The following is a 121,579-nucleotide window of genomic DNA, read 5'->3' as shown; positions in this document are numbered from 1 at the left end:
TGGGCTGAGTCTGGATGGGTTGTTCTTTAGAGGGTTGGTGTGGACTTGGATTAGATTAGACTTACAGTGTGGAAACAGGCCCTTCGGCCCAACAAGTCCACACCGACCCGCCGAAGCGCAACCCACCCATACCCCTACATTTACCCCTTACCTAACACTACGGGCAATTTAGCTTGGCCAATTCACCTGACCCGCACGTCTTTGGACTGTGGGAGGAAACCGGAGCACCCGGAGGAAACCCACGCAGACACGGGGAGAACGTGCAAACTCCACACAGTCAGTCGCCTGAGTCGGGAATTGAACCCGGGTCTACAGGCGCTGTGAGGCAGCAGTGCTAACCACTGTGCCACCGTGCCGCCCTCTTTGGGCTGAATGTTTCCACACTGTAGGGATTCTATGATTCTAAGCCTTTGTGAGGAGTGCAAGCCCGGTATGGCCGGGCGCTTATGAAATGTGGTGTAGAACTGTTAACTGTGTTTCTTTGTTTTTCCACTTTTTAGTAAGAAAGACTGTAATGTTCAACTTTTTAATTTTGTTTTCCTTATTTTTCTGCTTTGTATCTAAGATTCTGTACCTAGGTACAGTCAGTTCTTCTTTCATGCGATAGTTATGTTCTTGTGCAACCCCTTATTATTAGAAATATCACACTTTAGAAACAGCACTTAAAGTGCTGTAATTGCATTACAGTCAACACACGTTTTAAACGTTCATGCTGTAGAAACAACATCCCCAATTTGTCAATCGCATTACAGCGAATTTGCATTGATTGAAACACACATTGTAACAGAACAACCTGTACCTTTGTACCTAAGGTAGGGCCATTAGTGGCAGCTTGTAAAGTTTTCACTGTACTCATGTGAGTACATGTGACAATAAATATAATTCAATTCAAGCCTAGTCCATACCACAATTACCATCCCTACAAGGGAAGAAATACAAAACCCATGTTTTTCTCACGCATACACATCAAAACTTTTCCTCAAATGATTGACCGATGCTTTCAGAAATTTGCGACATCAGTAGTGTAAAACTTCATTGAGAGGACAAACTGATGAACCATAACATGGTAGATTGGAATCAGCTTACATCTGCGAGTTTCCTTAGAGATATACAGCATGGAAACAGACCCTTCGGTCCAACCTGTCTATGCTGTCCAGGAATCCCAACCCAATCTAGTCCCACCTGCCAGCACCCAGCCCATACCCCTCTAAATCGTTCCTATTCATATACCCATCCAAATGCCTCTTAAATGTTGCAATAGTACATTTAACTCGGTTGTAACAGAGAGTTAGCAACATTGAGGAAATGATGGAGAGATTGAAGTAGAGTGCAAAACTGAAGAGATGGAGATGGTTTGGGTTTAGGAGTAAGTTCCAACGCCTCAGTTGACTTACTGGGTTTGATTTGATTTGATTTGTCACATGTACCTAAGTACAGTGAAACGTTCTGTTGTGCAAGCAGTAGAGGAAGGTCATAGTAAACAAGGACATATAGATCACAGAGTTACTTCCTGCCTGTCTTGTGGCTGTGGTCATGATAAGGTGCTACAAACAGACTCTAGTGACACTGAGCTACAGAAAACATTAACACCATGAGGATCAGAAAGTAACTGGATGCAGCCGAAAGCTGAGGAGAGGTTTGCACTCCAGCAGCGGTCCCAGTTTAAGCAGAACCTGGCTGCAAAGAGGGACTCCAGTCCTGATGGTGAGTGGGGGGGAGGCCTACCTTTCCTGGGGAAGCCTGCACTCCGGTTGCTAGGAGACGGGTCACCGGAAGCGCCGGCCGTGACCCCCGGAAGCGGTTGTCCCGGGACAAGATGGCGGGCCGCTTGGACGCTCCGGAGCTGCCGGATTTCGACATCTTGAAAAGACTGGCCCGGGATCAACTCATCTATTTACTGGAGCAGGTGAGGATGGAGGGTTAGTGACACCCCGGGGGGAGACAGAGGGTGAGGGGGAGGGGGAGTGAGGGGGTGTGAGGGTGAGGGGGTGTGAGGGTGAGGGGGTGTGAGGGTGAGGGGGAGGGGGAGGGAGGGTGAGGGTGAGGGAGGGTGAGGGTGAGGGGGGGTGAGGGTGAGGGTGAGGGTGTGTGAGGGTGTGAGGGTGAGGGGGTGTGAGGGTGAGGGTGAGGGTGAGGGTGAGGGTGAGGGTGTGTGTGGGTGTGAGTGTGAGTGTGAGTGTGAGTGTGAGTGTGAGTGTGTGTAGTGAATGATCTAAGGGGCGTGAAGAAGTGGTTGGCCGAGTGCTTGTTCCACACTGACCGGTGACGGGACCAGTGGAGCGGTTAGACCTTTTTAATGTACAGAAGTGGTATTTTATGGAAGTAAAAACACAGTGAACTGTGACAATTCCTCACTTCCATTTATTCTCCTGTTTAATGGAATTTCCATGTTGCCAGTTGCCGGGAAAGAAGGATTTGTTTATTGAAGCTGATCTGATGAGCCCTCTGGATCGCATCGCGAATGTCTCCATCCTGAAGGTCAGTTAATACTCACTTTATACTGTCCCTCAACCTATCCTGCTCATTCAGCACCAACATATCCTTCATCACCCAGGACATGGCAGCATATTCCTCTCCCCTCCCTGCAGCCCTGAACACAGACTATCACATCAGGATGCTTTTATGGATCACCTTGGTGAGACTGCTCTGGATCCCATTCCTGTCTGCCTTATTCACTCGACAGAACTCTAACAATGGGAATCTCTGTAGCTGCTACACTGTCAGCTTTCTCAATTTCTTAGGGCTCCTTCCTTAGCCAATATCCGAAGGCTCAAGCTCAGTTTCAACTCTCTATCCCATTACTCAATCTTGCAATTATCCTTCTTTTGGGAGGCTTCCCAGCTGTTAACAAGTCACAGCTGAGCAGGAATTTTCTTGCATTTGAAATTTGGACTAAATCATTCCTCACAGCTGCTGCCAGCATTTCTGCAGCCTTTGCAAACCCATTAGATGCCATTTTTAATTGCTTGCTCCATTTGTACCTGTCAACAATGATTTTGGGGTTCTCTCCATCCCATGCTGAATTTAAAACCTTTCTTTCTATCTACTGCTAATACTTTATTCTAACCTTTCACCGTGAAGCGCAGCACTGAGGGAGTGCGTACAGTATCAAAGAAACCCTACAGTGCAGATAAAAGCTATTTGATTCATCAAGTCTGCACTGACCCTTGGAAGAACATTCCACCCAGAATTTTCCAAGGATAACCCACCTCGCCTGCACATTCCTGGACACTTCAGAATAATTTAGCATGGCCAATCCACCTAACCTGCAAATCTTTGGAATGTGGGAGGAAATCCATGTAGGCATGGAGAGAATGTGCAGGCAGTTGCCTGAGACTGGAATCAAACTTATGTTGCTGCTATCTTTATGAACAACAGTATTACATTCTCTACCTTTGTATAAAGTACTTTGATTGGCCTGATTAGTTTCTAACAATGCAGATACTTACTTAGACAGCTGAGAAGCTTGTGTTTGCAATGTGTTTCTGGTTTTATTTTGATGTGAATTTAGTTTATTACTGGCAATTTTATGCTGGTAGAATTAAGTATGCAGCAAGAAAGACTAACAATTATTATTCTGTTTATTTCACAGCAACATGATGTAGAGAAGTTGTACAAATTGGAAAATAAAATGGTTCAGGGAGTGAGTGACCAGTGAGTATTACTCAGTGGGAATGGGGAAATGTCATTGTGTGGAGGAGAGAAGGATAATGAGCATTGTTCAACAGTAAGACAATGGATTGTGGGCAATTGCCAGGTTTCGGAGTCTGTGGGTGATTGCCAAGGGGCTAGAGAGCCTACGGACAGTTGACAGGAGCATGGAGTCTGCGGGAAGGAATGTAATGTGATGTGAAGTTTGATTTCTATTGATTAATGAATGGTTCCTGAGTGTTTAACTGGTCTTCACTATCTGTCTCCTTACACAGACTGTGTTTCCTGGTCCGACCTCGGATAGCCAGTGTGAAGCATGTTGCAGGTATGAGAGCTCACACACTTCTTGAATATGCGTATGAGAGAGAGCGATTTTGCACAGAGAGTTGATCTGGAGTCCACATTTGTGCATGACCACTAGCAAGTGTGTAATGATGTTAATCTCCACAGTTTCTTTCACAATCTGTAGGGAATCACTTGGTAATTTCCTCAGTCATGTCAGTTTGGTTGTTATGTTGGGAAGTGTCAGATCTTCACATTTACAGTACGACCACAAGGTGGCGCAGCATGTTACTAACTCACCACCTCGCCTCCACAAACTCAACAATATACTCTGCAAAGTCACCTCTCCCTTCTAAAATGCTGATGTTTCTTGACAGTGCTATTATCTAACAAGTCAGCATTTGCAAAAGCAATTCTGAAAGTGAAATAAATAAAAGATCCCCATGATCCAGAATTATGCGTACAGCTTCAGAGTCTAGCCTTCAGTAAGGACAAAATTTGCAATTCTGTGGTGCCTTTCTCACACTTGCTGTGTTCCAAATTGCTTCACAATGAATTGCTTTTGCCATGTTATTATGTAGGAAATGCAGCAACCACATGTCAAGGTTCAACAAAGAAAATAAGATAATGAATTTTTGTTTAAAAATAAAGAATCATGGATGCTGGAAATGTAAAACAGAAATTGCTGGAGAAACTGACTGAAAGCGGGTCGCTGGACCCAAAACATTAACTCTGCTTTCCCTCCACAAATGCTGCTGGATCTGCTGAGTTTCTTCAGCCATTTCTGTTTTTGAATGAGACTAACGATAAATGGCTTGTTGTGATATTTGAGGGTTACTGGCTGGTTTGTCCAGTAAACCCACCTGCATGCTTCATTTAGTACCACTGAATCTTTTAGATCCTCCTGATAGGCCTCACTGGGCTTTGGTATAACTTTCTTTCTTTATTCTTTCAAATTGGATGATGAGAGTTTTTTATCCATGTAATTATGTTTTCAGTATCCTTTACAATTGTTGTGGAGTTTTGCTTGTCCGTATCTTCATGCACACTGCCTTACTGTTACAGATTGCATAAGTGATTCTTTCCTCCGTCTCCTTCCAGAAATCGTCAATGCAGACAAAGCTAGTGCAAGGCTGCGCAAATACAAAATCATATTCACTCCCCAAAAGGTGAGCAGAACACCCAGAGCTCAACATCATGGCTGTGCTGGGTTGATGAAGGTTGCAGCAGAGCTGCATATGATTGGGAAATGTAAAGGTTCAGACCAAGGAGCTTGAGGTTAAATTTCAGCTCTGACTAGCTAATTTCAGCCTCTTTGAGGAGCAAGAGAAAATTCCAACCAACTCCTTGCTCAGTCTTCCTTTTGTAGTGATGATTCCCAAATTGCTGCTTTTGGTTGTGAGTTGATGATTCAGGTTGCAGTGAGTGACAATATTTGGCTTCCTGGTACTGGCCCCCAACCACATTTTATTTTTATCAATGCTAGTTGAAGATACACGGCAAAGTTGGTAAATCTATACAGAACAATCTCTATTACCTGCATGAGATGGGCAGGGAGCATTTTGTTCAGATAACTAATCCGATCATAAGCAAAGGAAGCATTTACTGGACCTTGAGCTTGTTCGGATAATCCAAAATTCGGATAGTTGATGTTCAGATAACCGCGGTTATTCTGTCATGCTTTCACAAGACATGTACTCCATGGATCTTTGCTGTCTCCAGAGAAAGTTGATTTAGTTCATGTTTTTTATTTTTATATATATTCAATCACTAGATGTAAGTGTTGCTGACTTGGCTAGCATTTAATGCCCATCCCTAATTACCTCAAGGATAGTTACAATTCAACCACATTGCTGTTGGTCTGGAGTCTTAAATAGGCAAGATTGGGTAAAGATGTCAGATTTCCCTCCCTGAAGGCATTAGTGAACCAGTTGATTTTTACAACAATCAGCTGTGGTCATGTGGTCGTCTTTAAGCTAGCTTCATAATTTAGATGCGAGGTTTGGAATACTGTGATGGACAATCAGCAGGTCCTGGAGTCTGGGATTAGTAATAAACACTGGCCTTCCCACTGAAATCCATGTGCTGACAATGTTACTGTATTAGAAACCATGTTAGAATGTGAAGCTGATATGTTTGAATGTCAGAGCTGAGTGTGTGTTAATGTGGAGAGGGGAATAAATGTGTATGAACTAAGTATACATAACCTAATTGGCATCACAGAATCATGGTTGAAAGATCACAAAGGCTAGGACTTCACTGTGGCAGGGGATTTGACATAATTGCATGACAGGAAGCTATGAAAAGGAAGCAGAGTGACGCTGTTAATTAAAAATAGCATTGGTTCAGACCTGAGAAATTAACTTGAAAAATCAAAACACAGAGTCAGTTAGAATAGAGATAAGAAATAGTAAAAGGTTAAAAAGTCTCTTGTAGTTTTGAGGCCCCCTAAATGAGCTTTTATAAGTTTTTACATTTTGAGCATTTATATTGTGTAGTGACCTTTCTGGCTTTGTATCAAATGCCTTCTGGATATTCAAGTACAGTATAATGCATCCATTGATTTCCCATTTATCTATGGCACATGCTACTTCTTCAAAGGATTACAATAAATTGGTTAAACATGGTTGCCCTTTCACAAAACCATACTGACTCCTGTTCCTGAGTCCAAATTCCCATATTCCTGTGTGTTATAATCTGAATTACACATCATGGAAACAGACTCTTCGTCCAACTCGTCCATGCCAATCAAATATTCTAACCTGATCTAGTCCATTTGTCAGCATTTGACCCACATTTCTCAAAGCCCTTCCAGAAATCTTTTAAATGTTGTAATTGTACCAGCCTCTACCACTTCCTCTGGCAGCATATTCCACACATTCACCATCCTATGTGTGAAAACGTTGCCTCTGAGGTCCCTGTTAAATCTTTCCACTTTTTATTTCAGTTCTTCATGTGTGAGACTGTGCTTGAAGAGGAGGGGATCTTTGGAGGTAAGCAATTTCTCAGCCTGCTTTGTAATTTAGAAATCTGATGTAGGGGTTGGGGTCAAGCTCTTTGAACTCTAAGCTGACTCTCCAGTGCAGTATTGAGGGAGGACTGAGGTGTTGTTTTTTGCTTAGAAGATATTAAAGTGCAACCTAGTTTGACTATTCCTGTGATTCTACTTTACAAGTACAAGTAGTGGTGCTGGAAGAAGAGCAAGAAATTTTCCTAATGCCCCGAACAACATTGCACCTTTATTCAAAACCACCCAAAGAAAACTCAATAATGAATATATGATTATGCATCTCCTAGATGTTTGAGATTGTGCTACCAGTTTCAAAATGTATTCTTCAGCTTTGTGATCAATTGCCACACAAATGCAAGTATTAACATGGCTTTTAAAAAGCCAACGCAAGGAAACAAAGTTTGGAAGCTCCTGAGCTTGGTTCATTTGGTTACGAAGACAGACCCCGTGGCAACAGTTACGTTTTCTCCAGGGTGGAAAAATAAGAAAGGAAGGAAAGAACTAGTATTTGCGTCATACCTTTTGTTATTTTTGGGGCATTCCAAATAATTTTGGAATGTAGGCAAATTTAGAAGCTAGTGTGTATGCAGCAATATCCATGCACAGCAATGAGATAAATGACCAGAAATCCTTTTTTGATGTTGGTTGAGATGTAAAATTTGGTCAGGGCACTGGAGAGAAACTCTTTTTAGCTCTTTCTTCAAAAGGAGCTCCATACAGGTAGGCGGGGCCTTAGTTTAACAATTCCTATGAAAGACATCACTTTCTGACAATACAGTACTGCTTCATTACTAGCCTGGACATATCTGTTCAGTTTCTGGGTGCAGTTGAACCTGTAACCTCTTTGACCTGGGAGAAAGTGATCCAAGGCTGACGTTTAATCTAGATACGGTGTAAAGTTTCCCTGTTGCCTTTTTCCATTGTAAGTTCTTATGTCCACATTTATAGTGCAGCATCACTTCTGGTGGAATGGTGCAGGTGCAGTGTGACAAGTTTATGTAGTAAATTCCCCGGCAAATATGATGAAAAGTAAAGTAAGGTTTGAATATGTTTCTTCAAAATGGAAATGGAATGATATCTGCAGGCCCAATTTGATTATATGCCACCCACAGTTTACTTCCCCTGATGACTGCACATGGCTTCTTGATTGTAACACAACAGTTTAAAGTTAAAGATTACGAAAGCCTTTGGTTAGGGTCTTGGTGCTGTGAAAGGAGGAAGATGACTAAAATGATTCATACCATGTTTAACCTTGTGCTTTGTGTTGGGAAATTTCAGACGTAACCTTTGATGAGTGGGCCTTTTACCTGTTGCCTCTGGATGATGACATCATCAGCATGGAGTTGCCTGAGTTTTTCCGTGACTATTTTTTGGTAAGTGACAGGCTTTATGCTGAGGGCCTTCCAGGTCTTCCCAGCAAATATCTGCCTCAATAACAATTTCCATTTCTTGACCTAGGAATGAGGAGCAGGAGTAGCCTCTGGAGCTGGCTCGATTTGATCTAATTGTGGCAGCACATTTGTATTCTCACTGATGCCTGACAACCTTTCATCCCTGTGTTTACCAAGTATTTTTCTACCTCTGCCTTAAAAACCTACAAAGACTCAGCTTTCACTGTCTGCTCAGGAAGAGTTCCAAAGTTTTCAACCCTCTTTGAGAACACAATTACCTCATCTCCTTTTTCAAATGAGTGATCCCTGATTTCTGAATAGTCATCCCTAAACCTAGATTTTCCTACAAGAGAAAGCATCTGATCCGCATCATTCCTGTCACGACCCCTCAAGGTCCCTATGTATCTCAATCAAATCTCCTCTTACTCACTAAACTCCGATAGATACAAACCTAACCTGTTCCACTTTTCATAATAAGGCAACCTATTCCAGTTATTAGTGTGGTAAACCTTCTCTGAACCAGTTCCCACACATTAACATCCTTTCTTCAGTAAGGAGATCAATACTGTACATGGTACTACAGATGAGGTCTCACCAGTACTCTGTATAACTGAAGTATCACCTCCCGATTTTTGTAATCCAGTCCCTTTGCAATGAATGATAACATTCTATTATTTACCTAATGACTTGCTGTACCCACTGTATACAAAGTTTTGCTATTCGTGCTCTAGGACACCCAGGTTCTTCACCTCAGAACTCTGCAATCTCTCACCATTTAGACAGTTTGCTTTTTGTTCTTGTCAAAATCGACAATGTCATATTTTCCCACATTCGCACCTTTAGCTTCCCAGAATGTGCCAAGACACTTTACAGAAGTAATATCAAATAAAATCTGACTCGGAACAGGTGACAAAAAACTTAATACTTGGCAGTTTGGGGTTTAAGTAACCTCTTAGGGGAGGAAATAAGGTCTTGAAGTGGTTTTGAACTATCTGTCTGAATGTAATGAAGTGTGTGGGTCAGTTGGTAAAGTCACTGTGCCAAGTTATTGAGCCACTCAATCTACACTAACTTGGAATTTACAGCCTGAAACATGCCATTTGTCAAGATTTTATGTTCCATGTCAGCCTTCTCCTACCTTCCATCTCAATTTATAAGTTACTTTTTTTTATTCCTTCTTCCCTCATGTTCCCTAAACTGGCCTCATTAGACACTCCGATATTAAACATAATGGTTCAAGGAGCTTCACCACATTCTGAAAGCAGTGAGGGATAGGAAATTAATATCATAGTTCAAGGTTGCATTTTAAGATGGCTGTTGCAAAGGGGGTCCAGTGCCATATATTTCCATGTGTTTGCCCTCAGGAGGGTGACCATCGATGGATCTGTACGGTGGCAAAGGCTCTACACGTGTTGTACTCGCTGTTTGGACCTTTCATAAAGACGTACGGAATTGGCAGATGTGCAAAGGTAATAGAACATGAAATGAGAATGAATTATTAATTGGACAATTCATCTGATCACCTCTGTGGAACCATTAGTTTCCTAATGAAGAAAGGATGTGGAAAGTGGCAGGTTAGAATTACACGAGCCTATTCATCTTCTGAACCTTGTCATCTGTGTCGGTGAACTCGTTCCGTATTGAATTGTTACAACCATCAGTCAGTGCTTCTTTGAAATCAAGGCTGCAGAGATGAAAGGTCACTATGTAATTTTAAGTTGTTCTTCCCTCCACACACGTACAGACATAGCAGGGTTTGAGAATTGAACTAAGACTGAAGTGCAAGTCCAGATAATGTGCTTTATTCCTGCTTAGACTATAAGAAGGTAAAGGCGCTGAGTTAAGTTGACTGTGAAACCTTCTATTTTTGCGATATTGGCCATCTCAGATTTTGGGAAGGAAACTTTCCTCTTGTTATTTATAAGGATGCTGTATGAATTCACTTTGAATGTGGTCTCTGACCACTTCCTAGTGTTTCCAGGTCCACAGTATACAGCATCTTTAATTCAGTCATCCACAGACATTTCTGAGTAGCTTGTGTGCAAAGGGGCCAAATGGCATATTGTTTTGAACTTTTGACTGAGTCTTGTTTGGACAAAACAAAGGAACACTTCTCTATCCAAGTTGTGATTTACTTAACCGTTGGAGTAATTGATGGAACAGTATAAAAGGAGCTTTACCATCCATCTGATTCATGCTATACCTCCCCTGAGAATGTTTAATGGGCACATTGTAAAGGGAACTTCCTTCTATGTCTAACCCAGTGCTGTAACATTTTCCCCTTAGGCTGTACACAACAAAACCATTCCAATGTTCCACACATAGTCATTGGTGTGAGCACCCCACCAATGGCATTGAATTCTGGTTCCAGAATTCACTACTGTGCATAGGCCTCAGAGTCCTACACTTGCCAGTCCTGGAAGTGTTCGATAAGACAGTGTAGAGAGATCTTTGCTCTGTTTAGCCTTGTGATGTATCTGCCCTGAAGTACTTCACACTCAGTACATTCTTCCCCCATTTTGATGAATGCAAAATTGCTATCAAACATGCAAAATTTCTGTTTTGGTTTCTGATTATTTTAATCTCTTCCCTCTTTTTTTTCCCTCTGGATTAGATGACCTATGAGCTATGGAAGGAGATGGTGGAGGATTCAGAGAATGAAATTAAACCACGTCAGGCTGAGATTGGTCGAGTTTTCTTTCTCGACCGAGGTACTGCAATATAACAAAACTCAGCAATATGCAGAAAAGAGTACTGAAATTGGAGCAATGATTGTCCAGTTAACCTGGGGCAGCTTGTTTGAGCGATGTTTCTTCCTGCCTGTACAGCAGGCACTGACCATGGCTGGGATACTGTTCCACTGGCACCTCTCTGGTATCTACTCAGGGACGTTGCTTGGGTATAAGGGTAGGAAGACTGTCTGCCTGTAGTGAGAAAGCATTGTAGGTGCAGCAGACCCAGTATTTGGCCATTGTTCAAACACAGTGATTAGCTCTGTTGCCTCTCAGCCAGAGAGCCAGTTCGATTCCAGCCTCTGGTGACTGTGTGGAGTTTGCACATTCTCCCCATATCTGCATGGGTTTCTTCTGGGTGCTCCAGTTTTCTACGACAGTCAAAAGATGTGCAGTTTAAGTGGGTTGGCCAAGCAAAATTGCCCATAGAGTCCAGGGATATGAATGCTATGTAGATTAACCATGGGGAAATGCAGGGTTATAGGGATAGGGTTGGGGGGCACAATCTGGATGGGATGCTCTTCCGAACGATGGTGTGGACTCAATGAGCCAAATGGCCTGCTTCCACACGGTTGGGATTCTGTGATAAGTCAATAACACAGTGAGCAGTAGGGAACCAACTGTTTTCTCAACAGTTTTACGTTGCTGTTTGCGTTCTTCCATTTTTTTTCATTTAATCCAAGGGGCATACCCATCTCACTTCCCTGCATGATTTGCTGGATAATCATCAGGTGCAGGAAATGTTGCTCCTAAGGGGCACCAAGGATAGTTGTGATGCATATACTTGCGCTTCTCAGAACATTTCTAATTCCCTGACTTGTCAGGTTCCTGTACACAATATTTTGGGGGTTAGTATTGACCACAAACTGAACTGGATCAGCCATACGCATACCGTGGCTTCAAGAGCAAGCCAGTTGCTGGGAATCCTGCAATGAGTAACCCCCATCCTGACTCTTCAAAGATTCTACAGTGGGCAAGTCAGGAGTGTGATTGAATACTTCCTACTTGCCTAGATGAGTGTATCTCTGACATGTCTCAAGAAGCTCATCGAAAACAAAGGAGTCTATTTGACTGGCACTGCCCACCTTCAGCATTCACACCAGCCATGTCCGCCATCCACAAGATGCACAGCAGCAGCTTGCCAAAGCACCTCCTTTCAAACTTACTCTACAGCTTCTTCTGAAGAAGGGTCATTGTACCCAAAACATTAACTCTGCTTTCTCTCCATAGAGGCTGCCACACCTATTGAGTTTTTCCAGAAATTTCTGTTTCTGTTTCACTCTAATAAGAACATAAGAACTAGGAATAGGAGTAGGCCATCCAGCCCTTCGAGCCTGCTCTGCCATTCAGTAGATCATGGGTGATCTTCTTGTGGACTCAACTCCACTTACCCGAGCTCTCATCATATCCTTTAATTTCTTTATTGTTCAAAAAAAACTACCTTAGCTTTAAAAATATTTGCTGAAGTAATGTCAACTACACTGGGCAGGGAATTCCATAAATTAACAACCCTCTGGGTGAAGAAGTTCCTTCTCAATTCAGTCCTAAATCTGCTCCCTCTAATCTTGAGGCTATGCCCTCTTGTCCTAGCTTCACCTGCCAGTGGAAACATCCTCTCTACTTCTATCTTCTCTATTCCCTTCATAATTTTATGTTTCTATATGATTCTCCCTCATCTTCTGAATTCCAATGAATTCAGAATCAACCTAGTGAACTTCCTCTGCACCCCCTCCAGTGCCAGTACATCCTTTCTCAAGTACTACGTATTAGGACAAGCACAGCAGATACATGGGAACATCACTACCTGCAAGTTTCTTTCCAAACTACACATCATCCTGCCTTAGCAAGGCAACAGCATTATAGCTCTGTCATTGGGTAAAAATTCTGGGACTTCCTTCATCACAACCTTGAGAGTGTATCTGCACCACATGCTTTTCAGTGGTTCAAGAAAGGTGGCTCACCATCACCTTCTCAAGGGCATTTGGAGATAGATAACAAAGTGGTATACCAGTGACTCCCAAATCCCACATTATACGTGAAAAGAATCACAAGTCAGCATTTTAACCTGTTGAACCTGAATTAATACAGTTCCTGGTGTAGGTCTACCTGTAAATGGGTTATGTATCGAATATTATAGCCTTACTATACTTTGAATTTGAATCCATTTGCTTTGTTTGCAGATGTGGATTATGTGACTCCCATGTGTTCTCAAGTTGTATATGAAGGACTTGTGGATGATGTGTTCAGAATAAAATGCGGTGAGTGAGTCCACTTTATTGCATTTATTGATGGTGTATTAACAGCAAATGTATTTTTCGAATTGACTAGAGCTGAAGGCAGGCAGAGTGGGAGTGAAGTAGTAAATAGTGGTCTTCACTTCTGGGATTTGTGAGAGTGATGTGCAGCCTTTTGCATCATCTTAAGGTAGTTGTAACAATGGTTTAATGCCTCATCAGAGAGGCTATAAAAACAAAGTGCTGCAGAAACTCAGTAGGTCTAGCATCATCTGTGGAGCGGGGAACAGAGTGAACGTTACAAGTTTAATATGAATCTTTTTTGGAACTGAAGAGAGGTGGAAATGTGATAGGTTTTATACTTTTTGAGAAAAAGGAATGATCTGCTGAAAAAGAAGGAATATTGGGAATACTGTGTGCTCAAGTATCTGTTTCGGGATTTGAGCCTATGAGATTTGACTTCAGTCAGAATATTACCTACCAAACCAGTATGGTCGAACAGGCTATTAACACTACCATGGTGATTTTCTTGAAACACATATGATCCTGTGGAAACTTGGTAGAATGAATGTTGGCATGACATTCCCTTTCCAGACCGGAATTAGAGGGTACATTTTAAGTACAGCAAACTTTGTTTTAACAGGCATCTAATGAACCAGCAGTTGCGACTAGCGGCAAAAATTATATATCTCAAATACTGGAAGATCTTCGTAATGTCCAAGTAGTCAGAGGGTGTGAATGAAACGACTGTCTGCCGTTAAGTTTAATTGAAGGCAAAGTTGCATCATTATTAAAGTGATTTATGTGCTGTAAATAAAGGCTAACAGCAATACGTATACCCTCTGTATTATATTTCAATTACTTTGGGTGTGTTTTTGCATTGTGGACCTCTTGATTGACTGGAATATTTGATCAGCTGTCACACTCCTGGTTCCATAGGTGTCAGTTAATAAAACATTTGCTGTATTAAAAATCTCCCTTTTTAAGATGGAGATGGAAGTTCTTTTCAGAGTGAGTGTGGAGTTCTGTTACCCCTGCACTGGAGGCAGGGTAGTTGATTTTATTCAAGGTGGGGTTTAATGGACCTTTGGTAGACAAGGGAGTCGAGGGTTATAGCGGCAGGCAGGAAAAAGGAGTTGAGACAGTACTCAGATCTTTCATAAAACAAAACTGTAGATGCTGGAAATGCTAATGAAACATAAGCAGAAATTACTGGAGAACATCAGGTCTCAAGATCTGCGGACAGAAAGAATTAATGCTTCAAGCCCAAAGCTCCTTCTTCAGAATCGTTTATTGGAACATTCTGAAGACAGATCAATGAGCTTGAAACATTATCTCTTTCTCGCCGGAGACGCTGTCAGATCTTCTGAATTTCGCCAGCAGTTTCTTATGTTCAATCATGATCTTATTGAATGATAGAGCAAGATTGAAAAGTTAAGTGGCCTAACCCTGCTGCTAAGACCTACGTTACTATATTAATACAACACAAGATGAAGAATGGTCACTCGGGTAGCGTACTGGGACTCTGTTGAGGTGGAGAAAACCATATCATAGCTCAGTCAGTGTTTTCTGGAGAACCAGGAATACAAGAAGAATGTGTGATTGAAGGTAATTGATTTCTGAGTGTGAGACTATTGGGCCTTTGGATTGATTAGGAGGTTGGACAGTTCATTATTGTCCTTGATGCAGTCCCTCATTTTCAGCCTGCGGATGCATATAACTGGCCTCCTCTCTGGAGAATTAACTGTGGAATCTGGTAAATTTCAGGAAGTGTGGACTTTGGCTCAGAAGTGACTTCATCGAATAAAAGTGTGAAAGTGTTGCTGAACTCTCAGGATAAGGTGAGTACAAAAGTGAGAAACCTTTCAGCTGTGAATAAGGTCATTAATCGAACTAATGCAATCTCTACAGAGTCTCTTATCATTTGTTTATAGTCTGAGCTGCTTAACTTTTTTTTTCTTTAGTAATGTGGCAAAAAAATCCCATTTTTCTCACTTCCCAGATTCTTCCTTTATTGTTTATAAATGTGCAAGGTGCAGTCTGCCAAATTTGTAATGGTTTCGTACTGTTAACTTGTTCGGATTGAATGTTGTCAGTGCTGGTGTTTAGCAATGACTAATGTTAGTGCTGTTACCTCATGGGAACAAATCCTAAATCACTTCTCCAGTTTGTAACAGCAACTTGTAGCTCCAAGATGATGTAGAGGAGTTGATAGCCTAGTTGGATTATCACTAGACTATTGATCCAGAGAGATCTGAGGACCTGAGTTCAAATCTTGCCATGGCCAATGGGGGAGATTTATTTCAACTTTTTTTAAAAAGTCTGGAATTAAGAGTCTAATAATGAACTCATTGTTGGGAAAAACCCATCTAGCTCAACTAAGATCTTTTAGGGAAGGAAATTGCCTTCCTTACATGGTCTGGGCGATATGTAACTCCAGACCCACAGCAATGTGATTGGCTCTTAACTGCTCTGTGGGCAATTAGGGATGGGCAATAAATGAATGAATAAGAACGCAAGTGCACTCTTCACAATTGGGGGGGTGGGGGGGGGTGAATTTGAGATATAAAAATAGGCAGGATAGACTGGAGTTTGAGATTCCGGGGTGACCTTATGGAGGTTTATAAAATCATAAGGTGTAAGGATAAAGTGAATAGTGTGTTAATTGAGGCACTGGTTTGGAAAAGAGCAGTCAACTGTTCGAAAAAGTTGCCAACTATGTATTTGAGAAGGGAGCTGAACATATTCCCTCTGGACGTACATTGCATGGAGGGGAGATGGGGTTTTTGGGTGATGCTCCTGTCCAGTAACACTCATTTCAGACAGGAAATGTCTCAGTGTCTGTGGAACATTTATTCTGTGCATTTTTCTCCCACAGGAGTTTGCATGGGGCTGAGGGATTGTGAGGGGTAGGTTCAGACAGGGTCAGTGCTTCAGATGTGATGATGTTTTTGTCAGCTGTTTATGAAGGTTTGTATTGACACAAGCATTACACTGACACCTAAAGTAGCAATCCCTAGTTCAGATGAAATTCCCAAAGAGGAATTAAATTGATTCCTAATTTTATAGATCTGTGAATTGGACATACCTATGATGCTAAAAGCTATTCTTTATTTATGTTAATCTTTCCATTAATTTTCCTTTTCATTAATTTTGTCTTTTTTTTCTCTCATCAAATTATCCTGGGTGTTTATTTATATTTTCTGCTTCAGCCTCCTTGACAAATTATTCAATAACTCTATTACCCTTTGGCTGCCCTAAGGTTGGGGTTCAGCAATCAAGCTGAGCAGCCTTTACTTGTGTGTTTTTAACTGTTGCAAGTAAATTGTTTGTTTATATGTTGCTACTTTTACAGGTTTTCAAAGAGATTCGGAATGAGCATTTCTCCAATGTATTCGGTTTCTTAAGTCAGAAAGCAAGAAGGCTTCAGACACAGTATGATGTGAGTATCAATGAAAGATAGCTGTTTAATCATGCTATCCTGTGCGAGGCACCTTTTGTCTTTTGAGAAATATTATACAGATTACAATTGGCGGTGTCCCTGCTAAATTATTTTGACTAAACTTGTGAGTTAGCACCTCAGGAAGAGAGCACAGAAAGGATTGGCACAATTATATTGTGTTTACATGGATGAATTGCCTACTTTCTTCTTTGTTCAGATCCAATAATCTAGATCCCAAGTTTGATTGATGGCTCAGTCAGTGCAGCACTGTCCTGTCAATGATGCAGAGCAGGCAATTGCAGCTGCAATTGTAGCCTTTCCTGTTCACAACCGCGCCATGAGTTAAGCAGGATGAAAAACAAGACAGGGCTCACAATCCAGATGTGCAAGGAATAAGTATAAGCCACACATCCCTTCAAGCCTACTTTCCCATTCAATCACATCGTGGCTGATCTGATTTTAACCTCATCCCTACATTCCTGCATATCCCCGATAATCTTTCATCCCTTTGGTCATCAAGAATCTCTCTACCTCTGCTTTAAGAATATTTAAAGCTTCTACATTCATTGCGTTCTCAGGGAGGGAATTCCAAAGACACTCAGTCCTCTGAGGAAAAAAAATAAGAAATGTTTCCTTATCTGTCTTAAATGTGTGAGCCCTTATTTTTAAAGTATAACGTCTCCGATCTAGACACCTGCGCAGGAGAAAATATCCTTTTGACATACACCCGGTCAAGTTCTCTCAGGATGTTATATGTTTCACTTAAGTCGCCCATGACTCTTCCAAAACTCCAGAGAATTCAGACCTAGCCTATGCATCCTTTCCTCATAAAACAATCTGCTCATTCCAGGTTTCAGTCCTGTAAAGCTCCTCTGAACCACTTCCAGCGTTTAATATCCTTCTGTAAGTACAGTGACCAGTGTACTCCGATGTGGTCACACCAATGCCCGATATAACTGAAGTGTAACCTCTCTACTCTTGCATGCCATTCTGTCACAATAAACATAATGTTCTATTATCTTTCCTGATTACTTGCCGTACATCCATACTAATCTGTGGTTCATGCACTTGCGAGAGTCTATTCTTTGTGGACAAAATCGAGCTCAGCAGTGGTACCACTCAAGATCCCAAACTCGCTAATACCTGTGTTCAGGTTCACTCTTGAAGAAGGGTCGATTTGTCTGCAGATCAAGGAGGCAGCTTCCCACTACCATCGTAAGGGCAAATATGGATGGGCAATAAAAGCTCCCCCTGTGGGTAATGCCAACATCCTGTGAACAATAAAGAGGTATCTTAGGGTTTTTACTACAGAACTGCACCCCACAAAAACAACTTTCATTTATGTAATGTCTCAATATATTTATTTCCCCCTCCCTCAGATATATCACAGTGTTAGAAAATGTGATTTGACACTGAGATATTAGAATGGGAATAGGGTGTGCAATGGCAGTTTTTAAGGAGTATCTTAAAGGGTGAGAAACAGAGAGGAAATTCCATATATACTATTGGTGAATGAGCTTGGGGGTTGATCAGAAAACTGGTCTTGGTGTGAGTTACTGCAGCAAGATTCAGCATCTTCAGGAGAGAAGTTGAGAAAATCAGCAAAGATTAAGTGGCTATTTCATTGTAAGTATTACAGATCTGGCTGTGAGTGACTCCTTTTCACTATTGCATGCAGAAACGCCAAGGGATGGACATTAAACAGATGAAAGATTTTGTATCTCAGGAATTAAAGAACTTAAAGCAAGAGCATCGATTATTGAGTCTTCGTAAGTACCCGAGAGTCTAGCCTGGAGTTACATAAGAGCACTGTGCCACAGGTGATTAACTGCTGGTGGGATTCACACATCTGAGTCAAAATATTGTGGCTTTAATCTTATTTGGTACTGGAGTACAAAATGTGGATTGAAGCACTATTAATTTGCTGAAGAAATGCTGCATCATCAGAGGTGAGACATTAAATTGAAGTTCCATCTTCCTATAAAGGCCCTTCCTTTATTTGAAGCATAGAGAGTTCCAGCAGCCTCTTAGACATTTCTATTTGTTACATTGCTATGCACAAACTGACTATTCTGATTCCCATATGGTAATAATTACCAAGTTTCAAATGACTTATATTTGAAGCATTTGGGATGCTGAGAAACATGATAAAACATAATGGTCCAGGTTTTCCAATGGCCAGATACAAGTAATTCTCCTATAATGTCATAGTTGTGTTCCAGCGAACCCTTGCTTAATAGAAAATCATTAAATATAAATAACGGGGCCTATGGGAAAAGTGGGGCTTGGGGCAGCCCAGCAAAAAATATCACTCATGATCGCTCAAAAATTGCCCAAAAGCCTAACACAAAGTATAGCACAGCCTGAACGAATGTATAAATGATATTACCAACAAAACGAAAGTAAATCGAACACAGTACATAAAAAATATTGGACAGAGGATTGTCATTGTAAGGTATACACTCTCATTCCTGTTAAGCGAGCTATATCATATTTCTGTCCTTACGCTCAAAACGCTTTATAATATCTGACTTATCTTTCAGTGTTATAGTCTTTCTTTTGCGTGCACCACCTGCAATTTTATCACCAGGACACTTCTTGCTAACATTCTTATCACTAACTCCCTCCACTTTCTCAAATAACCTCGGAGTACAGTCAGTCTGCTATAACGCGGTAGTTCCGTTCTCAGGCAATCCCATTTTATAAAATCTCATTATAACCAATATCTGCTTTAAAAGTTCGTGCTTTAGAAACAGTGTCCCTATTTCATTAATTGTGTTATAGCAAATTCACATTAATGAAATGTGCATTATAGCAGAACGACCTGTAGTCATTTCAGCAGCATAGGTGGGAGTTGTGTGTGTGGACCCTGCAGAATCCCTGATGTAGGGATTGCCTGGGAAGTTGATTCCGATTGGCATTCCGCTGTGTCTAGACCACTGTAAAAGAACTGTTCAAGTCAGCAAATTTGGCAGGTTCTTCTGCAGCTAAACAATTAGCTTCCAAGAAAGCTATTAAATATCCAGTCCAACTCTTCAGTACACACGGAGCCAAAAGACACCCGGACCTATTCCCAATACTTGACAATTGCGTACCATCACCTCCACAGACACACACACCTCTCCAGATACTCATGCTCACTCTCTCCAGTTGTTAGATTCTTTTCCTGAGGTTTCGCACACGAGATGCAAATCACGCACATCAACATCTGCAAACTGTTAAAGTTTAATAAAGCTTGTACAAGCTGGGTGACCCCCTTTGGCCCTCTTCGCAGGCAAGCAAAATTGGGTCAAAGTGAAGCCCTGAACAAAGAAAATACATCCCCTTTATACAAATCAGTTGGCAATGCTACAGATGCTTAGCCATTCCCTCACAGTCTCATGCCACTCAAGACAACCCCCCAGTCACTCTCAGTCACATGTTACCCCAGGTACAATGGCAGGATGAAGTCATCCTCTGAGATAATGCAAATGCTAATACGCTAATCCTGAGGAATCCTAATGCAAACGCTTTCCTGACTGATTCCCCGAGACAGTGCAGGTGCGACATATATTTGGCCAGAAAGCATTTCGGGATGGGAAAGATTGAATTGATAGTTTAACTTGACAATAGCAGACAAGTAATAGCAAATGACTGTCTAAATGAAGTGTAAATTACAATGGATAGTCATCTGCATTCTGCATTCAACTAGTGGTTAAAGGAAAGATCTGTATTTATAATGAGCCAGATTTTCCCAGGTATGGTAACCACAGTCAGGCTGCCACTCTACTATTTTTCACATTAAGAGCAAGCTCCACATTTCTGAAAGGAGGTTCCAACCTGGGCTTCTTCAGAATCATGAACTCTGCTTTAAATCTAACAGGCCCCTCAGACAGCAAGATAGTCAGAGGAAGGGAAACCACAGCCCCTTTTTCACAGCAGTCCTTCATCTATTCCATTATTTAAACAATCAGGATGGGAGACAGAATGTCACACCCACCCACCTCCAAATGTTCAGTTTTGTGGTCTAATATTTAGTATTCTGGACATTAATGTCTAGAAAGATATTCCCATTTAATCTTTTAACATTACACAGTCCCATCCTGATTGTTTAAATAATGGAATAGATGAAGGACTGCTGTGAAAAAGGGGCTGTGGTTTCCCTTCCTCTGACTATCTTGCTGTCTGAGGGACCTGTTAGATTTAAAGCAGAGTTCATGATTCTGAAGAAGCCGAGGTTGGAACCTCCTTTCAGAAATGTGGAGCTTGCTCTTAATGTGAAAAATTGTAGAGTGGCAGCCTGACTGTGGTTACCAAACCTGGGGAAATCTGGCTCATTATAAATACAGATCTTTCCTTTAACCACTAGTTGAATCCATTTTGAGGACCTTTCCCAGCAGTGAGTATTCACATGGTATAGTAATGTCCCCTAGTGCCATTAGTTCCTTGGATTCTCGTCAAGATTTCAGCTATGAAAACTAGAACTGTCAAAAGAGTTTATTATTTTAAGTCATGATAGGAGTGTATGTTTCCTGTTGTAGACAAATCAGTTGAGGTTGATTGCTATGATCAGTCAATAATTATGTTTTTGTTGCAGCTAGGAAGGCGTGAGGTTAACTAGATGAGCCTCAGCAGTTTTATTTTGTTCTTGGCATTTCTATGTTTGATTATACGTGATTTGGTACTGAGTGATAATGAGACCGGAGCATGGTCTGGTCATCCCTAGTCTCAATGAGGCTGTAATTAAAGGATTAGTCCAGACCTTCCCCGCTGCTCCCCTCCCACCCCTTCCCTCGCAAACCCTCCTGGTCAATGAGAAAGAACCCCTGCTGGAGAATTTACATAGGGGAGCTGAACCAGCAGAGCTTCTGAGGTGAATATCTGTTTTCAGTCTTATTGTTTTTAGGAGAGGCAAAGAGCAAGTTAGCACAGCTTGGGGCAGGCAAGATATACATGTGGGAAGCCACTGGAAATAATGATTTATGTCAGACGAATTAGGCGTTGCATTTTTGAATTGTTTTTAAGGTTCAAATTTTATCTCTGCCCCTAAACAATAGGACCTCTAAAATAGCAGATGAAATGACCTCTTATATTTTATAATACAGGAATTGCTAGGTTAAAAAAAACTAATATTCAACTAGTTTACCTTCCACCATCCTGATGATCACAGGATACAGTGATAATGGGAGTTATTGATCAAATACAGTGATCAGTATCTGTCAGTGTGTTTACATCAGACAAGAGATTAGGAAAATGCTAGAGAGATGTGGCAAGAATAAATTCAAAGTCATGTGTTCATCCTGAGCATGTTGCCCTGCCACACATCATGACTCGAGTTGCTCATGTAATGAATCTCCGTGCCATTTCATGCAAGAAATTTACCTAATTTGAACGAATCAACACAAATTCCAAATGCTATGCCCCTAGGGAGATAGTTCTGTGGATTAACAACCTGCTTGCTAAAGTATTGTTCTTGCAGCATGTATGTTGTTCTTCTGCTTTTCTGGACAAACTCTATGTCAGCGACTAATACTTTATTGGTTTGTTTTTCTTTTAGATATTGGAGCATGTGAGTCAATTATGAAAAAGAAAACGAAACAAGACTTTCAGGAGCTGCTGAAGTCTGAACATGGTGTGGATCTCAGAGAATTCTAACCAGTGGGCAGCAACTCAGTTATCACAGGACAGCTACTTTGTTGTACATTAAGGAATCAAAGTCAAATGGTGGGGTCTGCAAAGTATCAAGATGGCGGCCAGAAAATAGAAAAGAAATAAAACAATTGAGGGAGCGTGATTAATAAAGCATTTAAAACTGTAAATCAAAGATGAGAGAGAATTCCGCAGTCTGGAGTTTCCAGACAAAGATTGTGGGTCAGGCTGCAGTGCGATGAATCATAATTTCTGCATAAAATCACAGAGAATCTAAGAGACTTATTGTGTTGAAATTATTGATGATATTGTTAGTACAAAGGGGCAAACTATGATTTGGAACCGCATTTCACATATTAGGACAATTCTGGGAATTTCTTTATATCAGAAATTAATAGATTTTTAAAATTCCAATGGCAAGTTGCCGAGTGTATCATAGGAGGGACAACTTCTGATACCAGGAATGTCTCATTTTAGGAGGTAATATCAGGAAGCTATACAGATAACAGTGAAGACGTTTTGTTGTATGTCTGTACCTTTTGCAAGCATTCTCTTGTCAAAGTGTACCCAGGTTTAACTTGCCTTTCGTTCATTTTCTAGTTTTCTGAAATTCTTTCTTGTGCTTTTCATTGGTGTTTTGTTCATGGACTGACTTTTCCTCTACAGCACTATTAGAGGGATTTGAGATCCGAGAGAGCACCAGCTGTGTTGAGGAGCACATTAACCGGCAGGTACATTAGTATACAAGGTTTTCAGTCACTCATTCACCCTGAAGTACAGCTATTGAGATTGAGATAGTCATGTTCAGAATATACAAGAAATTATGTGTGTGTAAAAACGTATTGTAACAGTTAGAATGGGTATTATTAATTGTGAGTAATTATTGGATAATACACCAGTACTGGGCAGGTCACTTCATTTTCAGAGGTTCTGTGAAACATATTTCAGTAATGGTCATTCCTCACAGTAAAATAGCTATAATACTGTTTTGTGGATTGTCTGTAATTGGTATTTCCACAGAGTGTACACTTGGAAAGTGTACTAAAAGTGTGCTAACAATTTTGTTGCATAAGACTAAAACTTCAGTAACGATACGTCAGTAAAAACACTGTTTAAGTAACTAAACAGATCAACAAGGACCCAAGTTTAATTCCCATTCCGTTGTGAGTTGCTGAGACAGGTGGTGAAAGTTGCAGTGCCATTGGAGAGGTGTGAACCTGGCTGTGTTTTGCCCCACAATTAGCTCAATACCCAACCACCACTTGCTGTTAAGACGTACACACGTGGACGAACTAGTGGAAGGTAATTTAGTTGATGTATTGTTGGTTGGGAGGCAAGAAAAGTGCTTTGCAGAAGAATAACAAACTTCTGAGCCTGGTGTTTTATGTTTACAAACTTTACAGGCAACTGTTACCACCCACATCCTGTTCATGCCTGAATCATTTTGATCTTTCAGATTTCGCCACTTGAGAGTCTTCGGCTGATGTGTCTCCTTTCACTGACAGAAAATGGTAAGTTTGAAGCGTTTGAAGCCTAAATGAGCACCCATGTCTTAATCTTAAAGACGAGTTAGAGCACAAGCAAATTATTTTGGACATTTCTTTTTAATTGGCGTTTAAGCTTCCCTGCTTTATATATCTGGATCTTTTCTCTAATGAAGGATCCTTTCCTGAAACATTCCCCTATCCATTCTCATTCGAGATGCTGACAGGCTGTCTTGGCCATGTCACATTTTCTGTCTTCACTTCAGACTTTGTTGAAAATCACACAACACCAGGTTATAGTCCAATAAGTTTAATTGGAAGCACACTAGCTTTCGGAGCTCCACTCCTTCATCACGTGGTTGTGGAGGACACAGTTGTAAGACACAGAATTTATAGCAAAAATTTACGGTGTGATGTAACTGAAATTATATATTGAAAAATACCTTGATTGTTTGTGGAGTCATTCAGACTTTGCGTTTGCTACTTTTCTTCTGATGATCTTGTGTGTTTGTGTTATTTCCCCTCAGGATTGATTTCTAAGGATTATCGGTCATTGAAAACTCAGTATTTGCAGGTAGGCAAAGAAAGATATCATTGATACAGCAGTGATCATGAATGTGAGCTAGTTGGATTATGTTTTGTCCTTGGGCTGTGGGCAATATTGAAACAGTGATGGTGGGCCTTCATCCTGTTGTCCTCCACTTGAGCATCAGCCTGGATTACTTGTTCAAGTTCCACTCCTGGGATTTGAACTGTCAACCTTTTGATCCACTGCTGTCAGTGCTTCCCACTGAGCTAATTTTGATGCTATGGACTAAGGGAAAAATATTTTCCATTATGCTGGTTAGAGGCTACAAATCATAACTTTATCTTTTATCAACTGTCCTTTCTTGAAGATTAGGAAAGAATTTTCACAAGCATATGAGAAACACCTATGGATTAGGGGATTGGAGGAAAGCTAAAGATGGAGAGGTCACAGAGGTTGACAGCTAGAAGGTGTGAAGTGATGACGAAAGGAGTGGAAGAGGTCAGGAAGAAATGTTGCTCAACCTGACTATACAGTCATATCCAAGAAGACAGTGGTCTCTACCTCTACATTTGTCCTGCAGTAGCAATAATGGAGGATATATTCCTTTAAAGTTCTGGAGGCATCAGTATTGCAATAGGATCTGCTTCAATGGATCATGTTGACATAGTAGTTAAATCACAATTGTCTAGAGTACATTATGTAGAACTGCTGTATTCTATCAGTCCCATGGGTGGACTCCTCACTTTGCAGGGTTGCCAATTCATTTATTCATGGCGACTGATATATTAAACCAAGGGTGAATGTGATATCCACACCTAGAGTCTTTGATTGATTGATGCATTATATATCCAACTATGACATTGACAATGTGTTCCGACACCCAACCCAGGCTTAATGTGATTGAAGTAAGCAGTGATATTTACTCCACAGCCGACCTCAGTCACCATCCATTATTGATCACCTTGATATGGTGTAAACGTATGTCAGCTCAGACTATCTTGTCTTCATTGACTATAAAGAAACGGGTTTTACAATTCCTGATTTTGTGAACTGGGACATGGTCTGTTAATAACACAAATTCATCAAGACCTTCATTATTGTGGGAAATTTGACTTCTGGTGTAATGCAGTGATCTCTAAAACCAGACTGAGTGGTATCTGATCGTACAAGGGACAATTTCTAATTAAAGCTTTTGTGGGATTTGTACCCTGACTGTACATTTTATTATAGTTGTGTACAGTATATCTAACCACAGTTAACAGACTGCTTCCCTTTGGCACTTTACCAGCCTGATCTGTAACTCTGTTCGCATTTATTTCTGTTCAGAGTTATGGTTATGATCACATCCTTACGTTCGCCAACCTGAAACAAATTGGACTGCTAACAGAACAACAGCCTGGAGAGACATTGACTGCAGTGGAGAGCACAATGGGAAAGCTTGTGACGGACAAAGCAGTCGGTAAGGGGACACTGGAAACATAAGATGGTGATATATCAGACATTGGGAGATCATAACAGGATTATTTAATGATATTCTGAACTCTAAAAGACTAAGTCGTTTTATTATACGCAATTTAATGTTCTTCATTACAACAGCGACTGAACTGCAAACATGTTTCAGTGACTGTGAAATGTCTTGTAATCTCCTGAAACCAAACAGTGAAACGATTTACTTATTTTTACCTGTATGGCCATTGGGCGAAGTTAGGATTGGGCTTGTGGTGACTCTCATGATGAAACAACCCACCATCTCTCATGCTAAATGTATTCCATAGCTGTCTGTCTGTTTGGTTGCAAAATTCAATCTTGCCGATGGCTACAAAGCTGTGAATAGTACAAGCTCAAGGCAGCTGTCATCATTACATCACAGAAGTGTACAATACCAAAAAAAAGGCCCTTTATCCCATCAGATCTGTGTCGGACAGAAACAACTACCTAACTATTCTAATCCACTGACCCATTTGTGTCACCATACATTGTAATTCCAACACTATGTTCCTCTGGGTCCCATTTCTATTGCATGTATTTGCAGGTTTGTTTCTGTGGTAATTTTACATAATGACTGGAAATTAAATAAATTATTCTATTTCAGGGAAATTGACTGATGCCTTTTCATCTCTGGCCAGGAAAAGTCATTTCAGAGCTTTGAGCAAACGACTGAATCTGGTAAGCACTAGAAGCTGGGGGAAGAGGGTGTTTCCCTGCTTTCTTGACCAATATTTATCCATCAATTAATATCGCAAAAATAGCTGGCCATCATTACATACCTGATTTGTGAGCTTCCTGTCTACAAACTGGTTGTCAAGTTTCCTAAATTGCAATGGTGACCACACTTTGAAAATATGCAATTGGTAATAGGGAACGTGAGATGTTCACTGGTTGTGAAAAATGCTAAATAAATACAAGTCTTTCATTTGTTTTCACTTGAAAACTGACCAATACCCTCAGCGGGATTATGTCTGGTTTGGTTTGAGCTGAGTTGGGTGATACTTTATGCTATTAAGCCAGGAAGGTCACTGATCACTGTTCAATAACTGGATTATATACATGAGGATAGGGTTCAGCTTAGTTGTGATGTTCTCCATGGTGAAACAGCCTGACAAAATTCAATGTGATTTCTTACTCCTTTAACTCATTGAATGGATTGAACAGATTTGATGATGGTTGTATTGCAGCGAGCATATTTAAAGGGTACAATGACTATTTTTCAATTTGATATTTTAAATCTACTTCTGACTGAGCAGTATAGCAGTTATTGTATTTCTGTTGTGGTTCTGTTCGCCGAGCTGGAAGTTTTTGCTGCAAACGTTTCGTTCCCTGGCTAGGGAACATCATCAGTGCTATTGGAGCCTCCTGAGAAGCGCTGCTTTGATGTTTCTTCCGGTATTTATAGTGGTTTGTTCTTGCCGCTTCCGGGTGTCAGTTTCAGCTGTAGTAGTTTGTATGTGGGGTCCAGGTCTATGTGTCTGTTAATGGAGTTTGTGGATGAATGCCATGCCTCTAGGAATTCCCTGGCTGTTCTCTGTCTGGCTTGTCCTATGATGGTAGTGTTTTCCCAGTCAAATACATGTTCCTGGTTGTCTGAGTGTATGGCTACTAGGGATAGCTGGTCGTGTCGTTTTGTGGCTAGCTGATGTTCGTGGATGCGGATTGTTAGCTGTCTTCCTGTTTGTCCTATATAGTGTTTTGTGCAGATATACGAACAAATCAACGGAACACCCATGGGATCACCAATCTCGGGACTCATAGCAGAGGCAGTTATGCAAAGGTTAGAACATACAGCCCTACCACAAATCCAACCCAAACTCTGGATCAGATACGTCGATGACACCTTTGTAATCATCAAAAACACAGACATAGAAAAAACACACCGAATCATCAACGCCACACTCACAGGAATACGATTCACGAGAGAAGAGGAAAAGGATAGCCAACTCCCATTCCTAGACGTGTTAGTAGAGAGAACACCCAATGGAGAATTCACCACAAGGGTACACAGGAAACCAACACACACAGACCGAGTCCTAAACTATGAAAGTAACCACCCCAACACACACAAACGAAGCTGCATCAGGACACTATTCAAAAGAGCCACAACACACTGCAGTACACCAGAACTGCGAAAAGAGGAAGAGGAACACCTATACAAGGTATTCGCCAAAAACGGATACCCACGCAACTTTATCACCAGATGCCTAAGAGATAGACCACGGAACGAGGACATGCCACAACCAAAAGGACTAGCCACACTACCATACGTCAGGAGCGTCTCAGAACTGACAGCCAGACTACTGCGACCCTTAGGACTCATAACAGCCCACAAGCCAACTTCCACACTCAGACAACAACTCACTAGAACAAAGGACCTAATAGCCAGCACGAGCCAAACTAACGTAGTCTACAAAATACCATACAAGGACTGCACAAAACACTATATAGGACAAACAGGAAGACAGCTAACAATCCGCATCCACGAACATCAGCTAGCCACAAAACGACACGACCAGCTATCCCTAGTAGCCATACACTCAGACAACCAGGAACATGAATTTGACTGGGAAAACACTACCATCATAGGACAAGCCAGACAGAGAACAGCCAGGGAATTCCTAGAGGCATGGCATTCATCCACAAACTCCATTAACAGACACATAGACCTGGACCCAATATACAAACCACTACAGCTGAAACTGACACCCGGAAACGGCAAGAAGATCCATCAACAGACACATCAACCTGGACCCCACATACAAACTACTACAGCTGAAACTGACACCCGGAAGCGGCAAGAACAAACCACTATAAATACCGGAAGAAACATCAAAGCAGCGCTTCACAGGAGGCTCCAATAGCACTGATGATGTTCCCTAGCCAGGAAACGAAACGTTTGCAGCAAAAACTTCAAGCTCGGCAAACAGAACCACAACGGACACCCGAGCTACAAATCTTCAACCAGACTTATTGTATTTCTGTTTATTTGTTTTATTTTCATTAAATTTGTACTTCCACATTATGGGAAATTCACTGTACTCTTTATTGACTTTTGTTTCTTTATTTTTTCATGGGATGTGTGTGTTGCTGGCAATGGCCCATCCCTGATTACCCTTAAAATGACATTAGTGAGACATTGGAAAGGACAGTTGAGTGTGTGGATCTGGAGGCTGAGAAAGCTCCCTAAAGGACAGGGAACTATTTTTCTTTTTAAATGATGATCAATGATAGTTGTCATGATCATTGCTATTGAGACTATCTTTATATTCTAGATTTATTAATTTGAATTCAAAATTCCACCAGCATTAGTCAGGGACTGTGGATTACTGGTCCAGTGATTTTTACTAATATGTCACAATCTAGAGCAAACATGGCATAGAATGAGCTGGTTAAAGGCCTCTTTCACTATTCTGATCATTTCAACTGACTTCCACTGGAAGAAGCATTGGTTTAGCCCTGTTACTTTAATTGTAAATAACAGATCTCCAAGACTGAAACGTGGGTATGTTTAATGAAACTTGGTACACAGACAAGGTGTGACTCACAAAGAACTCGTTAGCTTTTCTGGAGGCAAGCACCTAGGATCTGGGGATTTTTAATGGATCCATTAAAGTTGAAAATTAGGCAGAATTGACTTTTTCCTTTTAGAAAATTTATTTAATTTAAATCCTGTTGATTAGTTTGGAATGTTATGGGTTGTCTCAGCTGCTGTGGAGGATAATATCACAGCTGTCAAAATGTGAGCAAAGTTTCAAAGCAGGTTGTTGGATGTGAGATTGAATGAAGCCTCCTCAGTGAAATGTAGGCTTACAAAAAGAAAACTTCTTTCTTCAACTTTGTAGTTACAGAGAATATACTCAGGGACAGGGGAAAGGTTTCAAAGAAGAGCTGAATAATTATGATAATATTAAACTAACAGACCATGATAGAAATGTGCAGTCTACTGAAACCTGCTTCACTTTTTCCTCTTGTGTTCTCATGCTGTTGAATTCAGCATTTTCTGTCCCTTTCCAGATACCCCGCACTGAAGAAGAGTATGATTTGAAGGTTCCACGGGATATGGCCTATGTATTCAGTGGTGCATACATTCCATTGAGCTGCAAGATTATAGAACAGGTGAGTTATGTGCACTCTAATACATGACACAAATGTTTACAACTACACAGGAGAGGGAATAAACTCACTTGTCTTGTACTTGAGTGAGACTACAATGAAAAATAATCTATTTAACTAAATTTAAATGAAGCTGGGTATTTAAGCAATGTATTTGATTGTTGTTAAATAAGTTGATTTAGTAGGGTGTAAATATATTTTCTGAACATTGATTATCACAGCAAGCACAAGTTGTAAATGAAGAACTTAGTCATGAGTGTTCTTTTTGTATGTGTCTGTGACCATCCTATTGCTAAATTACTTTGTAATACATTGTTGCAATATCATCCTCAGCTTCAGAATCAAGTGCTTTCAACTCTAGTGTGTTGGTGCACACTGTCAGAGGCATTGCCTTCAACCAGCATACCCTTCAACATGCTTTATCTCTCCCATCTTTTCCTCTGATGTCTAGTCACTTCCTTTACTTCTGACCAACGTGTTGTTTCTATTTTTATGCTGATCCTTGGAGTATTTTGCTGTGATGCAGGTGCTATATAAATGCATGTCATGCTGTTTTTCTCTCTGCCCCATGTTGTGTATGATATCAGGTGCTAGAGCGTGACAGCTGGACAGGAATGGAGGAGGTGTCACGATTACTAAACAACAATGAATTTATCACTATAGGTAAGACTATAAATGGTTCAGATTTGATGGCATGCTGTGCTCTCCAAAGTTCCATTAGCAGTTGCACTGTCTTCTGTTCCTCCACCTTGTGGTCTCAGCCCTCTTCTGAAGATGCTGAGGGTTGCTGGACAGATTCTTTTCTTTTTATCCATTTGTGAAATTTGGGCATTGCTGGTTGGATCAACGTTTATCACCTTTCCCAAACTGCCCTGGAGAGGTTGGTGACGAGCTGCCCACTCGAACTGGTGCACTCTGGAAGACCCACAGTGCCTTAACAGAGAAAGTTCCAGAATTTTGATCCAGTAACAGTGAAGGAGCAAAGATATATTTCCAAGTCAGGATGATGTGTGGCTTAAAGGGATACTTGCAAGTGTTGGTGTCTTATGGACATTTACAGCCTTGTAACAGCTTGCTGAAGCTTTGTGTATGGGGATAACACTGGGACTGGATATCTGAGTATAGACTTGCATTTCCTCAACAGGAGAGTAACCTGTGATGATTTTCCCATCGAGGCTTGTACATAAATAATTAGTCATCGTCTTTTTGTCCTTTCATAGGATGTTGCTGTCTATTTCCCACTGCTAATTGGCATTGAACTGAGTGGCTTTCCAGGAGTAAATCAACTTGTTTTGGGTCGAGAGCCACTTAGAGGGAAAAGATGACAAATTTCCTTCCCCAAAAGGAAGTTAGTTAAGTGGATGGATTTTTACAACAATTAAGATAGTTGATTTGGTCATCCCTACTGAGATTAGTTTTATATTCAAGATTTTTAAAAATTAATTGAAGTTAAGTTCCACTAGCAGCTGTGGTGGGAATTAAAGCCATGTTGCCAGACCATTAACGCAGGCCTCTATCATTATTCCATTGACAGTGGAATGGGCAGACAGCTGGCAGATGAAATTCAATGCAGAGAAATGGGAGATGATTCATTTTAGTCAGGAGAACAGGAGTAGATAACATAAAATAAAGGGTACTACTCTAATGGGGGTGTGGGTCCACATGCCAATAAAGGTGGCCAGACAGGTGGAAAGGGCAGTTATAAAACATACAGTATTCTCAGCTTTACTAATAACAACATAGAAATTTCAGTTGTGAAGATTGATTGGAGAAGTTAGGATTGTTTTCATTGGAGCAGAAAAGACTGAGATCAGGTCTGATAGAAGTATTCAAACACAGGACAGGACAATATAGTTAGGGAGAAACTTCCCACAGGCAAACAGATCAAGAATGAGAGGGCAGCGATTTTAAATAAGTTGCAAAAGAAGCAAAATCAGTTTTAGAAAAAGCTTTTATCATGCAGTGAGTGATTAGTGTCTGGAATACACTGGCTGAAAGTGTGGTTAATCAGCGATTCCTCATTACCACCGTTTTCTCCCCTAGTGTAAATTACTGATAGAATTGTAAGGCATCAGAGGCAGCAACAGTTTCCAAGTCAGCTGAGATTACCATGAAGCTTCCACCTTCTCAAGTTTACTCCTCATCTGAGATCTGTTGATCCTCGGGTTAAACAAAAACAGTCCTCTTTAATAGACAATAGACAATAGGTGCAGGAGTAGGCCATTCAGCCCTTCGAGCCTGCACCGCCATTCAATATGATCATGGCTGATCAATGAGAGGGCTATTCTGTTTTCCTCTGGGAACATGGCAAATTTATCTTTTACATTGAGAGATGGAAGGAATTGGAGGCAACATATATTTTGTAAGAAGTGTTGTGATATAATCCTAAGTTGTTGCACTGTTGATAATGTATTTAAAGTGCTGTTCTTGGTTTTTATAGAAAGATCCATGGATGCAGGGTATTCTTGCAATGTGCAACGAGTCATTCTTGTGGTGTTTCTTGGAGGCTGCACTTTTTCAGAAATTGCAGCGCTAAGGTTCCTGGGTAAAGAGAAAGGTAACACTAATTATCTGGTATCATGAATTATTCCTGCAATTCCTCTATTGACATTATTGTATGATTGTTCTCATGAAGCTGCATTTTAAATTTTAATACAAAAGCAAAATGCTGCAGGCTCTGAAGCTCTGAGTTTTAAAAAAAAACAAAATGCTGGTAATATAGAGAGGAGCAGAATTCTGATGAAGCATCACTAACAGAAACGTTAACTCTTTCTCTCTCTCTTCACAGCTGCTGCATCACTAGCTGATTATTTCCAGTATTTTTTGCTTTTATTTTAAAAATGTATTTGAAATATTGAACTTCTGTAATGGAGAAATTAGAGCCTTGTCAATCCAAAGGGAGTATACTTAGTGCCAGGATTGTCAGCAAGACCAAGAACTGACCTCTCCTATTGGTTCACTGCACGATAAGAGCCAGAAGCCTCTGGATTCAGTCTCTAGGTTGCACAGAATGAATTCATTTCAGCAGGAAGAGGGATGTAATTGGCCATTTCCAGTGGCAGAGGCTTGGTTACCAGCAGGGCACAGATTATAGATAATTGCCAAAAGAGCTACAAACAGCATGAGGAAGTTTTATTTATATGTTGAGTTCTGTAGGGTTGAAGCAGATTCAGTAAGACTGAAAAGTGAATGAGATAATTAGATTAGATTAGATTCCCTACTGTGTGGAAACAGGCCCTTCGGCCCAACAAGTCCACACCGACCCTCCGAAGAGCAACCCACCCAGACCCATTCCCCCACATTTACCCCTAACTAATCCACCTAACACTATGGACAATTTAGCATGGCCAATTCACCTAACCTGCACATCTTTGGACTGTGGGAGGAAACCAGAGCACCCAGAGGAAACCAACGCAGACACGGGGAGAATGTGCAAACTCCAAAATCTTATATCAATAAGAAAATTGATGGAAAGAAAAGATGCCGGAATTTGGGGAAAAAGTGGGATTAATGGGTAGCACTACAAAAGATCGAGAACAGACCCAGTGTACCAAATGATCACTGTGTTCCTGGAACTGAAATAAAGTATGCCATGCTCCAACTCCTGAGGTGATGTCCAGCATCTCCCACTGGAAGATGTGCTGTGCATATTAGGTGTGAGTGAGTGCTATGTCTTCATGCATGAGAGAGGTGTGTGAGGGAAGGGCCAGCTTACCTCTTATTTCCCTTGATGTCACAGCAGATAGCCTGTTAATGCTCACACTCATATAACACATTTCAGACTGCTACAGCCAGTTGGCATTTTAAAAGTTTAGGCTTCAATCAGACCTGACTCGAGGCTTCAGAAGAGGAGCTGGAGAGCAAAATAGCATTTCGCTCAGTCACATGTCAAGGGGTGGATATAATATTTGACTCCAGCCAAACCTATTCTTTCTGTTTCTTTTCCCCACAGGATTCAAGTTTGTTTTTGTTACCACAGCAATCACCAACAGTTTTCGGATGCTGGAATCTCTGTTAGAATCATAAAAATGGAGCAGTGTCATCAATATTAAAACTACAGAGCGATGAAACAAAATTAAACCTAACCGTAGATCCAAGAGAGGAATTTGCATTAATCTCACTGTAAATTAACTGACTGAAGTCTAATGGTGAAACACAGGAATCATCAACATCGAACAAAACCATGGCCACATTCTGAGATTTAAACCTTTGCCTATGCTCAAAGTTTTTTGAGGTACTTAGCCTATAAAATGGCTATACACAAGATATGATTTGTGAACTGGGTCTGTCAAAATCAATCTCATGATTGCTCAGGCAAAGGAACTTGACTGTGGGGATAACTTTGATTTGGGGAAGGTCAGAATGGGTTCTAGCTTAAGAGGCAAAAGTAAAGAATGTGCAACACATTTGCCTTGGCAAGAGTTGAATTCACGTTGCATTGGATCAGTTTTGAGTTTGGAGATTAGAGAGGAAGAATTTGGTTTTATGCAATGCCTTTCATATACCTGAAGTTTTTACTTTTACAGCTGATCACCTACTTTCAAAAGTCTAATTACTTGCTGCTGAGGAGGATATGGCAGTTAGTTTGTGTACTAAGCTCCCACAAACAACAACAAGATCATATCAAAATAATCTGACCTGGTATTGGGAATTCTGCATTAGATTCACTTCTCCCCATGACTAGTCCCTCAGACAGCCAAGAACGTAAACCATGTTCATTAGTCTCCCATTCAGACCCAACCAGTTTGAGTGAAATATATTTGGAAAACCAGAATTAGACTTCTTAAGGAATTGTTAAATATTAAAATTGAGAGTCTTGAGAGAAACAGAAGCTGTATTAATAAAAGTAGAAATGTGCGCAGCTGCATCTGAAGAACAAAAAAAAATTCATGTTTTGCATTGGGTGTCTGACAAAGGATTGGAAATGGAACATTCAGCATTTTCTTTTGAAATTGGATATGAGATTTGAAACTTTTTTTATTGTGAGGAAATGTTTCTGCACAAGAGCAAAACTATGGTTCTGTGAATTCTGGAGAGTTAATTTTAATTCAGTTTTATGATCTGCCAAAAATGCATGATCTGTCAGGCTGGAAGTATTCTGACCTGAAAACACATGGAACCTCTGCAAATACCTGTGATTTGTGTTTGAAGAACGCATTTAATTCAAAGACCCTAAAGTTTAAAATGTTCAACCAAAGTATATTTTAGATCCTGAACTTTATCCTCTACTGTCTCAAAAGCACCAATTCCTCGATAAGTTGATATGGGGGCCTGTTAATGGCAAACATCAAGTATGATGATTTGAGGAGTGTAAGTGAAAAGAATTTAGCAAAGCCAGATAAACATCTGTCTGCACTCATATTTTACATAGGATCGGTAAGACATAGTAGCAGACAGCCTGACTTTTTTTCCTTTCCTGTGTCCTAGGGTGTTTGACATCAATGGGTATCTCCTCAGATAATGTCCTGACTTTGACCAGGTTACTCAGGGCAGTTTGAACATGAAAACTGGCTGATTGTGTTACAGAAAACCACAAGGGGAGAGGTTGTTTGTTCCATTTCACTGGTACTCATCAACTGAAGCACTTCCCTTTTAATTTAATTTTCCTGCCCCTTGTACAGTATATATTTTCACATTCCTCTGTTTACAAGTTCTGTGTAATTTACTTTAATGTGGTATAATTTTAGGTACTTTAGTAGCTAATGTCTGAAAGCCTTTTTGAATTGGACTGTTTTGACAGTTCCTGGCAAAATCTTCAAGTATGTAACATTTATTACTAGTAATATTTGAAAGTTTTGGTTATTGAGGATGTGAAATTTCATCTGTACTGTGAAGATGTGCACTGAACTGTTTGTGTACATAATGTATAATAAATTTATTTTTAAAAGTGCATTTGTGCAGTTGTGATTTAACATCTGAAATTCAGGTTTTTTTTTAATGTTTTCGAGCTTTTTATTTTGTCTGTTCCAAAGCCATGGAGTGGAAACAGGCTGTTCGATTGCTGTGCACCTTATGTCTGATTTTACCCTCTGCCTAGCAGGTGTCATGGCCTAATGACCCATCCAAAGGACCATATATTGTACTTAGCAAATGCTACAGGTCTCCAATGTGAAGCCTGGTTTCTGTGCTTAGCTCTCAAGAGTGAAACTTTGAACCATCTGACTCTGAGGCATAAATGTCAGCGCTGAGCTGATGGAACTTAGATATTGCCTGTCCAGACTACACCTCATGTACATTTCTATGGATGCTGGCTGCCCTCCTTCGCCCTCAAGACAGGCCTTAGTCTTCAAATATTGGTCAAAACCATTGCTATTGGTAAGCTATTCAACCATCATGACCCTTAAATCACTCAGAGCTACAAGTAGCATTAGTTCTTTACAAAAAATCAAAATGTTTATGATGTATTTGTCATATTGCAGAAGACATACGAAAGATATCAACAAAGTACAACTAAACACTGGTTCCAGAGGTAAAAAGATTGAATAAAAACACTAAATCTTTCCGGCTGGTCTTGCTCATCTGGAAATAACTTGATTCCTCTAAGATGTTAGGCCAAAGACATACCAATCTGAAGCATCTTCTATAAACAACAGTAATTGGTCTCAAGTTAATCTCTGTGTAAATTCCCAAATGCAATTTTTTTTAGTCACTTGTGGGCTTACTTTTTTCTGTAAATCAACAATAGTGAGTAGAGTGGGGTTTTTTTCCCTTATACGTTTTATTGAGCTCTATCTCTCTCTTGATTAAATTTTAAAAATATAAAATATAGGTGTTCAGTTAGCCTGGAGCAGCGTCTTTTTTGGAGCAGTAAGACTGCTGTTTTCTGGGTCTGTAGATTATTAAAGTGCAATGATGGCCTTTAATAGAGTGGTGTGCTCTTCCGGGCAGATGTGGGAGATTAGGCAGAGTTTCCATGTTACTATTATGTCTACAGGAAGTAGGTTTTGCAACAAAACACATCGGATTGCATGGATCAGTAGGAGCGGCAGTTAGAATCTCTTCTGGACTTGAGGTGACCTTTTATAAGAAGGACAGATTGCACCTGAATTGAAAGGGGACTAATATACTGGCAGGGAGATTTGCTCGAGCTGTTCAAGAGGATTTAAACTACTAGGTGAGTGGGTGGGACCCAGGGAGATGGTTAGGAAAGAGATCAATCTGAGACTGGTACAGTTGGGAAAAGGAGTAAGTCAAACAGTCAGGAAAGGCAGGAATAAGCAGAGAACAAGGTAGGTCTGATAAATTAAACTGCATTTATTTCAATGCAAGAGGCCTAAGAGGTAAGGTAAATGAAGTCAGGGCGTGGGACTGGGATATCATAGCAATTACACAGACGTGGCCCAGAGATGGACATGACTGGCAGCTTAATGTTCCAGGGGTATGGACACTATAGAAAAGTTGGAAAGGGGCAAGAGAGAAGCAGGAGTGGCATTTCTGATTAAGGATAACATTACGTCTTTACTTGGAGGATATTCCTGGAACACGTCCAGGAAAGTCATTTAGGTGGAACTGAGAAATAAGAAAGGGATGATCACCTTATTGGGATTATACTATAGACCCCCAAATAATCAGGGGAAGTTGAGAAACAGATCTGTAAGAATAATAGAATGGTTATGGTAGGGGGTTTTAACTTTCCAAATGTAGACTGGGACTGCTTTGATGGAAAGGAATTTGTTAAGTGTACATAATAATTTTTTCTGATTCAATATGTAGATATAGCTGCTACAGAAGCTGCAAAACCTGACCTACCGCTAGGAAATAAAGCACAGTAGGTGACTGAGGTGTCAGTGGGCAACATCTTGGGGTTAGTTTTAAAATAGTGATGGAAAAGGATAGACTGGATCTAAAAGTTAAAGTTCCAAATTGATGGAAAGCTAACTTTGACAGTCTTAGGCAAGAACTTTCAAAAGTTGATTGGGAATGGATGTTTGCATGTGAAGAGACAGCTGGAAAATGTGAAGCCTTTAAAAATGAGATAATGAGAATCCAGAAATAGTATGTCCCTGTTAGGGTGAAAGTGCTGGAAAAGCACAGTCGGTCAGGCAGTATCTGAGCAGCAGGAAAATCGGCATTTCAGACATAAGCCCTTCCTGATGAAGGACTTATGCCCAAAATATTGATTCTCCTACTTCTCGGATGCTGCCTGACCAGCTGTGCTTTCTCAGCACCAGTCTTCAACTCTGATTCACAGCATCCATAGTTCTCACTTTCTCCCTGTTAGAGTGAAAGGCAAGGCTGGTAGGTGTAGGGATTGCTGGATAACTAGAGAAATAAGGTTTTGGTCAAGGAAATAAAAAGGAAGCATTTGTCAGCTACAGACAGCAGAGATCAAGTGAATCCTTAAGAGTATAAAGGCTATAGAGTATACATGAGGGAAATCAGGAGAGCAAAAAAAGGACGTGAGATAAATTGGGCAAATAGTGTTAAGGAGAATTCAAAGGGATTTTATAAAAATATTAAGGTCAAAAGGGCAACTGGGAGAGAATAGGGCCTCTTAAAGTGCGAGGCTGTCTATGTGTGGAACCGCAGGAGTTGGGGGAGATAGTAAATGATAATAATGTGTCTGTGTTTATTGTGAAGTAGGATATGGAAGATATAGAATATGGGGAAATAAATAACGATCTCTTGAAAAATGTCCACAATACAGAGATGGTGCTGGATGTCTTAAAACGCATAAAAGTGTATACATCCCCAGGACCTGATCAGGGTACCCTAGAACTCTGTGGGAAGCTAGGGAAGTAATTGCTGGGCCCATTGCTGAGGTTTTTCTATCATCGATAGTCACAGGTGAGGTGCCAAGAGAGTGGTGGTTGGTGAATGTCATACCACTATTTAAGAAAGATGGTAAGAAAAAGCTAGGGAACTATAGACCAATGAGCCTGACATTGTTGGTGGGCAAGTTTTTGGAAGGAATCCTGAAGGGCAGGATTTGCATGTATTTGGAAAGGCAAGGACTGGTCCGTGGATAGTCAGCATAGCTTTGGGCTTGGGAAATCGTGCCTCACTAACTTGATTGAGTTTTTTGAAGTAACAAAGAGAATTGATTAGGGCAAAATGATGGATGTAACCTACATGGACTTCAGTTCGGCATTCAACAAGGTTCCTCATGGTAGGCTGGTTAGTAAGATTTGATCACGTGGACTACAGGGAGAACTAGCCATTTGGATACAGAACTGGCTTGAAGGTAGAAGACACAGGGTGATGGTGGGTAGCTTTTCAGACTGGAGGCCTGTGGCCAGTGGTGTGCCACAAGGATTGGGGCTGGGTCCACTGCTTTTCGTCGTTTATATAAATGATTTGAATGTGAATATAGGAGGTATAGTTAGTAAGTTTACAGATGATACCAAAATTGGAAGTGTAGTGGACAGCGAAGGAGATTAACTCCAAGTACAACGGGATCTTGGTCAGATGGGCTGAGGAGTGGCAGGTAGAGTTTAATTTAGATAAGTGCGAGATGCTGCATTTTGGAAAAGCAAATCAAGAATCTGGATGGGTATATCAATAGGAAGGGTTTAGAGGGATATGCACCAAGTGCTAGAAAATGGGACTAGGTTAGGTTAGGATATCTGGTTGGCATAGACGTGTTGGACAAAGGGTCTATTTCTATGCTGTACATCTCTATGACTCTATTAGCCACCCTCCAGTCCTCTGGCACCTACCCATGGCTGCAGATGATTTAAATATCTCTGCTCGGGACCCCGCAATTTCTTTCCTAACATCCCACAACATTCTGGGATACACTTGACTAGGTCCTGGAGATTTATCCACTTTATATTTTTTAAAACCTCCAGCCCTTCCTCTTTTGTAGTTTGGACTGTTTTCAATACATTATTTCCTCAAATTCTTTAGCCTCCAATTCTTTCTCCACTGTAAATGCTGATGCGAAATATTTGTTTAGTATCTCTCCCATCTCCTGTGTTCCAACATGGATGACCTCATTAACCTTTAAGGGGTCCTATTTTTTCCCAGTTGTTCTTTTACTCCTAATGTACATGTACAATCTCTTTGGATTAACCTTAACCTTATTTGCCAAAGCTCTCATATCCCCTTTTTGCCCTCCTGATTTCCCTCTTAAGAATGCTCTTACACCCCTTAAACCCTTCAAGGCATTCACTTCGAGTCTGCACTGACATATCTACTACTAAAGGTAATTCAAATTTTTTTCACTTGTCCAATATCCTTGAAGGTTATGATATTTGAAGGTTATAAGGTTTCCGGCCTCCTCTACCTTCCCAGCCAGTGCATTTCGGATTCCCACCACTCACTGAAAAATTTTTTTTTCCCTAAACCCCCTCTGAATCTCCTGCCCCTTACCCTAAAACTGTGCCCTCTCATGACTGATCCCTCAACCAAGGGGTACAGCTACTCTCTGTTCACCCAGTTAATACCCTCAAAGTTTTATACACCTCCCCCCTCATTTCTTCACTGCTCTAAAGAAAGATATCAAGGATTAAGTGAATAATGTTTTAAAATGGTACTGAGGTAGATCAACCATAAATGGGAGGAATTGAATGGCCTACTCCTATTTTCTGATGGTCCTCATTTCTTACTAAAATCAGACAGTACCTTGAACATAAAGTCTGACTCTTCCCAGCTGCACCTGTACATAGCCTTGGTAACACCACATATGGAGTATTGTGTGCAGGTTTGGTTTGCTTACCTAAAAAACATATGCTTGCCGGACAAAGAGTTCAGAAAAGGTTCACTCGTTTGATATGTGGAATAACAGGTTTGTCACGAGAGGACAGATTGGGTTGACTGAATCTGCATTCACTGAAGTTTGTAAGAATGAAAGGGGATCTCATTGAAACTTTAAAATCCTCTCCGGGCCAAACAGATTAGATACAGGGAGTTTCTTTCCAGATAGTCCAACAGGTTATCTGGAAGCACTAGCTTTTGGAGTGCTGTTCCTTTATCAAGTAGCTGTGGAACAGGATCACAAGACAGAATTTATAGCAAAAGCTTACAGTGTCATGCAACTGAAATGATATTTTGAACACACCTTGATTGCTGTTAAGTTTTTAATCTTTTAGAATGGGTTGCATGTTTCGATTCATTAATATGTAAATCTCACAATTTCTTTCAAGTCACATTCTCAAGATAACTTAAGGTTTTATAAAAAAAGGTTGACATGTCAGCTCAGACAATGCATTAAAGATGTGAGGTTAAAGTCTGTCTCTATCCCAATCTTGAGTCAGACTCAAGTAGGAATTTATAAATTTCGGAGTTTATAAAATATTACTGGATTGACTGCCTGCTTTTTGAGCAAAATAGAATATTTCTGCAATTGCAAATTCACCCCAAAGACTTAAGTGTGCATATATGTGCATGACAATGTGTTTGCGTGTGTGAATATTTGATAATGTGTGACTGTAGTGGAGTAGAAGCTTGTGAGAGGATGTGAAACTGTCTAAGAGAGAGGGTCTGCGTGAGTGTGTATATAATGTAGTGGGGTCACCTGTAATGTGACATGAACCCAAGGTCCTGGTCGAGGCCATTCTTATGCGTTCCGAATTTGGCTATCAGCCATTCTGCGTTGTTGCGTATCCCAAAGTCCACCTTGGAGGACGGTCATTGGAAGACCCGAGTGCTGGACATCCCAGCGTCGAAAGGAGTTGACTAACCATCCCGCCCCGAAGGAGGGACCGCGCATGCGCCCAGTCGCGTGTGCCTCATGACGTAACCTGTTGTAGCCAATGGGAGCTTCCAGCGGGCTGGCGGTTGGAAAATTTGAATCGAACGAGAATAACGGCCGCAACCGTCAAGAAGCGAGCAGCTGGAGAGCTAGAGACACCGGAGGTAGGGAGGGCGAGAGAGAGACAGAGAAACCCAGAGACACCGACACATCCAGAGGGTGAGATCCTGAGAGGAGGAGAGGGAGACCGGACACCGTGATTTCCCGCTAAACTGACCCCCCGTGAGGGAGCGGACCCGGCAGAGCCGCGGGATGGTGAGAAAAAGGTAAGTGAGGGGGGGTCAACACTCGCAACCCCCAACCGTTCTACCCCACTCCACTCGATCCCCCAACCGGGCCCCCCAAAACTGCACCTAACCTCTCTACGTATTCCCCGATACATCACCCCACCGATACACCAAACACTGTCACCCCATCCCTCCGATAACCCCCCCCCCCACATGCATCCCCCACCTCCGATACCCTAACCCCCCGATACCTCTAATCCCCCACAAATACCCCATCTTCCCCTAACGTGCTCCCAATCTCCACAAATTACACCCCCCTCCTTTTTTTTGCTATTAATTGGTCCGTCTGTGTTTTGCTCACTACTGCTTCTACTTAAACTTTTTTTTTAACAGCATGTTCTCTCAAAACTAAGTTAAATGCTGTACCTTAAGATTTCAGATGTAAAGTTGAACTTGGAGTAAAACTGGGTTTCTGGGTCTTGGGTTTTTTTCGTACTGTTTGAAATTGAGTCTTACACTGTTGGATTGCAAATAGGATTATTTCAGCAGACTGTGACCTTGATGTCAGCAAGTTAGAGTCCTGGCTTTATAAAAATGTAGGTTATAGGAAACAACAGTGTCTGGCATTGAACACCAGAGGCTTGCCTTGTATTTGGATATGGCAGTTACAAAGTCATCATCATTGCCAAAGTGCTTCAAGTGACTATCATTATTTTTATGATGTGGAGGTGTTGGACTGGCATGGACAAAGTTAAATATCACACTACACCAGGTTATAGTCCAACAGGTTTTTTTTTGGAAGTAGCTGTACTAGCTTTTGGAATGCTGCTCCTTCAGCTACCTGATGAAGGAATAATGCTCCAAAAGCTAGTACTTTCAAATAAACCTGTTGGACTATGTGTGGTGGTGTGATTTTTAACATTATTTTTATATTCACGAACTGGATTGCATCTGTGGTTTAGCATGAGCAGCAACTGTCCAACATCACCCTGTAATATTAATTGGACAAGTTCTAGGGAACTGTAAAGTAAGCTTGATGTTTTATGTAACTGCATGCAGCTATTGGCATTGAAATGTTTCAAATTCTACAGCAAAGAAGGTGTTTACTCATTTTAGCTGTCTTTAGATTTAACATTTTCCATTGCTTTGCATGTCATTCTTGCAATTAAAATTTTATTTATCAATAGTAAATTGTTTACATTTCCATGTTATAGAAGAAACATGTACCATATTCTCTCAAACATTTTATATAGTAATCAGCATTTTTTAAAAATTCTGCTTCTAAGAACCAAAAATTCACAAAAAATGAAGTCTACACCAAGTAGAAGATCTAACGGAAGCTATTTGACCTTCATAAATTAAGTCTCAAGAACTGCACATGCTAAAAGAAAGAGGGGTGGCAGGAAGGATGGTGGGAGGAAAGAAGGGGTTGCGGGAGGGATGAGATGATGGAAAGAGGCACGATAGTGATGGGCTGAGGAGAGAGAGGGTGAGGGCATGGAATACAGGCACCTGTATGGAGTGGGAGGGAGAGATAGGTACTGAGGGCATGGAGGAGAAAATGACATTAGAGTGTATTGGGGGTGGGGGGGAGGACTGGTGACTTGGGGTGAGGTAGAGGGAGGAATGCATGGATAGGATGGGGGGTTGTCATAGAACATTACAGTGCAGTACAGGCCCTTGGACCCTCGACGTTGTGCCGACCCTTTTCTGAAAGAGTTTTAGGATCCCTACAGTATAGAAACAGGCCCTTCAACTCAGTAAGTCCACACCCGCCCAAACCCATTCCGTCACCCCTCCATCCTACATTTGCCCCTCACTAATGCGCCTAACCTCCACATCCCTGAACACTATGGATGTTTTTTGCATGGCCAATTCACCTAATCTGCATATCTTCAGATTGTGGGAGGAAACCAGAGCATCTGGAGGAACCCCATGCAGACATTGAGAATATGCAAACTCCACACAGACAGTCACCCGAGGCTGGAATTGAATCTGGGTCGCTGGTGCTGTGAGGCAGTAGTGCTAACCATTGAGCCACCATGCCACCCTAATAAGGAAGAACAAGGGGAATTGAATGGTGGAGCAGACATCATGAGCCAAGCAATCTTCCCCAAATTTGGGTGGCCAATTCTTATATTAAAAATCAGCAAATTATGGTGTTTACTTTTTTATTGTAATCAATCATTGAAATTGAACTCAGGCCCTGGTTGTATATTTAGTAGTTTTAGCTCTTTTGCACTATTGCAGCCATGTTTTGTTTGGCTAAATGTTCCAGCCAGTGAGATTCCTCTCCGAACTTGATGTTTCTTTCGAGAGCAATAGCGTCAATAAAATAATGCCAAGCAGAGCCTGAGTTGTAGGCAGCAACATGTTTGCTTTTCTGACCTTAAGTCCTGCACTGAAATATAATGAGCACTGTTCTTCATTTGTTATAAGACTTTGTGTGTGCTTTTCTGATGATGCTGTTTTATTAGATTTTCTGTATTGCTTTGAGATGTAAGTCAAGTTTATTGTTCAAGTTATACTGGTATTTTGCTGTTCTGCAGTGATGCTCTGGCCACAGAGTCAGTGACATGTCTCAATGGAGCACTTGCCCATCTACGGAATATCTGGGAAGAGATAGGGATTCCAGAAGATCAACGATTACAAAGAACTGAAGTTGTTAAAAAGCATATCAAGGCAAGAGCAAAAAAATTATCAGAATTAACTTTAGCTTTACTAAAACATAAGATGCATCCTTTAACTGTTCAAACCCAAAGAATTGTTGCAAATTTTTAATCTGCCTTTGTTGCATTCTAATTTCAGTGTCCATTTACCTTCCAGCATTGAGTTACACAATCACAGAATGGTTCTTCTGTGATTGTAGCTAATTTGTTTTGGCTCCTTTCCAATTGCTGATGAAAAGTTAGAAATGGACCAGATAAAAATTACACTGATTTCTTAAGCTGCTTTATTTTACAACAGCATGTAAATAATCAGATTATTGAGTGTTAATAAGTATTTGTTGGTGGGTTCTGGGCTTCAAGACTGATTTATCCTTTGCTGATCTTACTTGCTGTCCATAGTGAACTGATCAACCAGCATGTATTCTTTAATCTGTTGGATGCATCTTTTAATAAAACAGTTTTGTCAAAACGAATTGAACCCTCATTGTCCGCAATCAATTTCACCTCAAGTACAAATTGCAGCAAGTGACTTGTACTCATTTTTCCATTTTCAAATAGGGCTTATTGGATATGATGATTGCAGAGGAAGAAAATCTGAGGCAGAGGCTGAAAAAGAGTATCGATATGTGCCAGAAGGAACTCCACGCTGTGTGCCAGGAACTCAATTTGGTTGTTTACTTGGTAGGACAAATTTTACTACACACCATTTCTTTGGATAAGGGAAAAGGATAGAAAGATAGCTTTTTTTTCCACTCTTCGCTCTAATTAATAGTTTAAACTTTGTATTTGTCACAGCCAGAAGAAGATTGCACAATGCTGCAATTGGAGAAAGATCTGCGGACACGATTGGAGGTTCTTCTGAAGCAGAAGAAAGAGAGGATGCTGAAATTAAAGAGCCTTAAAGATCAAGATGAGGAACTTTGTGACATTCTCTGTGCAACAGCCTATCCCATTGATGCTGACGCTGTCCCTAGTCTTCAACAACTTGATGCATTTCAAGAGCATATTGCTTCACTTAATATAGAGAAGGTGAAGAGAAATTTAAGATCTTGATGCAGCTATCTCCTATATAAAGTTTAAAATTGTTTTTCAGCCAATTTACCAAAGGCTTCTGAAGTATCCTATTCATTTCAATATAAATGAAGTGATGCCATTGAAATCTGAACTGTCTACCTTCTCAAATAGCTAAGTGTGTTAGATCAATTGAACCTCTCAACTAACTTACTTTCCTAAATTCATTCCTAATTCTCTTTGCGAATGTAGTGAGCTGCTGTTTTGAGCCATAGCAGACCATGTGGTGCAGGTACACTTAGTGCTGTCATGGAGGGAGCTGCAGGATGTTGATGCAGTGATGGTGAAGATAATGATTATAGTTCCAAGTCAGAAGGGTTTGTAGCTTGGAGAGAAATGTACAATTAGTGATTATCCTGTGGGTTGGGGTCTTGTCCTTCCAGCTCAGACTTGTCTATTAAGGCCTGTGGGCCAGAGATGAAGAGCGCAAGGTGGATGCTCAAATGGCATGGATGGAGTGGCAGCAGGCAAATGATTTTGAGAAGCTCAGGTGGAGCAGGGGTTGCTTTGGGTATCCAAGCAGGGAGGGACAATGGGAGAAGCAGGTGAACCATGAGGGAAAGCTGGGAATTGAGAGAACATGGTAAGTGTGAAACCAGGGGGACACACCCACCATTTCCCTTCTATAAAACTTGCATTATAATTTAACCTAGCTTACAAATTACTATCTGTCTGTACCATATATGTTAAACTTGTATGTAGTTCAGGCAGATGTGAAGTTCTGCACTGTTATATTCAGTGGTAGATGTGTTTTTCTTTCCGTTTTTAGGAACGTAGAAGGGCTGAGTTTGTTGAAACAAAGAGAAAAATCATTCTTTGTATGGAGGAACTTGACCAACTGCCAGACACCAGTTTTGAAAGAGATATTGTGTGTGAGGATGAAGATGCTTTCTGTCTGTCCAATGAGAATATTATCGGTCTGAAAACACTTCTTCAACAGGTGAGTAAATGAAATTGGTTGTTCGCAGATGTAGTTCTTTCACACTTGTATTTTCATGACATCTCAGTGCTTTAGTGAATTCTTTCTTTTTGAACTGAAGAAAATTGAGGTCACCTAAAGTTCATCAGGTAACAGATGACTTCAGCAGGTGTCAGTGCCCTGTGCGTGGATTACATTTACCTTGTCAGTATGTAGTTCTTAATCCCGTCCTTACCGTGATTTGTCTTCTGCTAACTGTAGGTCTTTTATGTAAGCAAATCTGGGATGTTTTCCATCTTTGTCTGGACTCAGTCACAAAATAAGGCATTCCCTAGTTCAACGTTGTGTTGACAATTTCTTAAGTTGCAAGAATGACTGGTATGTTAAATGAAAAAGTAAAGCAATTCAATTGCTCTTGTGTTGAATTCTAGTCACATTATCAAAATTCTTTGCTGCTGGTTTGATGCAGGGTAATGTCCTCTGAATACAACTCAAAAATGTTTAAAACTTAGATTTTTGCATTTAACTTGTTGGCAATGTTACGGATAAGGAATTAAATATGGAAATGTTGTCATCTAAGTCTCTGCTACATCTAACAGCTTTTCTTCTACGGTGGTACACAAATGATCTCTGGCAGCAACCAAGGAGCCGGCGAATCAATGTTTTGGGGTGGAGCCCTTCATCCAGCGCGAGACGTTGATTCTTCTGCTCCTCTAATGCTGTCTGACCTGATGTGCTTTTCCAGCAGCACACTCTCTACTCTGATCGCCAGCATCTGCAGACCTCACTTTCTCCTATAAATGATCTCTGTTGTGTCCTTGAGCCTGACAGGAGTATGCCATAATTAATTGTGGTGTATATTTTTGCAGTTGGAGGTAAAGAGAAGTCAGAATGAGAGCAAATGCTCCGAGCTGAGAAATCAAATAATTAACCTGTGGGACTGGCTGCAAATTTCCCAAGAAGAACGTGATACCTTTTCTGCAAACATGGTTGGTTCCAGGGCTAAGACAATGCAGGCAGTAAGTGTTATGTTTGTGTGAGTGTGTGCATAGTTGGATATTGAAATTATGCTGAATGTAGATAATAGGATGTCATTACCTTTATTTCTTTAAACACAAATTCTATGTTTGAATGCAAATATTCAAAACTTGTTTTCTATGTTGTGCCACATTGTGAAAATGGCATATTACTTTAAACCTTGTAGCAACTTCACAATCACGAATACTTGCTTTAATTGGAAATAATCATAACAACCTCTCTGAGCTGTTAAAAATATGCCTAGTTCTTTTAAATTTTGAAGCTTTGAGAGATTTTATATGTCAAGTTTGAATTTTTTTTCTTTTATTCATACTTGGTTCTCCTGTCTTCTATAATAGGTTTGATGTTGAACACCTTTCTAGATCCTCTCTCTTTTTAAAAAATATTTTCTAACCATTAAATTTCATTCATTGCGCGCACACACCCAGTGCATATAGTCCTAAACAATCCCATTTCACCTAGGAATCAGTCTGTTAAACTGTCTGTAAAATCTTTCAGGTGTGGTCTTACCACACAGATACAGCCAGATATCCCTGCTCCTATACATTAATCCTTATGAAGACCAGCATGCTATTTCCCTTTACCACTTGATGCACCTCTATGCTTACTTCCTGTGACTGGGGTGAAAGAACACCCCAGGTCCTGTAGTGGCACTATGCAACTCTGCCTTTTTTTTTCGCTACTACCTAAGTGGACAACCTTCCATTTATCCACATTATACTGTATCTACCATGTAACTGTCCAAATCACACTGAAGCTTTTCTGCATCATTTTCACAGCTCACCGTCCCACTCAGCTCTGCTTTGTGCAAACGTGGAGATATCATATGTATTTCCTTTTCTGAATCATATCCATATAGACAAAAATATGCTATACATAAAAAAATTGTATATACCCCATGCATGTCTGAGGTGCAAGCCACTAGTCACTGTCTGCCACTCAGACAAAGAACTGTTTATTCTTATGTTTTGCTTCTTGTCTGCCAACTGATTTCTCAATATATTTCAGACCCATGTACTTTAATTTTGCATACTACTTTCTTGTGTGGGACTTCTGTTCTTATCAGGTCTTATCAAAAGCCTTCTGCCAATTCAAATAAACTGCATCCATTGTCTCCTCCTTATTCACTCTACTGGTTACTTATATCCTCCAAAACAATTCTAGCAGAGGCAGGGATTAGTCAAGAACAGCCAGCATGATTTTAAGCAGAGATTATGTGTGAATAACTTAATTTGAATTTTTCAGAGATGACCAAGTATGTGGATGAGGGCAATGCATTTAACATAGTCTGCTTGGACTTGTATCAAAAGCCTTGCTGATGTTCTGCCCGGGAGGTTTATAGCGAAGCTTGCTGTCTTTGGGATCCAAGGAAACTTTGGTTAATTGGATCCAGAAATGGCTGAGTGGCAGGAGGCAGAGGGTGATGGTCAAGGGATATTTTGTGACTGGAAGTTTTGTGTCTAATGGGGTTCTACAGGGATTAGTGTTGGGGCCTTTGCTGTTTTGTGATATGTATAAATGATTTAGACTTGAATGTAGGATGGTTGACTGGTAAGTTTGCAAACATGAAAATATGTGGAGGATAACCTTGGAAGATATTGATGGGTTGATCAGTGGTGATTGCAATTCAATTCGGATAAGTGAGAGATGATGCATTTGGACAGCATCATCATCAATGCAAGGGAATATATGATGAATGGTAGAACCCTGGGAAGCACCAAGGATCAGAAAGACTTTGGTGTGCATATCCACTGTCCCTTAGGTAACACAGGTGGATGAAGTGGTTAAGAAATCATATGGGATACTTGCCAAGTTGGTTAGAACATAGCTAGAGTATTGTATGCAGCTCTGGAATCCAAATTATAAGAAGGATGTGGAGAGTGTACAGAGGAGATTTACTAGGTGTTACCTGGACTGGAGAGTTTATGAAGAGAGATTGGACTGGAATGGTTTTCCTTAAAGCAGGTGAGATGGCAGGGGGAAACACAGTTGAGATATATAAAATTGAAGGGCATAGACAATGGTAGACTGGAAGGAATTTTTCCCCTTGGTGGAAGGATTAATGAGCCGAGACGTAGATTTAAGGAAACTCAAATGTATAAATAGAAAGCAGGCTACACCACCAGTGCTTCATTTGGAGGCTCACTGAAGGTGTCACCTAGTATGGTGACAAAACTTCTGAAAACTAACCTTCCAGCTCAGCGAGCAAACCTAAATCCAGGATATTTACAATGTGAAGGCACACACAGCTATGGGCCAAATGCTGGAAAATGGGTTTAGAATGGGTTAGGTACTTGTTTCTGACTGCTGACTCAATGGGTTGAAGGGCCTCTCTGCTGTAGACCTCTGACTGAGTTGTCAGACATGACTGCCCCTTCCTAAAACCATGCTGACTCTGTCCCCTTTCATTCCTCTCTTCAAAGTGCTCTGCTATTCTATCTTTTTTGTAATGGACTCCAGCATCTTTTCCAATCCTGATGTTAAGCCAAGTTTTCTCTCTACCTCCCTTTTTAAATAGTGGACTTGCTTTACTACTCTGCCCCAGAGTCTACGGAGGTTTGGAGGTGGCCACCATTTCTAGGACCACTTAAGTAAACTAGGATGCAGATTATTAGGCCCTCAGGAATTATCTTTCTTTAATCTTAGTTTCCTCAGCACCATTTCCTTAGTAATATTAATTTCTTTGAATTTCTCCTTTCCTGTGAACTCTCGTTTTTGGGTTGCTATTTATGTCTTCCTTTTTTTTTGTAGGCAGTACTGATAAATATATTTAAGTTAATGCTATCAGAAGCCCTGCCCCCGTACTACAAAATCTAATCTATTGGTATTTGGATCCTTAATACAGGTTGTTCTGTGATAACATGTGTTTTGTCAACATGAATTTACTATAATGCAATTGAATTGGGGGCACTTTCTAAAGTGTGAACTTTTAGAACATTACCAACATTTTTAAGCATGATTTTTCTATAATGCAAGGTTGTACAAGAGCATAACCGTACTGCTATAGAAGAACTATCTGTATGCAATAACTGTTGGGAGAATCAGCTATTTCCAAAAATGTTAAATACTTTGAAAGAAATTAGTAAATAAATTGCAGATATATAAGCACTTGTTGACCTTTACAGACTGAAATCTCAAATCCTTGCAGCTTTTAAATGAATGGGAACATTTGAAAAAAAAACAATGAACTTTTACCTATATCTATTGTCATATTATCCAGCAGGGTTCACTGGAATGTGACCAGGATTGAGACACTTGCCTCCTGTCTCAGTCTGTATTACCACACTGAATTATGCAGAATTTGTCAAGAAAATTGATCGAAGTAAAATGCAATAATGGAAACTCAAATCTTTAAATTCCATTCTATATTTTATTGAGGAGCAAACCACAGTATTGAATTAAATCTGATGTTGTATAATGTATTTTGTGGTGCAGTTGCAGACAGAGTTGGAGCGCCTCGAAATCCTTAAACAACAGAACATGAAAAATGTGATTGAATCAGTCAGACGAGAGCTGGCAACACATTGGGAGAAATGTTTCTTTAGTTCTGCACAACGGCAAGAATTTGCTCCATACTATGATGGTTTGTTTAGATTTACAATTATTTCAAGTAAATAGATTTTATACCATGGCAGGGCATAGATGTGATGTCTTTTAAATGTTATAATGCCTGAGATCTTTTCTGTTTGTGTTTCTATGAGCTGTGATTGTGCTACTTCCATTGATGGGTATTGCAATACTTGCTAAATGTTTTTTCTGTGCTAACTGCTATTTCTGTTTTATTTGTTCAATTTATAAGTTTTGTCTTAGTGGTAATCCAAGAGGTGATTGCAGCCATTTGATTGAAGGGTAGATCTTTCATGTACTTGAAGAATTTGCCTGGAGCCAACCGTTTAATTCCAATTCTACATGTGATGTATATTTCAGCACTGTTCCAACCAGATTATTATGATTAATAAGTGCTAAGTGGTTGGCTTTCATGAACTTTGCCACAGTAGTAGTTAAGGCACTATTCTGTTAAGTTCTGTAAATTTTAGCATCGCTTCCAACTGGTACAGACACTGAAACACATAAAGCATAGAACAGTACAATACATGAATGGATCCTTTGGTTCACAATGTTGTACTGAATTATACTGATCCCTTCACCCTGCCCTTGGTCCATTTTCCTCCATTCCTTGCATTTCATGTGCTTACCTAAAAATTCCTTTAAATGCCCCTATGCATTTTGTAAGTTTGAGAGAGTAACTTGGTGTGGGGTTGTCCACTGATTATGGTAATGTAAACTAATGAGGTATTTGACACTCATTCCATTTCAGTTGGAGTTCAGCAGGGCAGAGTAAGTGGGTGGGGAGAGAAAGAAGGGACACTATTTGAAAGGAATTATCAAATTTGTAAACATTAGACAATGGGTAACCAAGTTGAAACTGAAATCCAACACTCATGTGGAAATTTAATTTTGTTTGTGTTGTAAACTTTGGATTTAATTTATATCTTGATTACAAAAAACCCCCCCTTTTCTGAAAAGAGGACTATACGGAGGAACTATTGCAGCTACATAACCTGGAGCTTAATCGACTAAAGGAGTACTACCAAGCGCACCAACAACTTTTTGAGGGTATCTGGAAGTGGGAAGAAAACTGGAAGCTTTATCTGAGTTTTGAGGTGAGAAACCAAAACTCTTAAACAGTACTACTTGGCTTCTGTGATTTAAGAACAGTACACTGTGGTGCTGCTGTTACTCAAACTATACCACTGTTGAATTCTTGACCAAGGAACAAAATTAGTGGTTAAGTCAGTTCAAACCCATGGCTACCACTTTGAGTGGGGCACACTGTTTTAACCGTGTTGAGATGGACAGCAAATTATATGAAAATAATTTTTTAAAAAATTTTCTTGCAGAAGAAAGCAGCAGACCCAAACCGGTTCACCAACCGAGGGGGGAATCTGTTAAAAGAAGAAAAGCAGAGAACAAAGCTTTGCAAAATGCTACCGAAAGTATGTAACTGTGATGTGTGTCTGTGTTGAATGTGGCATGTATAAAAGTCATGACTCAAATATTCCATTAATGATACTAATGACACATTTTTGTACCTATTTTTAATGTTATAGCAATAGAATTGTATCACATCATGGTCTGTTACACACCCATTCAAAACCCTGACTAGGTTAACTGCTAAATTTAAGTTCTTTATGATTTAATATTACAATAATATGGAATTTTTTTAACATTTATGATAAATGAACTCAGTATTTATTTTCTTTCCTGCTTACATCTAATTTCAAAAATCTGAGATAGTAAGTGTAGGAGCAACTTCTATGATTTTAATCAGAACATGATTTTTTTTTTCTTTCACATGCCTTTGTCTGTCCCTTTCAAATAATTTCAACATAAATGGTAAAATTCTTTTCATCTGGTTCCATGCCCTTTTTTTTGTTTTTGTTTTTCATTTTTCTTTTTGAAGCATTTCACCTTTCAACTGCCCCGTTTTTATGTTGTGCTTGTTGATTTCCTTCTTGGCCAGCTTTACTTTCTGTAGTTGTTCCACCTTGCTTTGGAGTACCTGCTTTTATATTGTGCCCTTTTTAATCATTTTAAGCACAGTCAGATCATCTCCAACCATGTAAACTCAGGTGACAGCAGCAGAGGTTCTTGCAACCTGTTCTCCATAAATCCTTTTAGCTTCAATAGTTTGCTAAATCTATGATGTAGTACCTCAGAGGCCAATTTATGCTTATGTGGTGACTAGTACAGAATGCAATCCTCCACATGGAGTCTAAGCCTCTGTAAACTGAAGTAATTCCTTTTGTCTTCCAACTGAAATATTTCACTTTGCCAGTCTTGGATATAAAGTACTTTTCCTCATGGTGAAGTTGACTCCCAAGTCCAATAACAATATCAGAAAGTGGAGGGTGGCAGAGGGGTTGTTGTCAAAAAGTGTGGTGCTAGAAAAATGTAGTTGGTCAGGCAGCATCTGAGGAGCAGGAGAGTTAACGTTTCGAGCTTATGCTCAAAATGTTGACTCCTGTTCCTTGGATGCTTCCTGACCAGCTGTACTTTTCCAGCACCACACTTTTTGACTCTGTCCAGCAGCCGCAATCCTCCCTTTCTTCACGAGATGTTGTGTCCAATACTTCAAATATAAATCTGTGAAAAGCAATTTTACGTTGTTTCTGAAATGAAACTGCTGTCTATTTTAGCTGCAGGAAGAGTTGAAAATTCAGATTGCTGCTTGGGAACAGGAACATCATTCGCAGTTTCAAGTTAATGGACAAAATTTTATGGATTATGTGACAGAACAATGGGAACTGCATAAATTGGAGAAAGAACGAGAGAAACAAGAGCGGGTGAGGTCCAGCTTCAAGTTAACTTTCTATGGTTATACTGCAATATGGATTGTTACCTGATTTATCCTTAGATCTCTGTTAATGTTCTGACTTAATTCACCTTTTTAAGAAGGGCTGCAGAGGAACAACATTCCCTTCCTTTTGCAAAAAAGAAATCTGAGGTGGTTAATCTGCAATGTGGGATGTACTAATGTATAGGTCTAATGATAACACATGTAATGGCTAACAATTTTCTTGCATGGGTTCATTGTATTGACTTGAGTTGCCGGAGGGGTTTAAAAGGTCCCTTTTCACAGGGCCTCATTTTTTTTTCAATATCTTTTTTCACTTTCCAGGATGAAGAGAATCTGTCCTGTGGAAATATTTTCCCATTTGTCATCCTTCGTTGTATCTAATCTAAAATTCAAAGATGCTCAGGTTGTGTAAAAGTTCCCATCAACAGTAGTTGTCATACTGGGTGTTAAATGGATATTATCTGTATTGCAGCAACTGAAAAAGAACAAGTTAATTGAGGAGGAGATGCTGTATGGCAGTGCCCCCAAAACCCCAAACAAAAGAAGGCTTAATGCACTGAATACCCCAGGGAAATTACGAAAGGTAAGAGTATTTGGCTACTGTTGGAGGTTGAATCCTTTCCCAACCCACCCAATATGCATTTTCATATACACCGAAACCAAATAACTATGAATGCTGGTGTTCTGAAGCAAAAAGAAGTTGCAGGTCTGGCAACATCTGAAGTGTCACTGGACCTGAAAGGTTAACCGTGCTCTCTCCCCACATGCTGCCAGACCAGCTGAGTTTCACCAGCAGTTTTTCATTCCACATTCTCTTCCCTCTCATAACTACAAGCCTGCCCTTAGCTTTGCTACAGCAAAGCTATCAGGAACAAAATATCTCCCTTAATGATGCTGGCAAAAGATTCTGTATTTGCAAATACCTGTCTCAAACACTGAACTTGTTATTGGGTCAGTAAAATTGATATATGCGTATTTTGATCGGACCCAAACCCATGAGATCTAGGGACTGAACTACATTATATTATTTGAATTACTCCACAATATCCATGAGCAAAAATGGTAAAGGTTAAACTTATTTATGTTTCATATAAATGTAACTAAAAAAATCAGGTGTTTGCATGTTCGAGAAATTGCTTAGCTTGGATTATCCAAGAGCACTGTTGCTGTTATTCTGCATTGCTTCTGCTGAGGCACAAATCTAAGCTTTGTGTGTGTGTGTGTGTGTGTGTATAACTATAAATTCCATGTTGTTACTAAAACCTAGTTCTGTGCTATTGCTTTTTTTTTGCCCCACAGACCATGCATTAATACTTCCTCCTTTTTCTGGCTTTGTCTTAGCTAAATGGTACGTCAATCGCCAATGCCACCCCAAACAGCACCCTTCGCTGCGCCACTGGCGGTAGTGTTTGTTACTCACCCATCTCCCGACCCCCACTATCAGGACGCAAGGTCAGTCATCAGTCTGCGTTGTCTTTTTTCCAGGCAAATGTGCAATTGGTATCTGTTTATGACTAAGCTTATAATTAAAGGAGTCAATTGTTAGGATGTATTTAATTGCTTTTAAAACAAAAAAATGACATCAGTTCCAAAAGCTTTTTGCCACTGCTATTCTCTACATTGGATTAGTGTGTTTCAGTGCCGTAGTTTTTAATGATTAATTTTTAATATATTCTTTGTTCAAAGTTCCTGACCGTATTTATTCAATTTTTTTTCTCATCCTGCCGTGGGAGTCCTGATTATTGCTAGGATTTTATTGCATAGAAATCAGATTTTTAAGCATTTTTCAATACATGAGGCTACTAAGTGCTGGTTCATTGTTTGGGAGTCACAGTCAGGTCTGGTTGAACTAACATTTTAGATTATAACACCTGAAGCCGTAAGATTCTCTCTGATGTTAGCTAAGACATTAGAAGAATTCTATTTGAGGCAATCCTAACCTAGATATTTTTAATCTTGCATTATGTAAAATTCTTATTACACAATCTGACCATAGTATAAAATTGACTTGTAAACTAGCATTTGATTAAATGCTATTATACTGTACAAAACAGAACAATTGCATGAGGATTGTGCAACTGCCTTTTGGCATCGTTTTCTTCTTCGTTACTAAATTTAGTGACTGAAAATGCTTCAGTAAAGTAAATCTTGTCTGTTTCAATAAAGTTGTCAAGTTTTCAAGAATTATGTTTTGTGGCCTTGGTTAAATGCTTTTGATTCTCTTATTTGATATTATCTATTGTGAAAAAAACATTCACGATTCTGATTGCTCTCAACATTTCGCCCTATTGTTACATCAGTTTAAAACAGTTTCTCCTGAAGTTTGGAAGATAATCATAGTTTACCAGGCAGCTTAGGTGAACACGATTGAAAAAATATTCAAGTACAAAAAAATGACTTTAGTGACCATCTGAGTAACTGTGCTACTAATGCTATTGACTTTAATACTTCCACTCTAAATCTTTTTCTCATTTTTTAATTTTAAAGCCAGGACAACCTGTGCGCACACCAGGATATTCAGCTACAAAGCCCCCTCGTTTTGGCCTGGTTGAAAGGAATAAAGAGAACATTTCTCATCTCAATGCAACAGCAATGAGTGGTGCGTCCACCGTCTCCACCCCACAGCATAATCTCAGCATAAATTCAGTTGCCACCACATATTCTGAGTTTGCGGTAATTTCATTTTTGCAGTCATCTACCAATCGCTGTGGCAGCACACAGTTAGCAATGGAGGTCAAAATAGAATAAAGCTTTCAGTAACATACATTTTTTGATCTGTGTATAAAGGACACCTCCCCTTCCCTGTACAATTCTTTTGTATGCTTATTTTGAATCACTAATGACATTAGTTTTCATAGCTATCAGCTGATTACCTTGGGAGTAAGGAATAATCTTGCATGTTGGATTTATATTGTTCTGAGAGAATGGAAATGCATTGTCCATTGAGCTACACCTTTGGAGCAAATCATTGATTTTCCCCCCGAACTTCAGCTCTGACTAAAGTGCAATATGTGTCGGGAGTATTATGGAGTATGTGCTAGTGTATATGTGTGCACATTTACTGCAGCCACTTGGCATAAATCCCTGCTGAACAGTCTGTTAGTATGTTAAATTGATTTGTTCTTCATTCTTGGGGAACCCATTGTTAATTTTTTTTTGCTAGATTTGTTTTAAGATGTCCAGTTGTTTGTAAATGATAGTGTAAAACATGTGTATCATTTACCCTTTTATTGAGTTGAGAGACTTAGGAAGAAGTTTATGCGTTCCTCAGAAAGCAGTAAACTATTCCATTATTTCCAATGTCAGTTACTCTGGGAATCTTGATAACATATTTTATTCTGTGTTTGTAGATGGATTCAGCTCCACAGTAGGAGCCTACACAAATGTACAGCAGCACTTTTTCAGGTCGGTACGGTAATCCACTATTGAGGATTCCAAACTCCATGTAGTGAGAGCAAGAGTATTAAAGCCATCAGTTGAACAGTTTTCGTAGCTCTCTAGTTTCGATGTGTTCTAATGTGTTCAATGTAATTAGAAAAGTTTTATGGATCTGAGTTCATGTAATTCTCCTTAAGTTGAAGATCTGGCTCCTCAACTTGAAACACAACTAGAAGCATTAATACCCCGAAACTAACTCTCAAAGTTATTCTGTGAACAGTTACTCTAACAGCTGTTCTGGATGCTGCTTTCTAAAACTTTGTTTATTTAGAAATGTGCAGGTAAACCTTTCAATTTTAAGATTGATTTCCTAAATAATTTACTATGTTCCCAACTAGGACAGTTGAGCATTCGGTTAAAGTTCATTAGTTCCTGACTGTGTGCTGCCATTTTGTTTCATTTGCTGATTTTGTTTAAAACATGCTTGCATGAAAACTGTTTTTATTTGTATCGTTTGTATTTGCATATATAACTTTGCTGCCAATTTAGCATTCTTGTGCTGTGGCTATCCTTTTTAAACTAATATATGCTGAAACAGTAGGAGTAAATATACAATAATAACTTGGCCTGTCTTCATTTTTCATCCCTTTTCATGTGCTTCCTATAATGGAGAAATAAGATATTCTGGTCTTAAGTGCTAATTAGCATGCACTGAGGGAAGTGAAAATTTACTCAGCCAGTCCACAATTTTGTGCAATGCATGTATCAGGCATGTACCTTTTTACAAATTCTCCTCAAATGTGCACTTATGCCTCTTTTAGGATAAGATCAGTGCACATTTCATATCTATACATGTATTCTTCCTCTTCATGACAATCTTTTGTTTAACATACCTGCTGAACTCCGTGTGAACCTGGATGATTCTTGATGTGTTCTGACTGAATGCAAAGTGATAAGCTTTGTTCTTCCTTCTGCTTTGTTTCTTTGCTCTTCACCTCAATGGATTGGTTGTGTAGTGTTAGAGGAATTAATAGCTGCATACTAACCAATCTAACCACGCTAACAAATAGCTTTGTTTTGCCTTCACAATATATGTCTCTTCTCATTCTGTGCACTGAGCATGTTAAGTCAGCAAAACTTTTGCTTAGGTTTCTTATTTCAATTAAATCAATTCAAATTTAGCATTTGCCAAAGTTTGTTTTTTGTATTGGTACAACCATAGTAGTAATTATCTGGAAACATTGCTCCCAACGATTGGTAGATGGTACTGCTTTCATAGTCATTTTGAACCCTTTACTTGTTTGGATAAGTTATGCACCTGCAGGGACAACAGTTCCCTTATTGTTTTCCAACATTGCTGCACAACTGAATTATTGCTATTGGACCAATGCAAAGTGAATCTAGTGTGGCAAATGATTTTAACTGCACGCTATGATTGGACAACTAAAATGTTATTGCTTAAAATATAGATAAAACATGTGAGCTAGGGTTGACACATACTTTTTAATGCTTCACTTGCTTGAGTCAGTGAGTGACTAATGCATATATTCCAGAAAGATTGCAGTGAATTGATCTGAGTCAGCTTTGTGGTAAGGGTACTTTTATTGATGACAATCTTCTGCATTAGAAAGTGAAAAATCAGCCTGGATTCCAACAGATGAATGTAGGGACATGATCATGCATCCTTTTCAAGCCTATTTCGTGACTAAAATAGACCAGAGCTGGTCTTTATCTCAATTCCATTTACCTTGCTTCCAGAGGTTTCCAATACCTCTTGATGTGGGAGAAAAACTGCTCATTGATTTCAACCCTGAGGAGAGAAAGATACTCCTCCTGTAATTTTTAAGACTTATACTCCCTTGTTAATAAATTGCCTGACCAGAGGAAATGTCTCTTTGCGTTGTTTCTTCAAACCTCTTCTTTTCCAATATCTCCCACTTTATCATCCCTGGACCCGAAAACCCAATCCTAAATTTTGGAAACCTGTCTGTATAATTTTGACCTCTAATGTAATTCTAGTTAATCTGCCTGGTTTGCCCCTCCATACCAGCCTACTGAGTCTTACCCTGCCTGTCTCTTTGTCAGTTCAGAAAAGAACAGTACAAGGGAGTGGATGGGGAGAGGATAAGAAATGAACGAGAATTATAATAAAGTTCATTTTAGTTACCACAACTGAATTTTAATTAAGCAGATGTCAAGTTTCAAACATTTGAGCTCTCATTTTGTTTTAACTTGTCAATAACTGTATTTTCTACCATACAGTTGTCTGTTTGTTCTTGAGAAACTCATGCCCCCTTGTCCAATGTAAAATGTTTTATAGTCACCAAGTCTCTTCCTACTAGAAGGAAAGCTTTTGACTCTAACACATTTTGGTTTGGTTTAAAAACTATCCCACATTTGCCACTGTTCACTCAAACCTGATTCGCTCTCATATGTTGCAATATTGGGGGTATTGTTCCCAAGTAATTGCTTCAGATTAATTAATAGAAATTACGGGATTTTCTTTTAATAAACAAAATTTAGTTACAGGCATTAACAATGTTTGCACACATGCTCAGTGCTAGAGCCTCTAAGAACATTCTTGGAAACTGACCTACACTGCCTAATTTGTCATGTTCGTATGTTTTTGGGTTATACCACTTGCTGTTCTGAACAAAACTTATTGCTATTCCCCCCTTGTATTCACATTTGCTATCTTTTTTAACTTTTCTAATGCATGACACGAGTACTATCCAAACTCCACTCTATTGAAATGCTGAATCCTGTTTGGCATAACTGGAACGGTTTTGATGCTTGCTTGCTAAATGATTTATCTTAGAAATTTAGCAGAGAATGACCTGTCTTCTGAGCATTTTGTGCTTGTTTAATCTCTCAATCACATCTGCCTCTGCATCCCTTTTCTCTTTCTAGCGAGAACTTTCAAAAGCTTCCAAATTTGACCGTCAGTCACGAATTCTCAACTCTACAACCAGCAACATCCAAACCTGATCTGTCAGCAAGAAACCAGTGGAGAGTTGGACTACTCAGAAATTACACCTGCATGTGCACAAAATGAAGTCTGCATATACTCTATATAATGTGTTGTGATTGAACTGGCATGTTAGGATGTATTACTTCAAACTCAAATGCAGATTATGTGAAAAATGCAGCAGATGACCACAAGTAATACAAATGTTTTCCTAAACTGTACATAAAATAAAAGTCATTGTCAAATGGGAATTAATAACCATGAGCATAATTTTTAGGTGTACTTCTAATGTGAAGAATTTCAAATTTTCCTGTTGAATAACCCTCAACCATTGCACTACATTTGAAGCTAAATTCAAAATACTAATATTCCAAATGTTTTAAGAAGTTGCTTTCTTGAAACACTGAAAGAGGTAGAAGGATCAGCAATTAGGAGATTTCAAAGCTCAACTGCAAAAGTTTTTTTACCCACTAAACTATCTTGTCCAATTTCTGTTTTAAGTACTGTATGAAAGTTGCATGCCAGTACTTTCTAAAGTTAAAATGATCTATTTTTTGGTCATCGATCTATCTAATCACTTAATTTACAGTTTCAAAGTAGCCTGCAATAAATTACTTTAATTCCATTGTTAAGCAGAAAACCCAAACCCTTCATGCTGGTACTAATTGTGTTACTTTCCTAATTCACCGTATTGTGTGTAATACTAAACTTAATGAAACCTTGTCGAGAACTTGGCAGAGCCTGTAAATGTTTTCTGTCTTTAAACTTTTATATCACTGATAGCAAAAATGAACTCCAACAGTATAATTGACTATGCCAACCAAACAGTTGTGAATTAGATTAATGGAAAGTAATGACGTTGACATTAATGTTAGATCCCATTCAGATTAATATATATTGATACCTAATAGGCTGATAATTCTTAACATATTCCGTGTTCCCTGTGTTTGCCTTTTTCACATAATCAGCTTTCATGATCCTTTTGTGCCTAGTTTAAAATAATTTCTGCAGATTTAGATTGTGTAAATATTATTTTATTAAGCTAATCATGAAGTTTTGCACCTTTTTATATTTTCTCTTATTTATTCATATTAACTTCTTTCTTTTTTAATAATTTACAAATTTTATGTAAAGTAGTTATGAGTGATGAAAAGTTTTTAAACACTAATGATTAGTCACAGCTGCAGAGCCGTTGCTACCAAATAGTGTAATATTCTCTGGGCTGGCATTAACTTATCTACTATTTGAGAAGATTCTCAGTTTGCTGTATATTGCATATGATTTTCTGTATTTGGTTGAATTAATTCATTAGTGTAAGTACAATTTATTGAATCTTGGGAGTGAACAGTCTTCTATCATAGAGGTTTTCATCTTCAGTTAACTTAAAGGGGAAGGAAAGCCTAGGTGGAGTTCTTTATTTTTGAGTAATCTCTCACTTTTTTTAAGATTTTTAAAATATGTAAAAATCATTATTTACCAAGTTTCAATGGAGCTGGTCTGGTGTATGCAATTGCTGTTAGAAGTATTCGGCAAATTGATAGAGGACATCCCTGATCCTGATGTATCTTGAGGCCAAAATAATAATTGGTTTTTTAATAAAATGAACTGGAATGACCTTGATATGTCATGCTTATCAGTTAATGTATAAATTGCAAATTAGGTTGCTTAAAACAAAACATTTATCTTGAATTTCATATTTTCTTAGCATTCCATCTGGAACTGCAGACAGGTCATAAGAGCTTCAAAGGATGTTGACCAATTTATTTTTGCCTTTCAGTAGTGCAGTCTAACTAGAAAATTCAGAGCAGCTCCATCAAAAGCTTTTTGCCAAAAGGCAAGTTGGGTATTCACCAAGCCTTTTTCTTCAGATGCTGGTAAAACCAATGATCAAAATGTATCCCATTCTGTTGTGTTGTAATTTATATATCACCATTATAGCAGCAAATATATAACTTTGATGATTTGAAACCACTTTATATGAACAGATCCTTTGAAAAATTACTCTCAATGAGAAAAGGATATGGATAGAGGTATTTGTTCATGATTTGCTGAAAACGAGTCCTGTGCTCGTCTGAAGAAAATCAAGGCCATTTTGAATAGTTTAATGATTTGAAAATTCAGGTTCAGAGTTGACTGCCATGGGCAGAATCTGTGGGTAAGATGGACAAACAAAGTTAGTACTTTTTTTTTTGGCAATGTCTCCATGCAGCAGTGAATCATGTGCCTCTGTTTTAACTCAAGATCCATTGAACTTTACAAATTGTTCAGATATTTTTCTGCCAACCTTAGAAATTTGAACAATGCCTTTTTTCTTTTTGAAAAGACCATAAACATTTTTCTGTAAATCTATAAATTTCCAATGAGTAAAGGTACCCAAGAAAAGTTAATGTAATTAAATCAAACTAAGTGCCAAGGTGTGTACATATCATCTAAGATGGGATTGCACCCCACCATGTTTATACAGAACAACCTAAGCTACAGCAAGTACTTTGGAACTCTATGCCTGTAAGGACAGGGTGGGAAATCTTTTTGGTGACTTAAGCTCTAAATATTAGCAAATATGATGTCAGCATTGTATGACTACTGGTTTGAGCATACCTTTAAACTGTACAATGTTTTGAGTTTCAGTTTAACTGTCTATTCATCATTTGCACATCTAAAGTCTTGTGTACTATTTATATCTTGCTTTTACCCCACATCAGCCGAAAACACAGCAAATCAACTGTTGCCCTTACGCGTATTGTAGTAGTATTAATTACGAAAAGCTGAAATACTGTATCATTTGTAATATTGTCATGTGACCCCAAACATGTAATCTATGTGCTTGCATTTGAATGCAATTCAAGGCGGCTACCCTGCTCTATTTGAATTTCATTCAGCATCTCCCTTCATTACTGTAATTTCTGAAGAGCCAACTTTCAGCACTAATTCACAATGCGTCAGTGTATGAAAAAAAAATCATTGAAATGTGTGGTGTCCTCATTACTTGTATCTGTGCCATTTTGATGTAAATGTCAAATTATTTCTTGCCATTTCAGCAGAGAATAGATGAAAGCATGCAAGTATTTAAAAGTTACAACAGTATAGAGTAGGGACCAAGAAGTTTGCACAAGTATATAAGGAATAGAACTGTATGGATTATTGTAAAGTATTTAACATTTTCATTTGAGATGTGTACATTGCTGGTAACAGTAAGTATTGTCCATCCCTAAATGCTTTTGAAATGGAACGAGTGAGTGATGACCTTGAGTCATTGTAATCTGATGTAGGATCGGAGTTCCAAGTTCTGACCCAGTGATTAATTTATAATAGTTCCAAGTCAAGTTGGTGTATAGTTTTGAGTGGAACTTGCAGGTCGTGACATTACCAGGTTTTTGCTGGTCTTGTTCTCTGGCTGGTAAAGATTCTGGGTTTGGGTTGGTCCTGTCACATGACCCTTAAAGTTGTTCAAATGCATCTTATAGGGAATGTTGAATTTGCTGGGAATGCCAATCAAGTGAGCTGCTTTTTGAATGCTGTTAGGACCACGCACGCCCAGATAAATAGAAGGTATTCATCCCATTACTGACTTGTAAGCCATCTACAAGATACATACTCTGGAGAGTTATTTCGTGCAGAATCTCCAGCCCCTGATTTATTGATTTAATAGTATTTGAGCTCCTTGGCTAGGTAGAGGTGTTGCACAACAGAGTCTGGGTTATTGTCTAATACATTTTGTTTGATGTAAATTTATTTTTAAATTGTTGATTCATCTCCATATGTTCTTTTCAATATGTGGTTTTCTGATGAACTACCATGGAGTTAATCCTCTTAACTTCCAATAGTTTTATTTGGTTAATCTTCTCGGTTGGATTTTAGCAGTCAGATACAAAAGAGTTGGGCCCAAATATACAAGGTGCAGCTGTTTAAGCAGTCATTTCGATCTCTTATCAATGCTCATTTTACTAGGGCAAAAGTCTCCAACTCCAGAAGGAGATACCTTACAAACATCCTGCAACTCTAATCTGCGATGGGTGTACTCTGGTTTTCTCCGTTCCACTGTTGCCCAAACGTAACATTCTCACTGCTCACAGCATGCTTCATGTGACATTGAGTCTCTGTTTCTCCCTACCAGTAAATCTGTTCCCTATAGACAGCCCCATTATTGTAACCCAACAAGATTCCAAAATTCCATTCTAATTTCAAAATGGTTGTAAGATATTGCTCATTGTTGATCATAGAGAGGTAAAGGAGCATATGTTAGTTTAGACATGGATATATTATAAATGTAAGATAAAAGGAACAGTTTTTAACAAAGATTTAAAGGGTGTCTTAAATATTTAGCCAACTTAATTGCTGCTGTTTAGTGGCCATCTGGCACAAGTTAAAAGCTTGATTCTTTGAGAGTAATCATTTTGGCGATGTCTGCAGCTGACAGCTTTTTTAGCATATCATTATCCAAAGCCATCTGATCTCAGTAATGTAAGTGAAAAGCACCCAGATCTTGTTTAGTTTCCCTTCTTTTGAGCTGGAATGTGAAGCGATTAAAGCTGCTTTGTGGCATACTGTGTGTGTGTCTCCTTTCGGTTAGCTGTGTATTTCCTTTTAAAATCCACATTTTTAATCAGAGATGGGAATTCAATCTTGTTGGCAGCAGCATAGAAAGCTGTAATGTATCTGACTGAGGTAGAGAGGCAAAACCTATCCAATGATGTCTTCCTTCATGTCTTATGAATGCATGTTTATTTAAACCCTGCCCCAAAGCAATCAGCCAAATATTCTTGGTGTTGGCAACAATGCAACTGTTATGTTGCTAAACTGAGTAACAATGTATGAACTAGGTGCAGGAGTTGGCAATTTAACTCCTCAAGCCTGCTCTGCCATTTGATACGACAATGGTTGGTCTTCTCTTTCCTACGTACTCTTAACCCTTCAACACATTGCTAGAATTCAAATTATTGTCACACACTCAAATACAGGGTTATAGTGAAAAGTTTGCAATGTCATTCGCAGCACCAACTTAGCTACCCAGCTACAAAATCTTTGGTAAAAATTAGAAAAATACATACGTTAAAAGTTTGATGTAAAGTATTAAATTCATCTTTAAGCTGTGGACTCCACACTCGGCTCCCTGCTACTGTCTCACCATCTGCTTCACCACAGCTGCCAGAGTTCAGCCCTGGTTGTGGCCTCCCCAACCACTTCCATTATGCCACTGGCTGCCAGAGTCCTGCTCTCTGTCACCAGCTGCTGCTGTTGCTGGCTCAATGACTAAGCTCCCTCCAGTAGAGAAACAGAAAAAAAAACCCTAAAAGGACAGAAGAAAATCAGTTGAAGTGATGAACTCTGGCACAGCAGCCTTACTCTGCTGTCATCTTGGACTTGGTTACTAATTTAAAAATCTGTCTCTTAAATTTACTCAATGTCCCAGCATCCACCACACTGTGCGAGAGAATTCCACAGATTCATGACCTTTTGAGAAAATTAATTTCTGCTTTAAATGTGCTACCCCTTATCTTAAAACTATGACTCCTACTATCTCCCACATGAGAAAGCCACCTCTACATCTACTTTGTCAATCGCCTTTAGCATCTTGTGTTTAAATTAAACCTGAGGATCAGTGACTGTTATGTGGTATTTCTGGCGCTGGTAGCAACAAAGCAGTGCTGGAAGGACATCATGGTGACATCAACGAGGAGCCAGTAGTGAGAGATGCAACTCTGTTGGTGAGTCCAATAACGGTGGGGAAAAATTGCCTAGTGGTGAAAATTGGTGCCTGAATAGCAGCAACTTCAACTTTGGTTTGGGCAGGTGATGGTGAAGCCCACTCTCTTCTTCCCCCCCGCACCTTATGTAAGGGGACCAAAATTGTATGCAATACCCCCCCCAGTTATTTACACTGTCCTGACTTGCATAGATACCAGACACTCCATTGTCACTGAAGCAACATCTTGGAGCTGTCTCCTTTAATAGTACCATGGGTACACCTGCATCACTGGGGCTACAACAAGTCAAGAAAGTAATTCATCATCACCACCCCCTCCAGGGCAGCAAATGATGGCCGTATCAGCGACACCCCCAAGTTTAAAACAAGGATGCTAACATCCTAAACTCTTTTAAAGGAGCAGGAAGTTTTTGATAATATAAAATTCTTTTGGTTAATAACAAAAGGTTTTCTTTCTCCATTTATCTACCCAAAAGTTTTTTTTGGCAGACAGGAATGTCAATGTGCCATTATCTGTTTTGAAGTCAGCAAGACGAGTTGCCATCGTAACTTAGTTACATTCATTGAATTGGGTAATGAATAAGTTGGGTTTTAGATTCCTCATCTGTTGTTACTGGAGCCAGGTAGCCTTGTACGTTGACTAGTTCCTTTTGCATTATTGATAAAGGGATAATTCACTGCATTGTACCTTGTACCTAGAAGTCTGGGATTGTAAAATGATGAAGCTTGAGGGGCCTTTTGGTGCAATGTTCACAGACTGAAAATCTCAAGGGAATGATTTGATGTGAGGTCTGAATTTAAAATTGTATTTTTAACTCCCAACAATGGGATTGGCTGCACTGATTAACCACAATCACTGTCATGAATGACATGTCTCTGAGTTTGGGTTTTACTCTTTTTCGGATGAAAAGTCGATCAATAATCTCCTCTCTCACTCTGTGCAAATCGCTCCTCAATGTCCTTGGATTAACAGTAGTTGGAAGAGAGAATCGCTCCTGCTCACTATACAGTGACTTCCTGGTGAATTTGCACACCGAGCAAGGCAAGTGACACTTGACTATAATGCACCACTTGATTGAAAAGCTTAGTGATACACCTCGGCCAGTCCATGTTTGATGATCGAGTTGAAAACAATATGCCAGAGGACACCTTAGTGTGGAGACAGCACCTCCAAGGAAAGAAGTAAGAATAAATTTGAACAGAGAGAAAAGAGCAATTCAATTTAAATGTTGCCGACAGTAATTGTGTCTCTAGAGAGTGGATGTGTGAAATTTAACCTGAGCTGAAGCAACCTAATGCAAAAGGAGTTGTGGGCTCCCCTCAATATGAGAGACAGAGACAACCCTTCGATCATAGGGGAAACCATGGGTTTTTACTGAAGCTTTCAGGGATGATGTAAGACATGCAGCCTTGAATATTAAAAGACAGTCTTATTTTGATGAATGTAAGAAAAGAGACTGTAAGTACAGATCACCTAGTTATGTTATTGCTAATGTTTTGTCATATCCATGTTAATCAACATGTGTTGTCTGTTTTTCGTGCTGTATAACACTTCAGGCTTTCCAGCGTGAGTAACCTGGCTGTTGTGATATGAAGTCAGACTCATCTTTGAGGTAAAATGTTGGAAATATTGATCATTGTTTCAGCGTAGTGAACCTTTGTCATAACTTATTGAGTTTTGAGGTGCTAGTTCCAATTTCAGTCTGTGAGCATTACCAGGTCTTGTTTAGGCTTGCTGTGTGTGTATCAGAGGGTGTCATTCCTATAATATCAAGTGGGCTATCTATGCCTGCTGATGAAACACATTCCTCAACAATTCATCCGCATTGCTGCAGTCAATGATCTTCCTTCCCAAATGCCAAGTTAAGAATCTCCAATATCCCCTTCTCCATTCAAGTGGGTTCAAGTGAGGCTGTGGCGTGATTGGGTGAATCAGCAAAGCTGAGTTGGCAGCTTTTTTTCAAACCTCTCCAAATGTTTATTCATCTGCAACTTGACAGGAGAGATGGAACACAGGTTACTGACTCACTGCCAGCCGATTTATGCCGAAGTCTCTTCTGACAATGTCCCATCTGCGACTGAAACCCTGTTCAGGCTCATTTCCCATTTTGAATGTTGGCACCTCCAGAAGCCCGTTCGTTCCAATCCGTCGGAACAATGCCAGAATTTAGCAAGAGGCTCACTCAACAGAGCCCCTGTTTCTTAGGCAATTCATCCCAAATAAAATCATCAGTCCTGGTTGTTTTGGCTTGAAGTGCTTTATTTAACGTGTTGTCCTGCACCTGAGTGTGCATGCATCTAGAATGACAACCCTAGATCATTAAGTGGGTATACTCTCTCTATGCAGCTGCCGAACAGAAGGACACAGCTGAAAGATCAAGATCGGAGCTGGGATGATGTGAAACCTGTGGATTGAGGGCGGTATCCCCCTGGAAGGGGGATAGGAGGAACAATGGCAGCTATATTGTCCCTTGTAGTCGCCTTTATGTTGCTGGTGAGCCCACCCAGTACAGGTAAGAGTTTGTGACTCAATGACTTAACCTGATCCAGCAAAGTACAATGATATACAGGCTGTTGGGATTTGAAATAACAATGTACATGTGTTCTTATATGTTTGTATATGTTCTCATGTTGTACACAAGTGTGTACTTTGTTTTTAAATAAGTGAAATTTTGTGGCGCAGCTCAATTGTATCTCTGTTTAATTGTTAGTGGTCCCTAATGGGGTCATCATTCAGGAAACAGAAGGTGGTAAAACTGGAGTGGGACAATTATAATCATGTTGAGTATTGTATTATCCTTTGAAGAATGGGCTACTTTGTCAAGTTAAGGATGACCAGTTGGAAGTTGAAAGTGGGATGACAATGTTCACTTTGTTTTTCACTAAGTGTTCGCTGCTGAATGTTGAACGTTAAACTTGCAGGTAACAAGATGAACTTGTACGTGGAAGTGTTGAAGGATCTCTCACGTTTATTAAGAGGAGGAAATACGGAAGGGAGAATGGAATCGATCGCTGTCCATGGGAGAGCTGGTATCAAAAGTTCCCAAAGGATCCATGCTGTCATCTCCAAACTGACTGGAAGTTTCAGAACCTTGAGCACTTTACGTCAAAGTAATCTGCCTGCTTTCCTTACCAAACGTACGCTAGATAGAAAGAGACTCTCTGCATTTCTGTATAACATCTCGTTATACTTGCAAAACAACGATCTCCAAGATCCAGCAGATGAAAGCGTCATGTTGAATGGTCTTGACCCTGGCGAGCTGGAGGTTGACCCTCCACCCAGGGCCTTGCTGGAACTGAAAGACCTCTTCGTGTCATTGAGGGCCAGCAGGGACCTGGACAGTCTCATCGAGTTCCTGCAAATTATCTTGGATTTTATCACAGAGCATCACCTTTTCAGTTGGCTTTTCCAAAGGCAGAACTGGGAGAGCCTCATTGGTCTGATTGAGACAGTTTTCCAAACATTATTAAATGGAACTTATGAACAAGCCAGTGCTGGCATTCAGGAGCTAATGTGTTCACTAATGGGACAGGGTGACTGTGCGGTTGAAATGGAGTGGCTCAAAAGTCTAGGCAATTTACTTGACCTGACCAACTGGAAGCCAGTAGTCAACCTCCAGTCTCATGGTCCACCACAGAGGATTGAAAGATTCCAACCATGGAACAGGTTTCCAGAGACCGGGAGCAGTAAGACTCCTGGCCCACAAAGCTTAAACTCAGCACAGAGTGTCAACAGCATGCACAGTCTCCTTCAGATTCTTTCCAAGCCCAGTGGCAGGAGGAGTGGGTCAGAGGGGCTACTTTCAGCCAATCAATCACAATCGATGTGGAGTGAGGACGTCCTGTGGGATGGCCTGGAAGAACTCAAAAAGAACATTTTACAAAATGTTGGGACATCCGTTTACAAGAACTTTAAAAGGCAAGTGTCACGGATGACAGGTTCTCTGGCACAGGAAGTCACGTCTGTTATTGGAATGCCTCGAGCAGACCATGATGGAAAATGTTCTGTCGGTGAGTGACATGTCAGCAGAACTGGTGTTGTCATGGAATGCACATAGTCTGCTCTGAGCATATTCTGTTATTCTGTCTCCAGTTCCATTTCTCAACAACTCATTCCTTGCCTCTTGTGAAAAAATATTCTGTGTCCTAACATTCAGAAAACATTTCTCTAACTTTCCTCATCCCTTCACTGATGAAAGAAGGACCTGTATCTGTCAAGCATCTCTCATGACCATTTCAACCTGTGATTCAGAAAAGTAGTTTTGATGAAGGGCCCTAAAACATCAACCTTTTTTCTCTCTCCACAGATGCTGCCAAATGTACTGAGTTTCTCCACTTTCTGTTTTAAAGTGTAAATACCCACACTGTTGTAATAGAGGAAGCATGTCAGCCAGTTTCCACACAGTAAGATCCCATAAATGTGGGAAAAATAATCTGTTTTTTTGGCGCTGCTTGAGTGATAAATTTAGGCCCAAGCACTGGGGAAAGCTCTCTTGCTTTTTGTAGTAACGTCATTGAGTGTTCTATATCCACTGAGTCAGGACCTCAGTGTTATGCCCATTTGAAAGATAGCACCTCTGGCATTGCCTAACTCCCTCATACTGTGTTGTGAGAATTGGTCTGGATTAAAGGCAGGCTCTAATTTTCCTAAATTTATGTCTCCTTGCCGCTGGTTCACTCAATAGTAGGAATAGTTTATTATTGTTTGGCTTCTTTGATCGTGAGTAACTTCAACTCAATCTCACCTTTCTGACCCCAACTTTTTGATCTGCGCTTTGTAACTGTAATTTCTCATTCCCAGTATAATTCATGGGAGTCCTTGTTGTCTCCTTTGCTCCTAATGTTCTCCCTATATCCAAATGTGAGGTTTCAAAAAATCGTAGCCATTGTACATTTGAATATTTCATGATCGCGACAAGCTCTGCAACTAAAGCTTCAAATTTCTTGCTTCCTTTACAGGAGATCTAAGACAGCTTCTTTTATGGTAAGGTTTCTTCTTACACTCTGTTTAGTTATTTTAAAACAACCACACAAACCTGACCTGAAAGTCCTCCAGCTCCCTGTAACATACCTAAATATTCCACAGCAACTCTGAATCTGAAGATAGAAACTTGGGATTCACTGCAGTGAGAGGTTTGAAACATAAAATGACAAACCACAAGGATCTCATTCTTTTTATTCCAGACCTGATGGGTTCTTTGGCCACAGTCCATATATCTCTGCTCCACTATCAGTCACGAACCCTGTTACATTCATTAGCCCTTGCAGTCTCCGATTCTATCTGTAGCCACTCATGCCTTCAAGCACCTCCTTGAAACCTGCCTTCCTTAGCAGCTCCACACACCTTCCCCACAGTGACCCCCACATTTCTTGGGGAAAAAAAGCCTTGGGATGTTTCATTAAATGAAAGTTGTTGCATTACCTCCAGTAATGTCCTTCAGGGAAGGAAATCTGCTGTCTGTATGTGGTCTGGCCTACATGGGTCTCCAGATCCACAGCAATGTAGTTGACTCTTTAATTGCCCTCTGAAATAACTACTCAAGTTCAACTGCAATTAGGGATGAACAACAAATGTCAGTGACACCCACAACCCACAAAAGAATAAAGAGATAAAGATGGTAGCAGTTCAGTCAGACATCAGCCTTTCACAGGCTGACTGGAGAAAACACCAGGTTTCACCTGGCTAGGAAATGATTTCAGCGTGTGTTGACTCACAGCCTCAACCAGTGGCTCAGAAATAAGTAAACTCCAAGAGCAGATCATGAGTGTGCATCCAATGCCAATTTGTGATTGCTTGTGTGTTGAGATTTTGTAGATTTTTTTGGTTGGTATTTTAAGTTTGGAGTAGCTAAATAACTATGTTTGCCAATGTCCTGGAAGATTTGTTGTCCTTCTTCCATGAACATTTGCTCGTGAATATTAATGACCAGGAGAATGTTCATTTTGACTCTTGTATTCCTCTATTTTCATTGTGGCCACACCATTCTCACCTTCCATTCTTTCATAGAGTCATACCGTGTAGAAGCAAACCCAACCAGTCCATACCAAACATAATCCCAAACTAAACTAACCTCATCTGCCTGCTCCTGGCTCATACGCCTCCAAACCTCTCCTGTATCTTTTAAACATAGTTGTGCCCACATCCACCACTTCCTCAGTTAATTTCACATGGGAACCACCCTCTGTGTAAAACGTTTGTCCCTCATGTCTTTTTAAAATATTTCTCCTCTTAGCTTAAAAATTAGTCCCATAGTCCAGAAATTCCCCCATCCGAGGGAAAAGACAACTACCATTAACCCTATCCATACCCCTCACTATTTAATAAACTTTGATAAGGCCACCTCTCGACCTCTTACGCTCCAGTGAAAAAAGTCCAAGCTAACTCAAACCTTTCAAATTGGCAACATCCTAGTAAATCTCTTCTGAACCCCCTCTAGCTTCATAACATTCTTCCTGTAACAGGGTGACCAGATGCTGACCCATAGATGAACCCATTGTAAAAATGCCCCAGTGTACTTCCTCTTGGAGTGTTAGGACCTAGCTCCTAGCTTGTTTCTGTTTTGTTTCAAATACAGGGGGATCAGAAATAACATCTCCTGGAATATTCCCATACTGGGATTCAGCTCTCAAGGATTTTTGACCGAGACACCTTTTCTAGCCTGTAGCCGCCTGAGTGACAAAGTCCGAGACATGCGAAGAAATTCCCATACGGTGTCCAAACGATCTGGGGAAACTGTTAAAGGTGACCATGACTTTCCTTACACCGGAACTTTGGAGGCTGCCTGTAACGACTCCATGCCCAGACTCCCAGGGATCTCCAACTTCACCATCTATCTCTACTGCAACCTCTTCAACCAGACCACAGCCGTAAGCCAGGCCCCACCCGACCTCCGGGCTGCCTGCTCAGATGCTGCCTGGTACTTCTCCGCAGTTCAGGAAGATCTTTACTGGGTTCAGGTCTGCCGCCAGTTTTACACCTCGGAGTTCAACTCCACCGTCTGCAGCAACGTCTCCCTGTTGAGCCGGCAAGACTTCAACCAGCTCTGTGCCAGGCTGCAGAGCGGGTCAAGGAAACATGGCACCTATGCCAGGAATTGTGGCAGATTGTCAACCAGAGTGAGTGTAAGCTCAGAGGAGATCCAGGCCTGTCTGCTGGCCAAAGGTGCAGATTATATCCACCGACTTTGTTTGAATGAAACTTTCCTGACCAGTGTGGTTGGTGACAAGAGGCTGATCATGAATCTTTGCAGACAGCGAAATGGACTGAAAATGGAAGCCATCTCTTTAATCATGGGTGATCAGAATGGGACTGATTTTGTCAACTACCTTTGCTCCCAGATGAGATTTTTGAAGAATGTCAGTGTGGTTGAGCCCTGGATTATCCCAGTCTGTTCATGGTTAACTACTAACTCTGAAGAAATAAACAATGTCAATAGCGAATGTCACTATATCTTTCAGAATTCCAGTATAGAAAAGGCTTTGATTCAGGAGTGCATCCTTCACCTGGGTGTTGAGTATATCAGGGAGCTCTGCTTCAACAGGACGTTCCTGAAGGATCTGTCAGGAGCTGGTGCCTGGAGCAGCCTCGTCTGTGCGCACACCATCAGGAGCTTAGAGGGCCTGCAGCTTTCAACCAGCAAGTGTTACCGAGGGTTTGAGGTTCCAAATGCTACCATCAGCGATTTTCAGGAGTGCACCTTAATGAGAGGCACAACTCTCATCCACGATATCTGTGCCAACGGGACATCTTTGAACGTTGAATGGAACGTGCCCTGGTTGAATCGTTTTTGCAATCTTCTTGATGAATTGAGGAGAGCACTGAGTTCTTTAGCCGTTGAAAGCCTTCCATTAAAATGTGATTACAAGACATGGTCATACAAGATGTTGATCAATGGCAGCCTTCTAGCAAGTTGTAAAGCCCAGGACAGCGAAGGTTTAAAGCAAATAATTTGCCAGAATGCCACTCTTTATGACATAATGTCACAGCTGCACCCTTGGGTCATAAATTACTGTGTGGCCTCCAAAGAACCACAAGATGAGGAGTGTTTTGTAGGCCACTGGCTCGACAAACTTCCAATAGCCTTGAACCTCAACACAACTCAACTGTGTCAAAATCCAACTGCTTTCCTGACTGACCTCCTCGATCGTCTCAACCAATGTGATGACCAGGCCTTCAGCTGGATTTCCAACGCCAACTATATTCTCCAAGTCTTCAACTACATCCTGGACTTATCCAGCCTCAATCATAGTGAGAAGGAAGTACAAGAGGTTTTGAGTGAGGCCATTCTTCTCTCCAGCTTAATGGACAATGATTCTTTCTGGGAAGCCTTCAATCCCAATGCTTCCATCAGTATTTTACAGACTGTTGACAGCTACTTAAAGGAAGAGACTGACAGAGCCCTTAAAAATGACCTTCTCAACTGCTTCAGTGTAAGTAATAGGGAGAACAATGTGAGCACTACCTCAAAGGGGCTTTCCCTTACACTTCCTTGTTCTAAGGAGAATCATCCCAGCTCCTCTAATCTCTCCACAGCACTGAAGTCCTTCATGGGCGGCACGGTGGCACAGTGGTTAGCACTGCTGCCTCACAGCGCCAGAGACCTGGGTTCAATTCCCGCCTCAGGTGACTGACTGTGTGGAGTTTGCACGTTCTCCCCGTGTCTGCGTGGGTTTCCTCCGGGTGCTTCGGTTTCCTCCAACAGTCCAAAGATGTGCAGGTCAGGTGAATTGGCCATGCTAAATTGCCCGTAGTGTTAGGTAAGGGGTAAATGTAGGGGTATGGGAGGGTTGCGTTTCGGCGGGTCGGTGTGGACTTGTTGGGCCGAAGGGCCTGTTTCCACACTGTAAGTAAGCTAATCACTGATAACATTCTTCTGTCGCAAATACATTATTTATGAAATTTATTTTTAAAAAATTGCAAAACAGTTATTCTCACAAATAGCAGCAGTCGCAAACAAAATTCAACTTGTCAAAATTCACTTACTGCTCAGATATTGGTGTGGGAGAAATGGGTTTCAATTCATGGCTTATTGAGGCCTGTACAGGTGAGAGACAGCTGTTCCCGAGGGACGGGTGCATTGGACAAGCAGGGTTGTAGATAGGGCTAGGATTAAAGGTGTGCTCAAAGACTTGGTGGATGAGTTCCATGTAGTAAAGTGTGAGGTCACGCACTTTAGCAGAACGAATCAAAAGATAAGCTTTTGTTTAAATGGGAGAGAGACTCAAAAATTGCGCAGCATGGCAGTCCCTGTGCATGAAACATGGAAAATAGCAAGAAATTAAAAATGGCATTTTGGCCTTTAATGCTAGGAGCTTGGAGTTTAAAAATAAGGAATTCTTATTACAACAGTGCAGGGTGTTGGGACCACACATGATTAGGTACAGTTCTGGTCCCCTATATTTAAGAAAGAATGTGTGGACACTGAAGGCTGTTCAAAAGAGATTAACTATGCTGATTCTTGTGGTGAAAGAGCTGATGTTTTGGAAATAGCTGTTCAGCTTAGGCCTTTATTCATTTGAGTATAGAAGAAATAAGGGAGAATCTACTGAAATATACAGGATTCTGAGGGTGGAGGCTTGACAGGGTCAATGTTTTTAATTTAAGGCCTTATTGGCTGATAGGTACATTCTGAGAGATGGTTGGGATGCGTGTAGTAGGAATGTTGAGTCAATCCTGAGCACCAGGCTCTCAAAAGGACAATGCAGAGGAGATTTCCCAGATTGTACTAATGATGTCTGTCCTTCAGCAGACCTGGGAAGCTGGGATTGTTCACAGCAGAAAAGGTTAAGGAGCTGTTTAATATTACAAGAGCATACAAACTGGAAGCAGGAGGAGACTGTACGGGTTTGACCTGATTGTGCCCTCAATTCCCCCTTTTTACCTGCTGTTATCTGAAATAATATTTTCTCTAGCGAGAGGGTTCATAACCAAAGGACACAGATTTGACATAATTGACAAAAAGATTACAAGGGGATAGGATGAGGAATTTTTAAGGCACTGAATTATTGTGATCTGGAATCCACCATCTGCAAAGGTCATAGAAGCAAATTCAACCGTAACTTTCGAAAGGATTTGGATAAAGTCTGAGATGAGGAGAATTCTTGTTTTTCCTGGAGGGTTATGAACCTTTAGAATTCTTGACCCCAGGGCTGTGGAAGCTCAGTCTTTATGTTTAAGGTAGAGATTGATACATTTCTGATTACCAATGACATATATGATTTTGGGGATGGATGGGTAACAGGCATTAAAGTGTTCAATCAGCCGTGATTGTATTGGACAGCAGGGCAGACTCGACGGGCAGAGTGGCCTACTCCTGTTCCTAAATATTTTCTAATCAACTGTTCGGAGATGTTATTATACACCTGTGGAGCAGGTGGGACTTGAACTTGGGTCTCTAGTCCAGAAGTAAGGGAACTACCACCGTGCCACAAGAGCTGCCATCCTCCCCCTGTTCCTATAGATACTAAGCCTGGCAGGTATGACACACAGACAAGAGCAGAGGAAACAGAACCAATTGGATCTAACTAACAAAACACTGATGCAGCCACAATGGGCTGAAAAATCTGCCGCACCGTTAGATTCTGTGAAATTCAGGCTCGCAACCTTATGATCTGTGGTAGCAGCATATTGGGATATGCACGGGCTCCCCAACTTACCAACACTCATTCTTATGAGCACTATCTGATATGGGGACAATAATTTTAAAGATCTGACATACACACATTTCCTGTACTTTGGAACGGCTGCTTTACGTTGTCCTGCATTGTGTTCTGACTTGAACACAAACTGACTTGCGGACAGACTCAGGAATGGGTTCAATACAGAATCAAAGACTATCTATCACTCCTCTACTTCTGTATTCAGCTTGTGGTGATGCCAACAGTAACAATAATCATTCCCACACGTTTTCAAAACAAAAGTGAAGGATTTAGTGCAAACTGGTAAAGCTTGAAGCAATTTGTGAGATTTCAGTGACCTATAATAGCCTCAGTCTATGCACTGAATAATTACATGTACATAAATGAATAATAGATATATCTTAACAACTTGTATCATCTCACTAATTGGACCAGCTCTGTCAAACATGGAACTTACAATACCTGCAGAAGAGTGCGATAAATCTCATACAATAAAGTGTTCGAATTTAGAATAGTTCAACGGATTATGGAATTGAAATTGATAATTTTCTGAGTTGTGACCCATTTACTGATGTTGCTGCTGTGTTACCTGAGTGAGTTATAAACGCACACAAAAAGGAAGAGGGATTAACATTTATATAGCACTTTTACAATCCACTTGTTGAAGTGTAGTCATTGTCACAGGAAACATGTGAAGCAATTCGGACACAGCGTGTTCCTGCAAACAGAAATATGACAAAGAGCAGAGAAGTTATTTTGATGATGTTGGTCAAAAGTTAAATATTGGCCTCCTTTGAAATAGTTCCATGTAATTGTGTGACTGTGAGAGTGCTTTAAAAGCCTGTGTACACTGCTTTAATACCCCATACACAGTGACTAACTCCTGCTCCTTCTTAAGGAATTGAATCCCACTAGGGTTTGGGGGATGTAGGTCAGCCTGCAACACTTGTCTGACTGTGCAATTCCATCAAGGCGGGGTGGGGGAGATGAGGTTAGGGTTGTGGTGGGGGAGGGCAGGGGTGCAATCAGTCTTGTCACATCTGACCTTTGCAGTAGACCCTGTTGGATATGTGTGGTGATAGCAGTGAGGCTCCTGCAGCCAAATAGTCTGCTAAGGTTTACCATCTAGTCTCACGGCTGGAGAATGGAGTTCCAGAAGATGACCTGGACGTAAACAGTACCATGAGATGCATCAGAATCCTCTGAAAGAACAAAATCGAGGGGGAGAAGTTGCAATGACTGATTAAAGGTAAATACTGACACAATCTTGTTCTGATTTACCTCCACCTGCAGCCAGTTCTCTGGACCATGTTACAGAATGAGGAGGATTCACCAGCCCTGAGAGATCTTTTTCAGGTAAGAGAAACAAAGAACTTGCATTTTGACAATCCCTTTTCACAACCTCGGGATATTTCAAAGCCTTTTCCAGGAAATTGACGTCAGAAGTGTTGATGTTGTTGTAATGAGGACTTAGCTAGCAGGGAGGAGCCACACCCAGTCACCAAATAGCTCCCTCCACTCATCTGTTTTTCTGTTGTGGATTCAGAAATAATTATTGGCCAGGACTGGGGAGGACACTGCTGCTGCTCTTCAACCTAGTGTCATGAGATCTTTTATATTCATCTGATGGGGCCTTAGTTTAACATTTCACCTGAAAGACCAACCTGCAACAGTACGGTGCTCCCTCAGTATTTGCCCCTCCAACAATGTGGCCCTCTCTCAACGTTGACCCTCTGACAGTGCAGCACCCTCTCAGCACTGAACCTCTGACAGTGCAGCACTCCCTCAGCACTGGCCCTCTCTCAACACTGACCCTCTGACAGTGCGGCACCCCCTCAGCACTGGACCTCCGACAGTGCAGCATCCCCTCAGCACTGACTCTCTGACAGTGCAGCACTCCCTCAGCACTGACCCTCCGACAGTGCAGCACTACCTCAGCACTGACCCTCTGACAGTGCAGTATTCCCTCAGCACTGACCCTCTGACAGTGCAGCACTCCCTCAGCACTGACCCTCCAACAGTGCGGCACTCCCTCAGTTCAGCTTGAGTGTGAGATTAATTATTTTGAGTGAACTTTATTAAATTAAAGTCTGACCTGGAGGTGAGAATGTTTGCAGCAGAAATTAGAATTGCAGAATCAACTGTTAATCAGTTCTTCAATGAAATCATTCTGTTGGGAACCTGAAAATGCTGGAGAGACTCAACAGGTCTAGCAGCATCTTTGGAGAGAGAAATAGTTAATGTTTCTAATCCAGTGACCCTTCTTCATTCAACAAAGAATTATATCTGACTAGAAACGTGAGCTGTGTTTCCCTCTCTGCAGATGCTGCCAGACCTGCCGAGTTTGTCCAACATTTTCAGATCTCCAATAGTACTGTTTTGTTAAAGAACTCTTTAACAGATGATTCTGCAATTCTGAGTTTCACCAGCAATTTCAGGTTTTGTTTCAGAAACAGGAGTACAGTTGAAGGGAAGCATTGTTTTCTCTGAGGGGTGAGTGTCTGGGGACCGCAGTTCTGCAGAAAAGCAGTGGAGACTGGGCCATGGAAGAGCTCCTGGGCGGATATCTTCTTGACTAACCAGAGAGTCAGGGCTACAATATCAGACATTAAAGTGGAGTTCATGCTACAATCAGATCAGACTCAATAATATCAAATGACAGAGCATTCTCAAGGGGCTGAATGGTCTACTCCTAACTTCGAATGTTTGTTTGTACATACCTAAATGAGATCTCCTTGGTGTTCAAACGCTCAATTAAGTACAGAATATTGTGGGTGGCACGGTGGCACAGTGGTTAGCACTGCTGCCTCACAGCGCCAGAGACCCGGGTTCAATTCCCGCCTCAGTGTGGAGTTTGCACGTTCTCCCCGTGTCTGCGTGGGTTTCCTCCGGGTGCTCCGGTTTCCTCCCACAGTCCAAAAATGTGCGGGTCAGGTGAATTGGCCATGCTAAATTGCCCGTAGTGTTAGGTAAGGAGTAAATGTACGGGTATGGGTGGGTTGCGCTTCGGCGGGTCGGTGTGGACTTGTTGGGCCGAAGGGCCTGTTTCCACACTGTAAGTAATCTAATCTGCCTGTTTCATAAGACCCCACTAGCTGATTAAAATCACCTCCAGCAGCAACCTGTCAGATGGTCGCAAACCTCACCTTTAAGGAGCTGGGAAAAACTGCGTGGTTTAAAAATAAATCAGCAGCGAGAGTTTTTGCATGTTTCCTTGAACACTGTCACCTCACTCTTTCAGGGGAGTCTTGGTTATTGAAGGTAGGCTCTCCCACCCTGGTTGGAGGATGTCCCTTCAGGGTCACCACCTGAGAGAGCAGACAGGGCCTTGATTGAGCCCCTCAGCTGACAGTAGCATTGCAACTATGCAGCACTCCCTCAGTCACAGGTCCCTGTGTCAGCCTCGATTCTCAAACTCACTGGGTTGGCATTTACCGGTCTACATGACTGACTCGGATGATGAGGACGTGGTTTCCCCCAAGTCCCCCTGAGACAGGGAGCTGGGGACAGGCAGTCTGCGGGCACCATTCCAGTCCCTGCAGCGTCGAGTTCAGGACTGAAGACTGAAGGAAGAATGATGAAGCTATGACAATGATGCTGTCTCTGAGTATTTCCTCTCGTTGTTCCCAGGAATATCTGCTGATGCCCCAGGAGAATTTGCAGAAGATTCTGATGTCAGCCGAAAGTGAGAGCATCAAGAAACTGCTCTCTCACATGCACAGGGCCTGGCGCCAACTCCAGGTGGGCACAGCTTTGGACACTGGTGCACTGGTGCAATAGTACACTGGTACCCAGGCTGGCAACACGCTGATTTCACATAGCTCATTCGTATCTCAGCTGCCTCTGGTTTTGTCTCTCCCTCACTCTATAACCTCCTCCAGTCTCTGAATCACAGGCATGTTATAGTGCAGCCAGAGCCATTTGGCCCATAATGTCTGTGCTGGCTCTGAATGGGCAGCACGGTGGCACAGTGGTTAGCACTGCTGCCTCACAGCACCAGAGGGTTCAATTCCCGACTCAGGCGAGTGACTGTGTGGAGTTTGCACATTCTCCCCGTGTCTGCGTGGGTTTCCTCCGAGTGCTCCGGTTTCCTCCCACAGTCCAAAGATGTGTGGGTCAGGTGAATTGGCCATGGTAAATTGCCCGTAGTGTTAGGTAAGGGGTAAATGTAGGGGTATGGGTGGGTTGCGCTTCAGCGGGTCGGTGTGGACTTGTTGGGCCGAAGGGCCTGTTTCCACACTGTAAGTAATCTAATCTAATCTAAAGTTACCTGGTGCCAATCTCCTGCCCTTTTCCCATAGCCCTGCACCTTGTTTCTATTTAAATAACATCCAATGCCCTCTTGACTAGTCCCACCACAATCCCAGACAGCACTTTTCAAATCCAATTCACTTAACATGTGAAAACATGTATTTTCTCATATCACATTTGCTACACTTGGAAGTCATTTTAAATCTGTGCCTCTTGTATCTCGTCTGTTCACAAGTGGGAGCAGTTTCTTCCTATCCACTCTCGTTGTTATAGAGGCATAGAGTCATAGCACAGAAACAGACCCTTCAAACTAGCTTGTTCACGCCAACCAGATATCCTAAACTGATTTAGTCCCATTTGCCAGCACTTGGCCCATATCCCTCTAAACCTTTCCTGTTCATATACCCATCCAGATGCCTTTTAAATGTTGTAATTGTATCAGCCTCCACCACTCCCTCTGGCAGCTCATTCCACACACACAGCACCTTCTGCGTGAAACTGTTGTCCCTTAGGTCCCTTTTAAATCTTTCCCCTCTCATCTTAAACCTTTGCCCTTTGTGGGCGGCACGGTGGCACAGTGGTTAGCACTGCTGCCTCACAGCGCCAGAGACCTGGGTTCAATTCCTGCCTTAGGTGACTGACTGTGTGGAGTTTGCACATTCTCCACGTGTCTGCGTGGGTTTCCTTCGGGTGCTCCGGTTTCCTCCCACAGTCCAAAAATGTGCAGGTTAGGTGAATTGGCCATGCTAAATTGCCCGTAGTGTTAGGTGAAGGGGTAAATGTAGGGGACTGGGTCTAGGTGGGTGCGCATCAGTGTGGACTTGTTGGGCCAAAGGGCCTGTTTCCACACTGTAAGTAATCTAATCTAATCTAGATCGAGACTCTAAAGTCTCTTTGTTTAGCAGGACCTTAGGTCCCCCGGACCTTATCATAAAGTGTATAAGTCCCATTTATCTTAATTAAAATCTGCCACACCTCAGCCCTTGGTCCATCTGATCAAAGTCCTGTTACTGAGGTAACCTTCTTCACTGTCCACTACACCATTTATTTTGATGTCATATGCAAATTTACTAACCATACCTCCTACATTCACATCCAAATCATTTATATAAATGACAAAAAGCAATTGAAAACAAATTTCTTAGCTGCCTTTTCTTCAAAGATAATAGTCCCAACATTCCAATCTATCCTCGTTACTGATGTTTCTTGTTGCTGGGATTAATCTGAAAATCTCCTCTGCACTCTTTTCAATGTGTTCACATCTTTCCTATAGTGTGGCACCCAGAACTGTACCTAATACTCCAGCTGAGGGCTAACCAGTGTCCTATACAAGTTTGGCGCAACCTTCCAGCTCCATATCCCTATAAGAAAGCTGAGGACACTTGGAGTGGTATGGGCCAGGAGCAGGGAGGTGGGACTAGTTTAGTTTGGGATTAGGGTCGGCATGGACTGGTTGGACTGATGGGTCTGTTTCCGTGCTGGATGACTCTATGACACTGAATGCTTTGTTACTTTTGATGATTTATGTACATCCGCACCCAGGTTCCTCTGCACCTTTACAGTAATTCCCTTTGTTTTATGCTGTCTCTCTGTGTTGAAATGGATTGCCTCACACCTCTCTTCACCTGCCACCTGCCTGCTCAGCTGTGACGGTCCCAGCTGTGGACACAGTAAGGGTTTCCATTGCAGGTGGCGATGGGAATTTTTCTGAAGCTGAAGCTAATGTCCGCAGAAAGCAATGGGAGCTGTGCAACAGGACAGTTTTAAGGCAGAGCTAGACCAACTCATGGCTAATTCATGGAGTCAAAGGGTCCTGCAAGTAGACAGGGAACTTGAGGCCTTGAACTTATCAAATGGATAGGCTGGCATTGAGGGGCTGAATGGTCTGCTCTGAGATTGTATGTTCATATCACCGCTGGACCAATGCCAGCATTGGGACCTCAAGCTGATGCATCATTCCCTTGTATAGAAACTTTTATAATGCCCCCAAGATAGAATATTAGACTGAAGCAGTTTTTAACTGCATTGTATATTATCTTCTCTGGATGTGGCTGAAGAATGTTAAATCTTTCTGTCCTCCAGGTTTCTCAGAGCAATCGACCTGCCCTGGAAACGTTCACTGCTGCCTTCCTGCAGAAGTTTCCCCGAGTGACCCCTGACCTCTTTGTGGACCTGTCACAGTTCCTTCCTTTCATGAGTGTGTCGGATATTCATGGTTTCCCGGAGTCACTCCTTCTGAACGACAGCGTGTGAGTTCATTAGCAACAAGGATGAAAGCCCCACACTCTGCCTGCTTCCTGCACTTGATCAACACTTACTGTCCCTTTCTGCTGGGAATATCGGCTGCTCATTGGCTTGGGGTCACAGAGAGGCAGCTGTGGCTCGATGAGGGGCTCTCTCAGACTCACAGCATCAGTACAGGTCCCACTTAGAAATGAAACCCATAATTCAGCTCATCCACCCACTGTTAGTGCTTAGGGAGCACCACGTTGTCAGAGGGTCAGTGCTGAGTGAGCGTTGCACTATCGGACGGTCAGTGCTGAGGGAACGCCACATTGTCGGATAGTCAGTGCTGAGGGAATGCTGCACTGTCGGAGGGTCAGTGCTGAGGGAGTGCTGCACTAATCGGAGGGTCAGTGCTGAGGGAACGCCACATTGTCGGATAGTCAGTGTTGAGGGAATGCTGCACTAATTGGAGGGTCAGTGCTGAGTGTTACATTTGTCTGGGTGTTTAGGCCCCAGAGGGGGAAACAGACACGAGGTCTGAGAGCTATTTCTATCTAACATTTTAGTGTTACATTTGTCTGGGTGTTAATCCTACCTAAGACTACCTAACATGAGGGAGCGCCACACTGTCGGATAGTCAGTGTTGAAGGAGCGTTGCACTGTTGGATAGTCAGTGCTGAGGGAGTGCTGTGCTGTCGGAGGGTCAGTGCTGAGGGAGCGCTGTGCTGTCGGAGGGTCAGTGCTGATGGAGCGCTGCATTGTCAGAGAGTCAGTGCTGAGGGAATGCTGCACTGTCGGAGGGTCAGTGCTGGGGGAATGCCGCACTGTCAGAGGGTCAGTGCTGAGGGAGTGCTGCACTGTTGGAGGGTCAGTGCTGAGGGAATGCTGCACTGTCAGAGGGTCAGTGCTGAGGGAGCGTTGCACTGTTGGAGGGTCAGTGTTGGGGGAATGCCGCACTGTCGGAGGGTCAGTGCTGAGGGAGTGCCGCACTGTCAGAGGGTCAGTGCTGAGGGAGTGCCGCACTGTCAGAGGGTCAGTGCTGAGGGAGTGCCGCACTGTCAGAGGGTCAGTGTTGGGGGAATGTCGCACTGTCGGAGGGTCAGTGCTGAGGGAGTGCCACACCTTTGAAACGAATGGTCTTTGGGTGAAATGTAAACTGTGACCCGAGATGTTGTCTGTGTTGATGTCGATGATCCTGTGAACACTATTTCAAACTGACGGGGATGGGGGAAGAAGGTGTTCCTCCCAAATGAATCCATCGCAGTGTCACCAGCTCCTGATCCCCTCGCTGTTAGGAATACTTGCTGCTATGTTTCTTACTTTACAAACAGATAGTCCATGGCAGAAAAGCATTTCTGAAGCTGTTTGAATATCCTGGTGTTGAAAGGGGTGTTATGGAAATGAAAATTTGCCATTCTTGCTGGACATGGTGCCCTGAGCAATGAGCCAAGCCACAGTCTCTGTCAGGGGCTGGGGGTCTGCTGCAGTTCAGTCAGAGTCTGGGAGAGTGAGCAGGAAATGAACTCTCTGTCCCCACAGTGACCCCCACCTCTGTCCAGCTTTGGCTGTGACCTTCGCTGGGGGTTAGCAATGAGGAATTCCCGCCCAAACACAGGACAGGAGTGTCAGTCAGGCTTACATCTGAACAAAGAGCTGGAGAAAGCCATTCACTCCTCCAGGCCGGCTGCACCATTCATTAAGGTCATTGGATTGTATCCTCAAATCCACATTGGCTTCCTCTCAGCCCCCGATAACCTGGGAACAGTGGCAACCATCTTCAGGCTTGAGTCCCCTACCCTGGGGCTAGAGGGTCACATGGTTTGCTGAATAAGCTTACCAGGAATAAGACCATCAGCATTAGGGACAAGAGTAGGCCATTCGGCCCCTTGAGTAATGGGATCCTGGCTGATCTGACATTCCTAACATCCACTTTCCTGCCCTCTCCCTGTAACCCTTGATTTCCCTGACTGATCAAGAATCTCTCTATCTCAGCTTTAAATGCACACAAGGACTCTGCCCCCCCACAGCTCTCTCTGTGGTAAGGAGTCCTAAACACACAAAACCTTCTGAGAGACAAAATTCCTCCTCATCTCAGTCTTAACGTGCCATTCTTTTATTCTGAGACTGTACCTTCTGTTCCTAAACTCTCCCGTGCGGGAATCATCCTCTCAGCATTGACCCTGTCAAACCCCTTAAAAATCTTTCCCACCCCCTCACCCTCACCCTCCCTCCGACTGAGTTGGCAGCTGGGCACTAGAACCCCTCACCCAGGTGACCACACACCTCCAGGATGCTGGGCAGTGACCATACAATAAGCAAGACCTTGCTTAAGACATGGGCCCTTTCCCATTCGTCCTCCACCACCTTGGACCAATTATACCCTTTCTCCCAGTCACTAAAAGAGACAGTAAACTACCCCAATCACACCAGCTTGCAAACACTGGGCATCAGACGCTCCTGTGCTAAGCTCGATTGCAGTGTGTGTGTGCTCCGGACTGGTATCCTGCAGCTCCTGGAGTGGGAGATTGAGTAATTCGGGAGGCCAAGTGAGAACGCCTCCCTGAATCAGTTAGGATGGATCCCCTGGGAAGCTATCCCAATAAGAGGGAAATGGGATTGGGTGTGAAGTGGATCTTTGGGGTGGGAGGTGGGGAGGGGGGTTTATTGTGGTTGGCGCGTGGTGCCCCGCCACATGCTGACCGCTGCTTCATATCTCACAGGTTGGCGACTCTCAGGGAGCGCAGCTCGGATATGAGTGCCCGGCAGAAGAGGGCATTTGCCAGGAGGCTGCTCAACACCAACCGCTTTGGGGCAGTCAGCTCTTGGACCCCAGGTTTCCTGAACTCCCTGCAGCCTCTACTGCCCTTCTTACCCATCAGGCACTTCCAGCAACTGAGGCCCGAGCAGGTTAGCGCCACCAAGAGGCGGTGGTGGGAGCGGGGAGTGGGGGGATGCTGGTGAGAGGGTATCTATGGTGGGGCCGAAGGGGAGGCTCCCCTGTGTTTCACCCCGACTCTCTTCCTTCAGCTGTTGACTGACCCTCCTCCACTGGGCTTCCTGAGGGTTGGGGAGGACTCAGCCTCTTTGCACCAACCCCCTGCCCTTGCCCTTGCCCTTTCCTTCAGTGCATGGCAAGAATTATCAGGCTATTTGACCTTCAACCCCAAACTCCCACATACAGAAGTTGGGGGAAGGGGGGGTCACCCAGATGGGGTCTAAACATTGCCCCTGGTTCAAGCGGTTATTCTGTCAGCCGGAAACAGTCTCTGTGGATACTGGAGGCAGTTGTGATGCCTTCTATGGTCGATGAGCTGGTCAGCATAATCTCACTGAGATCACATTTTCGAACCGTCTGGCTGAAGTAGTTGACATCAGCATCTCCGGGAGGAGGAGGGGGAGAGAGCGTGAGTGAGGGTTTCAGTGTACAGGAATAACTCTCTGTATTTGTTTGCAGCTCCTGTCAATGCTCGATGGGTTTGGCAACAGCAGCTTGGACCCAGCTCACGGAAGGTACTCAATCCGCACTCTCCTGAACTCTAGTTGGAACCTGACCGTGGGCAACATCAGAAGGTAATAGTTACCAGGATTAAACTTTCCTGTAAACCCTCGTTGATAGTGCCCCCACACCCCTCCCTATCTCTATCACCTCCTCTGGCCCCTACACCCCTCTCCCTATCTCTGTCACCTCCTCTGGCCCCTACACCCCCTCCCTATCTCTGTCACTCCCTCCAGCCCCTACACTCCCTCCCTATCTCTGTCACCTCCTCCAGCCCCCACACCCCTCCCTATCTCTGTCACCTCCTCTAGCCCCTACACCCCCCTCCCTATCTCTGTCACCTCCTCTGGCCCCTACACCCTCTCCCTATCACTGTAACCCCCTCCAACCCCTACACCCCCTCCCTATCTCAGTCACCTCCTCTGGCCCTACACCCCCTCCCTATCTCTGTCACCTCCTCCAGCCCCAACATCCCCTTCCTATCTCTGTCACCTCCTCCAGCCCCTACACTCCCTCCCTAACTCTGTCACCTCCTCCAGCCCCTACACCCCCTCCCTATCTCAGTCACCGCCTCCAGCCCCTACACCCCCTCGCTATCTCTGCCACCTCCTCCAGCCCCTACACCCCCTCCCTATCTCTGTAACCCCCTCCAGCCCCTACACCCCCCTCCCTATCTCTGTCACTCCCTCCAGCCCCTACACCCCCTCCCTATCTCTGTCACTCCCTCCAGCCCCTACACCCCCCTCCCTATCTCTGTCACCTCCTCCAGCCCCTACACCCCCCTCCCTATCTCTGTCACTCCCTCCAGCCCCTACACCCCCTCCCTATCTCTGTCACTCCCTCCAGCCCCTACACCCCCTCCCTATCTCAGTCACCACCTCCAGCCCCTACACCCCCTCCCTCTGTCACTCCCTCCAGCCCCTACACCCCCCTCCCTATCTCTGTCACTCCCTCCAGCCCCTACATCCCTCCTGGTCCAGTGCCAATGCCGCATACACAGTGGGAGCTAGCCTTTGTGGTCAGGCTGAGCCATGGTCCCAGAGTCCTGCTGCTGGATGATGGAGGATCCTGTGTCCCAGTGGGAATTTACTCCCGGAGAAGAGAAATCCCAGCTGGAAAGCTCATCTTTTCCCAATCCTCACTTCCTTTCCAGACTTGGAAAGCTGATATGTTTCGCCAGTGAAGAGGATCTCCAGCTGCTGCTGGCTGCCCCGTCTCTCTCAGACCACATCACCTCGGCTCTTTTGGGATGTGTCTCTGACCGGACAATCGACACTGACGGACGGGTGAGTTCTCGAGATTCCGATTGATTAGCAGCTCCGAGACTGTTCCCAACTGGGATGGAAATCGCGACAGGTCAGTGAATTCAGTCAAGAAAGCTTGGTGTTTGTCACCTCTCCATCTGGTTTTGATGGAGGTTTGCAATTTTTCCTTGGTGTTACCACAGAGGCAGGAGGGAGCTGTCTGAAGATCATGCTTTGTCATTGCAATTGAGTCATGCTTCATGGACCAAACTGCCCCTGTTTGGGATTTTCACCAGATTCTGAGTCAGTATCTACAAAAGCCACTCTAAATAGACACGGTCCATTCCATAGCAGTGTAAATGGTTTGTCTTGAGCAGATGTATCGAGACTTGCTACAGCTCAGGGGTGCATGGGTTAGGAGGTATGTACTTGAGCAAAGAGTGTAAGAGCTAGCAGCAGGAGTAGGCCATTCAGCCCTTCCAGCCTGCCCCTCCCTTCAGTGCGATCTCATCTTGGCCTGACTTTCCTGCCTGTTCTCCATAACTAATTAAAAATCTGTTTATTTCCTTCTTAAATTTAAATTTAGATGCTACAAGAAAGGTAGAAAGGGAGGCAAGAGATGAAGGGGAGTGACGTTTTTGATTAGGAAAAGCATGACTGATGTACCTAGACAGGATGTTCCTGAGGGGTGGTCCAGTGAGGCTATGTGGGAGGAAATAAGACATAAGAAAGGGATATTACCTTAATGGGATTGTACTGTAGGCCCCCAATAGTCAGCAGGAAACTAAGGAGCAAATATGTAGAGAGTATTCAGACCATTGAGTATAAGAGTGGGAATGTCATGTTGCGATTATACAGGATGTCGGTGAGGCTACTTTTGAAGTACTGTATACAGTTCCTGCTAGAGAAAGGGATATTATTAAATTGAAGAAGGTGCTGACAGTTTACAAGTATGTTGCTGAGACTGGAGGGTTTGAGTTATAGGGAGAGACCATTGGGCTGGGACTTGTCTCCCTGGAGCATAAAAGGTTCAGGGGTGACTTTGTAGAGGTGTATGAAATCACGAGGGGCATAGGTAATAGCAAAGGTCTCTTCCTCAGGGTAGGGGAGTTCAGAACTAGAGGGCATAGTTTTAAGGTGAGAGGAGAAGATTGAAAAGGGACCTTATGGACAACTTTTTTACACAGATCGTGGTTCATATGTGGAAGGAACTGCCAGAGGAAGTGGTAAACGCAGGTACAGTTACAACATTTAAAAGACATTTGGACAGGTATATGGATATGAAAGGTTTAGAGGGATATGAGCCAAATGCAGACAAATCGAACTAGTTTGGTATGGGAAAGTTGGTTGGCATGGACGAGTCAGATTGAAGGGCCTGTTTTGTGCTGCGTGACCATGACACTCTGACTCAATGACTTTGCACCCACCGCACTCTGGGATAGAGTAGCCTTTCATTTGTCTTTTCTGCCAGATATAACTGATAGAGTAAAAACGAGACAGTATTCCTCCAGGACCGAGGGTGCTGCATGGACAGCACAAACTACACACACGTACACAGCAGAAAGTACATCAGAAATGCAAAATATGCAAGTTACTGCGCGATCGAAGGATGATAAATAATAAACATTTCCTGGGCAGCAATTCGAAGTTGTGCAAAGTTGTGGAAGACAGTCTGATCACACTGTGTTAAGGAGCCTGATGACCCCAGGGAAGAAACTGGTGCACGGTCTGGCCATGAGAGACCGAATGCTCTGGTATCTTCTGCCAGATGGCAGGTGGGAGAAGGGTTTGATTGAGGGGTGTGTGGGGTCTTCCACAATGCTCTTAGCCTTTTGGATGCAGCGTGTGGTGTAAATGTTGATAAATGTGAGAGGCATTCCAGAGATTCATGACCCTTTGAGAGGGGTAATTTCTCATCATCTCTGTTTTAAATCTTAATCTAAAATGAAGACCTCCTTCTAGATTGGCTCATGAGGAAACAGTCTCTTTATGTTTACTTTATCAATCCCCTTTAGAACGTAATATCCCACAATTAAATCTCTTCTTCTTCTAAAGCCCAGAGAGTATGGGCCTAAACTGCTCAATCTCTCTTCATAAAACAAGCTCTGGGTTCAATCTACTGACTCCTCTGTGAACAGTCTCCAGTGTAACTACATTCCTCCTCAAGTAAGGGGACCAAAATTGTATACAATACCCAGGTGGGGTCACACTACTGCCAGGTACAGCTGCAGCAATAGCTCTCTACTTTCATACCCTATTCCTTAAGCAATAAATGCTAAAATTCCATTGACCTTCCTTATTCCCTTCTGCACCTGCATACTGCTATTCTGCACCTGCATACTGCTATTCTGCACCTGCATACTGCTATTCTGCAATTCATGCACAAGGACACCCAGATCCCTCTGCATCAAAGCACTCTGAAGTTTCTCTCCATTTAAATAATAAGTTGCCTTTCTTTTCCTCTGATCAAATTGGATAACCTCTCACTCATCCACGTTCTTGAATTATTTCATTCTGCAAATAAATGGACGATTGAGTTAAAAATTGTTGCTGGTTTCATCCTCGCTCTACATGCTTTTGAGAATCAAACTATCGTCACTGGGATCTTTCTTCTCATTCCCCCTCACTCCAAACGCAAACTCAGTGGAAGCTGTCCCCTTTGGGAGGAATAGTCTGGAAAAAGTGCAGTGTAACCTCACATTTAGAGCTGGATCATCTTGGAGCGATGTCAGGAAGCCAATGAAGGGGACTGGAAATCTAGAGCTCTCTCTCTTTCTCACTGAGTCATGCGTTGAGGTTAGGATCAATTAAAAGTTTCAAAATGGAGGTAGTTTTCTTTAGTTGAATTGAATTGAATTTATTGTCATGTGTACCGAGGCAGAGTGAAAAGCTTTGTCTTGCGAGCAATACAGGCCGATCACAGCGTTAAGCAGTGTAGATAGTAAATAATAGGGAAACAGCAGCAAAAACAAAAACACAGGTACAGGCGAATGTTAAGAGTTTGTGAGTCCATTCAATATTCTAAGCTAGTTTTGAGGATCGGAGGAGTTTCAAACCTGTGAGTTTAGATAAAACAGAGTTATAAGTATTTTTTAAAAGCATGCAATTAAGTTTAAAGAGTGTAGAATGGTTGTAGGAAATAAGAAGTTGACCATACCCAGCACCATGCCATGTAATAGGGTTGAGGTACAGATTAACTGTGGATCTGTGACCTTAATGAATGAAGAATGTGTTCAGAGCGATCTAAGTGGCCTCCTTCTCAGGAGCTTCTGCTATTATGGGCGGCACGGTGGCACAGTGGTTAGCACTGCTGCCTCACAGCGCCAGAGACCTGGGTTCAATTCCCGACTCAGGCGACTGACTGTGTGGAGTTTGCACGTTCTCCCCGTGTCTGCGTGGGTTTCCTCTGGGTGCTCCGGTTTCCGCCCACAGTCCAAAGACGTTCGGGTCAGGTGAATTGGCCATGCTAAATTGCCCGTAGTGTTAGGTAAGGGGTAAATGTAGGGGTCTGGGTGGGTTGCGCTTCGGCAGGTCGGTGTGGACTTGTTGGGCCGAAGGGCCTGTTTCCACACTGTAAGTAATCTAATCTAAACACCCTAGCAGAGGGGAGGTCCCCATCCCTGCAACCTCCCCATGTCCCAAACTACTTCCATTGTGCAAACTCTCGGGAATAGTCAACAAGAGAATTCGAATGCAGATCTCAGAGGGTCAAATGTGTTAAAAGCCTTTGTACACCCTCAATGGAGATATATGAATAAAGACATTTAAAAGCAGGTAGCTGTGTGGTGCTATCTGCAATGAAGGTAGAAATCACACAATACCAGGTTATAATCTGAGAGGTTTATTTGGAAGCACTAGCTTTCGGAGCACTGCTCACAGATACATGATTAAGCTGCAGCGCTCTGAAAGCTACTGTTTCCAAATAAGCCTGTTGGACTATAACCTGGTGTTGTATGATTTTTAGCTTTGCCCACCCCAGTCCAATACCGGCCCCTCCACATCATGTGCTGAAGGGAGGCAGTGAGGCATCGCAATCTGCATGCAGGAGCATTGATGGACTGAATAGCCTTTCTTTCTCGATTTGTCCATATTTTGTGATCAGGTTGCCCTGCTTTTAGCAACTCACCTGTGGAGACAGAACGTGAGCACTGTGAGCCAGTGGGATTTCCAGCAGCTCGGCAGCCTCCTGCCAGTGCTCAGGGTCAGCTTCCTGAGAACACTGCCAGCTCATCAAAGGTCAATCATCATCTCCAGCATTGGGTCCGTGCCATTCTCCAGAGCCCAGGTAGGTTCCTGTACCATGGAGCTAGGAGCAGAGGGTGTAGCAGAGGGAAATGGCAGCACATGGCAACGGAAGGGAGGAAGGAATACGACCAATCATTAGTCACTACCAGGAGAGATGGGAATGTATCTGTGCACAGCAAGATCCCACAGTATGTTGCGGAATAACATGGGTCAGAATGTTGCCCTGGTTCAAGACAGTGCCATCGATTCTATTCCACCCCCGAAGAGATGAGCCAGAGCCCTGCTACAGAGTCACCCAGCTCAGGGCCATCATGTTGTCATTGTATCATCCTGAAAGACAGCACAGGAGTGTCACTCTGCACCATCATGGATCTGCATTGGAACCTGAGCCCATGTTCTTCCACACTGAGGGGAGGGTTTCACTTTATACAGAGATCACTCCCTATCAAACAATTACTCAGGTTCCTTATCAAGAGAGGCTGCAGTTCCTTCTCCTGAATGATATGATTGTTTGCTCTGTGTGTGTGTGTGTGCATGTGTGGTATGGGAGAGTTTGTGCTGTGTGTCTTTGGTGTGGGAGTGTGTAGAGGGGTGGGAGAGTATGTGGGATGGGAGTGTGTATGTGTTTGTGTGTGGGGGGGGATGGGTGAGAGCTTATGTGAGGTGGCAGTGTATGTGGGGGGGTGGGAGAGTATGTGGGGTGGGAATGTGTGTGGTGTGGGGTAGGTGGGTGGGTGCATGTGTGAGAGTGGGTGGGTATGTGTGTTTTGATGTTGGGTTGAGAGTGTGTGTGTAGGGGAGTGGATGGGTGTATGTAATATTGTCTATGGCAGTGGGGTGTGGGAGTGGGGGTGAGTGTGTGGGGGTGAGTGTGTGTGTGTGTGTGTGTGTGTGTAGGGGGGCATGAGATATTGTGTAGGTCAGTGTGTGCCCAGATGTAGAGCTACTCTAGTGGTGAAAGGGGGTTACAGCAATTATAATCCGGCCTTTACAGGACCAAGGGTCTACAGTGAGAGTACAATTATCTCCAGTAACAGTCAGTTCCTTTGGAGGGGAGAGAGGAGAGCAGAGGAAAATGTGACATGATTAACAGCTAAATGCTAACTGAAAAATGAGAAGTATAATGGACTGTTAGTAACACAGATATTAATGTTTTTTGTTAACCCTTTAAAGGTTCATCAACTTGTGGCTGAGATTATCCAGAATATTAATGTAAGTATCTGTTTCAATTTTCCATCAAATTCCATCACTCTCAGGACAGGGACAGCACAGAGTTAGATACAGAGTAAAGTTCTCTCCCTATCAAACACTCCCAGGGTTATGAAATTATGGTTGTTCAGTTTGTCTGATTAATAAATTGGTTATGTGTTGATTTTGTTATTTCTGGTTAAGTAGGCAAACTAACAACAGTTGTGGAAAAGGAATTCTCAGAGGTTCTGTACATTAGACCTGTGCGTCCAGGTGTTCTGTCAGTGCCAACACAGAATGCAAGTTGTAAATACATAGTTTACATAGAATTCCCATAATAAAAATAGAAAGAATATGAAGAGATCCTCACAAAATATGACCAATGTGCAATGGCGGATAATGTATCTTTGCTTTACACTTATAACATATGTGTCATTATTTAATAAGAACTGCTCCTTGTATATTTCTAGGTGACTGTGGATATAATTTGCCAGTTTGCTCATTTTCTGCCGGGCTTCAGTTCCTCGGTGCTGAGGAATATTTCAGCCTCGGTTGTAGCCAGTGCGTGTCCGTGTTTCACCCCATTCCTGTCCCAGCTGACTGCCACTCAGAAAGCTGTCATACTGGAAGCTGTGCGGGTAGGTGCCAGCTCTTTGTCTGACTCTGTTTCATTCACCTATCCCCACCTCACCACCCTGCCCCTGCCACTGCCTTTATCTACACCTCCCCCTACACCCACCCCCTAGTCCTGAAGAAGGGTTACACTCGAAACATCGACTTCTCCACCTCCTGATGCTGCCTGGCATGCTGTGTTCTTCCAGCCTCCTGCTTGTCTACGTTGGATTCCAGCATCTGCAGTTTCTTTGTCTCTGGTCGAGGTGAGGGAACAGGATGGTAATGAATGGGGCTGGATCTCTTTACATTTTTTTCTTTATTTGTCCACGAGATGAGGGCGTCCCTGACTAGGCCAGTATTTATTGCCCGTCTCCAATTGCCCAGAGGACAGTTAAGAGTCAACCACTTTGCTGTGGGTTTGGAGTCACATGTAGGCCAGACCAGGTAAGGATGACAGATTTCCTTTCCTAAAGGATGTTAATGATCCAGATGGGGTTTCCCAACAATGGCTAATTGGTTGCTATTTATTTCAGATTTTTATTGAATTCAAATTTCACCCTTTGTCACGATGGGATTTGAACCCTTGCCCCCAGAACATTAGACGGCATTCTCGGTTATTAGCCTGGTGACATTACCTCTCTGCCACTGCCTCTGGTAAAGAATTGACATGAATGAGGAGCAGAAACTCACATACAATCTCGGAACCCCGACACTGATTTATGTCTGTTGAAGGGCTTGTGCTCGAAACGTCGAGTCTCCTGCTCCTTGGATGCTGCCTGACCAGCTGTGCTTTTCCAGCGCCAGACCTTTTGACTCTGATTTATTTTTATTCACTCATGGGGATGTGGGCATCACTGGGCCAGCACTTAATTCCCATCCCATAACTGCCCTGGAGAAAGTGGTGGTGAACTGCTGCCTTGTACAGTTCCGGTCCGTGTGGTGTAAGAGCACCCTCGGTCCTGAGCAATTTAATGACACCAAGCTCCTTGCTCAGCCATTTCAGAGTCCACCACATTACTGTGGATCTGGAGTCACATAGAGGCTTGACATAGTAAGGACAGCAGATTTACTTCCTTTCAGGACACTAGTGAACTGGGTGAGTGTTTCCAATAATCAAGTAGTTTCATAATCATTGTTAATGAGACTAGCACGTATTTCAGATGTAATAGTCATTTGGATTTAAGAATTGCCATGGTGGGATTTGAACTGGTGTATCTCGGGCATTAGTCCTGACAGTACTACAACATCATTAGGTTGCACTCTATTTGGATTGTTGAATTTGAAGGATTATGATGTGTTATATATTGCTCTGTCCCCATCTCCCTCGGTACCCATCTACCCATGTCTTTCTATTTGTGTCTCTTGCTGTATCAAGAGATTTTAAAGAATAATCTTCATCCTCCAATGTAATTTTATTTAAGTCACAGTAAGTGCTTTACTTTATTGGCCTTTTTTCCAAAGTGAAGCCCCAAGCTTCAGATCAGATTGAAATAGACCGAACGACTATCTAACTCTAAATTAATGTTATCAAGAATTTTTATTCTACTTTTAGGATCTTTACCCAAACGTCCCCATGTTACTTGAAAATGACACAGGAGCTCCAAAAATTCCCTCTTTTGAATTAACCCTTGTTTTGTTTTGTTTCATTTATACTTTGTCAGTTATTGAACCAAATGTCTTACACTTTTAATAATAAATATATATTTCTGTTATGTTCAGTCTCCCAGCAGTCAGAACACATTTCAAAATTAACAGGAGCAAACATTAATTGAACAAAGTTTCACGTCATATGAGCACACACTGGTGAGGGAACACTGTCCACTAATATAGGGCTTTCAGTTCCCCTGTGTCTGTTGGAATAGCTCTGACTCCATTGTGGGCACATGTTCTCACTCTCTCTCTTCACCTTCCTAGCATGAAAAACCGTAGCTTAGCAGATGGTAAGAGACCATGAGAACTGCAGGGAAAGACGTGAGGGGAAAGGGAAGGAGGAGTAAATGCTGAAGGTACATGGTTCTGGAGTCCTCACACTGTAGGTTTGCTGACTGTATTAACAGCAGCAGTAAACCTACTTGCTTCTTTAATAAAAATGTTGTTTTTTTTCCAGACTGTGAACAGGGATGCTGGGAGCAAGCTGGCCCAGTTTGGCTGTCTGGTTCCATTTGTCCCATTGAAAGACCTGGTGGTTGATTCTGAATCTTTCCTGAGAAACCTCAGCCTCTTTAAGAACTGGGCATGGTCACCACAGCAGGTCAGTCCGAGTGGGAGCTCCAGAACACCATTCTCCTCCTCTTACAGAATGCCAGAGATCTCTTGATAAACCCAGCTCTCTTTGTCCATTGGTTTATTTCATTCAATGATGTGGGTCAGCAGAAGACTAATGGTATTTGTGATAACCCCGACAATGTTCATGGGGCATCATGGATTAATCTCCCTGTGGAGCTGGTCAAGTTGGAGTTCCCATGGTAACAGGCAATAGTCTGCCTGGCTGCAACACCTGAGCTCTTGTGGTGCAGTGGTAGTGTCCCTACCTCTGAACTGAGAGACCCACATTCAAGTCCCACCTGTTCCAGAGGTGTGTAATAAAATGTCTGAACAGGCTGATTAGAAAAATAGGTGAAAATAAAAAAAGAATAAAGCCAACCCAGGGATAGTCTGCAGAACTGTCTGCCTGAGGCTGGGGCTAGGTTACATATGCCTTGAGTATGGCCCTATTTTGGTGTTTAACAATAAACATATTGTTTTTCCAGTTGGATTTCCTGTATTATTACAGCATGTCTATCTTTTAAGGATGTCAGGTCATACAGTGGATAGCATCCCTGCTTCTAAGCCAGAAGCTCTGGGTTCAGGTTCCAATCCAGCACTTCACGGCTAAGTTCATACCAGTCAGGCAAGTTGAGGGTCAAATTGTAAATCCTTCCAAAGCACACCAATGGTAGACAGTAAGAATGGGAGAGGTTCCTGGGCAGACATGGTGGCTCAGTGGTTAGCACTGCTGCCTCACAGCGCCAGGGTCCCAGGTTCAATTCCACCTTTGGGCGAGTGTATATGTGGAGTTTGGATGTTCTCCCCATGTCTGCGTGAGTTTGCTCCGGTTTCCTCCCGCAGTCTAAAGATGTGGAGGTTAGGGTGATTTGGCCATGCTAAGTTGCCCATAGTGTTCAGGGGTGTGCAGGTTAGTTACATTAGTCTATGGGAAATATAGAGTAATGGGGTAGGGGAATGGGTCTGGGTGGGATATTTGTTGGGAAGAATGGCCTGTTTCCACACTGTAGGGATGCTATGAGATTAGGAAGGAACATTGGAGCCTCTACATGTGTACTGCCTCAGCAATTCCAGCTCCTTGGTTAGTTCAGTTAGCTGGATGTCTGGTGTGAATCTAATTGGTGCCAATAACATGGTGTTCGATCCCCAGTTCCAGTCTGGGCTGGATTTAGAACCTGCTTCAGGCAGAGAACTCGAGGAGATGTTTGTAATTGGATCTTAATTCTTCTTTTCCTCCTGTCTGTTTCTTTCCTCATTCCTCTATTCTCTTTCCAAAGTCACATGAGGTGGTGAATGTGTGGCCCTAGGCGAGTTATCCCACCTCTCAAAAATGGTTATTACAGTGGAACAAAGATGGTTTCCGGATCTCATTTGCATTAGAAGGATGGAGAGGAAATTTGCAAACCTTTTCCCCTCATTAACCCAGATTTTTAAACCTGTTTTTTATTAACCTTTCCTGGGTGATTCACTGTTTTTTGGATGGATCCTCAGTGTCTGTAATGTATCCTGTGGTTATTGGACATGAACTGTGTTAAGTCGCTGTTCAGAATAAGCACCTATAATATTTTCCTTTATTCCAGGCTCAATTTATTTTCAAAAAGATTCAAGCAGCTTCAAATATAACTGAGCATTCCATTCAGTGAGTATAACTGGCTGTGAGTGTTTGTAAGAAGGATTTATGTTATAGAATATAGAATGTTACAGCGCAGTACTGACCCCTCGGCCCTAGATTAGATTAGATTAGACTTACAGTGTGGAAACAGGCCCTTCGGCCCAACAAGTCCACACCGACCCGCCGAAGCGCAACCCACCCAAACCCCTACATTTACCCCTTACCTAACACTACGGGCAATTTAGCTTGGCCAATTCACCTGACCCGCACATCTTTGGACTGTGGGAGGAAACCGGAGCACCCGGAGGAAACCCACGCAGACACGGGGAGAACGTGCAAACTCCACACAGTCAGTCGCCTGAGTCGGGAATTGAACCCAGGTCTACAGGCGCTGTGAGGCAGCAGTGCTAACCACTGTGCCACCGTGCCGCCTAGGGGTTGCAGTTATGATCAATTGCTGAGACCTTGCCCTGTCTCACATTAGCCAGGATTGTGGGTTCAGAGAGGGTGCATTTTGCTCTAACGGAGCAGCTTTATAATGTCACATGGAAACTGTTCCTGTGGTAGTGCAGCACACTCTTGGTCACATTAGAATGTCTCCACAGAGGCAGGCTTGAACTCTCAACTCAACTGCTCCTGAGTGATCCACTTGTTGCCTTCAGGACAGGGTGAGGGATTAAGTCCCGTCACAGAAAAGCTGTCTCCAGCTGTGCTCAGTGTTGCTGGGAAGGTGATGAACAGGACCTGAGACCCTACCCTAATGCTGCCTTCTCTTCCTCATTCTCAGCTCTTTGGGAAATGTGGCCTGGGGTGCAGATTGTGCTACTCTCCGAGAGCAAACAGCAGATTTGGCGTTTCTGGAGCTGATCCGTTTTCTCAGTGAGCTGCCTGGTGGAATCAGACAATCTCTGGTACGATTAAAACCTCTGTTCCACTGTGTTCTGATGATATCCACTCATGTTACCATCCTGTTATATAAGCAATCAGCTCTTCTTATTGGTTCACTGAGTAATTAGACCAGCCCACCGTGGGTACCTCAGCTTTTGCCCTTTGAGGCATTTCTGGTTAAAGTGAGGACAGTTGTGTGTTTACTCCCTGGCTGTTTTGTCCAGTTTAGATCTCACAGGCTCCTGTATGATTGGAAAGGGCTGCTCTTCAGGAAAGAGCTGCCCTCATGCAAATTTACAAGTAATGAAAACATGAATAGACCATTCGGCCCATCGAGTCTGCTCCATCATTCTGTACGACCGGGGATGATCCTGAGCTTCACCCCCACTTCCCTGCCTACTCCCCACTTCCTTCGATACCCTGAGAGACCAAAAATCTCTGTCTCAGCCTCAAATATCTTCACCGACGGAGCAGCCACAGCAGTCTGTGGTAGACACTGCCAAGGATTTGTAACTGTCTGTGTGAAGATGTTCCTCCTCATTCTCAGTTCTGAATGATTTGCTCCTCATCATGAGACTGTGTTTTCGGTTGCCCGGCCAATGGAACTGATCTCTCAGCATCTACCCCTTTCGGAATATTTTATAGTGCAGTGAGATTCCCTCTCATTCTTCTCGATTCCAGACAATATCAGCCCAATATAATGTGCATTTCTCCCAGAGACCAATCTCGCTGCACTCCCTCGAGTGCAAATACATCCTTCCTTAACCATCAAAACAAAACTGTACTCAGTATTCCAAATCCTAACAGGATGGAGACACAGGGCCTTGGAACAGGAGGTTTTTAGGTGTTGAAAAAACTTATTTATAAATCAAATTACATAAGGACTTTAATGGACTTGATAAGGGCAAATTGCTTCCAGTAACCAGAGAGAGAGATTTCAGATCATTGTCAGAAATAAAACAGTAGGGTGCTAAGTTGCTTTAATGTTCTGATTTGGATCGTGCTGCCTGAAAGGATGGTGGAAACTAATTCAATAATTGATTTCTGAGTGAAATTAGTTCTTTATTGGATTTCTGGGCTGTGGGAGAGGAGACGCTGAATGGTCTGACAAGGCACTTGGTTTCAAGTCTCACGTCTGAGAGTGCAGCACTCCCTCTGGCCTGCGCTGGAGGGTTAGTCTGTATGTGACACTCGGAGCTTTAAAGGGAGAATTTAACCCCAGTCTCTGTGGTTCGAGGCAGAGGTGTTACCCCCTCAGACCTGGGGGTACAAAGCCAGTGGCTGTCATCTTCAGGAGGGGCTTGTAAAGGGCAGCCCAGCAATTTGATGCAGATCCTGGTTACTTCCTCCCTGTCTCCCTCCAGGAATTTCTGACAATCCCGCTTTCCTTGTTGTGTCTCTTTCTAACCAAATAGCTTATCGTTATGCTTTACCTTTCCAGCGAAAATGCATTGTCAAGGAGCTAGATCTCAGGCCAGGAATATCCCAGCGCGATATCCTCCTCATGGGTCCGGAGATGGTCATCAATTTACCGTGAGTGGCTGTGCATTTTGTTCTCCCTTCTCGATGCCCTTTACATCTCTGGACCTTTCTAACTCTGTCTCAATGATCTCTCAGACCCACACTGACACTGTCTCCACAATCTGCATCTTCCCAAGTAAACCAGTTCTCTCACAGATCCTTCCCACCCCATCGTGCACTGACCAAGCTCCATCTTGAAGCTGTGTTTGTGTCAGTATCACTAGTTTCTCATATGAAAGTGTTTGTGTTCAAACTGCTCCTCAGTTGCTGCAAACCACCTTATTTATTGTACTTTATGATGTTGAATATGATCCAACTCAGTGGTTATGGTGAAAAAGGTGTTGGCTTTCACGTGTGGCTGAGTAAGGAGGGAGCTTCGAGGTGGTTGTTGGTCTCAACGGGAAGGTTGTGTGAGGCAGTGATATATAAATGCAGACTTTCTAAAACCATATAGAACAGAGAACAGTACTCAGGAACAGGCCCTTCAGCCCACCTGGTCAGCGTCAACCACGATGCCATTCTAAACTAATCCCATCTGCCTGCACGTGGTCCATGTCCCTCTATTTCCTGCTGGTTCATGTGTCTGTCTAAATGCCTCTTAAATGTTGATGTTGTCTCTGCTTCTACCACCTCCCTGACAGATGTGTTCCAGACACCCACCACCCCCTGTGTAAAACACAAACTTGCTTTACAAACCTCTCATAAACATTCCCTATCTCACATCAATCCCATGCCCCAAGTATTTATATTTCCACTGTGGTTCCAACTCAAGCAGATCCCAGTCACACACCATCTCCCCCGCCCACCCGGAGTGGATGGTGTGATTAGGGGATCTGGGAAAAGGGGGGAGGTGTGTGGGGGAGGGTCAGGGTGAGGTGTTTGGGGGTGTGTGGGGAGGGGCAAGGTGAGGTGTTTGGGGTGTGTGGAGGAGGGGCAAGGTGAGGTGTTTGGGGTGTGTGGAGGAGGGGCAAGGTGAGGTGTTTGAAGGGTGTGGGGGAGGGGCAGAGAGAGGTGTTTGGGGGTGTTGGGGAGGGGCAGGGTGAGGGAGAGGCAAGGTGAGGTGTTTAGGGGTGGGGTGGAGGAAGGGCAGGGTGAGGTGTTTGGGGGTGGGGTGGAGGAAGGGCAGGGTGAGGTGTTTGGAGGTGTGTGGGGGACAGGCAGGGTGAGGTGTGTGGAGGACGGGTAGGGTAAGGTGTTTGGGGGTGTGGAAGAGGGGCAGGGTGAAGTGTTTGGGTGTCTTGGGAAGGGGCAGGGTGAAGTGTTTGGGGGAGTGTGGAGGAGGGGCAGGGTGAGGCGTTTGGGGGTGTGTGGGGGAGGGGAAGGGTGAGGTGTTTGGGGTGGGTTGGGGAGGGGCAGGGTGAGGTGTTCAGGGTGTGTGGGGGATGGGCAGGGTGAGGTGTTTGGGGGTGGGGTGGAGGAGGGGCAGGATGAGGTGTCTGGGAGTGGGGTGGGGGAGGGGCAGGGTGAGGTGTTTGGGTGTGTGGAGGTGGGGCAGGGTGAGGTGTTTGGGGTGTGTGGGGGAGGGGCAGGGTAAGATGTTTGGGGAGGGTGTGGGGGAGGGGCAGGGTGAGGTGTTTGGGGAGGGTGTGGGGGAGGGGCAGGGTGAGGTGTTTGGGGTGTGTGGGGGAGGGGCAGGGTAAGATGTTTGGGGAGGGTGTGGGGGAGGGGCAGGGTGAGGTGTTTGGGGAGGGTGTGGGGGAGGGGCAGGGTAAGTTGTTTGGGGGTGGGAGGGGCAGGGTGAGATGTTTGGGGTGTGTGGAGGAGGGGCAGGGTGAGGTGTTTGGGGAGGGTGTGGGTGAGGGGCAGGGTGAGGTGTTTGGGGGTGTGTGGAGGAGGGGCAGGGTGCGGTGTTTGGGGAGGGTGTGGGGGAGGGGCAGGGTGAGGTGTTTGGGGAGGGTATGGGGGAGGGGCAGGGTGAATTGTTTGGGGTGGAGTGGGGGAGGGGCAGGGTGAGGTGTTTGGGTGTGTTGAGGAGGGGCAGGGTGTGGGGGAGGGACAGGGTGAATTGTTTGGGGGTGGGGAGGGGCAGGGTGAGGTGTTTGGGGAGGGTGTGGGGGAGGGGCAGGGTGAGGTGTTTGGAGGGGGCAGAGTGATTGACTCTGTCTCCTCCCCCACAGCCTGAGGTCTGCACCCGGAGGGTCAGTTTGGATGCTGTAGTCCAGGCAATACAGTGAGTCTGGAACCCATAGCCTCTGACTCTGAGGCAGGCGTACTCTCCATTAACACCCAGACACTGGGCAGTTGTCAAATGCAGAGACCCCTGTCGAGCCAGGCTCGGCATTGGCCCTGGTTATCACAAGATGGTCCCTGCACAGCTGGATGTACTGACTCACCCAGATACAGGCTCCAATCACAGCTAACAGAATCCCTCTCTCTCTGCCTCCGTGGTTTCAGCCTGAAATTCTTCACCAGTTTTCCAAATGACTCCATACGAACCATCCTGGATCATGTGACAAGACATACCACCCGCCTGCTCACCCTGCTGCCTCATAAACGCAGCTTTCTGGCAGAAAAGGCTCTGCAGCTTCTGGTAGGTTCCTCTCATCCCCTCCTTCCTGGAAGCATTGTTGACTGCTTTCGCTGTGCTATATTCCACTTCTGCCCCCCCTCTCAGTATCTTATGGTAGAGTCAGTGATGGGGGAAGAGTGTGGGAGAAATGGGTAACTCTTCTATTCTTGTGTCAAGATTAGGGCAGCATGGTGGTTCAGTGGTTAGCACTGCTGCCTCACAGCGGCAAGGACCTGGGTTCGATTCCAGCCTTGGGTGACTATGGAGTTTGCATGTTCTCCCCATGTCTGCGTGGGTTTCCTCCGGGTGCTCCGGTCTCCTCCCACAATCCAAAAATGTGCCAGTTAGGTGAATTGGCCATGCCAAATTGTGCATAGTGTTCAGGGATGTGTTGATTGGGTGCGTTAGTCAGGGGTTAAATGTAGGGGAATGGGTCTGGGTGGGTTATTCTTCAGAGGGTCAGTGTTGGGCTGAAGGGCCTGTTTCCACACTGTAGGGATTCTATGATCATGTTATGCTGCTGGATATTTGAACCTTTGATTAAAATGTCTGTTCGCTCATTGACAGGGGATTGGGCCGAATGATGAAATTTCAGGAGAGACTCTGGATAGTCTGGGCCCCCTGGTCACCTTTATTGATGAAACATTGATCAAACAAATCAACCCCCAGGAGCTGGTGCTACGGCTGGATGAGGTCAAAGGTTACTGTATCCCTGAGGAAAATAAGAACGCGTTTGGTTGGATGTTGACCAGGAGTGAGGTGCTGGGGTAGGTGACTCAGAAAAATTAAATTGAAATGTGAGCAGTCACTGAGAGTATGGGTTACAGCTGCTGGAGGCTGTGAAGGAGGCTCATGTCCAAGGAGACTCTCAGTCTTTGGTGTTCAAGTCCATTGCTGAGGCCAACACTGCAACATTTACATAGCACCCCTTACACCTTGAGCAGCCTTAGAGGACTGGGTTCTCAACTGTGTCTGAGCCCCATGTCACTATATTAGGACGTGTGACCAGAGGCTTAGTCAATGGGATTTTATGGAGAGGAGCCTAATGAAGGAAAGAGGGATGGGGAGAGTTTTGGGAGAGGATTCTAGGGCTGGGGTGCAGGCACCTGAAGGCATGTCCACCAAAGATGGAGGTTTTAAAATCGGAGAGAGTTCAAGATGCTGGAATTGGAGGCGTGCACGGAACTGGAGGGTTGTAGAGACAGGAGGAGGCCACAGAGGTATGGAGGGCTATAGGGGTTGGAGGAGCTAACATGTGGAAAGATTTGAACCCAGACCCTGACACTATTGTGTTTTGTTTTGTAGGGCTGCTCCTGGCTGGACTGTGCAGCAGATGGAGTCCGTGGGGAGACTTGTCTTCATTCTCTCACCTGATGATATTCACAAACTACCAAAGGTAGAGGTCACTAAGCCTGGCTCCCTGGGATAGGAAGGATAAAAATGGTTTGATTTTAAACTGAATTTCAGCTCTTTCAGTAAATGTGTCCAATGCACCAACTTCAACAATTACTCCCTCCCCACCACGCATGGTGGCAGCATTTGTGCCATCTTTTTAAAAATATGGAATATGGGCATCAATGTCATACCAGCATTTATTGCCCATCTCTAATTGCCCAGAGGGCAATTAAGAAGCACCCTCATTGCTGTAGGTCTAGAGTCACATGTAGGCCAGACGAGGTAAGGATGAGACAAAAGAACTGCAGATGCTGGAATCCAAGGTAGACAAGCAGGAGGCTGGAAGAACACAACAAGCCAGGCAGTATCAGGAGGTGGAGAAGTCAACGTTTCAGGTGTAACCCTTCTTCAGGACTGGGGGTAGGTGTAGGGGGAACACCCTAACACCCATCCCCAGTCCTGAAGAAGGGTTACACCCAAAACGTTGACTTCACCATGTCCTGAGGCTGCCAGACCAGGTACGGATGGCAGATTTCCTTCCCTAATGGGAGGAGAGAGTGTGAGTGAACCAGGTGAGTGTCTGTGACTCTCAGTCAAGGTTATATGGTTCCCATCAATCTAGCTTTTAATTTCAAATTTCACCATCTGCCCTGGTGGGGTTTGAACCCATGCCAACCCAGAACATCAGCCTGGGGTTTTGGATTATTAATCCAGTCATATTTCCACAACACGATTCACTGCAGTAACTCACCAAGGCTCCACTGATAGCACTTTCTATGACCTCTACCAACTAGACCAGAGGATGAATAGAACACATTTCCCTGTGATTTCCCCTCCATACCACTCAGCACACTGACTTGGAAATATATCACCGTCCCTTCAGTGTCACTGGGTCACAATCCTAGAACTCTCTTCCTCGTAAAAATCTCCTGAGTCCCAGAAATCAATGGGCTGCTCACTCATTAGAGAGAAAAAGAGAGAGAGAGAGAGTGAGAGTGATGACTGGTGATGAGATTAACCTCTGGTCAAGGGAGGAAGAGGAGCTTCTTCAAGGAAGGCATCTTGCAAGAGGATTCGCAGTAGGTTAAAATCTTCGAGGAGAAAGTGAGGACTGCAGATGCTGGAGATCAGAGCTGAAAATGTGTTGCTGGAAAAGCGCAGCAGGTCAGGCAGCATCCAAGGAACAGGAAATTTGACGTTTCGGGCATAAGCCCTTCATCAGGAATGAGGAAAGTGTGTCCAGCAGGCTAAGATAAAAGGTAGGGAGGAGGGACTTGGGAGAGGGGCGATGGAGATGCGATAGTTGGAAGGAGGTCAAGGTGAGAGTGATAGGCCGGACTGGGGGTGGGGGCGGAGAGGTCAGGAAGAGGATTGCAGGTTAGGAGGGCGGTGCTGAGTTCGAGGGATTCGACTGAGACAAGGTGGGGGGAGGGGAAATGAGGAAACTGGAGAAATCTGAGTTCATCCCTTGTGGTTGGAGGGTTCCCAGGCGGAAGATGAGGCGCTCTTCCTCCAACCGTCGTGTTGTTATGGTCTGGTGATGGAGGAGTCCAAGGACCTGCATGTCCTTGGTGGAGTGGGAGGGGGAGTTAAAGTGTTAAGCCACAGGGCGGTTGGGTTGGTTGGTCCGGGTGTCCCAGAGGTGTTCTCTGAAGCGTTCCGCAAGTAGGCGGCCTGTCTCCCCAATATAGAGGAGGCCACATCGGGTGCAGCGGATGCCTCAGGAATTGAACGTGCACTGACAGTGTCCCTCTGCATTACAAAGCAGCCTCCAATTAGATGGCACAGGTTTAAGGTGAGATGGGGAAGATCTACAAGGGATCTAAGGAGAAACGTTTTCACACAAAGGGTGGTACGTGTATGGAATGAGGAAGTGGTGGAGGCTGGTACAATTACAAAATTTAAAAGGCATCTGGCTGGGTATATGAATAGAAAAGATTTAGATGGATATGGTCCAGATGTTGGCAAATGGGACTAAAATTGTTTAGGATACCTGGTCAGCATGGACGAGTTGGACCAAAGGCTCTGTTTCCGTGCCGTACATCTCTGACTCTATAACTGGCTACGCTAACCTAGGGAGGAGAAAGGGAGGACTGCAGATGCCGGAGATCAGAGTCAAAACGTGTGGTGCTGGAAAAGCACAGCCAGTCAGGCAGCATCTGAGGAGCAGGAGAGTTGATGTTTTGACCATGAGCTCTTTATTCCTGAGCTAACCTAGTCCCAGCAGCACTGTGACTGTACCTAACCACCATAGTATCTAATGGTTCAAGAAGGCAGCTCAACACCGCCAACTCGCAGGCAATTTTAAAAAAGTCTTTCATTGTGTATTTGTGAGCAGCCTGATGGCAACTGTTTGAACTCTGGGTGTGAGCAATACCGACAGAGGTCTGAGGACTGCTGCAAGGGCAGATTGCCTGGGTCTCTCTCTCTGTGCTCCTTCAAGATGCTTTTTAAAGCTTATCCATTTGACAAAACATTTGGTTATCTTCACACCATACTGCGTGATAGATTTTGTTTGATAATTGCTGCTGTGAACGAGGATGATGTTTTAACAATAAAGGCAGGATTTTATGGCAAGTTAATGCTGTTTTAGGAGATGAGCTTAAAATCCCTTGCAGTGGTATTTGGTAGGTGTGTGGGTTTGTTTCAAACAAAGACACCTCAGGGTTTATTTTTAATCTGATCCATGTTGGATTTGGCTGGCACCTGGTTTGGTGGGGCCACAGTTTGTTTTTAGACCCTGGAAGTTATTTCCTACCCTGATTGATACCCATCAGCAACCACCCTGCATATGACTACTTCCCCCTGTATGTAACTTCCTCCCAGTACCCTCCTCCCCTATGGATCAGCCAAGGCTCATTGACTCGCCCTCTTAGCGAGTCAATAGTTTGTACGTTCAATTCCACACACCAGAGATTTGAGCTCAATATTCAGATTGAAACTCCCAGAGCAGTCCTGAGGGAGTGCTGCATTGTCTGAGGTTCAGTGCTGAGGGAGTGCTGCACTGTCAGAGAGTCAGTGCTGAGGGAATGCTGCATTGTCTGAGGTTCAGTGCTGAGGGAGCACCGCTCTATCAATGGGTCAGTGCTGAGGGAGTGCTGCACTGTTGGAGAGTCAGTGCTGAGGGAGTGCCACACTGTCAGAGGGTCAGGACTGAGGGAGTGTTGCGCTGTTAGAGGGTCAGTGCTGAGGGAGTGCCACACTCTCGGAGGGTTCGTACTGAGGGAGTGCCACAGTGTCGGAGGGTTAATACTGTGGGAGTGCCACACTATCAGAGGGTTAGTACTGAGGGAGTGCAGCACTGTCATAGGGGTTAGTACTAAGGGAGTGCCGTACTGTCAGACGGTTAGTACTGAAGGTGTGCCGCACTGTCAGAGACCTACCAGTAGCTATTCTCTAAAATTGTTGCCAACAAAATATTATTATTTGGTCATGATCACATTGTGGATGTTGGGACCTTGCTGTGTGCAGGCTGCTTGCTATATTTTCAACTCTGCAAGAGTGGCTGCACATCATTGTCTGTGAAGAGCTTTGGGTTGTACTCTGATTGGGAAATGCTCTGGAGATATCCATGTTCTTATTTTTAGATTTGAGGTTACCATAGTAACTGGTCTTCACTTCCAAAGGACTGGAATTTAAAGGGAGTTGATGGCCTGTGGTGTTATTGCTAGACTGTTAATCCAGAGACCCAGATAATATAGAGGGACCTAGCTTCGGATCCTGCTGTGGTAGGTGTCAGTATGTGAATTCAATAAAAATTTGGAATTAAAACTCTAATTGTTGATTGTCAGGGGAAAACCCCATCTGGTTCACGATGTCCTTTAGGGAAGGAAACCTTTATCTAGTTTGGCCTAGACCCCAGAGCCACAGCAACTCTCAACTGCTGTCTGGACAATGATGCCCACGCCCAGTGAAAGAATGAAAAGAAGCAGCTCTCCTTGACAGTTCCCTCTCTTTCCCAACAGGAGGTGCTGACAGCTGAAGTGATGGAGCTGGTCCTCCTCAGTGAGGGCCGGTGGGGAGTGAGTGACATCGGCAGGGTCTGTCAGGAGCAGCAGAGTCAGTCTGCACACACAGCCCTCCTCAGCAAGCGACTCAGCTTGGTAACCACGGCAATCAAGAGCATCACAAAGAAGCGAAGAGGTAAAGACGCAACCACTGTACCCCCCGAAATGCTGAGACAGGCGCAGTGCCTGTACCCGCCCAGGGACCCTGAGATAGGCACAGTGCCTGTACCCGCCTGAGACAGGCACAGTGCCTGTACCCACCCAGGGGCCCTGAGACAGGCACAGTGCCTGAACCCACCCAGGGGCCCTGAGGTAGGCGCAGTGCCTGTACCCCCTGAAAAGCTGAGACAGGCGCAGTGCCTGTACCCGCCCAGGGGCCCTGATATAGGCGCAGTGCCTGTACCCACCTAGAAGCCCTGAGACAGGCACGGTGCCTGTACCCCCCCACCCCAGCAATAGATTTCCAAGTCAGGATGGTGAGTGGCTCGGGGGGGGGACTTGCAGGGAATGGTGTTCCTGTGTATCTGTTGCCCTTGTCCTTCTGGATGGCTGTGGTTTTTAAGGTCGTGCCTGGGAAATCTTGAGACATGAAAAGCCGATATTCCCTATGCTCCCATTGTAGATGGTATCCCAAACTGCGTTGACATCAGAGCCACTTTTCCAATGGCCTGGAGCAGCAGTCAGCTCGCTGCTATGGCTGACAATGAATTTGCCGACTGTTTGGAAATTCTCACTCGCGATCGGGATCTGTCGGCAGAGCACCTGAAAATCCTGCTCTCAAAGACCAAGCAGGTAAGTGGAGAAACCACAGAATCTAGCAGTAGCTCAGAATCCATACTAACAGGGGATTGAACAGGAGGAACAGGCCTTGCAGCTTCTTTAACCAGTCCTACCCCGCCACCTCCACCCTCACCCCCCCACCACCAAACTCTCCCAAACCTTCCCCCCTCCCCCCCAAACATTCAGTCAACTTGTAGCTTTTTAAATTTAATCATTTGTGGGAGGTGGGCATCTCTAGCTGGTCCAGTATTTATTGCCCATCCCTAGCTGCCCCTTGAGAGGGTGGGGGTGAGCTGCCTTCTTGAACCTCTGCAGTCCATTTGCTGTAGGTAGACCCACAATGCCCTTAGGGAGGGAATTCCAGGATTGTGACCCAGTGATACTGAAGGAATGGTGATTTATTTCCAAGTCAGGATGGTGAGCGGTTTGGAGGGGATCTCGCAGGTGGTGGTGTTCCCATGTATCTGCTGCCTTTGTCCTTCTAAATGGAAATGGCTGTGTGTTTGGAAGGTGCTGGCTGAGGGTCTTTGGCGATCCTTCAGCTGATCTGATTGCAACCTTATCTCCGCTTTCCCTGTATCCTTTGAATAATTAAAAATAAGATAATGTTATTTGATTGCGGTCTGAACACCACTCTATCCCCTGCCATCTCCCTGTTCGCATATGTGTATATATGTATATATTACACACACACACACACACACACACACACACACACACACACACACACACACACACACACACACACACACACACACACACACACCAGCGATAATGGTGGGAGTTGACCCTGTATCCTGAGAGTGTTAGCCTGGATCTCTTGAACCCAGTGACTTTACTAATAACTCAGTGTTTCCCCTTCACTGAGGTCCTTGGTGAAGGAAGCAAGTTTTGAAAGGTAGGTGGGAGGAGCTTTGCAGGGAATGTGAGAGTCTCAATCGCAATCAAGGTCAATGTGCTGAAGGTTGCTGGGTGAGGGGAGGGGGAATGTGCCCTTACTTGACAGAGAATGTAATTGCATTGGGGGTAGCTCAACGAAGGGACACTGGATTAATTCCAGAGATGAAAAAATGGTCTTGTGAGGAAAGATTGAGCAGTTTAGGCCTGTACTCTGGAGTTTAGGAGAATGAAATGAAATCTAATTGAGGTCTGTAAGATACTAATGGAGATTGGCCAAATAGACATAGAGAGGATGTTTCCTCATGTGCAGCAATCCACAACTAGAGGTTCTAGTTTTAGGATAAGGGGCGGCAGATCTAAAAACGATAGGGAGAAATTACTTCTCTCAGAAGGTTGTGAATCCGTGGAACTCATTCTCTGAGACTACAGTGGATGGCGGGACTTTGTGTATATTTAAGGAGGCAACAAACAGGTTTTTAATTAGTGCTGGATTGGAGGGTGATGGAGACTGGGGCAAGAAAGTGGAGTTGAGGCTGAGACGAGATCAGCCTCAATTGGCAGAGCAGCAACGATGGGCTGAATGGCCTACTGCTGCTCCGAATGTTTATGAACCGAGCAAGGGAGAAGATAAGGAGCAGGAGCAGAGTTTGGCCATCTGCTGACTCGAACGTGCTCCATTACTCGATAAGACTGTGACGTTGCTCCCAGCTCCTGCACTCACTCATCCTAGCATCATTATCACGTACTGGCTCCGTGTTGGACACAGGGTCAGCGCTGTGGCTGGGACAGTGAGATTGAGAGATTTCACTGTTCGTGCAACGTGTCCCATTTCTTGAAACCCAAAAGCGCAAATATTGACTTTTCAAAATGACAGGAAGTTCAATTTGAATCCATTATCCTGTGATTCCTGGTGATAAACTGGCGACAGTGATCCTCAGGAATGTCGAGATAGGAGCATTTTCAGAGAAACCCTTCTCTCTCCCCTTAAGGGAGAGGCTCGATTTATCAGAGAGCCATTGGCTGTTTTGTGTCGAGGGGCCTTAAAGAGGAGGAATGTTTACTCAAAATGTTGCGCTTGAGCTCTAGCAGTTTATATTACTGAGTGGTTTCATTTTAAGAAGCAGCAGGTAATCTTTTCATTAACTGGGGCCTAGTGGATTTCCAGTGTAGCACAAACTCTAACACTAGGACCCGTAGACACAACCTTAGAATTAGAGGGGGTCAATTCAGAACAGAAATGGGGAGACATTTCTTCAGCCAGAGAGTGGTGGGCCTGTGGAATTCATTGCCACAGAGTGCAGTGGAGGCCGGGACATTAAATGTCTTCAAGGCAGAGATTGATAGATTTTTGATGTCACAAGGAATTAAGGGCTACGGGGAGAATGCGGGTAAGTGGAGTTGAAATGCCCATCAGCCATGATTGAATGGCGGAGTGGACTACTTCCACTCCTATGTCTTATGATCTTATAAACCCGAAATAGTGTTAGCCAAACAGAGGTCAGATGGATGATAATGAGTGAACATTGTAACAGTTAGGAAGGGTCAGTGTTACCCAACCAGAAACAACTCCATTGACTCCAGTCCATGATGGAACCAATATCCCAGCTGCTACCTTCGTTGTGCCTCATGGGCACAGAACCCAGTGGAAGTGATACTCCAGTTCTGTCTGGCTCACCTCACTCAGGGGTAGATTGGTCTTTGAGGGGGTGCAATGAACACTTACCAGGGAAACTAAGGGTTAGTGTCCTAGGGCAAGTTGCATGGACTTGCAGTGTTTCCTCGGATATTCAAGGTGAATGCATTTCAGTTAACGGAGGTGTTTAAATTACTAAAGGAGCTATTTCCTCAGGCAGGTGTACCCCGTGGTAACAGGGGGTCCAGAATGCTGATGCTTAAACCAGGCCATCCAGGGGCATCATCAAGAAACCCTTCCTCATGGAAAGGGGATCAAAATCTCAAATTCTATCCATTTCTCCACCCGCAATGACAATGTGTTGCAGCTGAGGTGATCAGGAACCAATTCTAGAGGAATGACGCTGGAGATCAGCATCAATGGTCTATTGTTCCGACATAAATTCCAAGTTCTAGGACCAAGTTAGTTTTAGGGTTTTGAGGTGGAGATGCTGGGGTTGGACTGGGGTGGATGAGGTCAGAAGTCACACGACACCAGGTTATAGTCCAAGCTTTCGGAGCACTGCTGCTTTGTCAGGTGAAATCTGGAGCAACGCTCTGAAAGCTTGTGATTTCAGATAAACCTGTTGGACTATAACCTGGTCTTGTGTGACTTGGGGGATTTTGAAGCAGTGTCAATCGAGGACATAGTCAGTACACAGTCTCCAGATCAGGACGGGGGAGTGACCCCGAATGGGAGATTTGTGTTGCTGAAAATGTGTTGCTGGAAAAGCGCAGCAGGTCAGGCAGCATCCAAGGAGCAGGAGAATCGACGTTTCGGGCATGAGATTAGTGTTGCTGCCTTGCAAAAGCTGCCAGGGGGTTCGCAGTATCAGGAGGTGCTGTTGATGAACTGGAAAGTGAAACTGACTCTTTTCTCTCTCCCCAGTTGTATGGCTCTCTCAGATTAATGAAACTGTGGCAGCTCCTGCAGATGGGCCGCGCTGTCACCCAGCTCAGTGATCGAGATTTTCAAAACCTGGATCTCTCCGACTTGGCGGTTTTGGCCTTCCTGGGAGAGGTGGGCGAATGGAGTGAAAAACAGGTAGGGCTAACCTTCTCTTTTGCCCTCTCTCCTCCCATATCTCAGGAAGGAAATAATAGCCCTGGATCGTGTTCAGAGGAGGTTCATGAGAATGGTCCCAAGAATGAACAGCTTAACATATAAGGAACATTTGAGGACTCTGAGTTTATGCTTAATGGAGTTTAGAAGGATTGAGGGGGGATCTAATTGAAACTTACAGAATACTGAATAGTCTGGACAGAGTGGATGTTGGGAAGATGTTTTCATTGGTCGGTGAGACTGGGACCCAAGGAAGGAGTCTCTCACAGTAAAGGGAAAACATTTTAGAATGGAGATAAAGAGAAACTTGTTCAGCCAGGGAGTGGTGAAGCTATGGAATTCATTGTCACAGAAGGCTGTGGAGGCCACGCCATTGAGTGTATTGAAGACAGAAATAGATAGGTTCTTGACTATCAAGGGTTATGGGGAGAAAGTGGGAGAATGGTTTTGAGAAACTTATCAGCCATGATTGCGTGGTGGAGCTGAATGATCTAATTTCTGCTCCTGACAGCACTCTTGTGTTTCAGTTAAAAGCATTGAAAAATGTGGTGCTGGAAAAACACAGCAAGCCAGGCAGCATCCAAGGAGCAGGAGAATCGACATTTCAGGCATTCCTGAAGAAGGGTTAAACCCGAAACGTCGATTCTCCTGCTCCTTGGATGCTGCCTGGCCTGCTGTGTTTTTCCAGCACCACATTTTCAACTCTGGTACTCCAGCATCTGCAGTCCTCACTTTCTTTCAGTTAAAAGCCTTTGGGTCGCGATCTTAAACCAGGACTTGAGAAGCTACCCTGAGGGAGTGCTGCATTGCCAGCGGTCACTGTGAATCAGACTGAGATAGTCGACTGAGTCCCTGTCTGCCTGATCAAGTGGGCATTAAAAACGCTGCCATGTTATTGAACAGACTTGAAGCTATTCCTGGAGTCCTCACCAAAATTCCCTCCTGCAACCAACATCACAAAGAAATCATGAAGGTGACCATTCATAGACTCATAGAACTGTCCAAAAGAGGCCCTTCAGCCCATTGAGTCTACACTGACAAGAAAATTTCTAAATTCAGCATGTGGCCCACAGCTTTGAATAACATTGCATGTGCTCATCCAAGTATTTTTTAAACGTTGTGATGTTTCCTGCCTCAACTCCCTTCCCAGGCAGTGTATTCCAGATCCCCTAACACCCTCTGGGTGAAAGCAATTTTTTTTTCTCAAATCCGCTATAAACTTTCTGCCTTTCACTTTAAAATTATGCTCCCTTGTTATTGGCCCTTCGACTAAGGGAAGCAGCTGCTTTCTATCCCCCCCCATCAATGTCCCTCATCATCTTGCACACCTCAGTCAGAATCCACCCCCCCCCCCCCAAACCATCTCTGCTGCAGATAAAATAACCCAAGCCTCTCCTCCTAGCTCCAGATTGATTCTCGGATCTTGCTGCACTTGACCTGATGGCTACGTTTGCCTCGATTGCAGATGTTTCATTTCAAAGCTAATGAATTGGATTTGCAATGCTCCGAGCTGTTTGTGAGGGAGGTGATAAGCTGCTGTTTAGTTTCAGATCCTGCCTGACTGGAGCCAGGAGAAGGAACTGGATACAGTCCAGCCATTTCTGAGCAAGAATGGAACGAAAGGCTTTGAATGGGACATTTCCTCCCCCGACAGCATTTATACAACCCATGAAACCCTGTTGAGGTGTAGACCTCATTGTAAAGCAGGACACCCAGCAGCCAGCTGGTGCACAGGGAGATCCCACAAACTGCAATGATGAGAGACCCTGGTATTGGTTGAGGCATTAAATTTGGCCTGGATGTCAGGGAGACCGCCCCCACTGTTTTTCAGAACAGCACCATGGGATCACACCTGCCACCTGAAAGGGTGGAAGGATCAATGGATGTGAAGCTGGAAGGGCACAGCAGGTTAGACAGCATCCGAGGGGCAGGAACGCCACCTTTTGGGATGAAATCCTTCATCAGGATGAAGGGTTTTAGCCCAAAATGTTCTTTCCTGGTCTTCAGATGCTGCCTGCCCTTCTAGCTTCTCATCTATTGAGTCCGACTTCATGTATCCACAGTCCTTACTGTCTGCAGGGTTGAAGGTTCCCTGGTTTATCACCTCAGCTGGAGGATGGTACCTCTGGCAGTGCAGCACACCTACAGAATGGCACTGAGAGAGTCATCCCCTGGATTGTGGGGTCATGTCCCAGTAGGTGGACCTCCTGGCTGGATACTTCTCACCGAGCTGCAGCTGACAAAAAACACCTCCCGGGGAGCCGGCTTCAAGTCTCACGGTGACAGAGGTTTGGGTTTTAAACAAACTCACAGAGGCAGCCCTTATGTCACAAACTCAAATGCCAGCCCTTGCCTCCTCAGGGGGTGAAGCACAATGTTTGATCAGTTGCTTGTGTTTTCTAGAGAAGGGCAGGATTTAGCAGCTTCCTCCGACGGAGCAGGCAGTCCGTGTCAGAGCTCGATGCCACGTCCCTCACCGCACTGGGGCACTTGATCTGTGGGATGGCAGTCACTGAGATCGAGAGGATCAATCCTGAGGAGTTCAGGTCAGGAAGAAGGGAACAGCGGGGACCATGTTCCAATTCATCATTTCAACTTCAATTTCCTCACTGGATGGAATGGGTTTTTTTTTGTTCTTTTCAAACTTCCTTCCACGACTGTCTGCCCTCTGGGGTGAAGGGTCACTCAGCTGAGAGAGCTGAAAGGGAGGTTTAACAGATTAACCCGTTCTCCACAAACTGAGGCTGGGACTGGGAGGAGCAGGTAAATACCAGACGCCCCACATTGTTCATGGCTGCAACATCACATCCATCCCCTCTGGATCAGCACTGAACACACCAACCAAACTCTCCCTTTCCCTTGAACTGACACCAAAATCCCGTTGCCCTGTGGCAGGACACTGCTGCAGAATTGAACATTAACCACACTGGGAACAAAATATCCAATCCTGCTGAAGCAGTGTTTAATGGGGAACAGTGTAGAGGCAGCTTTACAATTTCTCTAACTCCATGCTGTCCCTGTCCTGGGGGTATTGATGGGGAACAGTGTAGAGAGAGCTTTACAAAGTCTCTAACTTAATACTGTCCCTATCCTGGGGATGTTTGATAGGGAACAGTATAGAGGCAGCTTTATAATGTCTCTAACTCCATGGTGTCCCCGTCCTGGGAGTGTTTGATGGGGACTTTACTCTGTATCTAACCCAGTGCTGTCTCTGTCCTGGGAGTGTTTAATAAGGCACTGGAGCTTGAAAGTGAGATTTTAACCACTCCTCATATCCCTCACCTTGATTAGCTCTTAACAAAATGAGTAAAGTTTGATGTTGGTAAAATTTTAATTTGAGTGAATTAAAACAGAAAGATGCTGTTGCCTGGCTGGCTCACAGGCTGCTTCTCTTCATTACAGTAAGGCCGTCTTGTTCCTTGGGGGTTTGAAGCTGAGTTGCTCTGAAGCCCAGCTGGAGGCCCTCGCCCGTCTCACCACCCTGCCCCAGGCCTTTGGGCTGGTCAGCAACTGGGGCCCTGAAATCTTCACCGAAATTGGCTCCGTTGCAGGTAATGGGATCAATGTCTTCATCCTATTGGGAATGAGTTTGGGAAGTGCCCCTGCTCAGTTCTCGTCATTGAGGGGGTGGCCAGGGCCTGGTAATAGAGTGAAGCTGCTTCCCTGATGCCGGACGGAGCAGCGGGAATCTGAGGAGGAACAGGATAAAGCTTCACGTTGTCCATTTCAGACACCTCCCAGCAGGAATCTTATCCATTTCTCCTGTTGGGGAATGTGGATGTCATTGACAAGGCCCAGCACTTGTTACTCATCCCTAATTGCCCATGAAGTGGATGAAAGATTGATGGGGGGATGCAGGAATGTAGAGTTGAGGTTAATATCACATCAATCATGCTTTTATTATGTGGTCCGTTCCTCTTTCTGGAATGGATGATGGTGTGTGTTTGTGTGGATTGGTTGCTGGGCTGCAACAAGTTGAACTCTGACACTGTGTCATCAGGGTGATCTCACAAGGGGGAGTGGTAGTGGTATTACATCTGGGCCAGGAGGCCCAGTTCAATTCCCACCTACACCAGAGCTGTGTGTACTAACATCCATGAACGGGTTGATGAGGAAATATCTGCAAGACTTACCGTGGTGAGGCCAGCATTGGGAGGATTTGTCAGAGAGAAACGAGCTCTTTCTGAGCTGGTTTCTGCTGCTTCAGCCTCAAGTCCCGCTGCTTTCTCAGTTTGAAATTGCTAAGGGCAAGCATCTACTTGAAATCATTTGAAGGAGGATCCGGAACAGCTTGCGTTTCATATCCTCTGGGCATCCCAAAGTGATTTCCTTCGGCTACTTTGGAAATGATCATTTTGTTGCAGCAGCCGATTGGTGACTTGGGACTTGGCGAGATGGGGGTTACTTGTTCACAAAACCCAGAAAGCTAGCACACATGGGCAGCAGGTAAACTGGACGGCCAATGGGCTGTTGGCCTTTATTTCAAGGAGGTTGGAGGGTAAGAATAGGGAACTGTACAAGATGCTGGGGAGACCATAGCTGGAGTATTGGGAGTAGTTCTGATTATCTTCTTAAATAAGGCATATTAGTTCAGAAGGGGCAGTTCTGACAAGGATCACTAGGATGATCCCTAGTATGGAGGGGCTCTGATAAAGAGCTACCGGACTTGAAGAGCTAACTCTGTTTTCCTGCTGCCATTCCTGCTGAGTTCCTCCAGCAATTTCTGTTTTTGTTTCGGATCTCCAGCATCCACAGCTCTTTGTTTTGTTATCCTGGTCTGGAGGGATGGTTTTATGAGCAAAAGCCGAACAGGTTGAGACTCCAATAACTAGAGCTTAGAAGAATGAGAGGTGATCTCATTGAAATGTATCAGATTCTTAAGGGGCTTGACAGGGTCAATGCTGAGAGGGTGCTCCCCCTCATGGGAGAGTCTAGGGCCAGAGGGCACAGTCTCAGGATAAAGGGGCACCAATTTAAGACTGAGGTAAAGAGAAATTCCTTCTCTCAGAGGGTTGTGTGTCTTTGGAACTCTTTGCCATAGAGAGATCTGTGGGGGTAGAGTCCTTGAGTATATTTAAGACTGAGAAATTCTTGATCAGTTGAGGCATCAAGGGTTACAGAGAAAGGCAAATGGATGTGAGGAATGTTGGATCAGCCATGGTGCTGTTGCGTGGCTGAGTTGGCTCAAGGGGCTGAATGGCCTTATCCTGTCCTTATTTCTAATAGTTTATGGTGCATAGCAAGCACAGACACACAGACAGACAAACTGATACACACAGACAGATATGGACAGACACACACAGACACAAGCATACTGACACATAGACATACAGACGCAGACACACATACAGACACATTCAGAGATACAGACACACACAGGCAGACATGTAGACAGATGCACACACAGACACAGAGGGAGACACATAGACAGGCACACACAGACAGACACATAGACAGACAGACCGAGACACACACACACACACTTCCAGTATAAGCTCTTCATCTCTCTCACACACACAGACAAACAGACACACACATAGACACAGACACATACATACACAGACGCAAAGACAGATAGTCAGACACACACGTACACAGACATACACACACAGCTAATCTGATTTATGATGTTCCTTGTTGTCAGTCCAGTTCATGGGCTGTGTGTTGTATGATACTATGCAGCGACTGAGAAAACCCATTGGATCGTTTTCTCTCGCAGCTGGACTACCTGACGTCACATTGTCATCGCTGGTGGAGCACCAGATTGAAGGACTCACACCTTCAGCCATCTCACTCATCGTCCCGAGCAAATTTGCAGTAAGTCTTCAAATGCTAAACTCGCTTTCCATTGCAATAACATTGGGTACAGAGAGCAAAAGAGGAAACTTTTGCATTTATTTAGCCCTCGTTTGGTGATGTCGGGATACCACCAATTGCTTTACAGCCACTGAAGTCCTTTTGAAGAGTTGTTGCTGTTGTATTGTAGGAAATGCAGGAGTTAGTCTAGCACACAGCAAGATCCCACAATGTGATAACAAACTAATGACATCTTTTAAGTGATGCTGCATGTGAACAAAAACACAGAGTGAAACTGGGTGGGGGGTGGGGGGCGCGGGGGTGTTGGTGGAGCCTGAGTCCACTATGCCAGAAAGTCATGGCCAATCTAACTCAGTTGTTTCCTGTCCTATTGCTGTATTGCCTGATTTCATTCATGCCCAACATTTCTCTCAACCTCCATGTTGAATGTACTCCATAACTGAGCTTCCACAGCGCTCTCGGGTGGGGAATTCTGAAGATTCTCAATCCTCTGAGAGAAGGAATTCCTCATCTCTGTATGAAATGGCTGATCCATTTATTGGTGACTTGCAAAAGATTGAGAGGTGGAAGTGACAGTGATTCTTTGATCTATGCAGCATGTTGCTGCATCCCTGAAAAGGCAGTGACAACAGATTCATTAATAACTTCCCAATGGAAGTTGTATGCATTCTAGAAAGGGGAGAATATGCAGAATGATAGAGATAGAAGGAGGTGTGGGTATGGAAATAACTGGATAGATCTGTCAAACAGCCAGCATTGGCACTCTGGGCTGAATGGTCTCTTTCTGTGCTGATTGATTGTGAGCTTCAAATTCCAAGTTGACAATCATCCCCAGTCATCCAGTCACCTCCCACGCCCTGTCTGGTGATGAATACACAAAAGGTTTCTCAGTTGTCTCTCCCCCCAATAGGTTGTATTCAATGCCGATCAGCTGTCATCCCTAAGCAGTGCCCAGGCATCCGCTGTGACCAGCAAACAGTACGAGAAGCTGAGCCCAGAGCAGAGGCGAGCTGTCAGCACTGCACAGTATGATGGGGAGATCCACCAGGAGCAGAGAGGTACATCTGAGTTAACAATTCATCGCTAGCTCAGGCACATCCTCTTTAAGCTCATTCTCACGATGTGGCCATTGCTCCTTGCCAAAACCAGTATCGTCGGTTGGTGGGGTTGGAGTGAGGAAGAAAGAATTTTGAGCTAAACATTACCTCTCTTTGAACTTTCAGGCAAGAATCATGCAGGGCGGTCAGCCTGGCCCCAGGTGGCTACACTGTTCTTGGGTCTATCTATTACCTATCACCTCGTGGAGAACTGAACCTGAACTCTCTCAGGTTGGATTGACATCGGTTTTAGATCCTAGTATTTTATTTGTATTTGAAAGTAAATAAAAGTTGTGATTAAAGAGTTCAAAAGTTGATGTATTTTTATTCATGGGTGGGGTGTTGCCAGCTAACCCAGTGTTTATTGCCCATCCCTAATGGTCCTGGAGAAGGTCGTAATGAGGTGCTACCTTCAGCCTCTGTAGCCCTTGGGTAGAAGGAGCACCCACAGTGCTGCAGGGTGCCCCAGGATTTTGAGCCAGTGACATTGAGGAAGTGGCGATATATTTCCAAATCTGGATGGTGAAGCACTTGGAGGGGAACTGGCAGGGGGTGGTGTTCCCATTCATCAGCTACCCTTGTTTTCTAGATAATAGAGGTTGCTGGTTTGGAAGGTGCTATTGAAGGAGTCTTAGTGAGTTGCAAAAGTTCATCTTGTAGATAGGGCACGCCTGTGTTTCGGTGCAGTGGGACTGAACATGGAAGATGATAGATGCAGTGTTGACCAGGCAAGTTTGTCATTGATAGAGTCGAGAGTGTGGTGCTGACAAAGCACAACTGGTCAGGCAGCATCTGAGGAGCAGGAGAGTCGACATTTCGGGCAAAAGCCCTTCATCAGGAATGAGGCTGTGAGCCAAGGGATGAAAGGAGTAGCCATGGGCACCTGCATGGGCTCCAGCTATGCCTATCTCTTTGTCGGCTTCACAGAACAGTCCATCTTCCGGAGTTACACCGGTGCCGTTCCCCCCCTTTTCCTCAGCTACATTGATCGGCGCCACCTCGTGCTCTCACGAGGAGGTTGAACAGTTCATGAACTTCACCAACACATTCCACCCCAACCTTAAATTCACCTGGTCCATCTCAGACACCTCCCTCCCCTTCCTGGACCTCTCCATCTCCATTAACAATGACTGACTCAACACAGACATCTTCTACAAGCCCACCGACTCCCACAACTACCTGGACTACACCTCCTCTCACCCTTCCTCCTGTAAAAACACTATCCCTTATTCCCAATTCCTCCGCTTCTGCTGCATCTGATCCCAGGAGGACCAATTCCATCACAGAACACACCAGATGGCCTCCTTCTTTAAAGATGGCAATTTTCCTCTTCCATGTGGTTGATGATGTCCTCCAGCACATCTCATCCACTTCCCGCACCTCTGCCCTTGAACCCCACCTCTTCAATCGCAACAAGGACAGAACCCCCTTGGTCCTCACCTTCCAACCCACCAACCTCCGTACACATCGCATCATCCTCCGCCATTTCCGTCACCTACAAACAGACCCCACCACCAGGAATATATTTCTCTCCCCATCCCTATCCGTTTTCCATAAAGACAATTCCCTTCACGACTCCCTTGTCAGGTCCATGCCCCTTCCCCCCACCAACCCACTCTCCCCACCTGGCACCTTCCCCTGCCACCGCAGGAATTGCAAAACCTGTACCCACACCTCCCCCCTCACCTACGTCCAAGGCCCCAAAAAAGCCTTCCATATCCATCAAAGTTTCACCTGCACTTTCACATGTATCATTTACTGTATCCGTTACTCCCGATGTGGTCTCCTCTACATTGGCGAGACAGGACGCCTACTCGCAGAGCATTTCAGAGAACATCTCCTGGACACCCGCACCAACCAACCCACCGTCCCGTGGCTGAACACTCCAATCCCCGTTCCCCCCCACTCCACCGAGGACATGCAGGTCCTGGACCTCCTCCATTGCCACTCCCTTACTACCCGACGCCTGGAGGAAGAACACCTCATCTTCTGCCTCGGAACACTTCAACCCCAGGGCATCAATGTGGATTTCGCCAGTTTCCTCAATTTCCCTCCCCCCACTTTACCCCAGTTCCAACCTCCCAACTCGGCACTGCCCTCATGACCTGTCCCACCTGTCCATCTTCCTCCCACC

General features: G+C 43.3%; 3 protein-coding genes across 9 annotated transcripts; all 3 read left to right on the top strand.

The window, feature by feature from the left end:
• Positions 1 to 1,535: 1,535 nt before the first annotated feature.
• Positions 1,536 to 35,877, top strand: vps33b (VPS33B late endosome and lysosome associated). 3 transcript variants are annotated; one of them, XR_009647247.1, is made up of 24 exons: positions 1,536 to 1,906; positions 2,398 to 2,478; positions 3,593 to 3,654; positions 3,927 to 3,976; positions 5,035 to 5,102; positions 6,881 to 6,926; positions 8,222 to 8,316; positions 9,699 to 9,803; positions 10,949 to 11,045; positions 13,247 to 13,324; positions 15,068 to 15,141; positions 16,656 to 16,742; positions 18,421 to 18,511; positions 22,279 to 22,353; positions 23,037 to 23,101; positions 23,827 to 23,881; positions 24,382 to 24,428; positions 25,710 to 25,842; positions 26,476 to 26,549; positions 29,889 to 29,990; positions 30,575 to 30,650; positions 32,428 to 32,544; positions 33,940 to 34,221; positions 35,415 to 35,877. XR_009647247.1 is itself a non-coding variant. In XM_060853870.1 (23 exons), exons 1-23 carry the CDS (start codon positions 1,817 to 1,819, stop codon positions 34,011 to 34,013), a joined length of 1,842 nt encoding a protein of 613 aa, XP_060709853.1. In that variant the 5' UTR covers positions 1,536 to 1,816; the 3' UTR covers positions 34,014 to 35,877. The 3 variants fall into 3 exon arrangements, 2 of the variants coding, with proteins under 2 accessions (XP_060709853.1, XP_060709854.1); XM_060853870.1 differs by having other exon boundaries at positions 33,940 to 35,877; XM_060853871.1 differs by lacking the exon at positions 9,699 to 9,803 and having other exon boundaries at positions 33,940 to 35,877.
• Positions 35,878 to 37,017: 1,140 nt separating this feature from the next.
• On the top strand, positions 37,018 to 64,855 carry prc1b (protein regulator of cytokinesis 1b). Of its 5 annotated transcripts, none has more exons than XM_060853868.1 (15): positions 37,018 to 37,101; positions 44,459 to 44,591; positions 45,137 to 45,259; positions 45,374 to 45,607; positions 46,419 to 46,589; positions 47,438 to 47,587; positions 51,042 to 51,189; positions 52,134 to 52,270; positions 52,508 to 52,603; positions 53,807 to 53,953; positions 54,440 to 54,550; positions 55,309 to 55,419; positions 56,455 to 56,566; positions 57,318 to 57,372; positions 60,256 to 64,855. In XM_060853868.1, exons 3-15 carry the CDS (start codon positions 45,149 to 45,151, stop codon positions 60,398 to 60,400), a joined length of 1,728 nt encoding a protein of 575 aa, XP_060709851.1. In that variant the 5' UTR covers positions 37,018 to 37,101; positions 44,459 to 44,591; positions 45,137 to 45,148; the 3' UTR covers positions 60,401 to 64,855. The 5 variants fall into 5 exon arrangements, with proteins under 5 accessions (XP_060709851.1, XP_060709848.1, XP_060709850.1 ...); XM_060853865.1 differs by lacking the exon at positions 37,018 to 37,101 and adding an exon at positions 41,710 to 41,948; XM_060853867.1 differs by lacking the exon at positions 37,018 to 37,101 and adding an exon at positions 41,710 to 41,948 and having other exon boundaries at positions 56,455 to 56,640; positions 60,256 to 60,341.
• Positions 64,856 to 68,469: 3,614 nt separating this feature from the next.
• On the top strand, positions 68,470 to 119,757 carry LOC132834723 (stereocilin-like). The gene is made up of 28 exons (XM_060853686.1): positions 68,470 to 68,530; positions 68,940 to 70,028; positions 70,977 to 71,001; positions 72,593 to 74,447; positions 77,949 to 78,011; positions 80,286 to 80,396; positions 82,989 to 83,155; positions 85,853 to 86,039; positions 86,587 to 86,702; positions 87,782 to 87,914; positions 91,975 to 92,157; positions 93,291 to 93,329; positions 93,776 to 93,943; positions 96,028 to 96,171; positions 97,766 to 97,824; positions 98,585 to 98,708; positions 100,127 to 100,218; positions 102,601 to 102,736; positions 103,283 to 103,482; positions 104,021 to 104,111; positions 108,076 to 108,253; positions 108,740 to 108,909; positions 112,358 to 112,513; positions 114,935 to 115,077; positions 115,934 to 116,082; positions 118,251 to 118,348; positions 119,259 to 119,406; positions 119,572 to 119,757. The coding sequence occupies exons 1-28, from the start codon at positions 68,470 to 68,472 to the stop codon at positions 119,658 to 119,660; spliced, it is 6,174 nt and encodes a 2,057-aa protein (XP_060709669.1). The 3' UTR covers positions 119,661 to 119,757.
• Positions 119,758 to 121,579: the final 1,822 nt, after the last annotated feature.

The sequence above is a fragment of the Hemiscyllium ocellatum genome, chromosome 42 (genome assembly GCF_020745735.1).
Source record: "Hemiscyllium ocellatum isolate sHemOce1 chromosome 42, sHemOce1.pat.X.cur, whole genome shotgun sequence".
Taxonomy (NCBI): Eukaryota; Metazoa; Chordata; class Chondrichthyes; order Orectolobiformes; family Hemiscylliidae; genus Hemiscyllium; species Hemiscyllium ocellatum.
This window is presented reverse-complemented; position numbering and strand designations above follow the sequence as displayed.

What these genes read in the sequence shown, in the direction of transcription:
- LOC132834723 (XM_060853686.1), top strand. Translation starts at nt 68,470, where the DNA reads ATGGCAGCTATATTGTCCCTTGTAGTCGCCTTTATGTTGCTGGTGAGC. An exon ending in CCCTGAGAGATCTTTTTCAG is followed by an intron (nt 78,012 to 80,285) that starts GTAAGAGAAACA and finishes CGTTGTTCCCAG; the next exon opens with GAATATCTGCTGATGCCCCA. An exon ending in AGATTATCCAGAATATTAAT is followed by an intron (nt 93,330 to 93,775) that starts GTAAGTATCTGT and finishes GTATATTTCTAG; the next exon opens with GTGACTGTGGATATAATTTG.
- prc1b (XM_060853865.1), top strand. An exon ending in AACGAGAGAAACAAGAGCGG is followed by an intron (nt 53,954 to 54,439) that starts GTGAGGTCCAGC and finishes TCTGTATTGCAG; the next exon opens with CAACTGAAAAAGAACAAGTT. An exon ending in CAATGCAACAGCAATGAGTG is followed by an intron (nt 56,567 to 57,317) that starts GTGCGTCCACCG and finishes CTGTGTTTGTAG; the next exon opens with ATGGATTCAGCTCCACAGTA.
- vps33b (XM_060853870.1), top strand. Translation starts at nt 1,817, where the DNA reads ATGGCGGGCCGCTTGGACGCTCCGGAGCTGCCGGATTTCGACATCTTG. An exon ending in TCATCTATTTACTGGAGCAG is followed by an intron (nt 1,907 to 2,397) that starts GTGAGGATGGAG and finishes CCATGTTGCCAG; the next exon opens with TTGCCGGGAAAGAAGGATTT. An exon ending in CAATGAATTTATCACTATAG is followed by an intron (nt 30,651 to 32,427) that starts GTAAGACTATAA and finishes TGGTTTTTATAG; the next exon opens with AAAGATCCATGGATGCAGGG.